The sequence below is a fragment of the Poecilia reticulata genome, chromosome 10, assembly GCF_904066995.2.
Source record: "Poecilia reticulata chromosome 10, P_reticulata-male-v2, whole genome shotgun sequence".
Taxonomy (NCBI): domain Eukaryota; kingdom Metazoa; phylum Chordata; class Actinopteri; order Cyprinodontiformes; family Poeciliidae; genus Poecilia; species Poecilia reticulata.
The window spans coordinates 29,946,374-30,090,552 of record NC_088839.1 but is presented as its reverse complement, the minus strand read 5'-3'; the positions used below and the strand labels follow the sequence as shown (position 1 = coordinate 30,090,552).

General features: G+C 38.0%; 2 protein-coding genes and 1 long non-coding RNA gene across 10 annotated transcripts in view; 2 read left to right on the top strand and 1 right to left on the bottom strand.

Annotated features, from left to right (window-relative positions):
- LOC108166608 (uncharacterized) overlaps positions 1 to 16,195 on the top strand; it is a 17,173-nt gene extending 978 nt beyond the window's left edge. The window contains exon 2 of the long non-coding RNA XR_001776966.2: positions 15,250 to 16,195. This is a non-coding gene — a long non-coding RNA (uncharacterized LOC108166608). The remainder of the gene's footprint in view (positions 1 to 15,249) is intronic.
- Positions 16,196 to 39,653: 23,458 nt separating this feature from the next.
- Positions 39,654 to 48,651, top strand: phox2bb (paired like homeobox 2Bb). Its single transcript, XM_008421112.3, has 3 exons — positions 39,654 to 45,990; positions 46,631 to 46,818; positions 47,071 to 48,651. Exons 1-3 carry the CDS (start codon positions 45,750 to 45,752, stop codon positions 47,497 to 47,499), a joined length of 858 nt encoding a protein of 285 aa, XP_008419334.1. The 5' UTR covers positions 39,654 to 45,749; the 3' UTR covers positions 47,500 to 48,651.
- Positions 48,652 to 49,673: 1,022 nt separating this feature from the next.
- On the bottom strand, positions 49,674 to 120,403 carry LOC103471865 (LIM and calponin homology domains-containing protein 1). Of its 8 annotated transcripts, none has more exons than XM_081611863.1 (27): positions 119,828 to 120,403; positions 96,123 to 96,193; positions 91,657 to 91,726; positions 85,448 to 85,554; positions 80,000 to 80,030; positions 76,220 to 76,330; positions 74,876 to 75,074; positions 70,602 to 70,860; positions 67,212 to 67,535; positions 64,861 to 64,987; positions 64,578 to 64,735; positions 63,264 to 63,744; positions 59,975 to 60,232; positions 59,438 to 59,543; positions 59,224 to 59,321; positions 59,064 to 59,148; positions 58,467 to 58,541; positions 57,642 to 57,670; positions 56,602 to 56,715; positions 55,160 to 55,252; positions 54,841 to 55,005; positions 54,251 to 54,345; positions 53,690 to 53,845; positions 53,172 to 53,264; positions 52,567 to 52,675; positions 51,886 to 51,988; positions 49,674 to 51,379 (listed from the first exon to the last, which is right to left on the bottom strand). In XM_081611863.1, the coding sequence occupies exons 1-27, from the start codon at positions 119,927 to 119,929 to the stop codon at positions 51,354 to 51,356; spliced, it is 3,645 nt and encodes a 1,214-aa protein (XP_081467989.1). In that variant the 5' UTR covers positions 119,930 to 120,403; the 3' UTR covers positions 49,674 to 51,353. The 8 variants fall into 8 exon arrangements, with proteins under 8 accessions (XP_081467989.1, XP_008419335.1, XP_081467991.1 ...); XM_008421113.3 differs by lacking the exon at positions 67,212 to 67,535 and adding an exon at positions 69,524 to 69,766 and having other exon boundaries at positions 119,828 to 120,402; XM_081611865.1 differs by lacking the exon at positions 53,172 to 53,264.
- Between the last annotated feature and the right edge of the window lie 23,776 nt (positions 120,404 to 144,179).

Below are 144,179 nucleotides of genomic sequence, written 5' to 3'. Positions count from 1 at the left end.
AAGCGTCAGCTCCTTTCGGACCGCTAACAGCCACCAGAGAGCTCAAGGTGAGAATTTAAATGAGATATTTTCTGGCCGAGTTTTAATTTGGCGCTGCTCCATAGGGAAAACTGAGGAATACGCCGCAAACCGATTAACCATGCAAAAGCATTACGACATTGAAATAATTAAAGAATCTATATCTATATAGTGTAATATTATATTTTGAAAAGTCTCGCATCTTTGAAAGTCTGCAGAAATAGATCCAGTGACTTATAATGATCTAAATGTGTAAATATGCACAATTTTCTCACAAATAATTATATTCCCGATTAATAATTTTGATCACAGGTCTTTTTTTAAAAAATGTAGATAAATCTATTGGTGAGGTTTGCCTATAGTTTGAAAACACATAACGAATAAAATGCGGTTTTAGCCTATCGAGGGGTGTTTAGAGATGAAAGGACAAAACGCTCTAAACATTCATATGATTTGACAAATTCAATGTGGCTCCATAAAATAATGGCACAGTTTTAATAGAATATGTTCAATAGAAAAAGTGACCTCATAAAAATGATTAAATGTAGAAAACAGACTTTGTAAAATTGATAATACAATCGTCGATATTTAATTTAACTTTCACATTGATATTTGAAATAATCATCCGTTTTAAAAAAAAGTCTTTGTTTACAGAAGCTTTTTAACGCACACCGACAACGCGCAAAAAGGAAAAACAGATCTCAGCTTTTTTTTTTCTTTCTACGAGCTTTTCCTTCAAAGCTTCAATCGTATTTAGCATAAGGGAAATAGAAAGAACGAAAAGAAAAGACCTCAGAAAGAAATAAACCGTGTCCTCGATGAATTCAGCCAAAAACAAACAGGCCGTGGAGGGAGGTGAAAGTTTGATGGGGATGAGAGGAAAGACGCGGTGAATTCTCCCCGAAGAAACCAGGCGGGTCAGCAGCAGATCTTTCTGCTCTATTTCCTCTTTGTTGGTGACGCCTTTCTGTTTTCACTTATATTATGGCGTAATGAAGAATATCAAGGCGCGTTCAGGTTTGAGAGATTATTTTATCCTTAATTTGATTCGAGTTAAAAATCGACTGTCTATGTTACTATTTTTTTAACATAAAAAAATTTAAGTTACATACATAAAAATGTCCTCAACGATCGTCTACATCGATTTTCAGTTTTGAAAACATTTTAAAATATGTTCGAAAAACAAAACTGTACAAGTATGAAGTTTGACAATTACGCGTCTGTTTTTTAACGTATGGTTTGTATAACCACCCAAAAATAACGAGTAGTTGTATCTTATGTAATTATTATGTTTATAGTAAAATGACTTACACTTCGTTTAGTTTTAATTAAAAATATAGAACTGGATAAACAAACAAACAAACAAACAAATAAATAAATAAATAAATAAATAAATAAATAAATAAATAAATAAATAAATAAATAAATAAATAAATGTGACTAATCTAATACAATGCTCATTATCCAAAACATCCTGTATGTCGCTGTTTAACTTATATCCATAAAAACATCAGAATTCAACGTCCTGTCTCGGCGCATGTCATAAAAGACCTGCAGGAATCTTCCAGTTTGCCACAAAGAAAACGTTTTCATGGAAGTGTTGTTTTTTTTTTACAGGCTCAAGTTCTTTAAATACTTTGACTTTTCTTCATCAGCTCGTCTTATGTCGGAAAATATTACAGCCCATAGAAAATATTGCATCTTATACAAAATTTTCTTTATGAAAAAAAGAAAGAAAAAAAAAATCACCGAGGCAACTTAAAGGTACGGTCAAGATACAATTAAAAATATATTAAGAAAAAAGTGTGTTTTATGATGTGAAATCTTCTCCAGATTAAACAGACGGGATGTGACGGCTGATGTTGGTTTTCTTCTGAGATCAGCTCATTGTTTCCTGATTAATCAGATGATATCTGATGCCTCCCCGATCCTCTGAGCAGCCTGACACACGGAGAAAGGGGGTTCCGCCTAAAAGCACTATTTTTCCCCTTTTTGCGTACTAAAGCGATGTTTGTTTGTGACTTGAATGGGGGCCCATAATGGAACTGATGGCATCAGGATTGTCACCACAAATGGTCTGGGCGTTTTGCGGGGCTGTTTGACAGAGCCTATTATGTCATTGGTCACGTCCTTCCACTCCTTGCTCGGTCGGGTTTCAATGGGAGTGAATTAATCATATGGTTTGAGAGGGATCAGGCACCCTAATGCACTTTATGTCGAGATCTACAGTGATCAGAGACCCGAAATATCTTTGTCTGTACCTGCAGACTGAAAAGATACTCATGGTCCTGAAGGGACAGCTCCAAATTACTATTAAATATCAAATCCAGCAAAAGATTTCAAACAGATTATTGCGTGAAAAAAATGTTTCTTTTCATTTGGCATCAACAAAAAGTCTCCACAACTCTCCTTTGATCGACTTTGTTCTTCTTGTTTCAGGCCTCTTGTAGGAAAAGAAAGGAACTTCTTAACAATTGACGCAATATACAAATTCGATCATTTTAAAAGAAATGTTCATTTCAAACTTAAAAATCTTTAAATCTTTGCATTTGTAATAGAAACGTTAAATTATCCTACATGCAAAACTGAAATTTGGAAAGAGTTCAAATTATAACAGGTTTAAATCACCTATGTTATATTGTACAATAATGTTTAAATTATAACATATTTACTCTATTTTTCAACAAGCCCTACCTACACACTTGGGTAAACACGTTGATGAAACAAATATAAAATAACATATAATAATGATGTGATGTTTTATTTGGGTAATCAAAAGAATTATGTTCATATAACAGCTAAACAACACATACAAAGCAAGTTTTTAAAACTTTATCTGACTAAAGATTAATTTGATCAGCTGATTTTTCCTCCAATGTAGAAAATGAATGTAACAAATATACAGAAACAATAATTAACTTTTCAAATCTGTTTGGTGGCATAAAACTTGTTCTATGACAGGCTAAGAAACAAAGTTAGCTGTTAAGTTGGACTTTGTGAAATTGTGAAATCGGGAGCAAACAGAAATTATTATGAGTTCTTGAATTTGATAAGTTCATATAAGAATTTTGAAAACAATCAGTGTGACCAGCCTGGAAAAACGACATTAAAACGACATTAATGGTTGATTGGACCAACGTTAACGTTTAAGTGAGATTTATTATCAAACATGGACAATGGTGAACATACGTTTATAATTCAGTAACTTCATTAAAAATCTAAACCTACATTTTAATGGGTAATATTTAATACTTCCACAATGTCAGTTTTATAGTGTAGGATCACAGAACTGCAAGATTTAAAGTAAAAAAGATGTAGATTTGTAGTTAAGAATGACATTTTCTCCCAAAAGAAATAATTTAATGAGTAAGTAATGTTTTACCAATGTTTATGATGTTCTTTGTGTTTAACTGTAAAGGTTCTCAAGCTTCATGAAGAAACAAATCCAATGGGCTTTTGGAGATAGATCTGTAGCTGAAGGAGATTTAAATTTAACGTACCTGTAGTGTTGGATGCTGAACTTAACCTTCACTGAACATTACATTTCCAGACTTATTGTGCTTGATTATAAATTGCTAATGTTTAAGTACCTTCAAAATGTCTTATTGTACTCTGGATTGAATATTTTCAAACCTACAGTTGCTTACAAACTGTTGAGGGCGCAGCTCTTTTTACACTTTAATTTGATTAATAATCCATAAATTGACACGTGTTCAGGTAAAAATAAAACCTGTTTACGTATTGAAGTTCTAAAAAGTGATAGAATTTTGAGAAACGTGTGGATTCTCACTGAGCTGCTAAACTTAGATCATTTCTACTGGAAAATATAAATTCACAGATATTTATTCATGCTTGAAGAAGCAAAGGGCCATCTGGAGATCTCCACAACATGTAAGGCTTTAAAACAAATCCATTAGCTTTATCAATTATGTGAGTAGCCTATATGTATATCTTAAATTTAAGACACCGCCGCCATTGGTTTGCCAGGAGGATAACGTTATTGCTTTATCAACCACAATCTAAATGTGAATTAATCAAGGCTCTCTGTGTTGGAGCACCTATGCCTGAGCATTGTTTGGCTGTAATGGATGGCTTTAAATTTTGACGTTATTATTTCCCGTCATTTCTGGAAACAAATTGAACATTTATTGCATATATATTAAAAATTATACAGTCGTCGGGAGAGGCTGATGTCTCTTTTATTGAGGCGCACCGAGAGGTGAGGTCTCACCGGATCAATTTCCCTGTCTTGTTACTCCCGCAAGAGGATGTTTGGAAAATGCCTGCACCGCTAAATTGATTCAGAAACGAATTCATAACTTGAGGCGTTTAAGCAATTCCACAGCGCCCAGTTTTTAATCCTCACTCCTTCTTTTATTTCAGGTTGTGATTGCTCCGAGCATCCAAAGTTTTTGCAGCATCCTGTTGTTTATTTTCACTTCTGCAGCCGTCTGTATGTGTTTGCCTATTTTTCATTCTTTGTTTAAAAAAATGCATTTAATACACTGGGTTTTGGGTGGCTTCACAAACATAGCCATTAAGGAGTCACAATGCTTTTATTGTGCACTTGATCTGAAAATAGAGGCCGGTCTGACTGCGGGATCCAGACGAACCTATGGAAAAGGCCTTGTCTTTGTCTGCCTGTACCAAGACGAATGGCCCGTGTCAACCAGATGATTAGTTTGCACTATTAAATTGTCAAAAAGGAAGGATTTTCCCCTAATAATGCCTTTTGGAGAAGAATTATGGAATTCAGAGTTGTTTGCAACTGCTGGGAGACTTGCAGGGTTTCACGGGGGCGAGGGCGAAGGTCAGCCAGAGTTCTCAGCGCTGCGGCCAGTGTGGCGCAGCAGTCAGAGGGGATGTGCAGACAAATGCGGGTCTATTTGCTGCACCATGGGAAGATTAATTTCCACATTGTCCAAGACGAAGGACATCAATGCAATGACACTCCGATTCTGGACTCTGTGTGTGTTCAGCAGTTACACAAACTGCGCAAAATTTGTGCGCACAAAAGTTCATGTGCTATTAAACTTGCTCTTTGGGTGCTATTAAAGTCACCCAAAGAGCATCCAAAGGGACAATCCAATTCAGTGGTGACATTTGCCATCACTACTGTAGCTCATTTGTACCTGACTTTGAGTGCAAACAGTGTCATCATCCACAGGATGTTTTGTATTAAACATTTTGTATTAAACATTCAGAGAATAAAAAGGCTGTCTTGAGGCTCTGGTCCTAATCTCTCATCTCATCAACAGTAGGCTGGCCAAAAAGGGTTTAGAACCAAAATACATTTGAATAGCGAGTAAAACAAACGTTTTTAGGTAAAAATATAGCTGTAAACTAAATTATATGAGATTTAAATTTATAATTGATAGCCCCAAAAGTATTGCATCAGTACATAAGTATGAAATTGTTTACCTTCAGGTATAAAATAGAGGAAGTAGTGGATAAAATGGCAATATATGGATTGTAGACTGAATTGGAGTCATTTTAAAATCAATACTAATTTTTAAGAGGGGCCCAAAAAAGGTTTTAAATAGGCATTTGGTATATATACAAAAACAATGCTGGTGTTAGAAAAACTTGCATTAATTAAATTCATTCTACAGTTCTTTACATTTGTGAAACAAACTAATGTGGGCACCAAACAAACTATCCAAGGGGCCCACATCCAACTAAATCAATAGATTTTTTTAAGTAGTTGAAAATTTAAGTAAGAAAATGAACTGAAACTGAACCTTTGATTTCATTTTTAAAAGTGCGACTCCCACTTAGCTGCAAAACTGCATGCAGTGGCACCAGACGTGTCGCCACACATGAGCCGTCTATCTGTGTGCCTTGTCAGCCCGTCTTCATCCAGGAAACCCCCTTCAGTCCCACCCAACCTCTATTCTAGTGCCAACGTTTTGTGTTAAATGTTAACAACTTGGCCTGATCTATTTAATCGGCAACAACAAAACTGTGTTGACTCTAACACTCGCCTCCATTGTGCCCATTATGCGCCTGCCCTCACTTGAAGATTTATGTATTTTTGATATTAAATTCCTTCTGTCATCAAGACTGCTCTCTTGTTGACTTTTCTTGACCCATTGACCCTGTTCCCCAAACTTTCCCATATTTAAGGCGGGAGCCGCAGCTTCCCTCCCGCAGGCTCCTTCTGCTGCTCAATGCTCTGTGGCTCCTTCTGTTGGCATGTGCTGTTTGCACTGTTCTTGAACTTCAGTGAGCTGCCCTGTCCCCGTCCTGTACTCTGAACCCTGCACAATAATCTTCCTTGAAAATAACAACTCAGTGTTCATGAACTTCTGAAGTCATTTGAAGAAAACCAGATGACTTTGAGGTTTTTAAGGAGTCAGCAGCTGATCCTTGAGGCGCCAAGTACTTCAGTCTTGTTCTACAACCCTCCCCTCTGCAGTCAGAGAGTGACGGATGTCCATATACCTTTGCTATATATGATGTCCATGTTGCCTATACAAGACTCCCTCTGGCTGCCCAGCTTGCTAATTAGTTAAACAAACGCTAATACTAATGATCCCACTGGCCTGGTGAGCTCTGGGGTTTTTGTTCGCCTACTTTGCACCAGCTTCTCCTGCTGGAGACTTGGCCCCACTGACCTGAGCTATCATGGCACTGCGAAGACTCCTGGACCGCCCTGGCCGGAGTCCATCCCCCCCAGGGGCCAAAGGGCAACGTCCAAGGCCCGGGAATGCCACCACCAGCTGCTTGCAGTGACACCATTTACAAAAGAAGCTTGGTGAGCCATCCTTCTAAGGGCTGTCAGTGTTGTGAGAGAGCTGGACTGACATGTATTTGCTCACTGGACCAAAAAGTGGAGGTCTGGTCTACGCAAAGAGTTAAAACTCATATGCTGTTATAAATACAAATTAAATAAAGCATAGAAAGTCTGCGCCATTTGAGAAAATCTCTGCATTGGTAGATGTTTAAAAGTCAGTTTCAAATTTTTCCAAAACAAAAAGAAGATCACATGTAGACAAAATCAATTTCTGATCAATCAAGCACAGGAATACTGAGGTCATTGAACCAGGCATTGTCACTTTTAGAAAATAAAATCAGTATTTCCATAAATCTTTTCAGTCAAGTTAAGTATGAAATACTCTAAAATATTTTATAGAACATTATGATGAGATATTTAATTTTATTGATACTTTATTGATCCCTTTATTGGGATCTATAAAGTATTTTTGAATTTAATTAGATTGAATGACTTTGGATTTGAAAAAATATTCTGTAGACTAACATCAGCAGATGACACAGTTCTCCAAATCACAACTGATTGGAGAAATTTTACACTGGACCTCAAGTAAATTGGATTTTGTGCCTCTCCACTCCTCTTAACTCTGGGCTCTTGATTTTCAAGTGAAATGCTAAATTTACAAAGAAAACGTTTAAAATTTTCTCAGTCCTTGTTCTCCTTAGTTTAGTATATTAGTTTAATGCTACATTAATATATTGATACTAAATTAGTTTAGAATTAATGCAGGGAAAGCAACAGTTGAAGTTCACATCCTGACTGGGACACGTCTGTGTGTGGTGGGACTTGAATGCACTGACTTCAGTTGCAGTCCACAACAATGTTCATCTTCTCAAAACTTCTAATCAGACGACTTTTCCTCACAATCCTAAGGCCACACTTTTGCTTGTGCAGCTTGTTCTATCATACGTTTCCCTTCCATCTAACTTTCCAATAATATGCTTATATAAAAAAGAACAGATTATTCATGACCTGTTGTGGCTTGCCCCATATCTAGGTGGTAGTGACTAATGATAGTCTAAGCTGGCTATATTATGCATTCATTTAAACTATTTGGTCTTATAAAAATTTCCTGAATCTGAAATTTGGACTTAAGTCATAGTCATTAAAACTCGTAGAATTAGACACGTTAAAATATAGAATATGAGTTTCACTTAAAATAGTTAACTTTTCCGTTTGTTCTCATTTATTGCGATTGGCCTGCTGATTAAATATTATTCATATTTATTTCAGACAAAATGAGTTCATTTTACTGAAAAAAAAGGAAGAAAAGAAAATATGTAAACGCCAATATTTGGTTAAAATGAAGTCAGGCACTGGATTTTGTATCATCAAGCTAAATGTTGGTAGAAGTCCTCATATTCCCGTGAACAAGGTGAGATAAGTTGCAGGGTTTGGACCGTCCTTTGCCTTTCCTCCTCCTCCTCTTCCTCCTCTTCCTCCTCAGCGCGCAGTGCGGTTAACACCGGCCCCATTACACGGTGTCATCCGCGGCTCTCGGTTGTTATTCGGACAATGTCTGGCCATTTACCCTATCTGTGTCTGCGCGCTCTGCGGAGGTCTCGACAGAAATTGATACTAATTGCGGGGACTGTACACTGCTGGCTGCCGGAGCGCCTGCAGGCAGCTGAAGGACCTGCTTGTCACCGCCTAATTGACAAGGGCTTGTCTGTCCTGGGAGCAGCTGGTCCTAAGCACTGGCGCACAATCGCAATCTTGACACGGTCTCCACTCGCCTGGAGGAGTTTTGAGGGGAAACGCCGTTAAAGGGAGATTTATTGAATCTCCCTTTGGGTGACGGTGTATTAAGTACGCAATATAGGCTTATTTCCACGGGTGCAAAGGGGAGCCACGCTCCTGGTATTAATAACAGAAGGTCGCAATTAGGCCAGACAGGTGACATTTCTTGTGACATTATAAATCACCGCAAACAAGACAGGAGTGAGTAAATAAAAGCGCAGGGAAATCGGTTTTAGGGCAGCGTTATTTTACTTTGCGCAGCTACATGCGCACAATGAGCTTATGTGCACAAATTGCATAAATGCAGGAGGGGTGTGTGTGTTCACCAGTCATTCTACTGACTCAGACACAAATAACATCGACTCTCACAGTAAAATGATCGATTCATTATTCTGGTCTGTTTCTATTAGAGCATGCCATTATATCACCAAGAGGAAAAAGCAAAGCAAGTATTGTTTTGGTCTGCGAGTGAAAAAGGGTTTTCCTCAACTTTCCCACTGCCTGTAAAGAAACGCTGCTTTTCTGGCCCCTTTTGAACTGAAAATCGTGATTTTTCCCCTGGTGATCTCCGGACGCGCTCCTTTCTTTCTCAGGAACAATGACAACACTGGAGCACCCCGCCGGTGCGCCGCGGTTGGGGATCTCTCGGATTGTTTTGGACATCTTTGGATTTCATCAATCAAAATGACTGCGGTTTTCCATAAAAATGCTGAAATTTGGTGCTGGAACCGAGCGAGCAAGGTAGAAAATACGAAGCTGTCCTTCTCGATGATAAATGGCCATCCTTTGATTGCGCAAATAGAGAAATTCGTGCCGCAGCACTGAGAAACAGGCTAAGGTTGTTGAAAGAGGGGAAGTGTTGTCTTGCGTCAGATCATGACAGAAATAAAAAGCAGGCCGACATTAGGCTCTAAAAGCAAGTGCATTTTCCCAAACCAAGGAAATCTGGGAACTTCATAGCAAACAATCTGGACATACTAAGGAGAATGAAACCAAGTGGCCATTTAGCAGAGTTATTACCACTTTATATTCTATACTGAAAACACAACATGCAAAAGGTTTTCTCTTCCGTTTTTCACACTAACACTCTGATTGACAAACAAACTATCCTCTTACTGAGCTATGGCAGAAACAACCTGAATTACAACCCATAATAAACACATGAAGCCGCTCCAGAGTCCTTGCTCCTACTCCAAACGCATAATCGCCTATTACTATGCAAAAGTTCACTTACCACACATTAATACCTAAGTATCTATAAAAAACTACTTATTTTCCTAAAAAGCAGTAATGATTTAATATGGACATGTCTCAAGGTATTTTTTCCAAATGACCTTAATGTTACACCTAATTATCCAGCATTGACATTTTGTCCTGCCTGGGGTCAGCAGGTCAACAGTTGCAGATTAATGGCATCTAGGGGAGGAAACAAGGAAAGGCGACTATAATACCTTTATATTAGTTTATAATTTAGTTAATGATTTATCTCTAATTTGTTTTTGACAGATTTTACTTTAAATCTGACTGAAGGTCAGGACTTATTAATTCCGGACATCCACTAAAATGGTGTCTTAATTTATTGTAGGAAAAGCAGCTTTGTAAAGTAATTGCAGACTGGCTCAGAGTTCTTACACACATACAAACAAAAACAGCCATCTTATTGTGCTGAGCTACTCATAAGCGGACATGTTGATGTCCTGCATACAAAGTGGACTTGATCTTTAGGTCCCAGGCTGATGGTCAGATATCCTCCTTCAGCATTTTCTTTGATGGAAAGCAGAATTTATGTTAATCTAGGCAAGTTCTCCAAGTCGTGAAGCAACAAAACAGGCCCAGAGCATCACACTACCGCTACCATGTTTGGCTGTGCACATTCTTTTTTGAATTGCGGGTTTTTAAACCAATGCAATGGGATGCAGACCTCGCAAAAACTTCTACTCTTGTCGTTTCATTCCGTTAAATATTTTCCTAAATGTTTTGTGGATCTTCAAGATATTTCTTGGACGATGTGGGACAGGCTTTATACTCTTTTGGGTCGGCAGTGATTATGACATGGAACTTGAAAACGTTAAGCCTTGAGAAGAAATGCAACATACTGGTGATACTTGATGTCATTTTTGTCCAGGCTCCTTCTGACTGTTGAAACTTGAATTTTGGTGGTAGCTAAAGCAAAGGAGGCCTATAATGCTTTAGATGTTCTTCTGGGTTCCTCAGAAATGTCAAAGTTGAGTCATTGATGTCCTCTTGGAGCAATCTTGGTAAACATTCTGTCTCCACTGTTCCATGCTCTCTGCTTTTGTGAATAGTGTTTCTCAGTTTGGTTTCCTTGAGTCTTAGAAATAGTTCAATAATTGTTTCTACAATGATGGTCTTTGACTATATTTTTCCTCTGTTCTTGAATTTCTTTAAATTGTGACATGATGCATTGCTGTTTGAGATCTATTCATGTTGTCAGACATTTTCTATTCATGTGATTTCTTAATGGTGGCTGGGAAAATTGAACCAAATTGTTCGATCCTTAAACATCTAACAAGTGGAAGAATGATGTTTTCCAGTAGAGTCATGTTGGTTTGAGAACTTTCTTGTAAAACTTTTGATAGTAACATTTTAGTGATGATCTCAAATATATAAGACTGACAAAATAAACAAAATCAGAAGTAATATGTAAGAGGGGGAAACTTACTCACAGCACCATATATCCAACATCCCAACATATTATTAAAAGAAAAAATCATTCTCTGTATTTGTTTCTGAACTGCAGAATGATTTTAGTCTTCACATTTTATCTATCTGGACAGAAATGTTCTTGTTTCCATATAGCTTATTTTCAGTATGGATTCCATCCCCTCCATCCTCTTCCAGCAGATATAGCAGAACTGACGGGCTTGTCGAGCTTGAAGAATTGTTTAATTTCAGGGCCCTGGCGTTTCCTGAGGTGAGGTCTGCATTGGCTGCTAATAGAGATCTAATTGATGGGCCGAGTCCCGTTTCCGTGCTCTCTCTCCTTTTATTGCGCCCTGGCGTCTGCTGTAAAATAGGTCTGTAATCAGATTCCGCCTATTCCTCCTGGAGCAGGATGAGAGCTCAGGGCTGCAGAGAAAGACGGAGATGGGGGCCAAAAAGAAAGCGAAGAAGAGAGAAAGAAATCATTATTAAAAAAGTTAAGCCTTGAGAAGAAATGCAACATACTGGTGATACTTGATGAAAAAGAGGATAGCCTGCTGAGGAAACATATATTGTGCTCTCAAATGGGGTTTCTTTTCTTTAAATAAACCTGTTATTTATACTGGATCTTAGTGTGGTTTAACACTCTTCAATGACTAGCTTTCTTTTTGAAATCTGTTTGTCTTTATTGGTTTGCAGTGTTTTCATATCCTTTTCCATAAATGCAAACCTACAGGTTATTATAAATCATTCATAAATGCTTCCAGCAAAATTACGTCTTTCACACTTACAACTGCAGTAGCTGATGTGTTTTCCACTAAGTTTCTGCCAATAGTTCTCAAAGTCATTTCAGCTACTAAACCTCAAAATAATAATCCAGAGAAGTTCTATTCTGAGCATTGTTTGTTAAAGTCTAAAAATATTGGTAATGAGGCAGTTAATAAAGGGCATAAAACACCAACAGTTTCCATCCTGATTCAAATGCTCTAATATCAGATCCTTAGCTAAACTGTTTCTCTTTTTTGGTGCGACTTTATATCTACAGAGATAGTAAAGCTGTACAGATTGTCCAAAATATTTTTTTGAACAAATCTGAGTTCCCCACAAATTAGTTCTTCCATCCCTAACAATGACCTGAACAGAGGTAGAGAGATTGTATTGGCCGCTGCAGGTCCCTGCCTCTCTGTGACATGTGAAACACTGACCATTAAACTTTGCAACATTTAAAGCAAATGGCCAAGGTTAGTAAGCAGCAGAACGACCTTTACTGAATGTTTCATCCACTCAATTACAAGAAAGAAAATCTCAGATGAGTTCAACGACTCACTAATGAAAAAAATATCTTCGAGGAACAGTTTTTTATTTCATACCTTCTTTATATTCAGTGGTCACATTTTGCCCGGGTACAGTTTTTGTAATGGCACAACAACAAGTAGTTCAAATTAAGTGAAATGGTGAAGAATGAAGAATGATCAGCAGAATCATTCTTCTTAACCCAGAAAATAATTTGTTCGTGACTATGAAAGAATAGTGAAGCGAATACACACTACAGTAAGAGTTAGGTTACTATTACACCGTCACGTCTACAAAAGTTTCACAGACTGATAAATTTCTCATTCTTGAAATAACATTACCTGCAGAGGCAATCAATCTTTCCTATTAGAGCAACAAGCAGATGCAGTGTGCTAAATCATCCTCCACAAACTGAAGTACAGGTATAAAAAAGCCAAATGAGACTGTGTAATTATGTTCCAGTGATGAAACAATTCAGAGGCTCTTATCAGCTATATGGCTGGATTTGAATATTACTAGAACATACTAACTGAGTCCTGTTTGGATCCGTTTGTGGACTTTCACACATCCAGCTCAGAACTACTGTGAGGACCTTACTTGCTTTGAAATCGATTTGATGTCAAATAAATATATATATAAAAAATACTTTGAATTGAGTTTCTCTTTGGCAAAGACACAGAGTTTCAGGTTAATTTCTCTACATATCCAGGTTCTGACAGCAACAAACAAAAATATTTTTCTTGGTACTGCATAAATCACCTCTGAACAAAAGTATTCAAGATCAAATTGATCAATAGAAGCAAAACATCCTGGAAAGAGTTTGATCTGTCAAACATAAAAAAATACAGTATTAATTGCAGTTGTTGTAGTTTTAAAAATGGGCTTCAGCAAAAAACAGAACACTGAAATATCTAATAATTCAAAATATGAACAAGTCACATTAAAACAGAGTCATAAACCCATAATCACAGTTAACTGCAAGGGACAATGCGACATTGTGGAATGAGTGGGATGTAGTCCAAAGCAAAGGCAGCATCTGTTCAGTGCCCAAGTGAACTCAGAGCAGAGACATTATATTATCTTTCACTGTCCATGTAATCTGAGAAATACACTGATCAGCAGAATTTGTTCAGATTGTATACGATACATTTGCTTGTCTTTGAGGCAGTGGATGTATTTGGTAGACCCATATGAAAATCCTGAGGAAAATACCCCACAGGTGGAAGTTCTCAGTTGTAAGTCGTGTCTCTTTGATTCTGCAGTCACAGCAACACAACTGCAGAATCAAAGGGTTGATGATGTTTCTATGAGCTGACAGGAAAAAGTGATACATAATAGTAGGTTAGATCTTAAGTTCAGAACTTTGACGTGAAAGTGTCAGCAGGGTTAAGGCATTCAATACTGCAGTTGTTTGTATATATCATTGGAAAAAGATGGTTCTGCATCTTAAACTTCGCTGAGAGTGCGACACCAAAGTCACAGCTGTCTGCTCAGCCTGTGGGAGGAAAATTTTGTCATCTGTACCCACCCACTGGGGTCCGTCAGAGCTCTCTGTGAGTGGCCATGCACAGTCATGACTGAGTCTGCAAACATACAACGATAATATTCTAGTTCAGTGATCCAAACATGCAGCAGTTTAAAAGAAAGTGTCAGATGACCATCAGAAGTAAAAAAAAAACAAAAAATAACAACGATGTTTCCTTTTAAGAAACAAGTGGGGGAAAGTCTGTTCTTTCCATTTGGGCAAGTTGTCTCTTATAAACCACAAAGAAAAATATCTGCATTGATATTCTGATGAGAAATATATTAATTCTTCTCAGATCCTTCCTTCTCCTTTTTCTCTTTAGTATAGACACTATAATTATTAGTGCAGTGTTTTGACTAAGAAAGCCATAATGAAAACTATAGATTTCTGGGTGGAACACCCTGGTCCAAATGAGCCAAGTATAGTTCAAACCTGGACTAAATGTACTGTACTGCATTACTGCACTTCAGGTGAAGTGTTTGTGTAAAAACTGAGTTTACATGCATTTAGATGTTTTTGACTATTATGAATTATTTGACAATACCAGCAACAATCCTTTTAAATTAAAAATATTTCTGTTAATCCTTTTAGAACCTTTCAGATGTTGCTAGATGACCCATTGTAGGCTCCAGACCCAAACTTTGGGAACCACTAAACAAATTGTGGTTTGCTGAGAATTCATAGCCATGGCTGGTAGATATGAACAAAGGCTGCAAAGAAAAATCATATATTTATTTTTCTTTGCAGACGATGTCTAATGATAAAGGAGAGAAACTGAAGCAACTCTAAGGCAAAAGGGAAGGTTGGGAAATTTTACATTTAGAAGCTACAGAATAAGAAAATGGTGTAGGAGTGATTTAGGCATGGCTTTTTCACCTAAAATATAATTATTTCATAATTCCATTTAATATTTTTACTCTGTCTATTATACATATGGTTCTTCTGCTTAATGGAATTGTTGTTTTGAAGTAGTTCTCAACTTTTCTTCCTTCTTTTAATCCAATTTTAGTACCATCAGTATGTGCTTCATACACCGAAAAAACCTCATTTAAGCTGAAATAAGAAATAAATGTGTTTTCATGACTCAGTTTTCAACCTAATCAAATACCACACAGGCCAAACCACCATTGTTTTCATGCAGAAAATGTCAGTCAAATCAGACTGACAGCAACAGACACAAACTGATCCTATATTTTCCCTCTCTCTCCTCTATTTCTCTTCCCATCGCCTATAGCTTCCTGGAAGGCCGTGATTGGCCGGCTGTCTGGGTAGTGATAGCAGCCCTGGAGCCGAGGATGATTGATGACGGCGGGGGCAAGGCCGACACTGGCAGCATAAAGCTCCATAGACGCCTCAATAAAGAGCCTGGCCAGTGGAGAGCCTGGGCCCCTCCGCCTCCGAGGACCCACGGCTAGAGGAGTGCATGGAGAGAGGCAGAGGAAGAGAGGGAGAACGAGAGGTGCTCTGTTGTCGGATAATCTGTTTAGCTGTCGAGCCAGCAGCCGTCTGAGGCTGGATAAGTGCAGCGACGGATGTGTGTGGGGTGAAAATAGCAGGGGTTGGCTGGTGGAGAGCTGGAGGGGGAGAAAGAGGCAGAGACGGAGGGGTAGGGGATGGAGCGGGGCGCATAATGGGAAAAAAAGGGAAGAAGATGAAGCAGAGGGGAAATGGGAGAAGCAGAATGGCTGTTTACGCATGCTAAAAATGATCAACGAGCCAAAAAAAAAGTTGACCACAAGAAAGTGAGCGATGTGACCCCTCACACGTCAACTCTGGTGGTCATGACTCAGCCAGCCAATGCATAACTGCGGTGACCTTTGGTTCAGAAGATCAATGAGACCCTGCAACGTTGGATTCCTTGGGAGTTGCATCCACTGATGTGCCTCCAGACCACATGCAGCCCTGTTGTAACCCCCATCTCACAGCAGCTCTGAAAAACACAATTAGGCTCCAATCTGCTCCTACCAAGACAGCTTTCAGTGAGTCCAGCATGGCAACACGGAGTCCTGCAGACCCTCCTGGCTGGAGTTGGCAGGATGGAGGTCAGAAAGAGACGAGTGATCACAATGACGGCGTCTTCACTCTGCAGGAACTGGGAGGGGTTTTGTCGGACTGTTTTAATGTAAAGTTTAACATATTGGTGCAGTTTCTGATAATAAATCTAACATGGTTTTATAGAATGTGTCTGTTTGTTGTGTTTTTATTCCTGATATGCTGGCATCATGCATCGGATCACACAAAATAAACTGGTTTAGTGTTTGTAACAAAAGACCAGAGAAATAAAAAAACATTGTAATATTAAAATGAATTCATTATTACTTTTCCTTACATTGAACTGAAGTCCACTTTGAAGATAATCTTAAATTGTGAATTACAGGCAAAATCCAAATCCATTTAAATTGAGTTATTTAAATTGGAAAATGAATTAGATCAAATGGTTTAACATGCCATGGACTGGCGACCTGTCCAGGGTGACCCCACATCTCACCGCTGACCGCTGGAGATGGGCACCAGCACCCCCACCCAGTAGGGATAATGGAAGGATGGTTTAACAAGCTGATTTCATTTCATTGCAGGTGTTGACTTTTATGCCAACAACAAAATGGTTATGAGAGGCTTGACAAAAATATGAAAGACTTATTGTTTCATAATAACCAGATAATAACCAGAACCAGATCCCTATGGAAGACTGGGACAATCCAAAGATTTGTTTAGCTCCCTTCACTGTCTTCTGCAGGGACTTCACATCTGCTTTGGAGCTGGAGTGTCATGTTTCACTTGGTCAAACCTTTCTTCACCACAGCTCTCTAGATTCATGTGAGGATGATGGAGCTGGGAGAACAGTTGGCTTCAGGCTCTTCTGAAAATGCAGTGTCTGCTTGGCCTGGCAGATCTAAGTGATGTTCAAGATGAGGTGAGGTCAGCAGAGACGTGCGCTCTGAAGAATGTAATACCCAGCTCTAATGAACAGCTGCTGATGTAGGGGGACGTGTACTCAGATCTGATCTACCAAAATAACCTTGTCCATGCTAGGAGTTTGGAAACTGGAGTCAAAATGAAATGTGTTTAAAAAAAAAGCTTCGTGAAAAACTGAAAGACTGGAAAGACGCTTTAGAAAATGCAACATTGTTTGACAAAGGTGTTTGAAAAGACAACTGCTTCTCAAGATTCAAGAAGAAGCCAATATGTCAAAAAATAAGTTGAGGAATTCAATACAGCAATAAAAATACACAATACACTTAATGATAATAGAAGACTTTGAAGAAACAAGTTGCAGTAAACTATTTCTATATTATTATTATTATTATTATTATTATTATTATTATTATTATTATTATTATTATTATTATTATTATTATTATTATTATTATTATTATAATTATTAGACAGACAGTTCCAGGTAGAATGATCTGATATCCAGATAAAGCAGTGGTGATAAAAAAAAAAAGAAATGCAGAAACAGGTTTTATTAAAGCTGGAAGGATAAACATAGATCTGTGTTTATAGTGCAATGGCAGTGACTGACATGCTTGAGCAACTAAAATCTGTGTGGCATTTAGCCTCATCGTCTCTTGTTAAGTTTTATAATCATTTCATGATAGAAATCAACGACTCATACTATTTACTAATGAACCTAAATCTGACTAACTAGCAACAAATTGCATCTTATTGCTTTACAGCCAATTAAAGACACCGAATCAGTGTGAGCAGTTTAAAAGCAACAGATTAATGAAAGCTCAACAGTCACGTTTGTCTTTATTGATTTGTGATTAGTGAGGGTGTTCATTCATGGGGTATCTATAACTTGATTTTGGACTTGATTTTAATTGCCTAATTGGAGTAATTATTTAGCAATGGGAAACCACTGCACCTGTTCTCTTTGTCTGGAAGCTTCAATGACGTTTGATGTTGACAAAGGGAGTTACACCCCGAATTGTTCAAATAAACTATTATAATATTCTTAAGAGCTAATTTAAAGTGTTAGTAGTTAAAAAAAACACACTTGTTGAATTTTGATACTGATGACACCAGCTTTAACGGTCTGGTCTGAATTCGTATTGATCTGTTTGTCTGGAAATCCATTTGCATTCAATTTTCTATTCCAACATTCCTATTTTAACCAGATGAGTTTAAATACTCACACTGACTTTAGTTTCTAATAACCAAACACGCAAGACATTTGTCCTTACAGCTGTCATGATTAGCCAGTCTGTTTGTAGATTACACTTTGAAGCTGCTCGATTTGCTGCATCTATTGATTATTTTGTTGTTAAAAAGGAGATTTTTGCTATGCTTACACAGCAGGCAATTTAACCCAAATCCATTTATTATTCATAGGAGTCCAATTCTGATCTTTTCAGTCCCTCTGAAAAACTGATCTGTGCCACTTTCATTTGTGATTCTAAATCAGGTACAAAGCATCTGCATTCAGAAAATTCAGAAGTTAACTAACTTTCAGAAAAGTTAGTTAACTTTTACATTTTATGCACAATTTCATGCATAATTCTGTAGAAAATGCCAGTTGTGGTAAATCTGGAAGAAAACAATGACGAAAGCAAGCAAGCAATTACTTGCCCTTTTTCTCTTAGCTTCCTTCGTTTTGTTATGATCTGGTGATGATACTGTCGGCTCCCATTGCTCAACAACCTTAAAATCGTTCCATAGATGGCGACATCCATTATTGGTCATAAATTGAATCCATTATTTTCTTGGGACTACAGTGTTAAGAACTTTGCCACTGTACTGCCACTAATGTTTTACCCCTTCAATCATAAATCTGGTTGTTTTGGTCAAAAGGTACACTGTTCTTCTAAACAGGCAAGAAATCCTTTAACTTAGGGATTTTTAAAAAAAATATAATTGAATAAATAAAGTAAATTTATGATAATCCTTGTCACATTTTAATAAAAATCTTTGAATTTTCCTTTTGTTCAGTGCTCATTGGTCTATTAAATGTGTTTGTTTTAAATTTCATGTTCATATTGCATGTATTTTAAAGGTAATAACTGCAGTCAGCCATGATCATTGACTGAATAAAACATAAATAAAGTTGTTATAAAACATTCAATATCTCCATCCATCAACATTATAAATGAACATATTGATGTTTTGTATATATAAATGTAATCAGATGTTTTATTTTGATCAAAAGGCCAATTTTGTCTTTAATGTGTCAATTTAAAAAAAAATGCATGTAAACCAAGGTTCATATCTCCATATGCAGATTAATTTTGCATCCATAATATTGTCTCATTAAATGAGGTCGGAACATGGTTATCTGCAGTGTGAACACATCCATTACAGTTTATTCTCAGTTGGAGCTATTACTCCCTATTACAGCTGTGCGTTGTTGGTGGGCAGAGGTTAACAAAAGGCCAAGACAAGCCCAAGCCACTGGCGTTGGCCACACGGGGAAATGTTGGCAAGCGAGCCAGAGAATAATCATAGGCTAATCTGATTTCCAGCTCTGATAATGGAGGCTGAGCTAAATAAGAAAAATTCCAGGCAAATTTGTGCAAATGAAAAAGGATTCCTCCTGACATAATGGTATGGTGCAAGACAGCGTCTAATGAGCAATAATCTGTCTAAGAGCTTCTCTCTCTCTGCTGTTCAGGTTCTCTCTCCATCTTTTTCATTCTATCTCCCTCTCCTCCTGCTACTCCTCCTTCACCCTCCCCACTCCGCTCTAGCTCTCATCAGCTTCTTATATGTTTCTGCAAAGCTGCATGTCACAGCCCTGTGACACAGATTAAATAGAGGAGAGAAAATGTCTGCAGAGCAAGTTGTAAGGATTAACATGGAGTTTAAAGCATCTTATATTCACAATTAGCAAGGTTATCTTGGCTGGCATTAATGGTCACCATGTGTACATTCTTAAGAGCAATAATTATTTCAAAATGACTCAGAAAATTTCCAAATCAAATATGTTCCATGACACAGGTTGGAAGGTCAAAAGAATGAAACACATTTTCTTTAATATTAATTAGCATTAAAAATAATATACTGTTTATTCTACTGTTTGATAACTAGGATCCACTGGAGTTTACGTACGATTCTATTAAAATGATTTTAAACTCTTTCTGCAGCTTTATAAACTGGAACTGCAAAGAAAATATGTTAAATTATCAACAAGGTATATTAAAACAAAGCGAGCCAACACCAGCCTTATTCCTCAGTAAATTTGCCTGTGCAAAGATCCTCAGAAGAGAGTGATGCGTGCTCACTAAATAGTTTTTATAGCTGCAGCATCCTCAACATCCTTATTAGGGGAGTTTGGTGGAGTGAAGATGAAACTGAGTTTTATTTCAAATTTGAAGAGACTTTAGCTTACTGTCAAATAAAATATGTGTTACTTGTTATTACAAAAAACTGACTACTGTCAGGTTGAACATTTTATGAAGACATAAAACTTGTTCCAATTAATCTGCCATTTTTATTGATTGATTTTTAGGATTAAGCATTTGCTTACTTTGTTAAATATGCAATTATAAAGATGATTCTAATTTTTCATTCATATAGAAATTAATCCATAATTTCTTAGTGTGGTAATGTATGCCCATAGTTCTTTACGTTCACTTCTTAATGTTTCTTAAAATATTTAACTTTAACATACCAGCAGTGCATTTTTGCAGAGGAAAACCTGGAGTGCAGCAGGGCCTCATGATGTCACAATTCAATGACTCTATATCTGTAACAACAGCATTATTCACACTGCAGCAGCTGTGAAGCAATTTTACTTCCACAGAAAGGTAACACCCTTCCTTCCCCCCCTTTTCTCAACCTGAAGCAGCTGCAGCAGATTGGTTCGCTGTTCCTGACAACTTCCATAAATTATTAGATATTTTCATATTTCAAATTTCATCTACATTCATGCGGATCGGCCAAGGGCCTCGGGAGAAGCAAGCTTTGGGGTGTCAGCTGAGGAGGCAGTGGCTCCCTCAGCTGCAGCTCTGCCACTGGCTGCCTGGCTCTGTGGCCCCAGAGAACCTTGGCTAATTGAATTGCATCCCCTGATTAGATTATCCTTGCGGCAGCTTGCTGCCAATCTGAAGTATGGGTGCCTTCTATCCTACTTAACCCTTCGGCCCCCCACCCGCTGCTACAGGCTCGCACACACAACACACACACATAAACGCAGACAAGGCAGAGTGCCCAATATATTCAGGGGCCATCAAAGTTGGCCAGTTTAGTTATTTTTCTTTTGCATTGTCTTGCCTTGTAAAAGCGGCCATCTTTCACCGCCTGGCCCTCACCACCGCTCGTTTTTCACCAAACAGCAAAGTCTGGCAAACGCTCAGGGTCATTGCTTCAACTTTGTTTTTTTGTTTGTTTTGCGATTTATTTCCATGTTTCAAACTCAACGACTGTGCGGTCGATTCACCGAGGTCTGAAAGAGCCGGAGTAAAGAGAAAACTCATAACAGCACGCCTTACAAAAAATAACTCAGCACTTTATTAATCTGCTCAAGTTTACAACTCTAATAAAGATGTAAAAATGCTATTTTTTTTGTTTAATTAAGGGTTTCAAAACGTCATTTAAAAGTATAACTTTTTTCCATGTTTGGGATCAACTAGCCACATAAATATGGTAAATATGGTAAGTATGGTAAGCCCCTCCTTTGGTACATTAGAGTTGGGTGGCAGAGTCATGTTAACCATTGAAGCAGTTAGAGACTTTAGATGCAATAAGTAATAACCATACTTTTCAGTTTTTTATTTTGTAAAAAATGTTACGCCATGAGTAAACCTGAAGTGTGACGAATATTTATCATTTGCATGAACAATCTGGAATCTGATCTGTGAAACTGGATTTAAGCCTTATGTGATGTTCTCTTGGTCCCTACAGCATGTTCAAGCCTTTCTTAGAGAACACTCTGACCAACTGTGTCAAAAGCAGCACTGAGATTTAACAGGACAACAACAGACACACAGAAATAGTCTCCAAGGCAAAGGTCCATACGACTAGATCAGTGGTTCTTAACCTGGGAGGAGGAATAAGAAGGGTTCGGTGAATGCGCACATGAAACTGGGGGGTTCGGTACCTCAAAAAAGGTTAAGAACCACTGGACTAGATGAACACATTTTAGATAAGTATGAAGAGAGTGTGTACCCTTCACATCTGAAGAATATTCATTTCAACCCCTAAAACATTTAGAGTAAAATATTACTTTAAAAATATTACTTAGATAAGCACCTTTCACATTGAAAAGGTCTGAAAGCCAATTTAAATCTAAAATAAATGTCTGCACAACATTTCATTAGAGTTTCACATTCCACTCCCCAGATAATCACCAGTGTGACGTGTACCACAGATTAACACATAAATATGACAACATGTAAGGCAATCAGACTGATAGAGGTGAACATTTAAATACCATGGTGACACTCCTGCATGTTGCTGCTCGATGGAGGCATCCATCTGATGGAAAACCTTGCAAATGGGAGAATCAAGAAGAAACGTGTTTTCAAGGATCACCTGACCCATGATGATTACTGTTTAATATCCCAATTTAGAGAGTCTTGTTCTTGGATCTCCATGCAGAACTGGAAAGACCAACCTGCAGGAACCATGCCATCCCTGTTCGACTACAGGTTTTAACTATGATGGGATCTTTGGCAACCAACACTTGCAAGCAGGAATTAGTCAACAGGTGTGTGTTGAACAGAATCAAAAATTAATTAATTCTCTTTCTGAGGCCACTTTTAGGAACAACATAGGTCTGTGAAATTATAGGTCTGCTGAGAGAAATAAATAGCCTGTGTCTTGCAAAACCGCATTTTAGCCATGTATTTGTGTCAATCTAAAACTCTGACATAAAGTGACCTGGATCTTCATCCTTCAGATATTTCCCTACAGTTTTTTAGGATATACTTTATTTGAAATTTACATTTTGATTCCTGGTGTAAGTGCACATATACTGAGTTTAGCCTACAGACATAATCAGTACAATACTCCTAAGAATGGTTGTAAACTGCATAATGACAGAACGTTGTTGTGATGACGCGCTGAAGGCGGAGTGTCGGAATACAGACATCTATAAGAGATCTTTCTTGCCAACAGCCACCACCATTTTCAATAACTCTTTGAAGAATCTGAATTAATGAGCTACAACGACATTTAATTTCCCTTTGGGATTAATAAAGTATTTCTGAATTTAAATTTGTGTGAAGTACATTCATACAAATTTGCAGCATTACGAAGGGGTTTGTAGTACTGCAATGTATTCCTGTATAATGGTGATGTTCTCTTGGTCCCTACAGCATGTTCAAGCCTTTCTTAGAGAATACTCTGACCAACTGTGTCAAAAGCAGCACTGAGATTTAACAGGACAACACCAGACACACAGAAATAGTCTCCAAGGCAAAGGTCCATACGACTAGATCAGTGGTTCTTAACCTGGGAGGAGGGATAAGAAGGGTTCGGTGAATGCGCACATGAAACTGGGGGGTTCGGTACCTCAAAAAAGGTTCAGAACCACTGGACTAGATGAACACATTTTAGATAAGTATGAAGAGAGTGTGTACCCTTCGCATCTGAAGAATATTTATTTCAACCCCTAAAACATTGAGTAAAATATTACTTTAAAAAATATTACTTAGATAAGCACCTTTCACATTGAAAAGGTCTGAAAGCCAATTTAAATCTAAAATAAATGTCTGCACAACATTTCATTAGAGTTTCACATTCCACTCCCCAGATAATCACCAGTGTGACGTGTACCACAGATTAACACATAAATATGACAACATGTAAGGCAATCAGACTGATAGAGGTGAACATGTATTAACATGATGCCCTATTGTTTAATGAGAGAAGACTCTTACTTGTTGAACTCCTCCTAAGAAACTATAATTGTATAGACATTTTCCATGAAATGGTCATGAATTTGAAATTTTATTAATTGTGAGACTGCGATGGAGCATCTGGGTTTCCTGCAATTTCTCTGAACACGCTTGGAGTTTGGGGTGAATCTGCAGCAACGTCAACTCCTGGGGAGATTCTCATGATAAAACCGTTCAATTAGCTCAATAAAGGACACCAAACCAGTTTGGCCTTACAGTATTTCCCAAATCTAAGTGCCACATCACTTACTTTTTAAACATATTTGCTGATATCATTTCTTCCTGTCATTGTGTTAACAGCAATCCTGATGGCCAGATATTTTGACAAATTTCTGTGAAGCTAGTAACCTTTGCTGCTAGTGAGCTAATCCAAACATTTAACTGCCAACATATAGCTGCTTCACACACTACTAATTTCTGTATTTGCAATATGGTTGAATAAATATGTGATATTCTGTTGTGTGAGTCTAATTATACATACAGAACAGGTGAGAAACAGATTTCATTGTTTGTGTATCACCCTTATGTCCAACAAATAAACAAAAAGTCAGTTTTGGAAAAAAATAATGGTAAAAGGACAGTAAGCTTGGAAAGGAAGAGTTGAGGACTTAGATTTACAGTTTATGTTAGGGCTCAGTGGATTTCTATGTTACAGTCGGACCATTTTAGAGACAGAAGTCTCTCAAACATCAGAGATGGTCCCATGACCGCGCGCTGACTTCACACACCTCCCTTCTTGACGACAGCATCTGGGGCATGTCATCTCGTGCATTGCCACATTTCAGTTTTGGCCCAATGCATAACCCAGATGAATATAAGTGTTCGCTGAGGAAAAGTCATGTTCTGATGTAATTATCATCTATTGCTTCCTGTAATCGCATCAGATCTCTTTTGAACAATAATCTCATGTTGAGCGTCTGGAAGTGGAGCCCTCCTCCCTGTTTATTGTTCTCCACTCCGGTAAAGCACAATTCAATTGAGGAGTCTGCTATTAGATTTTTAGCTCTGTAGAATAACCCGAAATCGTATTTTTGCTGGAAATTATCAATACATCTTGGAGAACAAAAGGAAGAAGACACAGAGCAAAAGTAGACCCTGGGTAGAGAGAGGAGGGATGTAATACAGCAGATGAAAGATGAGCAGGAGTAGAATAAAAGACTTTCACCAACTGGAGAAGGGTTTTATTGACATGCCGGGGTCAGATGTATATGCTACAGTTTGCAAATCACATCAAAACTGTAAAACACTGCTCTTCCACAGTAGACACTTTATTGTGTGCCTGGTAAATGTGGTAAGTAAGTGGGTACATACTGAAATGAGGAAAGGAGGAAGTGTACAGTTGAAGAAAACATCAACAGAAGCCCTGCAAAGAATAAAAAACGAAAATATTTGTTTTTGTGCTTTGGAATATTACATTAACACTTTCCTAAATTTAGAAAAGCCCTATAGACATGCCAGACAAGGACATCTTTCAACAACTTATGAGACACTAAAATAATGTAGACTCAGCAGCAGTTCATAGTGGCCAATGAGCAAAAACATACAGAAAGAGGCAAGAAAACTAGAACTAGAAGAACTGGAGGAAATATTGTCATTGAGATTTAACATTGTGCTTATAAATGTTACCAGAATGTGAACTTTGACCATTTTAACTCCAAAGTCCCTGCAGTTTGCATTGAGGTCATGTTCCAAGTTGGGAAAGAAACTAGTTTCAGAATATCCATCCATCCATCCATTTTCTTACACCCTTGTCCCTCAGTTGGGTTGGGAAGTTTCAGAATAGTTACAAATCTAAATAAATAAAACTACAAATGTTGACAAGAAACATTTGACCAAAACATAAAAATTTAAAGACTATATACATTGCTTTGCAAAAGTATTTGCACCCCTTGAATCTTTTTTATATTTGTTTACATTGCAGCCACAAACTTCTGTGTGTTTTACTGAGATTTTGATTCACTTCAATTAAGTTTATTTATTTATAACCAACTTACAGTAAATGTTGTCCCACTGCACTTTTAAATTAATTTAATACAAACAGATCTAATTTATACCCTTAAATATACAGAAAAAAATCCAATTGCATAGAGAAAATGAAAGTCAATACATTCCAGTTCAATACTTGTTATTAAACAGTGAAGTGTTTATTAATCTAACCGATAAAACATTTTCTCTTCAAGTAAATGCATACAATTAAATCTTTGGTCTGCAACTCTTTCTACAGTAGAAAGTTGATTGCTAACCTTGTAGCAATCGTTCACATGTGGCAACAGTGGAAAGGAAAATGCCATTTTATCCAAAAGAAACATTTTCAGTTATGGCTTTCCTCTGGTCCTTCTTTACACAATGATGAGAGGTGGATGAAAAATATATTCCCCTCTCTGAGATACAGACCTCTGCAGATTCTCCAGAGTTACAGCTCCCCTCTTGGCTGATTCTCTCATCACTCATCAACACTTTACTTCCACCAACCCAGATGAACAAGCATTCCACCAGTCCTTAAATGCAGCATTTATTTGTGGATCTTTGAGAACCTGGCAGACTGTGAAAAGTTTGCTGTCTGTCTCAAAACTTTACATTCAAATGCAATTTGGTTCAGGCATGTAAGGTCGATTGAGTGTATATGTTTTACATTTTTCAAGCACATTGGATGAAATGTCTTAGTTCAAATGTTGAAGTCTGAAGACACTCGTAGCTACTGCAGGGTTAGTTTTACTAGATAATCAAGAGTTTACTTTTACAAAAACAGCTAAGGCCATCAGATGTGGAGTGACAGCAGGATGCTGAAGGCCTGGATGCTCCAACATGTGTTATAAACAAACCACAGCTCCCTTCTCTGGCAACTTTCTGAAAAATATCAGATGATTTAACATCTTCACTGGCTAATGGGCTCAGTTTGAAGAAAAAAGAGCCTTGCATATGTCTTCAGCATCTAATGTAAACTGCACTCAAAATCAGCAATTACAAAGTGCTTTACTAAGTGCAGGCAGGAGGCACTAAAAGAACTGAAGTGAAAACATCACAAGCCAACATCAGCTGATCTTACATCTTATTATATCCAGAGTGGTTTTCTCTCAAGTACCTCCAACCCAAAACGTTATCTGAGATGGTGCACATCTATGGATCTTTCTCTTCAGAGGAGGATAACTCACCTGACAACGGGAGAACGTGTGGCTGAGCACAGAAAGCCAGCAGGAGTAAAACTGAAAGAACCACTGAATCATCTTCAAACTCCTGGATGGCTTTATCTCATCCTTTGATGAGTCATGAACTCCACTGTAATTTGGTGTTTCACATCAGCTGTCCTCCTGTAAGTAACAGTAAATTAATTAATTCGGTTAGAAGGTGCATTACAGTGAAGGAAAGTAATACTACAGTACCTGGTCATAAATTAAATCTTAAAATGTACATGATGCTTTTACAACTTTTTAAAATGGATTATTGGTGGTTAGCACAAAGTGAAAACACTGTTTATTTGTATTACTATGCTTTTTCTAAACATATTAAAAATACCAACCTGTTGACAATTATTACAGTTTTCACTTATATAACAGTTAATGAACCATGAATATAAATTTCTGCTTTACATGGCTCTTTTATGCAGCTTAGTGTTTTCTTATGAGAAAATGAATTTACTACATTAAATATATTTTTATTCTCATGTATGCTTTACATACAGTGGCATAATCATTCACGTTTAGCAATCTAATTATAATTAATAACAGTTAGAGTAACTTTATTAAAAGTTTTATCTACAAAAATAGGATTTTTAAAAAAAAGATTTTTAAAGATATCCCAAATAGGACAGGAATTGCATTTTGATACTCTGTGACATTAAAAATCAAAACCACAAATATTTTCTTGTGATATTTGCACCTTTGAGTAAAGATTTTTCTTTTCTTTTTTTTTGCAAGAAACTTTTACGGCCTGTACTTACTTTCTTGCATCGCTGATGTTAACACATCAAATAGTTTAATCTAAATGTTTGGCATCTATGTTAATTGCTTATCATTGTTTATCATCACACAATTAAATGAGTGATTTTATTTTGATAAAAACAATAATAAATTAACAGTTTTTTATATTTAAGGTAAATTATGTCAGGGAAGTCCATTACTACAAAATAAAAATGATATTTTGATAATAATGCAGATCTCACACTGTGTGTATTTGACTCTTCTTTACAAGTAAAGACTGACTGGGAGCGAGAAATCTGCTCACCTGCTTCTGTCGCTTCAGGATGTTGAGGACGTTCAGGCAGGAAGACTGGACGAGCTCCCCGCCTCCCTCAGCAGCCATCCATCCATTCAGCCAGCTCTCCTGAGTCACTTTTCATAATTATTGAATTACATTTCTGGCAACCCATTAAGCAGGACATTCTCTTCTTAACCACCTGCTCTTCCCCCCTCCTCCACCCCATTTTACGCCATCAATCTTTCAGCGTTACCGGAGCCCCTAAAAGCTTTCTGACTGCTCTATAATGGGGGACAGCGCGGGGTCAGGGGGTGCTGCTGGACTGTGTGCTCAGGAGCAGTGATGCCTCAGCATTCTGGAGGGGAGCGAGGCAAAGGGACGGGTCGCCGCGGTGGTGTGAGGGGGCACGGGGGTCACTCTGCTATGTGGCTCGCATAGGTCACTGACTGGACCTTTGGCTGGAAACAAAAGGAAGAAAAAAATATAGTTTATATGACTTTGTGCATACGTGCTGTTGTTCTCTTTAAACAAAACTATCACTCAGTAGATTTCATTTTTGCAATAATGGGCTGTAATTTATTCTTCCAGGTGAGGAAAACTTTCCTCCGTCTACCTCAGCTGGTGATTCACTACATTTCCCAGAATTCCTGCTGTCTTTGAGAAAGAAATACTGATGAAGACTGAATCTGCTGCAGTAGTTGGAGGATTAATGACCACTCTCTCATGTTAGGTTAAAAATGACTGAGATAAATCTTTAGGAAATGATATTTTTTTCCTTGTGCACTTTCAGCCTGTAGCTTTATGCATGTGTGTGCCGACTCTCACCACTTCTAGAGGGACTCCTAAGGGGCACTCCCACTGCAATGCAGTATTAATTCAAGGTAGATCATATTTTCCCTGGTAAATAAAGTATGTAAAACCAGCAAAAAAAGCCACAATATTTTATTGATCATCTATTATTGCCTTATCTTCTCTCTTATCTAATCCTCCAATACAAACTGCAGATAACCTCTGCACAGACTGCCAGTTTAAAAATCTAAATGATCATTTTCAGTTTATGATTTCAGCTGAAATTTTTACCAAATGTTTTTGATACAACACTGTGGTCTCCTGAACAGCTGGCAGGAAAATATGAATCATTTTACAAGGTGTCAGTTTGCAAAGCTTTTACAGATTTTTCCTATTAACATAAAACATAACAGCTGGTGAGTTTTACACTTTAGGCTACATCATTGTTAATAATAATACTCCCTTTTTTTAATCATATATAATAAACAGCAAGCTGATTTATACTGTGCTGAAAAGTAAATTGAGATTTTAGAAAATAAAAATAGTTGTGTTCAGTTGCACTATATCAGAAATTTTACTCAATGAACTTCAACCATGATATTTTCTAACCTCAAATGATTTTTTTTAATGAAATGGATTTCTTCTGAGTGCACCAAACATTCCTCAAACTTTTCTTTATTTGGTTGACCTCATGCCCTCTGGAACAGGGCGGCCGGACAGTTGGGCCAAAATCCATTTATTTTCCTTTAGTAACATGCTCAACAAAGGAGCTGATAAATTGAGCTGTGATTAATTAAGATGAATAATACCAGTTGACTGATTAACTTTTACCAATCAGCCAGGAATGAAGCCATTTCAGAAAATTTATTCTAATGTATTTAAGTAAAATAAAAATCTAATACAAAATAAAGAGAAAAATATTGAGTTTTAAGATCATCATTCAATAAAGCACTGGGGAAAAGTCTTTATAGTCTTGAACTTTTCTCAATTCGTCACATTACCATACTTCTGCGTTTTTCATTTGGATATAATCTGATAAATCAACACAAATAATTATGAAGGGGAAAGAAAATTATTTTTGTGTTTTCAATTTTTTTAAAAAGAAGAGCAGTTTTCAGTAGTTTGAGTTTTCTTTCAGATTTCTGAGTTAAAACCTTGAAGATCCATCTATCAATGAAATTACAATTGCATGTCTTATGTTGCTTCTAGCTTTTTACATCTGTAGCACAACATTTCTTTGCCAATTCTTCTTTCCATAGCAGTTTGATGTCTATCAGGTTGGATAAAGGGCATCTATGAGGTTAATTTTCAAGTCTTACCACAGATTCTAATGGGATTTAGATTTTGGTTGGCTCTTATTAAAGGAGAGTCTGATTTAAGATAAACCACTGCATTGTATTTGTGGCTGCATGTTTACTGTTATTGTTTTGCTTCAAGGTGATGGATGGATGGATGGATGGATGGATGGATGGATGGATGGATGGATGGATGGATGGATGGATGGATGGATGGATGGATGGATGGATGGATGGATGGATGGATGGATGGATGGATGGATGGATGGATGGATGGATGGATGGATGGATGACAACTTCCAACAGATTATATTCCAGGGTTGCCATGTATTTTCTGCTTCTTCCATCTGCTTTTCAACTCCATTCAACTTCCCTGTTCCTGCTGAAGAAACCCAAAATGATTTTTTTCATCTTTCTTCCTTTCTCCTTGGCTCTTCATGATGTCTTCCATAAATACCAAACTTGTAGAGCACACTGTTAATAGTTGATGGATTGAACAGAGCACTGTAAGGGGCTGAGAGCTTATGATCTTATTTTATATCCTAATTTTGATTTAAAAATCCCCACAACTTTATATCTTACCTGCTTTCCTTAGTCTTTTTTAAGCTGTTTACGCATTAATGTTACCTAACAAAACTCTGACACTTTCACAAAACAGTTTCAGACTGAGGTTAAATTACACACAGATGAAGTCTATTTACAAAGTAGGTGATCTCTGAAGCCAGTTGGATGTACTGAATTTCATTTAAAGGTGGCAGAACACAGAGCACTTAACAAAAATTCACACCACACTTTTCAGGTCTGTATTTGGAAAACAAAAAAAATTAAAACCATTACTTCCATTCCACTGCATGTGCCACATGCAGTGTGTTGGTCTACAATTCAAAAACTAAGTAAAATACATTGGAGTTTGTGGCTGTGATGTAAATGAATCTCTCACTGCTCAGCAAAACAATCCCAAAGGTCAACAGCTCAGCAGGAGACACAAACCTTTAATTTATGCTTAAGCTGGGTGGATACACTACTAAGAGTCCACGTCTTCAAATAAGCACAAGAAACATATAACTGTATAACTGTATGATGTTTTTTTATCTATATATTGCCATAGCACACAATTCTCAGCCCTGAGTTCTCCAGAATTTATGTTCTATTGCAGTTTGGCATTATATAATAAAAGTGTTCATATAAATTAAAGAATAAGTAATAAAAAAAATCTAAAGAAAACTTTAGCCCACATGACTTTGAGATAAATTACCTATTTTATGGGTGTATTAAATGAGTTTACAGAAAGACTGCACCACATTATTTTCCACTGTTCTTACTACTACTGGATTATACCTCAGCTGGAGATCAATGGTAAATCATTTATTTACCTTTACTGGAGCTATGATAACATTTAGGTTCTGTTACAGGTTATAAAATACTAAAGAGACTTCTAGATAAAATGCTAGAAAGTAAACATAGGGCACACAGAACTGCTTCTTTTGAAATTAAATCTATCAACTCAGTTTATAATGCACACACCTGGTGTTAAAGTGGCTCTGTGACTCATGTTGCAACAGTTCTTCCTCCATCAGTCGTCACATGAACACCGGGAACATCATGCAGGGCCTTCTGGTATTTTGCCTTGCATTGCTTTTTTCACTGTGATCTCCAGGAGACTCCAGTCAAGTCGATATTAAGTGAATAGTAAGGTTAGCTTTGTCTTTACCCTGCTGGCTTATTGACTCACCTGTCAATACCACTGCAGGCAAAATCTATAAGACCTCCGAATGTTATCTCAACATTTTTTTGCATGTTCCATGTCTGTACATGGCTTTAAATGTCTTTCAAAATAGTTAAATGAGATTTAAATCTGTATTGCATGTGGGTAGAGAAAAAGGTTTGAATTAGTATGTTATGAAAATGAAAAATTGACCTTTTCTTTAGTGAAATGCACACAAACTCCAAAGGAGAGCTTTTAGCTTTGAGTTTTTATTAGGGTTGTGAATTTATGCAATGCGGTTCTAATGCCACATTTTGTTACAACATATTCTCTCTGAGCCAGATGAGAATTTAAAATATAGCAAGCATTTGGCAAATATTTACCCGAGGCTTCTAGTAACACTCGCAAGCAGCCCTTTATGGACACTAAACTGCAATATTTCATTAGCAACCAACTTCAAAGTATTGAATTTTTTTAGTTAATATCTTAAAACAATGAAATAATTGTAAATACAAAACAGTTCCAATTCTGTGGTGTTATCGTCTAATATAATATCAATTCAAAACTCTACCATCTCTAGACAGAAGCAAAAGGATTTAAGGGTAAAATACATCAGGATCACAGCAGTTGGTCATGTCAAAAGACACTGTATGTGCCTTCATCACAAATTGGTCACATCCTGCTGAAGACAGAGTTCTGGACTTCAGCCATGTGTGGTTCTATGAAAATAGAGACACTTCTTAATGGAACAGGTTGGAAAAGGATTCCTGTTTAGTGTATCATCAAACTTCCACTGCTGAACCGATGATGTTTGTTTATATGTTTAAAAAAGACAAAGACAGTGCAATTTAATACACATTTCAGTAAATATGCTAGTTAAGCCAAACAGGCTAATTTCCATCTATAGTCTCTGGATCAGCAGACATGAAAATGCAATGAGCATGTATAAAAAAACAAATATAATACAGTTTCAGCCACAAATGATCATACATTTGACCATCCCTCAACCATAGTTTTGATTGAGTGCGTTGATTAAAAGCAAACAGTGAATTATTTTTCAACCTATCTAAACATTTTGTTTCGCTGTGAACAATAAAGCTAAAATCTGGAAAGTCTGGGCCTCCCTTCTTAGGCTGCTACCCCCATGACCCTGGAGAGGCAGAAGATGGATGGATGGATGGATGGATGGATGGATGGATGGATGGATGGATGGATGGATGGATGGATGGATGGATGGATGGATGGATGGATGGATGGATGGATGGATGGATGGATGGATGGATGGATGGATGGATGGATGGATGGATGGATGGATGGGTTAGGTATGTGTGGCTTCATTGAACTTTCTTCTCTGAACTCTTTTGATTGTTAAACAAAAATAACCATAAAAATGTATGTATCCCTGGAGTTATTAAAAAAATAAATCAACAAATTTTAACAAATTGTTCTGATCTTGATGTTCGCTGAGCAACAGATCCAGTCTCACTTGTAAACACATCATCTTCATTTCTACCTCCAAGAATTTCAAGAAAAAGCTGCTTAGCATGTTTTTTTTCTACATTTCTGTACTTTTTAGGTACAGAGTAAAATCTTTATCTTCAGTGAACCCAGTAGGGAGTAAATCCTCACAAGGAAAGTGTTTACAAGTAAACAGTGTGGGTGTTCAAGGCGGGGGTCGGGGAGGGAGGTTGGTAGGTGTTATGCTTCACCTCACAGCATGCTGTTCATTACCTAATGCTCAGATCCCAACACATATTATTCATCTTTGACAGCTTGAACACTTTGCATAAAGCACACACTCTTAAACACACAGATGGAGCCCCCTCTCTCTGAGGACACACACTGATGTAATGCATTACCTGAGTAGAAACAGCTAACATTGTTCAAGCCGAGTATACACCAAAACTTCACTGCATCTAAGCTAAATCCCTTTCCTGGACCCTCTGTAGAGATATTTTAGTTTCAGCTTTGGCTCCATGTTGGTTTAGTAAATAATGACAGTATGTAGTGTAAATCTGACCTGTAAATGACTGAAAAACATTGCTCAACTATTTTTTAACATTACAATACAATAAACTAACATTCTAGGAACAAACTGTTCCACTGCTCAAATGCGTAGAAGCTGCATACAAAAGTCACCTTGCAAGCCACACTTTATCATAACCTGCACATAAGCATGCACATTCAGGGCGTATGAGTAATGAACAACCTTAATAACACCTCCAAGTTTTCCTCTTGTTCTCTCTGCTGGCTGTTTAAATTCACATCCCCCTTTAACGTCTCTCTAATCTGATTACTGCTGGGCTAATGGCTCTCCTTCTGCTCCTCCCAGACGCTCTGCCCAGACCTTGGAAAACACACACAGAGGCAAACAAACCAACACTGGCTGTTCGGGGCGAATGTTGGTGCAGAGACGGTACATCTGCAAAGTAAGGCCGAGGGAAAAGAGCTGAGGGATAGAGAAAAAAAAGAAGTTGGTGTTTATATGCATATGGGTGAGTGTTTCTAGGGGTGAGGAGGGAGACGGGGAGTAGACCAGGAGCATCTCACTCCAAAAGCTCTCCCTTCACTCTCCCTTTCTCTGCCTCCCCCCTCCCTTTAGCAAATCTATAGGGAGGGAAGGCAGAGACAGGTGCATTTCTCCACAAATTGAGTTAGCCAAGACATGCCACATCCAATTGGACTAAATTGATGTGAGAGTTTGTGATGTCTGCCGTGGGTATTACAGCAAAGGTCAGTGTGCCGAGACAATGACATCAATCTGGTCCACGTGGCCGAGTGCTGGGCCCCCACCAGCCCCGTGATTCAGATGCAAACCTGCAAACACAAGCAGAGGGATGGAGAGGGGCGGGATGAATGCTGGTTGCAAACTGGTGGGCATTTTGTGATTGCATTTAAATGGACAATGAACGAGATTTCCACGCCGTCTGAATGACAGGACACATGCCCACCAGATATGAAATTATGACAAAAAGGTGTCTTCCACAAAAATGTATGATATAGCTGTGGCTACAACGTAGCTTACCACCATTAGCGGCTTAATGCTTCGGTGAATGTAGCGCCCCTGGGCTACATAAAACATTATACAATTTATATATAAAAACAAACTGACATGATGTTTTCATATAAGAAGTGAAAGCAAAAAATACTGTGTGGTGACGGTCCTCTGTCTTTTGCCATTACTCTTAACTGTATCACTTTTTTTAACATTTCTTTTGCAGTTATGTTCAGACTTCTAATAATCTTTTTTGTTTAGAAGTTGTGAAAACATGTTAAAAACTGATGACATTATACTGGAATGCCAAACTTGGGCATTAACGGATAACACAACAGTTTACCCACAACACAAAAAAATGGGTGTTATTGCTGATTGTAGTTCAAATGTTTGTTAATAAACTAAAATTAAATAAGGTATATAAAGTGAAAAGAAATGTCTAAGAGCAATACCAAAGAAACTGGCACTCATGAAGGCCTTTAAAAGCTCTGTGAAGAGCCCAGTTTGTGACAAAATGGTTCATCAAGACAGCAGGGATCTGGCTGTGTTCAGGGAGACATCATTTTCTGCTTTGGTTCTGACTTGCATAAATAAGTTTGGCTTATAGCCTAGAAAACTAAACGCACCCATGGATGGTCTCTGTTTCCAGTTTTTGAGCCATCAGGCAGCATTCCAACAAAAAGTTCTTCCCCAAATTCTTACCATATTCAAGTTTTCTGAAGTTTCTAGCTCAGAGCCTGTCTACTGCTTTAGGAGTTCCCAGACAGTTTGCACCTTTAGCTTCATGGTTTCATCACAGCTGGAGTCCACCAGTTGTCATTACTGCAATAACAATCTTCAGGCCACTGTTCATGAAAGGCTTATCTACTTTTATACTGTATGTGCTTAATTTCACCTGAAAGATGAAAAACTCTCCATGCACTCAAATTAATACCTAAAAAAGTATATTTTCTTTTTCATTATGTTGCAGGTGCTTCATATGGTTTTATTGTGTCTTATGCTTCACTTTAACATACCTACTGGCTTCATCCAACTATTAACCAATTCTTGTCATGTCTTCTTGTTTCTTTAACTTTGGGATGTTACTCATATGCAGGCCGACATCATTGCCAGTTCCTCCAGTGTTATTCAGCTTATGAACACATACTGCCGATCAATTTCATATCTAACACAAGAGTAGTGGTATTTTAAGGTTACTTTGATTTAACTCTCAGAAAATCCAATATAAACTTCATCAGACTGTCACCTCTGCAGAGCCCTGCACACCCAGATTTCAGGGGCATGGCTTTCATCACACCTTTATTCAGAAAGCCATTTTCTCTATCGCATTAGCTTTATTGCTCCTTTTATGGTTCCCTCTGTCTTCTCGCTGGTGCTCTATATGAGCCCAGGGCTATTGGTTTTCACTGGGACGCTTCTCAGTCTGGACCAGGACCAGGCCGGGCCGATCAGCTTCCCCTGACGATAATTCCTATGAACAGCTGAGTCTAACTCTTGACTTCACAAACTCACTCTCTCAGTGGAAACTGACACCTGAAACACTAATGTAACAGGAAGATCAACAGTTTTTGTAATTTGTTTATGCATTTTTCCAAATGTCCCAAGTTAAAGATGACAATTGGACATTTCAGCCAAGCTCAACTTAATAACATGTTGAGTGACACAAAAGTTTGCGGATACACATCCGGAGCTTTTGAAAACAAACTAAGCCTAGTTTTCAAGAAATTCACTAATTTCAAAGTAAACAACAATCCAATCTGAACTGATTAGGGATATCATCTGGCTTCTTCAACAAAGTTTCCTGGAACACACGGGATCCAGGAAGGAGGTGCAATTCATCGCCTGGAATCCCAGACCAGAGATTTGTCTGAGAGGCAATTTACTGCCATTTTCTAGGGGGGCTGTGGCCTGATGCATAAACATTGTTCCTAATATGCCAATTCATCATCAAGCAGCTGGGGGATTCTGGGTGTGTTCTGATCAAATTTGCACCCAGCGATGATGAGGGGCGTGTTAGTTTTGCTGCAGAAAAGTGCAGATCCAGCTATTTGTCACGTCAAGCTTCCACAGGGGAGGCAGAGGAGGGATGATGCACGGCATAGAAACGATATAGAACAGAAGCTCAGAGAGGCGCCATCTATTTTCAGGCAGCTAAGACTGCTGGCATCATATTTTAACCACTTCTCTTTCTTCCAGAGCGAGCAATATATGGTCTCATACAAACATTCAGTATTAGAGGACAAAGTCCTACAAGGAATTAAAAAGCTGGGTGTAATTTTACAGTCACTTGTGATATTGAGGTTATTGTCAGCTGTACTTCTGTTGATAAATCAGTGATTTTTTTTTGTCAAGAATCAGTGACTGTCATAATCTGTAATAATTTGGGTTTTTATGTATTCCTACGTTTGCTTTTCTTTTAGAATTTTTCTGTTTTGTTAGTGATAGCTCTATGTGTTCCTGATTTAATCCGTACCTTTCCTCAGTGCCTTAGCTCCCTGCACTCTGCAACAGTATCTCTCTCATGGGCTCATTAATGCACCTGTCATAAGAACCTGACATGGGTCACGTGTGCAAAAATTGTTACATTTGGGTCACCTTTGAATGCAGTGTGAATGTAGTCTAAATGATGCTGGACACATGGGTTGCATGTAGAGGAAAACAATATTCCGTAGGGACCTTACACACAAATGGAGAAATGTAGCACAGCATAGCAAAACATCCAAGAAAAAATTCTTACCACAATTAGGTCTTCAACACTTGACTAGTCACAATCTTAGAATCTTGTAGTTTGATGGGAGATGATGTCATATTGAAATGCTAATAAAAAATCCCAAAACATCAGATTATTTTTTGAAAAGCAGATTCAGAAAAACCTTCTTGATGCAAAAAAACTTTGACACAGGCATTCAGACAAACCTTTTTGAGCAAAACAATTGATGAGATCATATGCAGCTCATGAAAGCTCAGGACACCACCCGTGTAGAATAAGAGTTTATTTGAACATCATGAAAGGACATTTACATAAATGAAAACAGTTCAGAAAGGTCAAATCTCAGCTGTTCATGTGCACTACATCATATTGGTGGTATAACTCTGACAATATTAATTTGACTTTAGCCATTTGAGTGAAATAAGACAGCTGTAACTAGTGATACAATATGTCTGGCTTAAAAATTCACTACCAGAAAGCAAGTAATTTAAAACCATTTAATCAGTAAAAAAAAATAAAAAATTAATAATTGTAAGAAAAAATTTATTTAATATTTACTTTCTGTGTTAGCCCCTCCTGCCCCCAGTTGTGTGTAGTTACAGTCAAAGGTTGCTACCCATATCAGACACAGATCTTTAAAATAGATCAATTTGTATTAAAGCAATAAAGTTTTATTTGCTCAACAAGTCAATGATCCCAACCACAGTGTGTCAAAAAAAGCAAAGACAAGTTAGTGATTTGATTCTGGGGACACAGAGAAATCTCACACAGGATTAGTGTCGTCATCAAAGTTCACTGATTAATTGAAAATCTGAAAAACACAAAAATAATTGCATCAGGTGCAGCCCTCAATCAAAATCCCCTGGGAAAACAGTTGCAAATGATAAATAAAGAAATGGTGGCTTTGTATTTAGTTACTGTTCACATGTATTGATTTGATCCAGAAGTCGGAATCGGTCTCATCCGGCTCTGTGGTTCACCATCATCCTTCAGAGCCCAGACAACGCCTTCTGGGAACAGGAAGTGAATCAGTGCAGATCCACTCTGATAGCTCCCATCTGGCTGTTCTTTAAGACTTCCATCCAATCAAATTAGGTTTGATTGATCAACAAGCTCTGCCATTGGGTGGTGGTCATGGCAATATAATTCACCCTCCGCTGTCAATACAGATAGCTGTTCTTTGAAGACCAATGACAAAAGGATGAACATAAAATTCAGGAGTTTGCATTCCTTGTCTAGCATGCAGCTCAGAATGTTCAGGTTGTTTCTGCTGAGGAGGAAAATCCCAAATTAAAGATGAAAGATTCTGTTGGTCGTTTTCATGAAAAGATCCACTCATCTGGAATGGAGCTGGAGCAGAACAAAGGTGTCAATGTATGATCCAGAAGAATGACAGAATTTAATTTTTACCAGCAGAAAATAACCTAAAACAACATACTGACCAACTAGTGCACACATTGCATGTTTTATCTGTTCATTCATCTCACAAGTGTAAGAAGAAAAATCCCAAAGTTTAAGTTAATTCTGTGTCATTATGGTTTCCAAACTATGACTGGTGGTTCTAGAACTAAGTAAAATTCTCCAGACAAAGTGTAAAAATGAAATAGAAGTTTGTGGAAAGACGATTAAATAAACAACATAAAAACATTAACTAAAGGAAAATAAAATTTGACATTAACAGCAAACGGATTAGATTTGGAATTGTTTATTAACTTGTTTGCTTTACTTACTGCAGATCCGCCTCACCGACAAATCAAACATTTGAAAAGTAAAACTATTAGGAAACCAGTAATCTATAAAAGACAGACTGAAAGTTTTCTGGTACATCCATAAACTCCCAGGTGAACCTGAGGAGGAGGCTTGACTCCCAACACCTGTGTGGGCAGGTGAATGATGTCGAAATGCTTCACAAAATATTTGTTATAGCTATTTTTTTTGTAGATATTTTCCCTCCAGATATAAATTCAACTTTTCTAATACTATTGAATTAGCATTGTTACATCACCCTCTATTCCCAGTTAACCCAGAGTGTCACTGATAAGTTAATTAATGACTCTGACATCTCATTTGTATAAGAAACAATATATTTGAGAAGCCCTGTTGTTGGCTCTCATTGGGTCCCCCCTCCCTTTTTGACTATATGGAAATCATAATTCATATGAGCTGCCTGATGGTTTATGCAGATGGAGGCTGCAGGCAAAACAGTTTAATGCGCGGCCACGTGTTCAGTCATAACACAAGTGAGGAATATGAAACTGGGAGAGAAAGGAGGAACCACGAGGCGAGGCAAATTAGCAGCTTTAGAAATTGATAGCAGGTGTTTACATGCGGCATTTTTGCATATTATTATATGGAAGCAGGAGGGGTGTAATAAACATCACAAAGCCTTGTATCATAATCAATATAATACACAATGACCTTGACGTTGCATGATGGATTGGGGGACACGGCCTACTGTAATTACATCCTATCTCTTTTCTTTACTTCTTCTCTTTGGTCAACCCTTTTTTACGTCTTTTTGTCGTAAAACAGCGCTGCGTCGTGCTCTGTGCGCTGCCTCGTCGCCTGCCGCTGAGATGACCATTAATCGCTTAATTCCAGTAAACCTACGTGCGCACAAAGGGCCGCTGTCTTCCTCTTAATGCATGTGTGATTAAGCTTCTGGGCAGGCCACACGGCATTATTAGCCAGCAGGTCCTTGTATAGAGGGCCAAATGCCTTCAGGGGGCCCGAGGGTGGTGTGTGTGTGTGGGGTGGCTGTGGAGGCAAGTTAATGACACTGACCCTCACTTCCCCAACAGCTATTCAATTCAACAATAATAACGGGTCACGCATCTGATTTATGGGGTTGGGGATAATAATTGTCAACTGCTAATGTCGGGGTGGGTTCGGAGAGGGGGGTAGGGGAGTAATGCCAGTGGACTATGCTAAATAAAATATGCTTTGACCCCACTGGGGGTGAAATGCAGAAAAAAAATGACAGATGATGTTTCAGTCACCCCTTCCTCTCAAAGCTTGTTGCAGCCAAACGGAGTCCAAACCCACAATGCTTCGCTGTTTGTGTGAAGTGAAACCCGCAGCCAGGCGCTCAGCCGGCAGCCTCATGGCCTGCATCTCTCCACCCCACCGCCCTGCTCCGCTGCAATAAATTAATAACAACCAAACAATGTGTCGCGGAGAGGCGGATTCGATTACTAAGTTTATTTACAGGGAAAATCTCATGAAGGCCATTGACCACCGTTAAACAGCGCGGGATGAAACGATGACAAGAGCCCCGATAAGAATTTAATTCCATCTCATTTCAGACGATTTTATGAATCAAATTCTTGAACACTGGCAAGAGATTTAATGATCGCATCTTAGCGAAATCTTATTTCAGAAGCGGTCGATGGCATTTCTCTGCGTTAATGTCGACTTAGAGGTTGGAGTAATTTAGTAATTGATTCCTTGCCTGGCTCTCGCTCGTGCCAAGGCCGCGTTAGAGGGTAATATGTTTCCTAATCTTATCCCCCGGAATAAGATTTTTATGTTAATCCGCTGGCTGGTCTCTTGGTCACTCGGGAAGCGCAGATAAAGGCTCAGAGGGGCCGATGAGGCCAGGAGAGACGAGCCGGGCTCTCCAGGAACTGGCTGCAACATCTGGAAGACAGTGGGACGCATTACTGCAGAATAAAAGAACATTATTACACACGATAGAGACCCCTAAAGGCAGGGCAACTTTAATTGACAAGCAAGTGTTTTGCAGGGGAAAATGAACAGATGCACAGACTTGCACATAGAGACAATAAATAAAGTAAATGTGATGTTTAGGAATCAGATAAAAAGACAGAAACAGTGAAGACAAAACTAAAACATATACATATGTTATTCACCAAGATTAAAAAAACATTTTAATCAACCAATAAATTTGTTTTTGATCGGAAATGGAACAGGTATTTTTAAAAGGACAGTGAACTAACGTATTTGCTGACATTACAGCAGTCATCTAAGCAGTATTTTGGATGTTTTCATTGATATTTAATTCTTTAACTTTGGTGATGAGCTTCAAGCCTTGGAGGTTGGGATTCCTCCTTGCAACCACCTTAATCTTTAGCTTCATCCACAGAGTTTCTGTTTGATTCAACTCAGAAATCTGGATGGGTTGCTCCAGAAAAACGGCATATTACCGAAGAAACATGACTGTCAAATTAAAAGATTACTTTAAATCTAAATCCACGCATATTATTAATTTTAGTTATAACTGGAGCTAAAACATGATCAATATGAATGAGCAAGATAAAATTAGGCCCTAATGGAAAAAAAACAAAAAAAACAACTATGAATGACCATGGATATGATTTTATATCTGGCGGAATAGGACCTAAAGTCCTGGTGTTGGTCAGGACTCTTTCAGGAGAGCTGCAGCTGCCTGATTCATTTTATTTAAAGAGAACAAAAAACAGCTTTACTGTAACCTGTGAAATATTACCAAAATAAATTGCATTCTAACTAGGCGAGATAAATAGGTTATGGTAGTTTTTAATATGGAGTAGGGTCATTTATAAATATTATAAATATTATAAACTGAATCATATTATAAACAATAAAAATATGCGTCTATTTGACGCAATCAGCGCAACAATTTATGTCAGAAAGAATATGCAACAGATAAAAATGCGCAAAAAATACAGAAAAAATGTGACAGAGGCTGCACCATGCAAAGCAAACCCCTCTCTTTGTGCTGCACATTTTCTTTTCTCCACTGCAGACACTATGTTGGAAGACACCAGTTCCTAATTTAATTTCGTCTCTTCTCCAGATGTCACTTTCCATCTGTGCGGTTGGAAATGCGAAGCGCTTTTTACGCACCAGCCTGGAACACGTTAGTTTCTTCTATTCATTTCTGAAAATCGACAAAAATTTAATCCGAAAAATATATAACTGCGGTGAAGGAAAGCTTTAACTTTTCCGGATGGAACTTATTGAAATGGAATAATCTGCGAGGATCTTATCACACCTCTGATTTTTCTTTTATGCCGGATATTTTTTCTGATCCGTCGAATTGAGACATCAGACTAAATCGCCATGAGAGTGTCCCCAAAATGAATTTTTTATTTGCCCCAGAGCCCCTCCCCTGCAACACGCGGCCTTATTAATAACTGCTTTGATAAGCCCGGCATTTCCTCGGGCGAAGGAGTGAGACGTTGTAGGTGAAATGTGACAGCAGGACCCTCCCATCTCTCTCCCTCTCTTTATCCTCTTCTGTTCCTTTGCCTTTTCAGGGGAGTGGATCCATCCAATCCATCCGCAGACAATGGCATTTTGTTCCTCTTTTTGTTCCTCCTGTCGACCCGCATTCCTATATTGCTGAGCAACGATAGTGCGCACTAAATGGAGAGGAGTTCCTCCTGCATCCCGGCTATTGTTCGGCACTTGCCAAGGGAACTTAGGGTCTTGCACACATCCCATTTTCTTGATTTATTTAGGTAAAGCTATATAGTTAAATCCAGATAATTACACTTTAATTACCGCTTTATTTGACTTAAAGGGCTATTATGTTACTGTAAATCACTACAAGCGACGCTCCAATGCGCATCTGGATAAAACCACCTATGGCATTTTGCAAAACGACCTGAAATCAGACTCCAGTGTGCCAGATTTTGAATTCAATATTCCGACATCAGAATGGAGTCTGCGGCCTTTCGTCTCACCAGAACCAGTTGATAGAATTAAAAGATGTTGAAACTATAAAAGAAGGGGCGTTTCAATAGCGGGTGGACTCTGGTGGAGGGGACCGGGCTATAGAGCGCAGGAATAAAGAGCGGCCTCAGTGAAAGAAACCGATGGCTAAAAGCTATAATTGTATTTGCCTCGGCGAAATATCAGAAAAGACTTCTCGTTTCTTTGAGCGTTATTAGATTAATTCCCAGAGATGGTTTCTTTTCTCGCTGCCAGACGCGTGGAGGGAGGACGGTGAACCATTTGGCTCTTTGGTTTCAATAATCAAATTAACCATTTGGTACAACTTTTGGGTCCCAGCTCGTGTGCAGAGCGAATAAAGAAGATAAAAAAGAAGGCATTTACATAACAGGGACGGGGTTGTGTCAGTAAAGAATAAATAGGAGACAGAAACACACTGCAAGGTGTCAGCAGTTGGAGAAACACAAATAACTGATGGAAAATGCATGGATTATGGAAGCAAAATAAGTGTTTATATGGAAGCACGTCCGATCTAATTATATTCTAATAAAAGTTTAACATTCCAGGAAACTAAAATTCTAAAATGTGTAATGCGTGTGTCATTTTTTAGATGCTAAAATTTAGACTTTAGCCACAGACTCGTTCAAATTTAAATTTTACCTGCAAACCGCCAACGTTTTTAATAACAGCAACACATTTCTTTTGGTGACAAAACACAATCAATACTGCGATAAAGTCGGGTAAAATAAAGACCGAGGCGCTTCAGAAAGAAAAAGAATCTATAATAATCCTGTAAAACTGAACAGGCAGTGAGACAAACGCGTTTAATATCCACTGTCCAGACTGACACCAAACTCACCTGCTGTAAAATGCATGCTCTCAATCCCCCTAGGATTATTATAACAATATTATAGTCATATTCCAATCAACACACACCACCAGATGAACGCGTTTAGGCACCAAATAACCATTTGCAAAATTAGATTGATGTGCCATAATTACTGTTGAGCCTTTTTTGTGTACAGATGATTTGGAGGGAAAACACGGAGCCCCGACAAGAAGGACTTGAACTCGATCCAATGAATAAAAATAGGAGGAAAAAGAAGAAGAAGAAGAAACACAGTGTGTGTAAGCGCCATACAAAGCGGTTCACCTTATTACACAAACCGAATTAACCACTCAGCCAATATTGGGAGCCTGAGAGGTCCGATGACTGCCGCGCCAGTTCGTTACTTTCATTACAAAGATGTTATTTGCCAAATAAACGGAATAATGAAAGTAATAAAGAGAATTATAAAGTCATTTGAAACATAGAAAACACACCCGGCACGATTTGATGCTGCAGCAGAGACGGGAGGAGGCCTACGTTAGCAAAAATGCCAAGTTATTAAATAGAATGTAAATGTGTTCATTTTTCATGTTTTATGTCTTTAAATTAACGTCATGAAATTTACGTGATTTAAACAGATAAAATGGGTTGGAAATGTTTTGTTTTTTATTTTCGTCATAAAATATATTTTTTTATTTGGAGAATTTGACAAGGTACGAGTCACTTAACTGCACCTTCAGAGTTAAAGCCAGACTCTCAAGCAGAGCAACAAAAAAAAGTCAATATGAAAAAAAAAAATCACGAGTGCATATTTGCTTGTTACATCCTCTTCTTTTGCGCAATGATTGCATTATTATCAAGTGCACTTGAAACGGATCCTTGTGCGTAAAAATAGGTCATTTTACTGGATAAAAATTGACATGTTTTACCGCTTCAGTGCAGAAGATCAGAGGCAGAAACAGCAGGGAAAAAAATGTCGGAGCATACGGACAGAAAGAAGAGGCAGAGTGGGAATACTCTGTGAAATCCTGCCCAAGGTATACGGTCGCTTAAAAGGCTTAAAAGCTTGGAGAAAATTGGATCAGGGAGAATCGTCACCCAACTTTCATTATTTCCAAGTGGTGTGATTGAATTAAAGGGCAAGATGTTGGTTGGAGAGGAGTGGGGTGGATGGGTGGAGGAGGTGGGCGGCGGCGGCGGTGGTGGAGGGCTGCGTAATGGCGTGGTATTAAATTCTAATTAGAGATGCAGGGGATCAATGATAGGGAGGTTGGACAGCCCGGGCCCCCAGTGCCAGCCCAATAGACTGATGAGTTATTGTCATGTAAAAAAGCGCTAGCAATAAGACCAAACGCTTTGCTATTGTCCAAGCGGAAAGAGCCAAGTTTATTATGAGGACTATATGCTCTAGAGACCTCGGGCTAGGCGGCTCTTAGGGGGCTTTTCATAAAACAGGGCTAGGTTCGTATAAAGGAGGCCAGTTTTGGAGCAGGCGCTGAGCAGTGAACATCTACTCACCGTCCAGCCTTCTTCTAAGCAGTCCAAACCAAACAAGTCATCAAACTCAGACCGCGCGTCTTCCTCATTTTGATTTTTTATTTGTTTTTTTCATTTCAGACCCATTTTTGGGTGCTTCTGTTCGACTTTTTTTTTTCCCAGGGAAGTGCAGCTTTCAATCTCAACCGAGCCTTCTCAAATGTATAAAATGGAGTATTCTTACCTAAATTCCTCTGCCTACGAGTCATGTATGGCCGGGATGGACACGTCGAGCTTGGCATCGGCCTACGCGGACTTCAGTTCGTGCAGTCAGACGAGCGGCTTCCAGTACAATCCCATCAGGACCACTTTCGGGGCCACCTCCGGCTGTCCTTCCCTAACGCCGGGGTCCTGCAGTCTGGGGACCCTGCGGGATCACCAGAGCAGCCCGTATGCCGCAGGTAAGCAGCAGCGAGCTCCGCAGCTTCAACCTGGTGTATTATAGGACGCCTTGATTGCATTTGAAAATGGAAATGTGTTTAGTATTTACCAAACGAAATTTGCTTACACAAATGAAAGAATTTATCACGTTAGAAGCGATTGCAGGCAAGAGGTAATTCGGTTATGGGGTTATACTATCCCAGTCACACCCAAAACCGCCAACAGAATTATCTTAAGCTGCCAAAATGATAGGCATAATTTATTTACTTTGCGATGAGACATAAAGCTTCGAAAATAATTAGATAACCAAAGACTAAAGCTCATTATTGACACCAAATTGGAGTTACAGTAGCAACAAGCGAGGCGGACGGCAACATTATGACAAGTTTTCAAACAAGAGCCTCAATCTGAGGAGCAACAATTAATTTTACAATTAGTCGCTTCACAGGTCAGCAGTGTTATCAATTCTGATCTAATTCAAAGGTAATCAAATACATGATTTAACTGGAAGCTCCAACTCAGCGTGCGTAACCGGATTTTACACAAAATAACCAAATTTCAATTTACTTCCATTTGACAGCATCACACTTAAACAATCACGTTCCCTTTTTACTGAGCGGATAAAATATGTCAACCTTGACATTTCCTTTTGGTTTACAGTTCCCTACAAACTATTCACCGATCATGGTGGGCTGAACGAAAAGAGGAAGCAGAGGCGCATCCGGACCACGTTCACCAGCGCGCAGCTAAAGGAGCTGGAGCGGGTTTTTGCAGAGACTCACTACCCGGACATCTACACCAGAGAGGAGCTGGCACTCAAGATCGATCTGACTGAAGCCAGAGTACAGGTACAAAAACCCCGCAGTTCAACGGGCGCCCACCGCTGGCGGCTGCCTTTACGTACGATTCATCCAATCATTTTCAAGTAAATAATTAGATAAAAAACTTGCATCTTTTATTTTACTAATATTGACGCAAACAGCCGCAAGATTATCCAACTCAAATGTTCATATTGCTTGTATCACAACTATTAATAAATTAAACATAAACATAATTTAAATGTTGTGTATGTGGTATAAACCTTTTGAACGTTTTTCCAGGTGTGGTTCCAAAATCGTCGCGCGAAATTCCGCAAGCAGGAGCGCGCAGCTGCAGCGGCCGCAGCGGCTGCCAAGTCCAGTTCCGGGAAGAAGTCCGACTCCAGAGACGAAGACAGTAAAGACACCAAAACCACCGACCCAGACAGCACGGGAGGACCGGGGCCGAACCCGGTTCCCACTTCCAACTGCGGCGGACCGAGCCCCACCGCAGGCCAGGTCAACACCACCGGGAACGGACAGGTGGACCAAGTGAAGACATCCGTATCCACTGGCATGGGAGTGACGGCACCGAGCCAAGGCTGGGCCGCCGCACCCGGGACCATCACATCCATCCCGGACTCGTTGGGCGGGCCCTTCGCCAGCGTACTGTCGTCTTTGCAAAGACAGAACGGAGCTAAAGCGACACTAGTAAAGACCAGCATGTTCTAATGAAGCTTAGAAAACCCGAGCAGAGTTCTCTGGAGACTGAAAAGCAATCGCCCAACACAGACTGGAGGACAATAAAAAGCAGATAGAAAAAAAACAGATGAATATGGTTATTTTATTTTTTTTCCTTGCGCTTTTCCTTGTGGTCAACAATTTTCCTGTAAAATATCCATCTTGACAAGTCACACTTTCACATTGAGACTAAAGCAAGTTGGGTGAACTGCTACCACCTTCTCTTAGTCAAGTCTCAGAGCCATTTCCCTACAAAACAGCGAAATGGGCAATTTACTCTCACTTAAAATATAGAACGGCGTCATACCTCACTTTAATTTAGTTTTAGAAAAAAAAAAGATGTTGGAGCAAATGACTTGTTCAGATGTTTATTTTTGTTCTCACTGTGGAGAAAAAAAACGAAGGTTGGCACACTGGAAACGCGCGGTGCCATCAGAAAACAAAGGAGCCTCGTTAAACCCCATTCAGTCAGAGTTCAACAGCTGCTTTTGTTGGCTACAGAGGCGCCTGGCAGCCATGACTGAGGACACAACCATCCACCGTCGCGCTTTTTTTCCTTCCCTCTATACACAGCCAGCTGTGTGGAAACTGCGGTATTTTTTTGTTTCTTAGGGCTGCAGAGAGTTTAGTTTCTTTAAATTGTCGCTACAAACACACATATTTCCTCGATATTAAAAAAGGCACAAACTACTGCAATGTTCACCTCAGACAGGAAATCTGTATGTTTTGTGTGTCTTTCTACGGCAGTGTTTTGTGGCTCAAACTGTATAGTGTTATTACGTATTCTTGTCTCTTATAGTTGAACCATAGGCCATATTCCCTCGTAGATCGACCATACAAGTCTTTTTGATGTTTTACTAAAATTCCCTCGGAAGAATTTATTTTGGGTATTAAAAAGGGGGGATGGATGCAGACATTGTATTTATTTCTATATAATTTGCATGTCGTCTTTTTGTCTGGTTTCAAATGATTTTTCTCCCATTTTGTGAGCATTATGTAACATGTTTTTGTCCAGGATCTGAAAGTTATTTATATGTAGGTAATGAATGCTTATATTTAAGAAGGAAATATTTCTACATGTGCACATAGTTTTCAAGGTGTACCATTGAAATGATTGTTGATGATAAAAAAATAATAGTTCAAGCTCGCTTTTGTCATTTTTTAAAGAAGTTCAAGAAGCAACCATTATTCTTCACGTCTATACAGATTAGCTGGGATTGTAAATCTTTTCGCGGTGGTTTAAAAAGACCGTCGATTTCAGCACCACGGACAGTTCCGGCGCGGTTTATAATTCATTTAGGCTCCAAAGATTCTTTAATAATAACCAAACAACCACATTTTTACTCCCACAAAACAAAATATGGTTTTCACTTGACAAAACATTACAGCGGTTAATCAGCTTTGAAGTTTTAACACATCAAAGAGTAGATCAATAAAAATTTATTTAAAATAAAGCATACTGGCAATGTTCTTTTTTAGACGAATTATTATTAGTAATTGTTAAGAAAAATAACAGAAGCAAGACAAAGAAAACACAAAACAAATAGTTTCTGAAAATCAAAAAACAACTAAATAACCAGACAAGTAAAAATAGGCAAAAAAAAAAACAAAAAACGTAACCTTAAGAAAAAACAAAAACAAAACAACAAAAAACCCATAGTAAGATTTATTTAGTTGGATAAAAAAAATTATATATTGTTTACCAAAATCTCTTAACACAGTAAATAAGAAGTGACTAAATTACCAAAAGCCATACGCTCCCATCATTTTTTCCAGTTAGAAATTTTAAGGCAATTGATACAAAATAATTTGTCATTTTAAAATTATCTATATTAAATTGAGAACAAATATTGTTGAATCATCCCCAAGCATTAACCACATTTCCTGCAGAATCATTCTACATTTATTATACCTCAAAACTAAATGTATGCATTTTGTTCAGAAGGTCATTAAGTTTATGCACTATTTATAATAATGTAAAAGATATATGGAAAGAGGTGATGTGGATTTGTATTTTCAACACTGATGCTGCAAAAGAAAAAAAAAGAAAAATATAAGACTTTAATTTTCCAGCAAATATGAGCAAAGACTTATTCTTACATTTCCAGGACTTTCCAAATGTATATCAGCCACTTGTTTTGCAATACAAAGGAAAGAAAAATATCTTTGATTTATAATATTTATTTATAAACATACAGTAATGTAATAATAAATGCCATTGCATTTAAACATCAAATGAAACTATATTCCGAATAGTGTTCAAGGTGAATATTATACAATAAATACAGTACAGATGCAAAAAGGTTTCCGTTCCCCTACTGTTCTGTTAAAACTCTCTGGGAGAGGAGCTCCGACTCAGAGATCCTGCTATAAAAGACTCGTCTTTGATTTACTCATCAGCTAAATGAGGATTAAAAAATAAAAATACAACAGTTGGAAAATAATCCTAAAATACTGCAGATCAGAAAAAGTGAGAGATGACCCCGCAGGTGAAGCCTGTTCAGCACAAGGAAGTTTAGGCTGCTTTACTTTCATACAGCAAATCATTTGGTTTTATGCTTAAACATGCATTTTTTTCCAACACACCCACAACATATAACCAAGCTCTTAGCAAGAGTCCTAAATGTGCAGCTGGCAGGACAGGTCTTTAGTTTTAAACCAACCAAACATTGCACAGGTGCAGCTGCTGCTGGTATGTCTTCATATTACCTCTGCTGATGATAGATGTTTCAGATACAACAGATGTTTATGCTTTTTCAGGCGCAAAAATGAACTATACAGCTGAGAAATGACCAAAATAAGCCTGAATCTTACACATCAAATATCACAAACATTCAAAATGAAACCCATATTTGCCCTGCGGTACGGAGAACACACAGCATATTGTGTAACAAAGGTTTTTTCTTTTGTCATTCGCCGTTACAGCTTACAGGGCAATCAGAGGGAGATGATGAAATTGAATATGTTTGTATGAAAATAAACAGCAGTGATTAAGCAGCTAACGGTGGGATGGAGTTTGCTTTTCTGCACTTTCCCACTTTAAATTTGACCAAATCACTTGTCACGAAATGAAAATAATGCAGAAATAAGACACCATACATCTGGTGCTTTGCTTCCTGCATCATTTCCCGTTCCTAAGGCACATTAAACTGTTGGCTATACAACCAGACAGACTGCATAAGGAACAATCTGCTGCAACCAAATAGCTCACAACTCACATTATTGCCTTTAAAATAAGCCCAAATTGCTCTCCAGGTTTATATTAGAACTTAATCACATTCTTTACAGAAACAAAAGCTTTTATATGACAGTCAAGGGTGAAAAAATATTTACTTTTGTATATTTTATGTACCTGAAGGGAAAAATAGTGTTTATACCTTCAGAAAATTCAGAATGAGCTGATCTCATTTTCTGCCCTCCGACTTAGATTCTTATCCCTTGGAACAACATCAATCTTTAATCTGAAACAGATTGCATCGTATTTTTGTGATTTTTTCCAGTATGAAAAGCGGTCAGATTTTTCTCAGTGTGTTCTTTCCAATATGGCTGCCGCCTTAAAACAAACTCGCTGCATGATGAGGCATGTTTTATGGAAAGACGAGGATAAATTGAATCCAGAATTCAGTCACGTAGCAGATGACATGAACACAGAGAATATATGTTCTTGTTTTAAACATTCAACAGTTCCCAGATGTCTATTTGGCCCATATGATGCATCTTCGGTGGTCACAGAGCTGCAGAGGAAGCATACATCCCAACAGGCCGGCAGGACGTGATTGGTGGATAATCAGGTTAAAATGAGAATGAGGCTTTCTTCTGTAAACCTTGTGCTTTTCACTCGAGCGTCACAACGTGGTCGGCTGTCCGGCCGCTTCGGAGAAAAGACGAGGGAAAAGAAACCAACAATTTTAACGAGCAGAAGTTTTTATAAAAGGAATAAAAATGTTAATTTTCCAACAAAAGGTTTTGATTTAATTTTTTCATCTCCTTTCAGGCTTCCTTCTGATGCTTCGCTGAGTCTGACTTGCGTTTATTAAAGGGATACTGAGGAGATTTTTTAATAAAACACTTGTGTCTCACCAGGTTCACAGCATTTAAGTTTTAGAGAATGTCCTGATTTAAAAGTTTTAGAGAGAAACAGAATCAGTTTCCTTTAAAACACTAAATCTATGAACCAGAATTAACATATACACACCAGTTCACAGTGTGTATCCTTTTGTTAAACTTTAACAGAACTTTTAATTCGGGAACCCATATAAGGGCTATAGGCCATGGAGATGGTTAATTTGAATAATATGTTAGCTGGACAAGTAGAAACTGCAGAGATAAAAGAAAAAAAACAAAAGAAGGGGATAGAAAGAAGGTTTGGAAACTTACAGCGGGAACGAATGTAACATTGGTTGCAGTTGAGGAGTCCGTTTCTGATCCGGACGTCTGTCCCCGTGGTTGTGTCACCTAGCTGTCCTTTACACACCCCACACTAACAAAGACACAGGCGAGGAGAAAACAGCAAATATAGTTTATTCATTTATTAATACATTAAGATAAAAAACTCCATCTCAGTTCTGGAAAACATTCAACTTGTATCCACTGTAGCTCCGGCTGCACCTTGTCCTGCTGGAAGATGAACCTCCAACCTGGTTTCAAGTCTTTTCCAGCTTCTGACAGGTTTTCCTGAAACAACTCTTTACCGTTCAACCCAGACATTTACATTTCTTCACAAAACGGCTGCACTTATACTGAGATTCAAGTCAAATCTGTTTACTACTTAAGTGGCTCAGTTTCATTGACTACAAAAGCTCGCCACACTATTAGGAAGGTACTGGTTGTCTCAGTAAAAGTACACTAATGTTTGAAGTAGAAATGTGACAAAATGTGAAAAGGTTCAGAGCATATGAATAATTTTGTAAGACACTGTGCAGAAACTGTATCCAAATCAACTTCTTTAACTCTACTCATTTGATATTCAGGTTTTTGCTAGTAGGGAACAGAGAGGTCTGAATCTGTTACAGTGAATAAACCTTGTGGAGATGAAGAGCAGCTTGTGGACCAACCAACCTTAAAGCAGTGGATGTGGAAGTAGAGGCCGAGAGTCTCTATGATCATGGCTGCTCCCTTCCCCAGAGGCTGACTACAGCTGGAGCACAGCTTCTTCCCACTGACGGACCTACACATGGCAGAAGAGACGCGGTTAAGATTTTCTTCAAACCAGAATCCAGAAACAGAGTGTGTTTGTTCTATGCACTGCCCAAATCCTTTACCTGTGATTAAATTACCACCATTATCCTTCCTTTTCCTAATCTGTGTGCATTTTTTCATTTGAAACCTCATCAAAGCCTAGAAATTCAAATAGATTTGAAAACTAGAATTTATCCTGCAATGTTTTTGAATCTCCTCAACAAAATATTACAATCATTTTCTTGACATTATTGTTTCAAATAAGGAAAAAAACAACAACAACAAAAAACTTCTCCTGGACTCGACTGTTGACTCTGTCTATTTAAAATTCCAGGCAGACTGCAGGGCTGCTGCTGCAGTGCTACATGGCATGAGATGGGTGGAGGAAAGTAAAGGTGGGGGTGGGGAGGAAAGCAGAAAATGACAATGCAGAATCGAGCAGCGCCCATCCTCCTGGTCTTGGTGGGCTTTCTGAGCTGCAGTACCTGTTGGGCGGTGGGGGAAATGTGTCTGGTGCTGATGGACATGCTGCCAGGGGCTTTGATGAGCTTCTTACATTATTATCAGTGGGGCCGCACCTGGAAATGGACAGCAACATGCAACATGATGATGGCTCCCAGAAACAGCAACATGATTGGACGACACAGACGGACCACAACCAATAAAAACCACAGACACAAGAAACAGTTTTGGAAGATTTGACGGCACATTTTCGTTTAAATACAAAATTTTTTATGTTTTTATAAAACTTGACTTGTCTAAAGATGTTTTCTAAACACTTTCATGATATGCAAAGAGTTATTTGTGTGAAGGAAATTCATGGAGTGAAATACAGGCAACAGATGCCACCTGCTGGCCGTTTTTGGTTGCAACACTGGCTCCTTTAAATCAAAACGGAGGCAATTTCTTAAAACGGACACAATGTTTATGAAAAACTGAAATGAATGATTAATAAAACTGAATCAAGCTCTTTATTTCTTCTCTCTCTCAAACATTTCCACACCTTCGTTCTCCTGCAGGCCGGCTGGTTCTGGTGCTGTCAGGTCCTGTTTGCTTCATGGGTGGAGTTGAACATTTGGGGGACGTAGGAGGAAGCTTTTGGCCGTTGTGAACACTGTGAGCAAGTCTCTCTGCCTGACTGCTGTTCTGGCTCACCAAGCTGACAGAGGAAGAACAAAACAAAACAAAACTTTGATCAAAGAGCCTCATCTCCATTTATGTTCAAAGCCCAAAATAATGTCACAATCTGGACTTTATGACACAAATAGAACGAATTGGATCCTAATATTTAGGAAAAAATCTTGAGTGTTTTGACTTAAACATATTTTGAATACAAAGAAAATTCAGATTAAAATGCATTAATCTTCTTGCTAATAAAAATAAAAGCATTTCAATATAAATAAATTCATGGAAAACGTTTAAGACTTAGGAATGCATGAGTGAAGCAAATAATGACAAATTAACATCAAAGGTCAATTGAAGCAACTCGCTGAGCAAAATCAAATGATGACCAGACAGCCGCCTGAGCCACACTGTTGACTACTTTGAGTATCGGGTCACCAACCTTCTGCCGGTCTTCATGCTGTCGTCAGCAGTGCTGATGTCACTGGTTCTGTCATTTTCTTTCCTTTTCCACTCTGCACTCTCTGTGCTTCCTCTCTGAATCATAAAACAGCAGATATTTGACCAGCTAATATAACTTCTGAGAGTTTATTTCTATACATTTCAATCACTAAACTAGAATAGTTTTAATAGTTTTAGCTCTAGAGCTTAAAGTATCATATTAACAGCATAATCTTGGATTCTTTATCACAAACCAAGACAAAGTAATACATAATTATATAATAGAAGGAAAATGATACATGATTCTAAGATCTCAAAAGTGTGGCATGCATTTTTATTCAGCGCCTTTGAGTTAATGTGTTGTAGAACCACTTTGTCCTACAATGACATCTGCAAATCCACTCAGGTAAATCACCTCTTCCTTTTATTTCAGTCGTGCTACTTTGTGTTAGTATGTAACAAATTCATAATAAAATACATTAAGGTTTGCAGTTTTAACTGGAAGAAATAAAAAGTATGTGTACAAATTACATCACAACATGGGACAAACAAAACAGAAAATCCATAAAACATAATGAATAAGTTCCTCACAGACTGCCTCTCCAGTAGCTCCTGTTTTCGTTCCCAATCTGCCAGCGAACGCACAATCGTGCCCTGTGGCTCAGAGGTGGAGGAGAGCCCCCCTCGGCTGGGGGAGGGCAGGGCTGAGGAGCGGGGCGTCAGAGGCATCACAGTCTCCTCCAGTATCCGACGCTCCTGTTGGGAAGGAGAAAATCCCAAACCAAACACCGACATAAACACAGTAGGTTGGTTTATAAATCTAAAATGGTCACAGAAACATAGTTAGTATGCTGTAACATGTGTAACAGCTAATGCATGTGCAAACACACACACATGTACGCACACACACCTCCTCATGATACTTCCTCTCCTCCTCCGCCACCTCCCTCTGTGCTTTTTCCCACTCCTCCTTCAGTTTCTCCTGCTCAAGCTGGTACTTCTCCTGTCACCATGGCAACAGACACATGACATACAGCAGACAGCCAAGGTATAGTGAAAACCTGAACTTTGTGCAGGTGGATGTTTGGGCCGAAAAACAGAAAAGATGTGCACAACTGGCTGGCACAGCCTTCACTTTTAAAAAACGTTTCATTTTTAGTTTTCTAAAACTACTGACTTTCTAACCATAAAATAAGGAAATTAATACGACAAAAAAAAAGCTTTAAGCCTGCATTTTTATTTTCTTCACGTAGACATGTGCCTGTTAAGCATCAAATGAAAGATCAGAACGCAGCAAATGCCCAGCAGAAAACAGACAATACCAAAGCATGCAGAAGCCGATAAGCACAGAGTTCCTTCACAATTATCTTTTGAAAACTTGCTTTATATTTTTCATAACTTTAGACAAAATTGCCAGAAAAGACAAATCATCTTCCTGTCATGCAAATGTGTGCAGGAACCCCAGAGAGTTAGAGGAATTGTCAACATTTATAATGGAGTAAGACTGGAGCACAAAGACGAAACACAGTGAGGAGGTGGAAAGCAAACTGATGTGTCAGGCATTCGTCCGTTTGAGCAGATGTCCTCACAAACAACCAGAAAGGAGTGTAATCTGTTTTTAAGACACAGGTGAACGCCGTCAGTAACAGACCTCACTCCTTTGAATGTCTAAACATGTGCAGACTACAGATGCTCATTGGCTGAGGAGGGAGAGAGGGACCGGGGCAGCAGCAACAGCAGCCACGTTGGACAAACACTCCGCCTTTTGTGTTTGCATGAGATGGAGACGGTGATGGAAGACGACCAAAGCAGGGCTTCTTCCACTGTGCAAGCTCGCCATCTAGTGGCTCAAGTGAGCATAGGGGAGTTGAGATTTGCTTAATAACAAAAATATGTCGGGGAGGAAAAAGCAATGAAGTGCAGTTAGTCCTTCTGTGACTGCATTAGATGAGTAGTGTGATAAATAAACCATCCCAGACAAAAATATGCTCTTAACAACCAGCTAAATGACTTCTGAGTGGATTCTGTGGGTTTGTCCAAACAAAAAGTCTGATGAAACTAAACTCACTCTGTTGGTCTGATTCCAGTTACCTAAATTTAATAACTGGGAGAGTTAGATCTAATATTCTCTCACTTACTTTGTATTTGCTTATTTTTCTGCTTTTCTTACTCAAACCTGTAAGATACTGAAACTCTACACGTTTCCAGACGGGACAGAAAACCTGAGATAGACACTTCCTGCACCTCAGACTCACTGTTGGTGCTGTGCTCTGTCTACCAAGCTCCAAGACAAACTAAGTCTGGCCTTGCACACTCATGCGCCATGCTTTCCCCTGCGTGGTTGCCATGTACCTGCAGCATGCGCTCCTGCTCTTGCTGCCACCTTTCCTGACGCTTTCGCTCCTCATCCGGGTCCCAAGACCAGCGGTCTCCCCGCCTGGCCTTGGCCAACACCGGGACTGACACCTGATAGGCCCACACACGTATACACACAGGTCAACATGCACAAACACACGACAGATACATGCACACGTCGATGTCACACATAACCCATTCACATGGACCCCGATGTACACACACATCCACCACAGAAAAAAAGAAAGGAGAAGGGAGGAGACAGAAATATTTGGTCTACCACAACAGCACTACTCCATTGCTAGCCAAAGGACGCCTACTAAGGAGAGAGAAGACAGAGAAAGAGAGCTGGAAGTGAATAAAAAAGGAAAAAGCAGACTCAGCCATCAACTGCAGCATCCTCATCTGGCATGCTACATCAACAGCTCTGAGTGAGCTTCAGTAATTAGCTCAGTACCATTCAGTGCGAGAACAACCAAAGGCTAAGCTAAAAATGAGCAAAAAACGGGCATGATCTACAAAAAAGAAAAGAAAAAAGGAAAAAAGGAAAATGTTGACATTTGCATCGCTATGTAGTAGGATGGGGCTGCTTTGTTTATGGAAAATTTAGTAAAAGTTTTACGTAGGTTTAGATTTTTGGAGAAGGTTTATTTCATTTGAATCAAAGGTAGAACCAAAATGTTTGGTGAAACCACACAAGTTCAACACAAAGGCTGCAAAAACGAACAGCGCAAACATGGGAATAAAAATACCTGATAACATTTATGCATTCACTTCATATACACATGAAGTATTTTTAAACAACTTTACTACCAAAAAAAAGTATCACAGCCAATTTAAAATGTTAAAGATGGTCTTTTCTACAAACAGAAGCCTGATCAAAAGACTAATAATCTTCCAAATCTCTGCTCTAGTGTAGCTGCATTAGCAAGTCGAGTCAAATCTCCGTTTCTACTAAAACTGCAGCGTTCGGATCTCTAGCACAAAGTATCAGGCCTGAAGAGAAGCAATGTGAGCTCAGCAAACCAGTTACTCACATTTCCATGTCGATCTTTCTCTGCAGCTTCTGGAAACAAAAGGAACAAATGAAGAAAGTCAAGTAATATTCTCGATACAAAGTGATGGGACAGATGTTTACAAAACATCATATGGGGTGAAAAACAAAAAGAAGATATATTATGAAAGCAATACATGATTTTTATTAGACTATAACTTATGTAATATCACTTATGTTATGCTTATTGTTAACCCCAAAATATTTGGATCAGAGCCTAAAATTAAATTCATTTTTAAACTAGAGGAATGCGCCTACACAAAATATAGTTATAATTATTATTATTGTTATTATTTTCAGATGCCATTCAGGAATTTTATGGGAAATGGATATGGAAAGCAAGAGGGTTATGGAAGATGGCAGATATTTTTTCTTGCTGAAGGACCCAGTAATTACCACTTTTTCTCATTATTCTATGAAAATGAAAGACTTTTCTAAATTTTGCTGTTTCAGAATATTCTTCTGCAATTAAAAATGACATTAATTCAATGTTTTCTTGTCAGGACGAGGTTTGCACAAATTCAGCACTCAGACTTGAACCTGTATGTAGTTCAATGTAGGTGTGATCATACTGTTAAAGCTTATTTAATACAAGTCAAATGCTGCTGGTTTTTGTGGAGAAACCAGTAATAAACACTGGTTTATTACCGTTTTGCTGTCAAAAGTTGGTTATCAGCTGATCAGTCAGGACACTCAGTAACATGCAAAAGCAGTTCAAACAGAAAGCTTCAGAGATACCTCACAAAGTAAAAGGATGAGGGAAAAGTGTAGAGCAGAATGTCAGACCTCCACCAACACAGAGGTTTACCTGGCGGAGCGAAGAACTCCCAGCGTGACTTAGGGTTGCTGGAGGACTGCAGGGACCTGACACTGATCTCAAACTCTACAGCAAAATGATACAAATACGTGGATGGAAGAAAAACAGGGAATGTGGGAGAGAAGGAAAACAGGGAAGGAAATAATGAGGGACAGGATAGATGTGAAAATCAGGAGCTGAACCAGACAACCTGAGACTTTAAGTCAAACCGGGGAAAAGTTCTGTATTTTTACTTGTATGGTAGATTTAGTAGAACTTTAGTTAGTAATATGTAGACTCTTGGTATTAGGATGTATGCTTTATTTTGTTTTAATATATTTTAGCTGGCCAAAAACAGTTATCTGAATGTTTTGGTTTTAAAAGGCTTTAAAATGTCCTATTGCTACAGATTAAAATCTGTATACAACTAAGAAGTGACTACAAAAGGTTGTGATCAGTCATTTTATCTTATGTAAGCAGAAAAAGGGAAGTGCTGAAAAGCTAAAAGAAAAGCAGCGAACAAAACTGACATGACAATCAAACTTAGAATATAAGGAGGGATGGAAAAGAAGCAGCTGACTATGTTTGGACTTCAGGACATGAATTCACCTGATGACGTTTCCCTCAAAGGGTTATGTCCGAGCGATCCGGGTGCAGCCGGACTCGTTGCAGTCTCCGCTGCCTGAAAAGACTCCTGACAAGAGGAAACTCTTACCTACAAGCTGGTTTACAATGACTTCTGATATAATGGCCGCTGAATTTCTCTTACCGTTGATGTTATGGCCGGGTCGTTTGGTGCGTTTACCTCAGTTGGGAGAATCTGCAGTACGTTCCCTGTGAACTGTTCAGTCTTCTCCGATTTAGCTTCTGGAGGACAATACAAACAAAATTCTAGAAATCATAGTTTTACACACAAAGAAAAATAGCCTATAAACAGGAAGCATGCTACTTAGGGCCTCAGCATTTTAGTGTGTTGCTAAGACCTGCAGGTGGCGCTTTCTGAGCTGCAGTAGTCGACTTTTCTTCCTGTTGAGCAGCATCTTTCCGGCCTCCCGTCTCCACAAAGCTGTCCTCTGGCTGCTTTAGCTCCTGTAATGGTCACAGATGGTTTACTGTCTGGATGAAAGACTGAGTCAGCAGACTGACATTCCTGTAGTGAAGGAGGAAAGTGTTGCTTTCTAGAGTTCCAACCAAAACAGTCAGATGCCAGGAATTATTGGGCAAAGTTCCAGGGATAGAACAAGAAAATTAAAGAAATGTAATAGTTATAATAATAACCTCTGGTCTCAAATCAAAAGCATGTCTTTGCAGGAATGTTGTGAGATTTAAAGTGTTTTGTGCCAACAGGGCCTGTTTCCATAGAAACTGAACTGATGCAGCACATTTGAGCTTTGCTGACTGGATTCAACAAGTCATTCTTTCCACCACAGCAAGTTGTTTGACATAACTTAGCCGCCTGCCAATGCTTTCAAAGTATCATTATTATTTGGTGTATAAATCATAAACATCCTGAATCTGACCTCCGGAAGAGAAGTGGGTCGAGTGGGAGTGGGTGAACCCTCAGAGACTGAGGCTGCCTCCATGCTGCTCTGTCTGCCGCTGGTTTTTGTTGACACTGGACTTCCTCTTTCGGGGGAGGCGGGCGGACTGCGAGCGGGTGATGGGGGGGCATCTGGAGACGCCTGGAACAGGGGAGGGGAGTCCCTTTCTTTGCTCTCCGACTTCATGGAACTGGGATCATTTCTGATGTCGCCGTTTACTCGTAGCAAACTGTCCGCCTGCATAGCAACAGCACAGAGTTAGCAATAATTCCTACTTATTATGACCATAAAACTATTGGCTGTGAGGCATCAGATTTGATTTTACTTACTATGTAGTACTTTGCAAACATTTTCCTACTCCTTGGTCTTTTTGTTAGATTTTGTCACATTACAACCACAAACAACCATGTATCTTATTGGGATTTTATGCACCAGACAAATACAAAGTACAGGAAAATTAAGTGGAAGGAAAATCATACATTGTTTTAAAAATTGCTTACAAATAAAAATCTGAAAAGTGAGATGCGTTTTTATTTCAGTCACTACTTCACACAGTCACCCTTTGCAGGATGAAAACATGAATAAACTGTGATGTTAACTATTTTTACAGCCTCTAAATGTTTTTCTTCCACCATTGGCCTTTATTTACCTCCACCAGAGTTACCATGGGGCTCCTGACTGCTTCTCAGGTAGAGAACCACGTTTCTGAGGAATTCCTAGATTGCATCTACTAAGATTAAATCACACGCAGCTGGAATCCATTTACAAATAGCTGTCTTCTCATCATAGTTGGTCAAACTGGATTTACATTAGAGTCGACAGAGTAAAGTGGGTTTTACTCACTTTTAAGAATTCTACTTGTGAAAAGTTTTTACAGCTTTCCTTCACAGAATGTTTTTAAGTCACATAAAATCCCAATTAAATAGGTTTAAGTTTGTGATTTAAAAAAGGCAGAATCTGAAAATGTTAATGGACTGATATATTTTTAGCACTGTATTTTTCTGTTGGTTGAATTTTCACAGCTAAAAATCAGCAATTTATGACAAATAAAAAATGCAAATAATTAAAGTCTAAAAACCCTTCATTCCTTCTCATTATGAACCTCACTTCTGTTAGTTATTAGCTGTTCATCTGCTGAAAACACCCTGCTGGCCTCTGCTACAAAGAAGCTCTAATATATGTGTGAGGAGCTCCCAGTGAGCGGTAACTTAAGACACGGTGCCGGAGCCGGCTGAATGCAGCCTCTCAGTCGGCCCCCTCTTCCTCCACCTCCTCATCCCTGTCCTTACAGCCTGTGTGGGCACTCATTGTCCGCTGGGAGCCCACTTCACATTGAGAGGGGTCCTACTTGTCAACTTCTTAAGTCAATAGCGAACAGAGGGCTCCATTCAAGATGGGACTCCTGACAAGAAATTCCAGAAAAAGTGCCCTGCTGCATTTGGATCTGGTAATACCTTGCATCTCCCTTTACACCACTCCACAATGCAAGAGCTCATTTTAAATATTCCTTTTGCTCATTTTTTGCCAGAAGAAAGGGGAATGGATCCCTTTAAGGGTGAAATTGGAACATTTCACGCTTTCTAAAGTGAGGGGAGGTTTTGGGTTTTCATACACACCAGTCACTCATCACAATGGCGGTTCTGTGACATTTTAATGTAAATGTTAAGACAGTGGTCCCCAAACTTTTTCCTGTGAGGGCCACATAACTTCTCCCTTGTCTGCTGGGGGCCGGAGTCAGTTTGTAACAGAAAAAGTGTGACGATTGCAGGAGTGCCTAAATGTAGAAATATATTGTTTTCCAGAAAGCACAATCAAATAACCCTCTCCGGGTTCTTCACAGAAAAAATCCAGGAAGGATTATAGTCCATATTATCCGAACCGGACTATAAGCCACAACGCCAAAGAAACTTTCCAAAGACATCTGATCTGTTTCTGACTCATTTTGCTGTTTGTGGGCTCTGTGTTGGCGCAAGTAACCAGACTTCCAATGATTCACTTCCTGCTAAAGAGCCCCCTGGTGGTTGAAGAAAAATCCGCATATAAACGGCTTGTAGTCCGGAAAATACGGTAAATGAAAAAAAATATAAATGCTCTTTGATATTGTTCAGAGGGCTGGACCAAATGTGGAGGCGGGCCGAATCCGGCCCGCAGGCCGTAGTTTGGGGACCCCTGTGTTAAGAGATCTCCAAAGGGAAGAAGAGCAACAACACTTACAGTCACTCATGTAAAGTTTACCCACTAAAGATAAAATGCCAGATTTTTTTATGATGCAAAATATTAGTAATCATCAACTAATATAGCAGTTGATTAAACAAAGAGGCCATTCGTTTAAACAACAACACACTCAGAAGTAATTTAGCCAAGACTTTACAAAAAATACACATATTTTGCATTTATGATAAAAACAAAAACACCTTTGTCTGTAAATATGTTCTGTCCAGAACTCCACAAGTGGTTCAAATTTAGCAAAACGCATCAAATTAACTAAGCACATTTTGCTACCTAATTATTAATCAGTTATTCCAAACAATAATCACCAGATCAGCCTTACACTGTGCTGATGCTAATTCAAGCAGAAAGAGTTGAGCTTTTCACATGTTTGAGCTTTTTTTTTTGCTGCAGATGCATCTTCTGCTACACATAATCAGCCTTTCATTAAAGGAAGATTGTTATTGCATTTTTGCCATAATGTGTTTTTTTTTTTATTAAAAAAAAGGAATGGAAGTTTTTGTTTACTTACATAGTTATTCTAATGTATAGAAAAGACTAATAGGATAAAAAAAGTTGGCACATTCTAGACTTTACATTTAACCACTTAATTTTCAGAATAATTGATAGAATAATCAATTATCATTCGCTGCAGTCTTATTATGAAACACGTGTTCTGTACAATTCAACTAGAATACAAACAAACCTGTTACCATAACACTTTCAGGATTTTTTCTCATTCCAAAAAATATTTATCTGAACTGAACAGGAGCTATTTCACATTAGTTGTGGACAAAAATGTGAAATTATAAATCATAGCCTCAGTTTTTACCTCACAAACACATTAATATAGTGTGTAAACTTTCAAAGGCAACTGCACCCTGATCATAGTTCTCCTAATTGAATATGTACATTTGATCAGAGCTTTATCGTTATGAAAATAATTTAGAGAAGTTTAAGAGAGGTCAAGATGAATAGTCTGAAAGCAGTAGTTAATTTTTTTAAAGGTTCATTTAAATGTAACCTTAAATATGTATGTAACTCACACATCCTGTCTCACCTTGCTATTCCATTTTTCATCAGCCGACAGTCGGGGCTGAAAGTAAGGCTTTGGTGTCAGCAAAGGCACTGGTTTGGGTGACAGGGCCCGGGTGGACGGTGGTTCAGAAGAGCGGGAGCGGATCTGAGGCCGCTGGTGTGAGCTCCAGTCTTTGGGAAACTCTTCAATCTGTGCCTCCAGCATGGACTTAAACCGTGGCGCCGGCGCAGATTGCTGCCGCAGGTACCTCAGTGGCCCCTCAGACGGTTCGTCGAAAGGGTCCGGAGTCGTGGGAGAGGAGGAGAGCGAGAGGGAGAAGGGCGAGGTGGGAAAGGAGGGGTCGGCCGACACGCTGCGGTCCAGAAGCTTGGGCAGCTGCAGGCGCTCCAGGATGGCCTCGCTGATGGAGAAACGCTGGGCGTAGCGCTGGAGGATGGCCGACGCCTCCTCTGGAGTTCTGGCTTTCCGGTACGCCTCCCGCAGCTCCTCCTCACGCCGCTCCCTGACAACAGGCAGACATTTTCAAGCTGATTGAAATCAATTTGTCATTCAGAGTCAAAAACAAACATCTTTCATTTTACTATCTTGATTTTCTTTACTTGCTATGGCCAGCATTAAAGCTGCAGTATGTGACTTTTAAACAAATATATATATATTTTTCATATTTATTAAAACTGTCACTATGTTGTAACAGTTTGGTATATGACACATGATCAATGTAAAAAGTTCATCTGCCTTCTCCCAGTGCCAACTAGAAAGAAACAGGAAAATGGTCTTAGCGCTGTCAATCACCCTCCGTGTAGCGGAGGCTGCAGTTTCTTCCTGATAGCAGAACCTGTCGTGAATGCTAAAGCAAGTCAGCATGGTCACTGATGATAGTGGTCTTCCTATAAAGGTAGGCTGTTCCTCAGCCATTAGCACACCGAGCAGTGAGTACATGATTGACGACGCTAAGACCCTCCTCTTGGCTCTGATTGGTTGTTTTGTTCGGGAGCAGTGCATTTCTTCAGACAATAATTCAGGGAGGCGGTGATAGATTTTTTTTCACATATTATCTGTCTCATATTATACTCTAACTACATAGTGATAGTTTTAACAAAATGTGACTTTTTAATATTTTTTTAAAGAAAAGTTATAAACTGCAGCTTTAAGCCCTTTAACAGTTAATTTATTTATGTTGGTCTTTAAGTGATGGCCTTAAGTCAAATTCACCTGAATGTGTGAAGCCCATATTACAGTACATGAAAGGTTTTTTGCATATGGATGTGTTGATCACTTTGGTAACTGATTTTGTTCAGATGTCAAAGTGTTCAATGTGTTGTGGACGTCACCTACTTGTCCTCCACAATTTCTCTGTAGGTTTTGATGCTTTTTCTTCTTTGAGAGATGCAGCCGTCTCCTGACATCAGTTGCTCCATCATTTTCCTCTCCTCCTCTTTTTTGATCAGATCCTGAGAGACACTCCTCCTCCTATTTTTCCATCGGGCCAGGTCCTGACAGGCACATAAAAAAAAAAGAAATACAGATCAGATACAACATGCCCAGCAGCTTGAAGGAAGAAATATTTCTGCAAACTTGCAGAAAAAATGGTGAAAAGAGAGGAGACTAATGCATTTACTTCCTGCCAGTGATTCTCGTCTTCTTTTATTCTGTTGTACTGGTTGTGCATCAGCTCATGACGAATGTGACTGTGCGGCTGCAGGATGGCCTCGTTTTCACCACGCATGTCGATCATACTCAAACTCCTAAGTGAGAAGGTGAAACAGAGATGATGCATAATGGAGGAACATGGCTTTAGTATTGTGTAATGATATGGTTTTATTGAGAAACCAATCAACAGTTGCAGAATTCAGTCGTTTTTTTTAGCTTCATCTGGAAATTTTGAAGTGTTTTTTCACATTATTTTCTATTCAAATCTACAATGTTGGCTCATATTTGCCTTTGCGACCCCAAAACAGGAGCAGCCAAAGTAAAGGAAAGCCAGCCTTCTTTTATAGAACCAAACATTTGTGCTCATTCTTCAACTCATAGCAAAAAGTTGCAGTTTTATAAACTTTCATCTTAAAATAACTTTTCTGAATCCAGCAGCAGAAGGCAAAACATGCAACTGGCTGAAGCACAAGGGATGAGCCAAGTCTGTTCCAAAGCAAAACATGGATCACAGGCCACAAGAGAATGCATATGGTCATCATTTTTAATCACAGCAAAGCATTTTTACTCTCCAGACTGATTTAGTCCAAACAGTAAACTTACAGTTTGAAGTAACGATTTGTGATTGAAGTGAAACAATCTGAAGTAGCCTAAACTTTACTGGCTCTACTAGTTCAGTTCTACCTCAATCAAACAAGCTAAATTATTGTCACCATAATGGTAAATGTTTTTGTCTTTTTTGTCTCCATTTTTAAACAGTAAAACTGTGTTTAACAGTAACTCAGACACAATGTTGGATTTTAACTAGTTTATACAACCCCTTAACCCTCACCCCTGGAAAATGCAATGGAAAAACGGCACACGGGCGTTCTGCTGCATGTTAAGGGGATAAGAAATATAAAGAGCTGTTGATTATAGGAACATTTTTTGTAATGTTGCATCACAATTTTGCTTAATATATCTCTAAATATGATACATTTTTTCAGTCCAGGTAAGGGTACAAACTTCTGCACAGTCTAGTAATCTAGACCGTTTTATGATAGAATGACAGCAGGGAAAAATTTAATTACAATGAATAAATATGTACAAAAATAAGAATCTAGGTTTGATGAGGAATCCAGAGTTATTTTCTCAATAACATCTGGAAGAATGTGTGGAAAGAGTTAAAGTACAATCTGTAAGACTCCAAATGCATGAAGAAAAGACGGAAGAAAAAAAAACCTCATACAAAACAAAAATCCAATTCTGGCAATAAATGAGAAATGAAATGAGCCACAAACTGGAACCACTCAAATGTTGAAAAAGCAGCTTACTGTGGATAATCTGACAAATTATCAGAGTGGCTGAAAACACAGTGAGCATGAAAAGACAACACAATGACCAATGAACACAACACTGAAGAAACAAATATTTTCTCATGCAAATATACGGAAAATTAAATGTCTGAGTGTTAAATGACAGGTAATATTCCAGATTAAGAAAAACGAGGATTTGTTTGATAAATTACCTTATATTAAAATATAAACTAAACACAAGAGGGCAGTGTTATCCAACATACAAAATTGCAGCAACGCAAAGCAAAGCAAAACAAAGAGCAAGAAGAAAAGGTGCATTTCGCAAAGAGAAGCCAACTAAGGAAAGCTCATGCGTCTTTAATAAGCACGAGCAGCTGAAAAGTTCCTCTCAGTGACCACTTATGAACTCGAGTATAACCATAAAGTTTCTCTCTTCTCTTTCTTCAATGCAGCTGCTGCTGTTATGTTGGAGTGGTGTGAAAGAAAGCGTGGCTTGTGGTCAGGGGAAACTAAATTTAGAGAGTAATCAAAACCAAACCCAGATAGTTTTCTGCAGCGTTTGTTTACCACATGGTGCAATCCAGAAAAACATCAATAAACCAAAAGATTTTGGTAGGACATCTACCTAGAATGTGCCTCAAAATAGTTCCATGCGTATCAATGTGCAATAAATAAATCAAACAATTAGTTCCCCAATTGGATGCCCTCAAAAAAAATAAAAAGGCAGCATCTTTGTCTGCTTCTTTAAGCAAAAGAAATTGAGAAAATTTGAATTTATTTTCACATTTTCATGCATTGCTTGATCATTTAATCATTTAGAAAAGCATTTCTGATCCCGGTTTATGCAGATAATATCATGCACTATTTAAGTCATCATCCAGTCAAAGCAGTGCACACCGAGGTCAACATCATGCTGATAGAGATTCCGCTCCAGGATCATCGTTCCGACAGATCCCTCAGATAAAAGGCAAATCAAGGAGTTGGAGCCCAAAGCATCAGAGTTTGATAAAATGACTCGGCTCACATTGCTGGAAGACTATGGCCCAAACAAGATTTCTCTTCCTTTGCTTCTTCTTCGTCACTCCTTCCCTTCAATCCGCCTGCATCGGTTGCTCCTGCAGCAGCTAAAGAGGTTGCCATGGCAGTGGGCACAGGAAGGAACTCAGAGGAAGCATATTTGGGTGAGGTCAGCATTCGACAGGCCCGTTTATCATCTCCATCTGCACCTGCACATCCCGCATCCTCCTGGTCTGTTGTGGTCGGACGTTTCCCAGCACGGCTGGTAGCGCTGGGTGACAGGGCCGCCAAGTACTGGAAGAGCTCCTCTGAGCACGAGCGAGCTGGAATACTGCAGAAAGCAAAGCAAACTGAAGCGCTTGGCTGCCTCGTATCTCCCTATATAATCAGACAACATTCCTCTGGAGCAGCCTGAATGTGGAACGGTTGTGAGGTCATAAATCAGAGAAGACGCGGCATGCTAACAGATCTGTTTAGAGCAGCTGGGTGCAAAAACAGCCAAACCCAAAAACGCTTCAAGTCTTTTTATCGTTTTGTCACTGCTTCGTGATCAGCTGCTTTGTTGGTAGATTTTACTGGACTGTAAACTACAGCGTGCAGAGAGAAAGAGGCCAGCTGCTGGCAGGGAGAAGAACGGCCTTCAGTCCCAATCTGCTCGGGGTCAGGGACGGAAGAGGACCTCATTTCCTCACATCCTGAGGGCGGGTCACATGTGCAGACTGTTTTTGAGTATGTTTTGATACGTGTACACATGCAGGACAGTTTTGCGTGTATGGCTCGTTGTTTAAACGTGCACACATGTTTCTTTGATGGTAGTTTTAATGAAGAGATTAAAACTAATCTACTGGAATGTACACGGAAAATATTTTCTCTTGATTCTTGAAAATGTTATTATCAAAACTTGCCCTGAAAACACATTTACATCCACTCCAAACCTTTTCACGCTTTGCAACATTGCAGCCCCTCCTGAGCCAATACAGTAAGAACACAGTTGGCTACTGTTACATATATTTTGGGATTTGTCTCTACCACCTTAGGATATCTACAACCTGAAATTTCAGCATTATTTGTTACTATGGATGATATTTATGGATGTCAGAGTTCATATGAATAGCTCACTTTTTTGATTTGTATTTTTTTTTTAAAAAAGAAGAAAAATTACGCAAAATTATCCTTACTTTTGACAATTATGCACTACTTTGTGTTGGTCAAATAAGTAAAATACCTAAAAATGCATTAAAAATTGTGATTGTAAAAAGGCAAAGTGTGAAAAAGTTCAAGTAATATGAAACCATTTTCAAATCATCTACTTTTGGCAAAACTGAAGGCTTTGAAACTAAACATGTGATGTTCAAATATAAATATCTAAGAGCTTCATGTAGGAGCTTTGTATAAAATCCTTAAAACCTGCAGGGTCTTTGGAAAACACACATTCTTAAAATGTTGAGAATCAACCAAAGCCATAACATCTGTGCCAAATTGACAAAAACAAAAGGGAAAATGAGGGATGTGACGCACAATAACAAACCAAAAGGACTGAATGAAATGTTGAACTTTCTAGAAAAAAAACTACAAAAACACAAGATAAGGCTGGATTATGATACAACCTAAGGCTTAAAATTTAATTTTCAAGAAATAAACACTGCCAATCCTAGAACAAGCAAGAAATGATGAGAACTGAAATAAAAACCACATTGTGCCTTGACAATTGATAAGGCTCCTCTTGTTCCTTAAAACTTGAAGTATAATTTACGGCCTCTGGGTGGCCAGATAGGTGCACACTTAATCTGGTTCAATAAAGGAAAGGCAGTTCAGGACGGTGTGTCCTAACCAGCTTTAAATGTGCTCAGAGCCTTGTTAGCTTACAGTTGAGCTGTAGAAAAGGAGCGATGGTGTAAAATCTGATCTGATAATTACAGTGCCAAAGTGTAAAAGGGTCAGATTAAAGCACCAGCTGTAAAGTTGGAACTGTTTTCTAAGGATGAGAACCATTCATTGTTATGTTTATGAATAACCTTGAACATCATTTCAGAAAATGTGGCATCTGCCAACAATTAAAATGAATGGAGGAGAGATATTCTGAAACTGACACTGTTAAGATGATACTCAGCTGAAATAAACAGTTGCTTGAACCGAAATCTTTCACGTGGTGGAATGGATAATTCTCCGAACAGAACCAAATTTTCTGAGAGAACTGAGAGACTGTATAAGACTATTTCTTTCTCATAAGATATTAGAAACAACAACTCCATAAGAGATTTATAGGGAAAACTTATTTGAATCCTGTCTAGTAAAAGGAAGTTGGACATGGGATTTGACCTTTGCTCAGAGTTGACCTTCGGCGGAGTTATGGTGTCTCTGGGAGGCTCGCTGCTCCTCCTTATTCCCACAGCATGGATATTAAAGCAAGGTGAGAAGACCTTCAGCTTTTCCTCCTTCTCCTCCTCCTCCTCCTCTTCATCTTTACTCTCGCTCTTCTGAATCTGTGACTCGATGATTGGGGAGGGAGAAGGGCTGAGGGACTCTCCAGGTGGGAGTACTAAAACAGGGCCTCCATTTGTACTGTTACATCATTTACCCCACACAGAGGAAAAACCAGGAGCACATAATCAGGTTGGAGGAAAATTGGTGACATGGGGAGGATTATGGTATGATGATCACAACACGTGAAAAATTCAAGGCAGGAAAAGACAAGAGGAGGTAAAACATGAAAGGAAAAAGTATTTAATGCAGTTTTGAGACCACATAATTTGATTGAAAAGAACAAAAAAACATTTTAGCAGCAAACAATGTGTGATGATGGAAACCAGAACAACGTGGAAGACTAATTATAAAACAAAGAGGTTTTGAATTATCTGCAATTTATCTCTTAATAAAACTAAAGTGATAGATGTAAGTTCAGTCAACCTCTGAAGTGATGGCACATACACACTATATAGTCAGTAAAGAGAAAAATGTGAAAGAATTTAGTGAGCAAGCAGAAATGTAAAACTTGCGATGAAAAGTCTGAACATTGCTCTCCCTGGCGTTAACATGCCATACCAATATATATCCAATAAGCCCTTCAGAGCTGAGCAGCATGAGGGCCAATGAAAACACACATCTGGCCTCCATCAGCCACTCCCGCCAGAACAATATGAGACGGAGAAAAATAATCAGCGGCTAAAAGGTTTCATACCAGAAATGTGCACATTGACACACGGTGTCCGATCCAAATTTAAACCAGTTTTACTCCTGTTTATTTTAGCTCCATCTACTCCAACTCATATTTTGATGATTTATATTTATAAGTGCACCTCATTAAATTAAAATAAACTAAAAAAACAAAAGTATCAATGAAAGTGATATTTTTCATCCGTTTATTTTAACCTTTTCTTTTCATCATTTCGTGACTCACCTGCAGGGCCTGCCTCCCCCTACAGGTGACGTAGCGGTACTCCAACTCTTGTGGCCTCCCTCCTCCTTTTCGTTCTTCTTCTTGCGAAGCGGTGCCGGCACGTATCCACTCTGGTTGCTCCTGTTGGGGAGGTACTGGTTGAAAGGCATGGCGGTGCGCAGCTCAGTGACTGATGTCCGCCGTGCCAACATGTCGTCCTTGTTGAGGTCCGGCATCTTCCTGTTAGGGGTGCCGTCGGACTCCGAGTCACTGCCGTGGCCTAAGGTGAGCCAAAGAGTTGCAAAAAAATATTTTTATTAGTGTTATATAATGATAATCTCTCTTATCGTGGAAAATACTGACCATTCTACTTCATTTATCTTCACACATAAAGTAGCTATTCACTGCTGAATCAGGATTTAATCTAATTTTCGGAGACTAGCAAATGAAAATATTTGTATTTTCACGGAACAGAAGAGATGTAAAGGTGAGGCGACATTTCTTCCAGTTTGGAGAACTTTTTTTCCATGCCTCAGCAGACATCAGACTGAAAGGCTAGAGAAAAAACTGAGGAGATGATTCAGCAGAGTTACAAAACGCCTGAAGGCTGATTCCCATTATTCTTATGAGCTGCAAACTATAATTACAAGGAAATTAATGGAAAAAATGCATTACTGAATCAGATATTTAAATTCATAGCAGATTGTCTTCATCTTCATTGGTATTTTGCAGTATAATCTTAACAGTTAACCGTTTTAAGCACTTTGTAAAAGACTTCATATCCTATTAACTTGTTCACATTTTGTCGTGTTACATTAAAACATTTACTAGTCAGCTTGTCAGAACTAATGCTAATAAAAATCTTTGAAGTGTAGAAAGTCACCTCCCAGCAGACCAAACTTTACAGCCAGAGCTGCGATGGAACGGTTCAGAGTAAACAATATGTGTTGGAATGGACCCAAATTCAGATGAGAATCTAAAGCACGACTTTTAGCCTGGCAAAAAAGGCAAGTATTTCTAACAATTTCTATTCTCTAGATATGAGTAGATACTAAACCACCAAAATCATCTTGGCTATAGATTCCACAGGGTTTTTAATCAGTGCAACTAAATAAAATAATTCAAATTTTTTCTCAAAACCAAACCAAAAAAAAAAAAAAAATCAACCAATGCTACTTTATGTTAGTCTATCACAGAAAATAGACTAACTGTAACATGATTAAAACATATTAAGACTTTGCTTGATAAAGACTTTTTATATTAATTCAGATACAGTAATGCATTTCTAGGTCTTGTTTAATTTAGGTATCTTGTAAACGGTAAGAAACAGCCAACTGAGTCATTGACGAGGATAACTAGGAAAAGAGCGCAGGGGGGAAAACAAAGGTATAAAATTATTTTAAGAAGACACTCGTAATTGATGAGCCTCATGGCAGATGTCTGAAAACCATTTCTTTAAATCTACAGATTATATCCTTCAGTTCCTAAACGTTATGAGCCTTACAGCAATCTTACAGTGTTATAAAAAAAATATAATGCATTCCATCGACTGAGCATCAATCAAACCCAAACAGGCTGATAGGCTGTGTTTATGAAACAAAGACAGCAACATAAATCATTACTAAATTAACATTGTACAGCTTATGACATTTTAGCCTAGAGTATGCAAGATTTTACTCTGGATGCCAATTTGTCTCCATTTCACCGTTTACACCCACTTCAGGGTCTTTAATGTTGTTCTCAACACCTGGCTCTGCAGAAGTGCACTGCTCACGGACTTTCCCTAATGTGTGGGGTAAATTCCTCCGCAATATGTCCTAATTCAATCCTCTAATAATACACAGAGGAGAGGAATGAAAATCACGTTCTTAGAAACAGTCACATGCGTAATTCCAGTAATTTACTCCTGGCATAACAGTAGGTTCCTCTTTGATTTGTTCATTTATTTTGAAAACCTCTCCAATAAATTAGTAGTGTAAAATGGAAACCGGTGGATCAGCTGAGACAAACTTGTGCCACTGTCTCATCACTTGGAGTGCTCCTGTACTCAGACTGTGAGCTGTGACTCGGTGTAAACATTTCCTAACTATAAACACAAAACTTTCAACCAGATCTGAACCATAAAACAGTCCTTCATTTCTGATCAGAAACACATGGAAGCAGCCATGTCTGTTAGTGGAAATAAACGTCACATTACAGTTGTGAAAAGTTCTGGTCTGAAACAGATGAAGCTCCAACCAAAAAGGCCTGGAGGTACCCACACTTCCAACTGTGAAGGATTTGGTTATGACTCTTAACCCATCAATAGGAAACATGGGTGTCACTTTCATCCATGTAGATCCATCTTTAAGGAGCAACATATGTTTTCATGGGATGATGTGCTCTCTGCAGATGTGGTAACACTGAGGCTTGAGGGAAAATGTTTCATGTGTCAGTGCTACACTGTACCAGATTACAAACATCATCTACAAACTCCCACAAAAAAGTAGAGGGGTGCAGTGTGTTAAATATAGCAACTGAAATGATGGAAAGTCCACAAGTAAAGAGTTACAGAACGTTCCACATTTAAGACCGATGATGTGGAATTAAATGATTCCAGTTATTCATTTTAGCTGCTATTATATGAGTTATAATAGCAGCTGAAAATTGGGTATTACTATACATTCCCTGATAAGTATCATGTAATAAATTGACCATTTTAGCAAGAGTGAATAACTCTGTATTCAGAAATATTCACAAATATTAGATACAATGTAACCAGGGATCAAATCTTTTCTGAAATACCCGTTTTTCAGATTTTAAATATTTGTTCAGAGGATAAGGTTTAATTGCTTAACTGAATCGATTTTCTATGATCAATATGAGGGAATTAGCTAAAACTATTATTATGCGAGCTCCCCAAAGGCAGTCTCATGTAGCAGAGCTGTATCAACATACAAAGTTGGCAGAGACAAAACCATGTTGCCAATATTGAATTTCACTCAAAGAATGAATTAAACTCTTCCATCTGTCCCCTAGTTACTCAGGGTGAAGTCAATTTGCATTGATGAATAAAGGAAGGACTTTGTCTGAAGGTCACGGCAGGAAAACCTGGCATGTTTGTAGGTTGTTGGATGCATCTGTTCACAGTGTGACTCAGTTTCATGCAAATGGGTGATCACAGATATATGCTTCTCTATGTTTTCTTTTATTCAATCACGTCTACATTTTTGAAGATTTGTGCTTTAATGAACATATACATTTTTTGATAAAATACACCCATCCTAATACCTATTACACAGCTCTAACTAGGTAAAGTAATTTCATACAGTTTTTCAGGGATAAACTCTGCTTCCCTGTACTTCATTACTTATCACAAACTGTGGTGTTAAGGAATATGAATACAAGATGCTTGACAAAATAATAAATCACCTTGAGCTTCATGCCCAGAGAAATTGATTAGAAGAAACTGTTGCAGTAAAATCCTTTAGATAATTCTTCAGGGCAGTCGAGCAATTGGGTTTACTGCAGCAACCTAACAGGATAAAAACCTGATCTCTCATACTGATTAAGGATTTCTGTTTGTCAATTTTTTGCCTTTAAATTTGTAAGACTACAAACCTCATATTTTTTTTACTTGATGGAGACCATGTGTATTTTTATTTAATTTCTTAGTTAAACTTATCAACAAGTATGGCAGATTTAGAGAACTGCAGTCTGATAGCTCTTCCCAGAAGGAGAAACAAACAGGATGCCAAGTGTTGCTCTGAATTGTCGCTCATGCAGTTCGGCAATGGAAATAACATCATGACGACTAGTGCAGGCTTTTATAAGCTGCTGTTAAACTTTAAAAGGCACTACTTAACAAACAGTGTAGCAGTGAACAGCAGTTAGCTGCAGCAGATGGTTGAGTTTGACATTATAAAAACGTGAAGAACTTTCTAACACATTTTGTAATTTCAGCAAAAACAATAAAAGCTGCTTTGGCGTTTGGGTTGCTATGGGCTACATATATACAAGTATTTGCCCCCTTATATATTTTTGCTTTTTGCCCCAGAAGATGAGATAAGAAAGACTTAGCTTCTTCGGTAGAGCCAAGACAGATTCCACAATGAATATTAAAACATTTTAGGGTATATTTTGAGTCTAAAAATGGTTAGAGAGATGCATTTTTAGATCTCAAGTACTGATATATTTTACCTTTTCACTACGACAGCTAGTAGCTAGTGGGGTTACGCTGTGGTCCATGGCTCGCCAGAGTACCAGTGGTTCATTGTATGCAAAAATTCTAAACAAAGAGATGGATGATATCCTACCATCACTGCTGCCGCGTGGGACCAGGACATCCGGCGACGGAGTCTGTTGCGAGCGCGAGCCGAAGGAGTCCAGGCTGTCGAATGAATCTTCGCGTCCGTGGCGTGGCGGGGAGAGCGAGTCACTGCGTTCAGAGTCCCAGCAGTCGATGTAGCCACTGTCCCGAATGCTGAGTTGAGGACTTTCTGCCGCCTCTGCCTCCTACGTTATGAGGAAATAGGGAAAAACACAATCAGAATTTTTGGTTTCTAAAATGTGAACTAAAAAAAAGGGTGAAACAAATATAATTTAATCCAATTTATTGAAAGAAATCCTGCATCTAAATGTTGCACTTTAGACTTTGAAACCTCTCAGATAACTCCACAGTCCTCCCACATCTGTTTAGTCAACAACCTTTTCAAAATATCCTCATTATCTTCTGCCTACATCCTTTCTCATTACTCTCTCTTCGCCTTAGTGACCTTCCCCTATTTCTGCTGACAGCTGAAATGTGTCTTTGGTACTAATGGAAGGTGGAGAAAGACCTTTCCCGTCAACCAAATGGCTTCCTTTTCCTGACCCCATAACACTTTGCTATAGCTTCTCCAGCCTTGCATAAATCTCTGTATTGAACGTTCCACAGTGGGTGGGAATTGTGTTTGACAGTGACATATATGTTATTTGTTTTGGTCATACAAGAATGACCAGGGATATAAGGGCTTGTTTCCTTCTGGTGCAGTCAGATTCACCTGCTTTAGGCTTTTCACTCAGCTTTAATAAATAATGGAAACACTGACTATAATGTGTTGCCAATCAGAAGTGAATGGATTTTGCAGTTTTATGGAGCTCCCCTGTTATTCCAGTATTTTATTTATTGGAAAAAAGGTTTTGTTTTGTCCATATGCAACATATGAACATCTGGTAAACTAATTCTCCTGACTTGGCAGTAATTCATCCGTTTAATAGACGGAGAAATAATGTGACAATGTGGAAGAAATTTCATGCAGGGTGACATCATGGCTATGAATGATTGTCACAGAAAGATTTGTAAAACCAATTCTAATATTACTCTGGACAGCAACAGCAGGATTTCCAGAGGAATCTAGTTTATGAAGGTCATGACTGGACCTCAGGTGGTTGATGCCATCATCTCTCCCTGAGATCATTTCTCAAATATTTCCTGACATCAAGACGTCCAAAAACATTCCTTTACTGAATCCTGAATCAAGTGACACAGCAGAGACTGTTTGTGTCTCATTTCTGGGTATACTGGTTAGAAGTAAAATTCCTCACACTGAGATAAACAACATATTAATGTAATAAAATACTGAAAACATTATAGTTCATTAAAATATGACTTTAAAGACCTTTCGCATTTGTGACAGCAAGCCCTCAAACTCTTTTAGGTCCAGCGTGGGCCCGTTGTAGGAGGTGCAGCTGTTGGCAGCACGACCGAGCCAGTAGATGGTGATTAAAACCTGCAGGGCAGAAATGGATCAAATTACAAAACTCAAGTGACATTTGGTTTGTTGGGATAATGGTAAACATGGAACAAACATACAAAATCAACAGATTTATATGCCTGATCAAACCATCATAGCTTTCAATGCTCTCCTCTTGGCAGATTTCAAATTAATCAGATATATTTACTTCCAGTATACTATAAATAATTAAAATAGTATTATTTTGCTGTGCCAAAATAATACTAATGCCACCAACACAAGTAGTAGTTTATGCCTAATTCATACAAAGCATGTTATGAATTTCTCAAGAGTTTAAAGAGAATGCTATTTTAATTAATCAAAATATAAATTTTATGATTTACCTTATTTTGTGCTTAAATTATCAAACTTATGGTCTTATTACAGGAAATTCTAATTTCATTGGGAACATGGAGCATCATGTCTGAGTCCAACATGTCCAGCGTGTTTCAGGGTGGATGGATAGAGATTCTTGTCTCACAATTTGCTGCCAGTGAATCTTTTCTGGCTTTTCAAACTTAAAGAAATATCATCACTAACTCTCTCAAAGTTAGAAAAGTCTAAAATTATATTAAAAAAAAGACTAGCAATCACTAAGCAGTGCAGGGAATTTGGGTGTAGGTGTTCCTTGCAAGACAATCCTTTATGATATGATTTTCATAGTGGGTGGGAGGTTTGCTGCCTACAAAAGGAAGTGCAGCATGGTTTACAATCATCAACATTATATAACATGCAAGTTACATTTAAAAAAATTTAAATGCAGCTTTTACAAATAAATAATAATAAAAAAGTACAGTGCTTTGTAAAAACCATGTTTTAGATGTGGTCTCAAGTATACTGGATGAAAGATTTCCATTTGTAGTCTTGGTCCGTAGCACCAGCGAACAGGGATCCACTGTAGATTTGGTAAAATGATCAACAAACGCTCCGTTTCAGCAGTTCAGGTAAGTCACAACAGCTATGACTACCTTTGAATTGGCCACTGTGATTTATTGAATAAATTATTGGGTCAGTTTTGCCTCTTACACTACAGAAACATTACAGAACAAGCAGCTGGATTACTCTGTTGTTTAGTTGGACCATTTGCAACCCAATGATACAAGGTTCCACAGAGTGTGAAAGAGGAAACAAAGCAGCACTCATTGGACGTTTCTTTGCAGTCAGCTTGATGTGTAAAATGCAGAATCTACAGACTGAGACTGACATCACACAGGGCTGCACCTTTAGCACTGTTGGTGGGGTGATTCCAGCTATATTTACAGTGTCCATGTCAACCTGCAGTCCACAGGGACAGCTTTGATAAGAAGGCTCAGCCAGGCTTAATGCGGTAATTGCAGTGGCACCGTCAATGTAAACAGCTTCTGCCATTCAAATACACAGAGAGGACAAGCAAGGGGTTGGGCCTGCTGATCAGAGGGAAGCATGACGCCAAACGAGTCGCTTGCTGTGACCCTGAGTGAACTTTAAATGCAATGAGTTCTTTATTTTGAGTAACAAGTCAGAAGTACTTAACAGAGAACACACTCTTTGTAAATTAACTAATTAAAAGCTTAAGAAGTGATATTTTTTAAATCTTGTTTTTGGGTGATCATCTCCATGAGACTCCACAATAAATTCTGGCCAAACAAAAACAGTGCTACTCAGAAATTGCTGTCTTTAACCGGTAAGTATCACCAAATTTTAGAGTCATAAAACGCACAAATATTGAAAGAATAATAAACAAACCATTTTTTAAGCAAATAAAAAGCACCATTGAAAATGAAACAAGAAACTTTTGTAGTCACACAAACAGCAAAAAACAGGACGCGATTACCATATGAGGAGAATGGCATCTCATCTATATAAACTACTGCTACAAACGGTGATTTTTATTAAAAAAAATAAAAATATTACAAATTATGTTGAATTAATGTGTAACTTCTTATTAGCAAGAGGAACAATGAATATTACACCTATCCCAATGAAGTTCGATGTTTCTCTAGGCTAATGACTAATGGCTGATAACTTTTAAATCTCTCCATAGGGTGCCAGTCTGAAAGGTCTCAAATCTTCTGATTTAGGAACTCCAATTAGGCCAGGAGTCAAAAATACCACCGAGTTCTATGGTGGATGCGTTTTGCACCAGTTCAGCGGATTAGTTTCCCAAAAAGTCTTTGATGACTTTTGGCTGCATTATTGGCTGCTGTTCTGATTTATTTTCAATCACTTTATACATTTATCAATTTTGGTAGTGAATTTCATTATCTACCCAACTACCATAAGCTAAAAACCTGAACCCATCAGAAAAGGAAAACTTGTGAGAAGCGATGACCTTTAAAGCTCATCACCAGCATCATGTAGCTCAGCAAAGTGCAGCACTCCAGTGTCATCAGCATAATGGGCACATGTCCAGTGAATATAGGTCGCCACCAAATGTGTTCCACATGCTCACTATTGAGCTCTAAATAGATCCACATTGATCCCAAATACAAAACCATAGTGAAAAGCATCGTATGTCTGTTCCAGCACTATTTACACAAGAAACAGCAAACCAACGAGCTGACAGCTGTGTCAAACCAAAACTTCGACATCAGCGCTGAGAAGCACCAGGTGAAAGGAAACATTTGTTAAAAACGAGTCAGTGGAGTTTTGAGTGGCAGCAAAATCAACAAGAGGCCTGAGAGAGAGAAGTGTGTCACACTTACTTTACCTCATCAGTTTCAGCAGCTGTCTGCTGTGACATAAGGCCTGTCAACGAGGATCTAGTGGAAAGATACGGTCGCCAAGCACCAAAACACAAAAATAAAATGAACTAGGATGTGAACAACTATTCACATGAGTACTTATGTTTTAACCCACACCAAGTGTGGTTTCCAATAAAAAAGAAACAAAAAACGCTCCACTGGCTGTTCACATCTTCTCCTGCTTAACAAGCACATAACAGTGATATTCCACTCCTCCAGGCAGACTCTTTTCAACGTAACATCAAATTTGTTTGCTAAACAGCTTCATGACCACATCAGCAGATTCTTCTCACAGCAGGTTCTTCACCTCTCAATATTTGATGCGCTGCAGAGATAGCCGCTGTCCAATCCTAGTCCTCAGTCTTCAGTGTGCAAGGCAAATCCACAGTGCACGTCACACAAGCAGATCCGAGCTAAAGCATCACCGACTGGCAATTTGAGAATCATTTCCTCTGCAGCTGTAAATGCTGGCTAACACAGCAGAGACTCAATGTGTTTAGTCAGCTAAATGAGCCAGCAGGAGAGGTGAGCTCTGCAATGGCACACATATGAACTTGCTCAGTGCACACCAGCATCACAGAGAGAGTGAAGGGACAGAGAACGAGTGGAACTGCTCCGACTGCAGAGAGGGCAGGGCTAGCACAGCACCTTCTGCTTCTTAAAGAGCCATTAAAAAAAAGAGAGCAAGCTACGTTGGAGCAGATAATAACACAGAAAGTAAGGTTAATAAAATCCCGTTTCTGCAGGAGAGAAATGTTTTCTAACAACACAGATGGTAACTCCATGAAATTGAACAAGCCTAATTAGACTCAACAGAAAAGGAAGATGGAAACAAAGTCACAGCAGTCCAAACACACAGTGTGTCAAAGTACTGGTTTAAAAACCAATCATGCATTTAGCTCACAAACAAATTACAACAATCTAATCCAATGGCAACACTTACATTCTTGAGCCTTCGGCTGCAGTCGCTTCCCCTGGAGAAAAAGACAGAGATGTGTGAGGAATTGGAATATAGGTTGCACAGATTTCAGGGAAGACTAATGTACTAGCACAGTTACTTCACCTTTTACTCAGCAGTTTCAACAGAGTGTTTGTTTTTCAGTTTTAATCAGCAAGTGTGAAATAATAGATATACACTCAGATAAATTGCTAATGATCAGAATCAAATTGTTTTAAGCTTCATCAGCCCAGTAGTGAACAAGAATGCCTCACATTAGTCATTCACCTCCAGGAAATACTTTTCTCTAAGTCAACAAAATGTCCTTGTTAGACTTTAGGATAAGTGAAGATAAAAAAAATTTCAAATGTGCAGAAAATCTCTTTGTTGAATGTAATTTTCTACCTGTAAAAAGGTCAAACATTAATCTAGGTTGATTTTAAGAGTTTGGTATAATTACACATTTTTAACTAATTAATAAACCTTTAACTCCATTGAATGGCTGAAAAATCTTTTTTGATCAGTGAATTTATCGTACATAAGCTCTACGACGTGATACTGACGATTCTTTTCAGTTGGGCCACCAGAGCTGAGGGAAGAAAACAACATTTACTTATTTCATTATTATGAGCATTCGAGAGCAAGACATTCAGGGGATGACGGGAAAAATAAATGCAACATTCAGGATCATGAATGACACTGGTGTTGCACTGATTAATTCAACTACATGTTAAAGCTTCCAACTTGCTTCCAAGTTAATTTTGATATATCATTTAATAAAAACTTTAACATGGTTTTGAACTGGAACTTGGCATCGGCTCATGTCTTAAATGAGTTTGATCAGTATTAGAGTTAAATATCATCTGTATCAGGGCAGCCCTCCTAAAAATACTAAAGGCATCTTTCATATTTTCACAAACATTTCAGTTATCTTCATATTATGCCAAATGTAAACAAATGCAATAAATAAGAAACTATTGGAAATGATAAATTTTAAGGTTTTATTGTAATTTCTCCACAATTAACATTTTTCAAAATTTATGTTTATGTGTTGTTGCAACACACGAATAATTGCTACACACATAAAATAAGAAATGTGCACAAGTTACAAAGGGTTAAGAAATTGCAGAAGACAGATTCATTTCATGCTTGAGGTACAAAAAAAAGCATAACTTTAAGGACGAATACTGGGTTGCAGTAATATAACCAAATTCCTACATTATGAGTATGTTTCTAAGGAGGCTCCAGGTCAAACTCACTCAGCAGGTAACTGACACCTAAATGTCAGGTATTTGAGTTTCCCAGAGACCAGAGAAACAAATAGTGAGATTGAAGGTGAAAAAGAAGGAGAAGTAGCTGCAGGGAATGATCCATAAACACTTCTTCTTTTGTTCATCCTGGTTCTCCGTCAGTCGAACAGATGAGGACAAGCTGCTTTTTCTCTGCCATCACTCAGATGATGCACAAATAATTCACATTCCACAAGACATTAGCTCACATAGAGGTTACAGTTAAAGAATAGATCCGTTACATTACGTCCCTTTTAACCTGTCAGTCAGGGATTTTATGGAGAAATGTCAAAGTTGAACAAGGTTTCAGAGATGTAGAGTTTTTAATTTACCTTTGTTTTTATATTAAAAAGGCAAACAAATCTTTATGTACATAATGTTCATCTTTAAGCACATTCTTATCATGCATCCAAATGTGTTTAAAAGACATTTAAAATACATTTGGTGAATTACTTTTTTCAGTTAGGCGTTTGTAAATTAATAAGATGTGATCTATAAGATAATAAAAATATTCACACATAAGGGTCACACATTTTGTACATTTTACACACTCCATGTTCTGAGATGAGCTTGGAGAACCAGAATCTGTCTTTCCAGTTCTTTGGTCAAACGTCTTTTTAATTTAGTTGAAAGAATTTAGTAAATTCCTCCTCAGTGAAGCAGTGTGTCTCCTGTCACTGAAGGACAAGGAAACAGCCTCCTGAACAACACAGGGTTACATAACCACTGGAAATAGCACAGGGTCACTGGAACAATGACACCTCAGTTTCCTCTTAGATCCAGCTTAACGCTGCAGACTTCCATTGTTTTTTTTAAAGTTTTGCAGAATTGATAAATTAGCCAGGCATAAGGATCCTTATTCCCAGAACGAGTCCCCCAGTGAAGACGGTGTTCCTGAAGTTTCCTAAGGAACAAATCTTACCTGGATTTTACTAGCTTTGCATACCCAGGCTGAGCGCCTTTCAGCTGCAGCTAACAAGAGGTACTTTACTCGCACAAATATGCAGACGACTCTCAAAAAGATACATCTATCAATTCTAATCAAGACCCTATTAGTTTGCATAAAAGGTCTGATTACAAATCAGAATTTATTATATATAATTCTATATGAAATAAGTTTGTTTAGAAAATGTGTAAAGTAAATGTGTAAAGAAAGAAAAGAGTTGGCATTGGTAAAATGCAAAATGACAAATAATGGATTGTTACATCCATGTGGATGTAAATATCTCCAGATAATGAAAAAACAGACATTTGCAAACATGTTTCATTATAAAACCTTTGTAAACATTAGTTTCTACCCATACAGAGATCCTCTCGTCCTGACAGAATCCCTAAAGCAGCTGCTCCCGACTACAGCTAAGATTAGCACTTATCCTCTCATCTGATCTGCAGAAGCAGCTTCCTAAGCCCTTCTGTGAATGAGACCCTGTTAAACACATTTAGCATAAGAACAGAGCATGCCAAGCACACCGAGAGACACCTGCACATTCACACAAACACTTACACTGCATGTGTAAACCATAACATGTACTTGGTTTTGTTACCAAGCAACAAAGCAGGAGTCATGGCTGAGTGAGTGATGCAAAGCCTTTTGTTGTACGTTGACAGAGACCAGTTGTGCCAAACAGACATGCCATTGTTTCTGCATCGACAGGCTTGTCCAAACTTCCTTTCACTGTCATTTACTAATTTATGTTGCTGTGAACTGCATGATTGTCTAATGCAGGCTGACTGACAGACGGGGAAAGAAAAGCACAATCAGTGTTTGACAAAAGCTTTCTGTTGACATATAGCTGAAGTGCTCCGTGGCCTTCAGTCTGTATAAAGCTGAATAAAAAAGATAACTCATTCCACATTTAACAGCAACAACAGCAACTATTCCTGTATCTATGACGTATTGATTTCTCAGCTTATGACCTGAACTGGCTCATTTTCAATTTGACCAGCTGCGGCTGCTTACTGCCATATTGGAAAATCAGATTTTGCTGCAGTCAAGTGAGCGTGAGCACAAAATACAGTCAGCAGAGATCCAAAGTCAGAAAGTTCTAGTTGTTTTTCCAAAAATAATTCAAGATAAAACTGAATTATTGAATTTTTCCTCATAAATAATTCCACAGTTTGTGGTTATAAAGTTTGCCTCTGTGAGAAGCAACCCTGTCTGATAAATGCCAGTTTGTGTGAGTTTTAGAACACACAAACTTTTAAAATGACACAAAGAAGAAAATAGGAATTACTGGTTTGGAGAGAATCAACCAGGCACCGCAAAGCATCATTTCATTAGATGTTGATCATACGTTTGGCTGTAACAAACAAGATAAAGAGGTTGCAAACAAGCATGGATCACACATCTCACAAATCTGAGAAAGGCCACTGTTCCCAGCTGCAGGTTTAGACTTTGAGCAATTTCTGAGTGTTTATTCAATAGTGGATGAGAAAGTATGATAGAGCACTTCCATCTTACCTTCAGCGCATTAACTCTTCTATGGAGAGACAAAAAACCACTACATGTAAGCGTATTAATATTTTTTGCAACATTGAGGAAGTCATTTTGAATTTTGCTATTTCATCAGCGTTTCCTAATGCGATGCTTCAAAATGTGCTTAAAAATGTTGATCGTAAGACGAGATATGGTAGTTTCTTGTTAGCTGCAGCTGAAAGGCACTCAACATGGGTATGCAAAGCTTACCCATTGTTCCAGCAACCCTGTGCTATTTCCAGTGGTTTATAGAAAGAAATTCCAGGTGGAAATTTTATTTCCATTTGTTCAAAGGCAACTACTGTGCATATGCATCATCATTTTTTATTTATTTTTGCTAGATTAGAGACAGAAGTTTAAAATTGCAGTCAATATTTGACCCCAGAGTTTATACAGTCCTCTGGAGATTCAGTAAAAATTTTCAAACATAACCTGAAAGCATGGAAGAGAAACCACGCATCTCAGAATCAGAGGACATTTGAGGTAAAGATCAAAGGTTCGGCCAATTAGGACATATCCAAACATTCATTCTATGATCTCAACTCATTTCCTGTTACAGACACAGACACATTTGTTGGCATCCCTGGTAAAAACGTGTACAAATTTAAGATGAAATTGTTTTTTGCATTTAAAAGTCAAAAGTTTTAAAGGCAAAACATCTTTTAATTGCTATTATATTAAATACAATAATTAATTGTTGTACAAAAAAATAATTATGTAATGAAAATCACTGATGGAAGAATCTCTGCAGTTTAAGCTTTGCACAACACTTATTGTTGAACTGACTATCTGTTTTGATCCTTATGCTGCTGAAAGATCCAGTGATGCCTCATTCGGAGTTTCCTGGCTGAGGCCACCAGATGTTTATTTAAAATCTTCCGGTACTGCAGAGATCCATGACGCCTTGCATATTACCATGGCTCCCAGGCCTTTGAAAGACAAACACCCTCACAGCATCACAGATTCTTGTCCATATATTTATCCATTGTTGCACATATGATTTGATGTGAAACAAATATTGTTGCTGAACAGCTCAATCGTAGTCTAATTTGACCAAAGCACGTAGTTTCAGGTAAATTCCAAATGGCAATCAAATTTTACATCTTCATGTGTTTTGGACAGTAAATTTCTGTCTTATTCCCCAAATAACCTTTTGTCATGAAGGTAGCATATAAAACCTGTTCTGGAGACCAGTCCTGATTAATCAAACAATAAGCTTTGGAGATATTTGATGCGCTTACCTATTCTTAAACAAAAAGATCAAAGATTGCTAATCAGAAGTGCCAAGAAACTTTGATCAAGTTATAAAAAGTAAAGACGACCGGCATACAATTCTTTTGATAGATACATTTCCTGTAAACTGAAAGTAACATTACATTTAGAAGTGCATTCGTTAAAGACAATTATTTCTCAAAATTGTATTTTCCTCCTACTAAATATATGACTTTGTGACTGCTACATAAGATTCATTTAATATAAAATATTTTCCACATAATTACCAGAGATTCAATACATTGCTCATCATGTATATTCCTTAATGACTGCTTACACAATTAAAGTATCTCTTTGTAAAAAAGAAGGACAAACTAAATGTCCCTCTGCTAATTTCTAATTTAATCTGGCATGACTGGCTCTGGAACAGAAATTGTAGGACCGTAGGAAAGAAAACAGTGAAGCTTTGAGTCTTACTTGGCAGCAGGACGTGTGGCTGTGTCCTGCAGGTCTCCTGGGTCAAACAGCTGCGAGCCTTTAAGTCCCAACTCCTCACAGCCTCGAAGAAAAACACTCAGGTTGTCCTGTGCAGAAAAGAAACAAACGGCAGGTCAAAAATAAAAGGATGCAATAACTGACCAAAATAGTCTGTCTTAGTAATAACAATAAACTGCAATATTCAAGAGTAGCTCATGACTGTGATCGGGTCATTATTAGTATTACCTGTGCATAAATACATGAAAAAGCTTTTTGAGTTTAGTTTCACATCAACGTTATGTTAAAAATCTGAAGTTTTCTGCATCTTTAAGCCAAACGTCTCTGGTTAGAATGAAAATCTGAATACCTGTTGAATGAAAGGTTATATTCCAAGTTTTGAACATCTTGCTTAGATTCCACCAACTTTCACTCTTCAGCTTCAGATTTGAGAAAAATATTTTGATCCTTATAATCTGTCATCAGGCCCCCCTTTCTCATTGGTCATTCCTTTCCTCCATTGCTTAGATTTCACTCTGCCCCGATCGCTGCAGTCCTTCGCTCTTCCCCTGTGTACGCTCTGACAATGTCTTTGTTGGATGCAACCTGAGTCAATTTCTCTCATGTTCCCAGGTTCTCCCCCTCTCTCTCGCCAACTCTCTCTTTGCATTTCTTTCAGAGAGCTACAACTAAACCCCTTCCCTCCGTTTCCCTCTCAGGGTGTCACCATTTCCTCTTCACCTCGGTTGTCCTAAGCCCCATTTCCCTCTTATATGATCATATTCATATATAACATGAGGTTATTCATGTTATATATGAAAAGTGGATATAAGTGCACCCTTTTGGATTTGCAGCAAAATGATATTTGTTTTAGTTTTCTACACTTGCATGGCTGCAAACATAAGCACAGCATGGATAACACTTGTTCTCACGGTCCTTTTGCACTTGGAGCAAAACATTGCCTCCAAACCCACCCTGCAGCTTCCTGTGTTTTTGGGATGGGGCCATCTGTGCTCTCCTGGTGGGGGGACCCCACCCACAGATTGATACACACACATATCTCTCCACAAAAAGACTCAGCAGTTTCTTCAACCAGTGTAACTTCAGAAAGGGCACAGCAACGTTGGGATCAACTGTACCGCATACAAAATTATGTTTTTTTTTTTAGAGTATCAGCACATCCATCATCCTGCTCCGTCGGTTTCAAGTCCTTTTAATCAGATGCCACAGAAATGTTGGAGTAACCAGTTTTCTCCTGCTGCATGCAGAGTTGTGCATGTGCCCTTCCCCCACCTATTGCCACACACTGTCAATCAACTGGTTGAATAAGGCTGTTAAACTTTTCCTTACCTTGCACGAAAGACAAATGTAACCAAAATAAATAAATCCATTAAATCATTATGGAAATATCCCTTTGCGAGTTATTTTTTCAACATATTGACAGAAATCTTCAGTTTATTCCACTTTCAATAAGCAGTTTGAGTTTTTTACATGACTAACAAATTCTCTGCCAGAAAGTAAGATCAACAATGACCTCTGATCTGCACATCAGGGGTCACTGGGTGTAGAAATAACAAAATTAGACAGTATCAAGTGACAAAGCACCAAACTGCAACAAATGATGGGGCCCTATGTGAGCTGGGTGTTCTGTAAGACAGGAGGCAGGAAACTGGGCGTCTACCCACACAGATGAGTGACGGCTGCATATGTTTGTAGAAAGACTGTAATGTCAAAGGTCAAAACAAAGTTTTGGTTACTTCAGTCAAAAAATTTTTTTAATAACCTTAAGAAAAGTCAGCAAAACTCAAACAATATGGTAACATTATGGAAACCAAATCAGACTTCCTGTATAGCAAAATGACACACTACATAATTTAAGATCATTATTTATAGGCCTGGCAGAGAGCAAAATAATTTCAGATGAACCAAGAAGTTTGTTTCTGACAGGCAATGAGACGGACGTCTCTCAAAAGATAACAAACCAATGTAATTAAAGCATCAAATATGATTTAAAAAGCAAAAAAACAAAGGAAAATGTTCCAAAACAAAACATAAAATAAAGCAAGGCATCCAATGCTCAATCCCAATAGTGCTTGTTTGAAAAAAAAGCATTGTTTAAAACACGTCAAACATTTTAAAACTTCATCTTGATGCAGCACACTCTGAAAATCAGATAATCTCAAGATACTAAAGGAGCGTACATTTTTTATAGGTATTTTTGGCTTTATTTCACAGTAGATTGATAGGAGGCCTGTGTACATGGCTCTACCCACTGCGCCCCAAGAAGCACACATTTTTAATAAAAATCTATCCATCCATCCATCCATCCATCCATCCATCCATTTTCTTCCGCTTATCCGGGGTCGGGTCGCGATTTTTATCTAACTAATTAGATAAAAATCTAATTAGTTGCAATTTAAAACTGATCTTGTCATTTGTATCATTATTGTTAAAATAGCAGCTTTAAATGATCTACATAACTGGCAACTAATGCTTTTTGAAAATGAGAATTACTGCTCGTTATCTTGGAAAGGGATCCCTCACTGAAATGTCTATTTACACTGAAAAACACAAGAGAATTCATAGTAGGCTGGAAACGGCCACTGCGGTCACAGAGGTCAAACTGCCAAAGCCATGAGGCGGTTGTTCTAATTACAAAACTGTCTAAACCCCACAGAGACTCATTTTCCCATTAGTCTCCAAACAGGAAGAGGAAGGGCTGTGTTTTAATACGATGGGGCAGATAACAGCAAACTCCTTGTTTATGCGTTTCTCACCTCTATAATCACAGCCAAGACAAAGGAGAAAAGTGTGCAAAAGCAACAGAATTATGAAACTCAGAGAGAATAAAGGGACCCATTGTTCAGACATAAAAAGCCCCTGAAGGTGTAAAGTTCTTTTAACATTACTTTTTATATCAAATTACTTATGTAAACATGTCTTTCCAGTAGATTTTTATTGTCCCTTTGGGCCAATTTGGTTAATTCCTGTTTTTCTGGTCTTGTAATTGTGTAGTCAACTACTGTAAATGATTGGATGTTTTCTTTGTAATGTTGTTTTGTGCTTCAGTGATTTGTGGTTCAGATACATTATATTTAAAAAAGATGCATTTAACAAAATACAATGATAGAATAACTTTAAATGTTATTTAAGACTCAGTAATCTTGATTAATTCAAACTGTGTTGCACTTCCTTGGGTAGGCAGAATCCCACCCACTATGAAAATAATATAAAGGATTGTCTTGCAAAGCAAAACACACCTACACCCAAATTTCCTGTACTGATAAGTGATTGTTCTTTTTTTCTAACTTTAGTAATTTCTGACTTTAAGATAGAGTGCATCATAAAGTACTGCATGTGAAAATCCAGAAAAGACTCACTGGCAGCAACTTAGACGGTTTTTATCTAATTTCATTAAAAATATTTCATTTCTTACTCCATTATATTGAAAATCATATTGAAAATTAGTGTTTGGAAGAATTAAAACAATCCATCCATCCATTTTCTTTCACCCTTGTCCCTCAGTGGGGTCGGGAGGGTTGCTGGTGCCTATCTCCAGCTATCGTTCCGGGCGAGAGGCGGGGTCACCCTGGACAGGTCGCCAGTCTGTCGCAGGGCAACACAGAGACACACAACCATGCACACACACACTCACACCTAGGGACAATTTGGAGAGGGCAATTAATCTGACAGTCATGTTTTTGGACTGTCGGAGGAAACCAGAGTACCCGGAGAAAACCCATGCATGCACAGGGAGAACATGCAAACTCCATGCAGAAAGACCGGGGCCAGGAATCGAACCCAGAATCTTCTTGTTGCAAGGCAACATATCTACCAGCTGCGCCACTGTGCAGCCCGAATTAAAACAATATTGCAAGATTTTGCTACAGTTTATTGATCTGCATTTGCCCAGCAAATTCACCTTGATGTCAAAGTGGGAACCCTCCATATCAAGTACCTACATGGTAAACTCTAAAGGCCGGAGTTAGCATGCTAACTGTAAAATTTTATGACGGGATAATAAGAAAAAAGAAACACTGAACAAGTATGGCCCGATTGAAAGAAGGAGAAGCCTCATCTTCCTAAAAGAAAAGAATAGAACTAAAAAATAAAAATGCTTTATAGTAACACCTAGAAGCATACTTGAGGTTTGCAGCCAAAGGACAAGGCCCCGTTGCAGTCATTGAGTAGAAAGTAAAACTCCTCCATATATACGTGTCTTATAGGATAAAGTGCAAGATCTATCTGATTGCTACATCTTGGAACAATTGCACCATCTGTATGAAAGGAACTTAAACGCTCTAGCAAATTAAAAGGGCTGAAAAAAGAAAGAACCAAGGTGTTGCAAAGGTTCAATCAAACTCCAGGCCTCAGCCTGACTAAAATACTGAGGCACAACCTGAAGAAATCTGTTTTTACCAATGCAATAATGTAAAGAGTTGTGGTCCAAATTTCATCCATGTTGATTTGAAAGAGTAAAAATGTTACATGGAAAAGAAATAATTAATTTTTCACTTGATTCTGAAGACAATCATGATTACCATGGTTTAAAATCATGTTTTGGAGTCTTTTGATTGAGTGTAAGAAATTAAAGCTAGATATGAGATCCTCCATTCTGAACTGTGCTTAGAGGTCAGATTAGTAAAAACTAACTCTTACAATTTTCTTGAAAGCAACCCTTGGTATCTCTTTAAAAGTAAAGGCAGGAATTTAAAAGTGAATAAAGTGAGTTGAGCTCCCATGCTATCAACTTTCTTAGTCCCTGTTTATATGTGAGCGCCGGTCTTGAATGGCTGCTTCATTCAAATCAAGGTCATAGGTCGTAATGAAAGAACTCTACTGTATTTGACTAGACTCAGCTGAAAACTATCAGGGTTGAGATGTACTTCAATTCACAAGCTCTCATTCAAAGAAAGACTCAAACTGAGAATTCCTCAGAGAAACCAGAGCAACCACAGACAACAACATGTAATATTCATATTTCTGAAAAAAGAAAATTCTCTCAGATCTAGAATGAAAGAGGTATTCTGGTTAAATAAAGACAGTAAAACTGGGAGATAGAGCTTTTTACAAACTGATGTATTGATCCAGGTTGTTAGCAGACAGGATGTTTATTGATGATCTGATTTAGTGAAGAACTTTCTGAATGAGGATTTGCTGTCATGCATGACTGGATGTATCATCAGACAGAGCCTGACATCATTCACCTGCAGGAATTTGTCATTTAAAGCTTACTGCACTCCTGGTAGCTTAAGATGCAACTCCTTTTGAAGCCAGTGATTTACTTTGCAATGCTTCAAAAATGCATCATTTTTCAACCTCAGCCCTTCATGATGCAGCATGAAACGACACAAAGAGCTTAGAACTATGTTTGCATGTTACCTAGAGGTCGTCAGTATATTGTGTGATGGTTTGAATTAGTTTCTCTTGAAAAATACTGATGTCTATTTGCATGATGTAATGGTATACATCATTGTTTACAGACTTTTTTTTAAATTTGTGACATATTGTGCAGCTCTTGCATCTCTAATGCTGAGAATTTTAGTACGTTTTCAAATGTAATGAAAATATTAATGATGGATTCACATAAAAGGTTGAAAATTAAAACAATTTTATTTATGATTAATCAGATTATGCCCAACTCTTGGCAGGTACAGCATTTTCTGAAAAAATTGGAAGCTGAAAATAAATGAAATTCGTTTAAAAAAAGTATTAAAGGGTTTTCAACTCATTCAACCAAGTTATAGCTGCTATGACTTGGTTGCATGACCACGCATTTACAGTGTAAATGCACACATGCATTTACAGTTGAATAATACAAAATATGTGTGACACTCAAGTAGAAAACACATTTTGAAATTATTAATTTTGGTCTCAGTTTTGTACACTACAAAAACCTCACATTTTGGCAGGAGTGTGTTGACTTTTATTCAATCCACTGTACCAAACAGCCATACAAATCCTAAAATCTCACCATTTTACCCAGTCACAAAATATATTTTGCACTTTCTTGATATGATATAATATGATGACGTTTAGACAACCGACTATTGGAGATTATATTAAAGAAACAGAAGCAGAAATGGAGGGCTTACATTATAAAAATGACAAATAGCTACCAGAAGTATGGGAAAACATGCAGGCATGCCCAGAGGTTGTTCTAAATTCATGCCGACAGGCTGTAAATTTGAATATAAAAGAGAAGAACTTACCAGGCCAGCTATTGGTGTTGGCAGTCGGTTAATTTTCTTTACCAAGCCAGGTCTAATGGAGCTCAGTAACCTCATGAAAAGAACAAAAATACAAAGTAATCAATGAGGATCTTCAAGTGAGTTTAGAGAAAAGCAGAATCCCAACTTGAAACAGGAGCTGATAGCAAGTTGTGATTAAAAGCTCAAATGTTGAGAACAAAGAATCTGTGCAAACAACCTCAAGGCCTCATAGTGCCTTCTTGAAGATTGATAAAGATAAAGGCCCTAAATCAGATAACTGGGTCTGCGCTTCTCCTTTTAACCTTTGAACTTAGTGGATTAAGAAGGTCAAACTCATAAAACTGTTGTAAAATTTGAACTCTGACTGCCATATGTTTTAAAAAGGTACAGATGTTCCTAAGTGGGAACATATCGTTCATTCCCTTTGGTTACCAGGGCACAAAATAATGTCAAACTCCAACATGTTCAGAATCAGACACAACTGAGACAGAAGTGTTTTGAGGAAATACGGTTATTTTCTTCCATAAAGGAGCTCAGGCTGCAGATAGTTACCAGATAAAAAAGGAATACTAGACTTTGCAATTTGTTAATTAAATCTATTCAAGGGTGCTTGATAATTACAAATACTGGCATATATCAAGATAGATGATGCTGCTTTAAACCCAATGTGTCCAATGTTCCATTATAACAAGACTGTTGGGTTTTCTTGAGCTTTTGCAACAGAACAAATGTCAGATAGCAGAACAAAATGTACATGTGCAGTTATAATGCTTTGCAAAAATATTCACTTTGCTTAACTTTTTCCTGTAAATTTTTAGCAGAATTTTATGTAAAAGACCAACATACAGTGAAGAATAGTTATGAAGTAGAAGGAAAAATATATATGGATTTTAGAATATTTTACAAACACAAATCTGGAAGGTGTGGAGCGCACATGCCATTTCCTGTGACAAGACTTTGTGAACCACCTTTCACTCCAGTCACAGCTTCAGTCTTTTCAGGTACATCTGACAGGTTTAGGTTTGAACATCTCAGAAATTAACATTTTCACCAAATCTTTGTCAAATAGCTCACTTCTCAAGTGTGAGATTTTAGGGTTAGCTTTGACTGTGCCATTCTAAGACAAGCATACATTAATCTGAAGTATTCCATAACAACTCTGGCTCCATGTTTAAAAATCGTAGCTAAACAGTTCTGTCTAAGTAGGTTTGCACTTGTGACAATGTCAAAATCCAGTTTCATTTCCTTTTCAATCTGTGATTACACACCAACTTGTTTATGTCCATCATCCATCCCTCCATGTTCTATACCTGCTAAAACTTACAGTTTTCCTGATCAATATCCAGCTGTGATCGGGCGAGAGACGGGCTACACCAGAGGTGGGCAACTCCAGGCTCCGAGGGCCGAACTCCTGCAACTTTTAGATGCGTCTCTACTTCAACACACTTGAGTCAAATAACGAGGTCGTTAGCAGGACTCTGGAGAACTTGACCGCACTGAGGAGGTGATTCAGCTATTGGATCCAGGTGTTCTACCAGGGACACCGGCCCTCGAGGACCAGGATTGCCCACCCCTGGGCTACACCCTGGACAGGTCACCAGTCCAGCACAGGGCAACACAAACACACACAGGACAAACAACCTTGCACACACAGATTCATACCTAAGGGGGGATTTAGACCCAACAGTCAAACTTTTGCACTGTGGTAGGAAGTGCAATGGTGGATAGAAATATTTTGTACCACAGTGACTTACGTAAATGCAGAAGGTAATATTTTTTTTTTTGCAATCTCTCATCACACAAGAAGCAATCTTTTCTCTGGGGCAAACTACAGTACATTCCTAACATCCATGAAGAAACAGCTTTACAGTTCCGGCTCTCCCTCCTCGTCTTATATTTCAACTTTTGTGTCTGTTTTCATCAGAGGAAGCACTGTAATGACCCTTCCTTGTGAAGGGAAAGCCCCCTCTCCTGGTTACACAGTATTAGGTATCAGCGGACCTGTGATGCCGACCGCATTCCAGCAGTCAATATGAGAAACAGTAACATACAGTGCCTGTATAGCATCCTCTGGATGTTTTCCCCTTTTAATTTCTTTTACAAATCAATCAAAAACAATAAAATACAGGGGGGAAGGAGGGGAGGTGGAGGGGGCTTAACCTAAAAATAAAATAAAAAAAAACTTTTAATATCAAAATGACAAGTAAAAGTACTAAACATAAAACCTGGGCCATTCCAGATTCTGGTGTCTTTATGCTATAATCACTGCACTCAGCTGACCTCCATTCCACAAATTGCCTGAACCTCTGCTGAATTATGTCAGTGACTTTAAAAGGGCATCAATATGCAACCATTTATTATTAATATTTTCATTTAATTGTAGCTATTTTCTTGAAATCAGTTTTACTTTGACATTAAAGGGGTATTTTAGTACAGAAAACTTGATCAAGTAGGTCAAATCTCTTTACAGATGTATTTGAAAAGCAATAAGAGTGTAAAACATCCATGGGGTGAATACTTCTTATAGGAACTGTAATTTACTTCTCATTCTTAGCCCAAAACGTGTTCTTACTCCAGTTACAGATTTTGTGCTGGTTTGTTCATTTCTAAAAATAACTTTGAAGTAACAGCAGAAGGAGGATGTTTCTGTACTCTATGAATGCTGTGTAGGTGTGTAGATAAGAAAGCTGGCTGATAATAATTACAACAATATCTCTACTCCTAAAAAGATTGTTTGGGATAAAAATGTAGGGGCTGCACAGTGGCGCAGTTGGTAGAGGTTCTGGGTTCGATTCCCGGCCCCGGGTCTTTCTGCATGGAGTTTGCATGTTCTCCCTGTGCATGCGTGGGTTTTCTCCGGGTACTCCGGTTTCCTCCCACAGTCCAAAAACATGACTGTCAGGTTAATTGGCCTCTCCAAATTGCCCCTAGGTGTGAGTGTGTGTGTGCATGGTTGTGTGTCTCTGTGTTGCCCTGCAACAGACTGGCAACCTGTCCAGGGTGACCCCGCCTCTCGCCCGGTATGCTAGCTGGAGAGGCACCAGCACCTCCCGACCCCACTGAGGGACAAGGGTGTAAGGAAATGGATGGATGGATGGGATAAAAATGTGCCTCATGAAAAGCCTTTGATACTGTATCTACCTGCGTTTAAAAAATACATAAATAAACCAATGCTGGCAGATCCCGGACTACATAAAGTATTAGCATCTACAAAAAGCATTTCGAAATCATAGCAGTGTTTATTCACCTTAACATAAAATTACTTTATCAATACACACCGATAACCAACAGTTCAAACATTCAAAACTGCCACCCAAACAATACATCAAGCAAATGTGGAGTATAACATTATTGCACTGTTTAACATTTTTAAAAGCAATATGGAAATTTTTTCATTTTTGCAACATTTATAAAACAACATAGCTTAATGTTCTTTCCATGGTGAACCAGTGTTGCTGACAGACGTGTAGTTGGGAACTATTGTAAAATAAGAACTGAAATGAGTTCAGTCATAACTTTCAAACTTAGCTGTTTTGGTAAATCTCCAGGAGGAAGTGAACCTTGAGGGTCCTTGAGCTGCAGCATCCAGATAACTGTGTACTGGTGTCTTAAACTCTAAAACCTCTGGTTACTTCTCTGTGAACTAGTGAGAAAAAAAACAGCAGGCTGGGGCCGACCTTTAGCACCACAAAAACAGAGACGTTTGCCATTGAAGAGTTCGCTATTGAAGAGCAAACATTTTCATGTGACTGATTTTCAATCTGTACTTCGATACAACCAACCGGAAACAACCTACATCTTCTTTTAGAACCCTACAACCATTTCTGTGTATTTTGTAAGAACCATGAATAATTGGAACCACAATAAAAATAAATAAACAAACAAAACCCATTATAAGCTCAATAATCACTGAGTCAAATCAATAAAAAGTTGTGTGAAGGTAGTTACAGTGACTTGATGTCAATGGGCAGTGAAGAGTCATGCATTAGTGTTACTGTTTTCCCCATTGTCAGTTATGTTTGAAAGTTAATTAAGCTCCTCCTGCAATTCTGCAAAGTAATTCGTAGTAACTAAACTAACAGTCATGTTTTTGAACTGTGTGGGGAAGCCCGAGTACCCAGAGTGGACTCAGGCATGTACAGGGAGAAGACCCCAGCCTGATTCAAACTCAGGACTTTCTTGCTGGAAGGAAACAGTGGCAACATCTGTGACACTGTACAGCTCCACTCAAAGTCAATTTAGCCTAATTTTTTAAAAAACTGGATGCATATTTTTACAAAATGATGAGAAAACAAAATATAGCAGACATTTAAAAATATATATTGATAAGGTGGGGTCCACAAACGGCTAACAATTAAACTAGATGTTTCTCACCGACTTATGTTGACGATAGAAAAAAGACAAAAAGAAATGGTCATAATTATCATATTTAGATACAGAGCTAAACAAATGCAGGAAAAACTTACTCGCACAGCAGAATCCCGTTCTCCAAACCTCCTCGGAAATCCTTGTCACCAAAGCACCGTCCAGTCGCAGCCTACAGATTGAACAACAGTGGTGAGTCACTCAATTATAACACCAAAAGGGCTGCAGATCATTCCAGGTTCACGGTGTGAACACTAGACACATGGCCTGTCAGAAATAAACAAAACAAGAGCTGCAACTTTTCTCCTCACATCTTCATCCCTACCAGAAAATCTGAGAATGGCTGAGACATGAGCACAAACACAAGAGTTGTATGTCACGTCCCCCTCCAGTGTAACAGCGCTAAACACTAACAAGCTTGACATAAGCTGCATCATCCTGACCAAATGGCTGCGGCGGGCTAATGTGTTGTGACAGAGGATTTGTCGGTTAATAGAGGCTCAGACCATCCGAGACGAAGTCAGTCTATGAGCGTTTTCTGACAACTGATCATGAGGCATGACTATGTGCAAAACACATGTTTATTTGTTGAAGAAAGTCTTTTAGCAAACTGCTTTTCTTCAGTAAACTGTTGGAGTCTTTCTCCCCCTCCAGAACATGAAACGCTTCTCTGGTGTGATTGAACGTTTCATGAATGGTTCTTACATCTAACATGAACATGAACTCAAGCATCTTTAGAGGAAAAGTAAACAACATAATGAAAAGATGGGGCATGCTCCAAAGAATGTGCTGTCGAATGACTTCCATGGCCAGTCTCACTTAAGATCCATTTATTCTGCATGAAAAGAAGAGACCCCTTTCGGTTTGCTGCTAAGGAAGCCAAAACAATTACAAGATTAAATTTCCTGAGTGCTTCTATTACATTTATTTACACAGCTGTGGGAAGAGTGCAGACTTGTAGAGTATATGGTCGAGTGCTTTTATCAGGCTTTTGGGTCTCCGTGGATTCAGGAGGGGCCACAAACGAAACAGACGGCTGCGTGACACCGAGTAGGGCCAAAGGTAGGCCCTGAATCTATAACAGACGCCATATTTGGTGTTTATTTGTCCTTGTGTTAAGCCACTCCTGAAACAGAGAAAATGTCTGAAGTATTTTATTTGGGTTAAGAAGAAAAATAATTAGGCTGTAGCTCAGTTGTTCCAGTTTGGGATACGAGTGTATCCAGTATCTAAAAAAATAGTGTGATAATGACTGTAGACTGATTCTAAATGAACACCAATGTACCCAAACATAAAATATGACTAAAATTTTAATACAAAAAAATTATGTTATTCGTTCCTGACAGGATGATACGAGACAATCTGAAAGAAATGAGCTCCTCTGGCTCCTCCATGCGGTCCTACTGCCATCTGCAGAAATACACTGCTCCCAGTAAGGTTATGTATTATACTGTCAGGACATAACGACAGTTTTAACAGTTTTAAAATGTATAAAAATGAGCTATTGCTGCCTTTAAATCAAAATTATCCTCAGGACTACTTTCTAAAAGAGGTAATAAAGAACTAACAGCTGGAATATTTGTCTGATTATAAAATAAAATCAAACATAGAAAGCAACACAATGGCATCTGTGATGGTACCAGCAACAATTTAAAAATGTTTTTTTACATCAGATTCCTGAATGGAGGTACAAATCCAGAGCTGGGAAAGTCTGGATCTGAACGTGAAGCCGGGTCATAAGAGGGTATTCAATTAAAAAGAGGAATGTGTTGCTTTGGTCGTTTTCAGTGGAATGTCGCTCACATTGTTTCACAAACAATCACATAACTCTCCCTGGCTTTGTTTTCCACCTATTCACTTCCTTCCCTTTGGGAAACCTTCATGTCTAGACCAAAGTCCTTCTTATAAAGCAGCAATTCCTTTCACTCTGGCATTCGCAAGGAAATGAAAGCTCTGCTGATTTAGGAAAACACAAATAATCTTTGCAGAACTTAGCTTTTGGCAAATCCAGTTTCTCTAGGAGGGTTTTTGATTCGGAACATCTTTTATAAAATATAAATCACAAAACAGACACTTGAAAGGAATTTTTATGTGGAGAGTCTCCTCTACAGTTGGTTCATATCTGACAGAGATTCCCAATCGTCTTTACTGGAAGGATGTCAAGAAAAAATTCAATCAGCGCATTCAATCAATATAACAATATCAAAGAGTTTTCTGTTGAATAGCCACAGAGTTCATGACTCGCTCCCAGTCTGAAACAGATTACTACATTCCTTTGATTATGATGACCATTCAATGAAAACAGACAAAAGTAACCTGAGAGACCCAGAAGTTTACAGCTACCTAAACCAAATTAGACACTATTCAGAATGGCCGGGATTCCTTGACATGGGGAATGAAAACACTAGTTACTTCAAGGCCCCTGAGGCCAGGCTGACATTGTAAGCCTAAAGGCTGTTGAACATAAACAGAAACATGCTCTCAACCCCACAAGCCTGGTTTCCAGCACCATCCCTGCTCTGAATCTGCATGCCTGCTTTGCAGTCATTCTGCATTAAAACCCAACAAGTTAAGTGCATTGCATAATCCAACAAAGCACCCACAAGTCACAGAACACACGTAAACACATCCTCTGGCCAACAGCCAATAATCTTGTTAATTCATCTTGGCAAGAGCTGGAGCTGTGAAAGCTTCTGGTTCTAAGAAACAAAACAAAGACAAGGGAGTCCAGCCTGCTAACAGAGGACACAAAGCTGATAAAATGAGCAGCGGGGTGAGACACAAACAGGTCTCTGGCTTTATGATAAGAGACATCCAGTGTTTTATTTCCAGAAACAAACTTTCATTACCAGAAACCGAAACATTTTGCGGCACAGAACTAAATATAAATACGTTACATTTTCAGATGCATCACCAAGTCAGATCAGAGGGTTTGCATGAGTGGTCCATGTGATGGAGCGTTAGATGGGACCCAGTCAACACTTAGACCTCCAATGAGGTCAGCCACAGGTCAGGAGTGGTATCTGCCTACAATCAGTCATCTGGGCCTTTTCTCAAGCTGTCACCACTGCCACCCCTGTGGGGGTCCTTCATGGAAGCATTGGAGTCCTCAGATTTCTACCATCTGAAAAGGGAATGGCAGCGAGAAATTGGTGAGTCGAGGTCCTGGACTGAGCTGTCTACAGATTTAACCAGTAACATCTTTATAAAGGTGATCTTCTTGCTTAAAATGGTTTGAGATTTGATTTTTGGTTTAGTTTTAAGGTTAGCATGACTACATTTAACTAAATTACAGCAGCACACTGAAAGTGTGCCACTAGTTATTGGTTTTAATAAACGGTTATCTGGTTGAATCAGACTTTTTTGTCCTTACAACTGCCACTCGCTGCATACTTTTTCTTTTTTGGGCCATACAGTTAATCTAATAGACGACTATGAATGAAATCACAGTTGATCAGCGGTTTGTAATGACTTCTGATTTAAGTCACTTAAATTCCTCTCTTTCCCATTCTCATGCTCAGTTTATACTTTACCAAGTTACCTAGATGCCTAAATGTATTGCCGTCTTGTGACTGGTTATCGACTAACAATTGAAAAGTTGTACCTAATAAAGTGTCTGAAGTCAGCAGAACAGACCTCAAAGAGAACTGGAATCAGTGAGCAAAAACAGTACATTTCAGGTTAAGATTAGTTCTTGTCCCTGAGAAAACTGTCTCCTACCAACTTTTACAACCACTACAGAAAACATAAAATGTGTCTGTAAGGCAAAATTACTTGTAATTTTTGTTTTTCTCGAGTTGAAAGAGATTTTCTGATTATGCCTGCTGAATTATTTTGGTACTAAAATCACCAGCTTCTTCTGCACACAGATTGTTGAAGATGACCGTTCACACACACACACACGCACACACACACACACACACACACACACACACACACTGACTTGCAAAAAATTAATAGACCCCCAACGGACCACACATAAAGCAAGTACTTAATCATTCAATACAGCCATTTTTGTCAGCATGTTTTCTTTTAGGCGGGATACAAGATGGATGACTTTAAAGGCAGCATGTGAACTTCTGAAACCGTGAGACACGCTGAGTCCAAATAAAGACTCACTGCTCAGGCCAGAGAAAGTGAACAAAAGTGAACTGGGATACAGGGATCATCACATGCAAGAGAGGTTTATCTAATGTAATCACAACAGCATTAGATAGTGGAATTATCACTGGGCTGTGACAGACTAATGACAGGAAGACAATGAATTCTGATGCATCCAAACCTACTTGATGACAGAAGAGAATTTAGGCCTAACCTGCCTTAACGAGCTCCTGTTTTAATGGATTATATCAGCTGTCATCTTGAAAGACCACCACGAAGTGCAAGAAAAACAGTCATCATCAAAAGAAAAGATCTAAATTAACCATTCGGTATCCAGCTACAAAGTATTACATAATTTTTAACATAAAGCAACATAAGAAAATATGCGTGGGATAGTTATAAAATACTTTTGTAAAGGATTGATGGATAAGTTAGAATGTGCCAATCACGCCAGGCAAGCAGCAGCCATTATTGTTATGTGGAGAACAACAAATAATTATCTAATTATTAGTAAAATAATGATATACAGTAACTTCTAGCTCTAAGCCTTCTTCTGGATGTTTTGCATTCTTTATGATTTATGTAACCAAATTGTCTTACTGAAGTTTTTGCAGATACCTTCTCCTGCTGCAACCACTGCTCACTTTCTTAGAGTGGTTTGGGGATAGATAACAGCAATAACAAAAATATATAATTAGTAATGAGTCACATTATTGATCAGATATGAATCAGCATGTTTAAATACAATGAAAGCAAGGACGTTAACTTGGACCATATTCTGTCAATTTAGTGATATTTCCACATATATAGTTTTGATTGGTCTCCAAAATAACACAGAGTACAAATCTGGTTGAGTCCGAAACTCAACCAGATTTGGCTGGTGTGCTACTGTAGCACGACTGAATGCTGACAGGCATCACAAAACATCACATTTTAATAGGAGTGTGTGCACTTTGAAAACGTCTGTAAATGAAAGGATTTTCTTAGGGTTATTAAAAACAGAAAGGCTCAATAAAAGTTTTGTTATCTAGGAGTTTACATCCCATAAAAAAAAAGTTTACAGCAACACTGGAATCTGTTCTGTATTTTGGAGAATAAAAAGTAAATTTATTTCTGCTTCAAAAACATCAACTTGCTTTCATGTATTAAGAAACACAAACAAATTCATCTTTCTGCTGTCACCGTCTCATTTTGACCAGAAAAGCACAAATGTTCCCAGGCACACAGTGGATCCTGTGAGAGTCAGCTGGCGTGGGAAACCTTACACAAGCCCCGATTAGTCATGAATTTCTCCTACTCAGCAAGACAAACTGATTTCATCGCTGTATTTATGGTTCAGTTGTCAGCAGACGTTTGCAGTAAAAATAAATATTCAAATAGTTATAATCAGCAATAAAATTATCATCACATAATAATAAAGTAATGGTCAGGCATATTCTGGCCTCCAGAGTTCTGTGACCACTGGTCTGTGATCAGCGACAAGCTGCAGGAAAATGTTTTCTTATGGTGTTTTTGGTGTCACACATCTGTCTCTGGAGATCAGTCCATCTCTCAAAAGGAACATATAGATTTCCAATATATGGAGAAAATATAGAGACCCCATGGAAGCGTAACTCAGTTTTACTCTCTGATGTTTAAAGGAACGTCACTTTGAGCCAGGAAGACGTTTCCAAAAGTAGGTTCTGAACTTAACTTCATGCCTTTTTAATAAAACTACAGATAATTTGCAGTTTTTGCATGTAGATCCAAACGATGTTATAACACTGTTCTATATGAGCATAAAAAGCAGGCTCTTGTTTTATTGCTTGTGATTTTTATCACATGTAGTCCTTGAAGACTTAACATGTCTACCACACACTCCTACATCACCTCACTGTGCCATTTGTCCTCCTTCTCACTCACTGGTGTTATGTAGCTATTAGGCCATGGGTAAGAACAGCTTGGGCATTCAGAAACAACAGCCCAGCAGTAAATTCAAATTAAAATGGAGTTTCTAACTTTGTGAAACAAGAACTGGCTTTTACTTAAAGACCTATACCATACATCCTTAGCAAACATCTGGCATTTCATCAGAAGAGGCTGCTCCCTCTTACAAATCTGTGTTCATTGGAGTCTAAAATACCTGAATTCCAAAACCCAGCTCCTTTTTTTTATCCCTTCCCTTCTCTTTCACTTCTGATAAGCTCTGGTGATTGAACAAGACAAATTTCCTGTGACTGACATGGACTTGCTAAATGTCAGCTTTCCAGCCAGTCCGTCCCGTTTACATCCTGATTGGAAGGTGGAACAATGTTTTTGTTGTGGATTAACTCTAAGTCTCCACTGGTGCCGTTCTCTGCCACCACCTTTCCTTCTAACATTTTAGCCCCGTGGATTGACATCTTGGGGCATGAAGGACAAAGGAGGGGCTTCCTGGTTTTAGATTAAGCAGGAAGTTGCTTGGGAAAATTTAAATAAATTATTACAGAGGACCAACCTTGTTTTCTGCTTGTGAATCAAAACTCATTTTTAATACCCACCAATTTTTTAGCCATTTGTAAAAATTCTGAAAGCTATCTGTTATGCCAAATGTGGTGATTTATCGCATAAAATTCAAAAATAGTAGATGGTCGGGGTCTACCAGCTATTTCTGTGTTCATACCAAAAATAGCTGGTACTATCCTGTTAGTCTGGTATGCAAATGATTACAGACTTGTTTTCTACCTGAAAAGAAGTGTACAATAAAACATTTTGTAGTCCCACTTTAGAAAGTGAGAACAAAAACAAAGCAGTGAGGATGCCCAGCTATCATTAAGGGAAAAAAGTGATCCGAATCATTTTCCCAAAAGCAATAAGCGTGCTCTGAGTCTGAACTGAATTACTCACTAGAAACAAGTTCAGGTGGAAAGTAAAGGTCACTGGTACTGGAGGAAAATAAGTTGATGACCAAAAGACTTCCTGTAGTATCCAATAAGCCAAAACTCTGCACATCTAATAAAATGCAAGTGGGAGGAATCCCCTTGATGAACGGGGGTTTTCCCAACAGCTGCTGTGCAGAGTTCAGGTGCAATTGGTACTTTAGGTTGTCAAAATACCAACGCAACTCCAAATAGATTTAAACAAGGTTCATTCTCAAATATGGGCACAATTTGATTTAAAACATTTGTTTTCAAGTTGTATTATTGTATAATCTATCTAGCTATGTGTCTACCTATCCATTCACCTGCTCATACTACTATATTCATTGGGGGGAAAAAAACAGTGAAATCTCCAGTCAGTTCTATACTTTTCACATTTTTAAGTTTTAGATCAGTTTCTCAATTCCAGTCATCAGGGGTTTCTGCCTTGCATATTTTAGTTGTGTCTGTGTTCCAATAAGCCAAAACTCTGATTCTGATTCAAGTGATTGCATGACCTCCTCTGCATGTCATCAAGTGCTGCAGAAGCCTCTTAATCACCCACTTATTCAGGTCAGGTGTGTGGGAGAAAGTAAACGCCTAAAACATGTACAGGTCCCTGAAAACTGGAACACTGTTTTATACCATAATAAAATCAAATTTAAAAAAATGACTAGAATTCTTTGTTCGAATACCAACTGAGCCATGATTTTAATGTACACCTCTAGAAGATGGATGGAGGTAAATCAAGGACAATCCTCCAGGAAAACCCGCTAGAACCTGTTCCACTGTAATTTTAGATGACAAAATGTGAAAAACCAGTGAAGCTGTCAGTCAGCCGCTTATTCTGACTAAACTTGGAAAGTTTACTTTCTCCTTGCTAAAGAAAGTGTACAAAGCTATTTGGGATTTTTTCTGGTAATGAAAAAACACATTAATGTATCAAAGAAAGAAATAGCTAACTTTAGTCAGCTTTGTAAATGTTACTTCAGAAAGCAGAGTGGCAGACAAACAAATGTGCATATTAGCTATTTTACGTAGTGGTATAAAAGCTTTATTTTTGCTCTTTTTGTTGATTTTTGTTTTAAAAAAATCTCAACTTACTTGTCATACTTTCATAACAGTTGGCAGTCTCACTTGGGTTCTTATAGAACCACTGCAATAGTTATAATTTTATTAATATTTTAACAAGAACCAGATATTTCACCTTGCTCCTTAAAACGACAGTAAACAGATGCAACAGTGTAAGAAATACACACTGACCAACTCATGGAGTCCACAGAAAAGCACAACTTCACCATTTCTCTCAAACCTGATGGGATTTTAGAGACAAGCTCTCCAAGAACCCGGATAGGAAACAAAGATCCTGGATGTCGACACTGGTTCTTTTGAGCTAAGCTACTTAAGCAGCTGGGCTTTTCCATGTGCTTCCCCTAGTCTCCAATATCCTGCCAGCACAGCTTTCCTGATGCACAAAACAACATCTACCCAGTGGTCACACAAGGAGTGAAGTCAAACTCTGACAGACAAGCGGGCGCCCTCATGTTGACCTGGTCCATACACAGCTCATTGGCAGTATTAACCCATTTAATGAAGGCCCAGTCCTGGGTTAGCCTAATACAAATATATGGCTGAGCTGGGTTTTAATCCCAACAGTTTCCAAATAGGATTGAGTGATAATTGCTTTAACTGCCTTTACGCAGTAAGTGACTACAAAGATATTGTGCAAAATACTTGGATTTAAAGTTACTCATCACATCACTTGCGTGATGCAATCTTTTCCAGTAGACATATGGGAGTGTTGATCCATATGGTGAAACTAGCATCATCACGGACAGCGATGGTCAGGACATGACAACCATTTTTTAAAACCTCCCATCCATCCTAGCCATCCATCCGCAAAAGTGAACATGCAGGATGATTCAAAAGAGATGTTATTTTGTTGCATGACCTACAGTCAAGGCGGTAACTGCTGCAATATTACCACAGAGTCATCCATAACCTGAGGGTCCATTGTTCTTTGGAAGGAAAATGCTCCCAGATCAACCTCTGCTACTGTGCTGCTTAGAAACATCTCCAGTTTGATCTATCATGTTAATATCAGAGGCCATCATGACCTTGACCATTATGACCTTGACCATTATCTTTTTCTTGTCAGAAAACAAACTTTCTTCCAAATTTTGATAAATGCCTGAAACAGTTGGGTTTCGCCTTGAGAGGAGCCTTTTTTTTCTTCAAGCCTTCTATTGCAGACATGGTCTTACAGGACAGTCAGCATCAGTAGGGGTCTTCTTTGGGCTACGGATCAGCCTGAGTCTTCACAGACAGACTGTTGGATTTATGAAGTGCATGTGAATGTTTTCAGGATCACTTGACTTTTCTGCCAATTCAAGATCTTTAAGAACTTTAAAATGACTGTCTTAGTACGACCAATCTCTACAGTGACGGAGCGTTGCAACATGGGTTGTTTTTGTCCCTCTGCCACGTTCAGATGTGTAAAAAAACAAAACAAAAACAAAAAAAAAACACTTTGTTTTTGCCACCATGCGGTTATTAAAGTGTGGAAGCAATTTGCTGACAGAACATGACAAGAAACTTGTATTTAAACCCATATTTGGTTTTAAACTTTGATCAAGTGATGAAAACACTGAGACTATGTAATTTCAAAGAACTTGCCTACTCTGTTTTATCCCTTGCTCTCATTTCTTTGTCTTGCATTTTTAAGCTATACTAGTAACCTGAGAATGATCCAGGTTCAAAATAGAGTAATTGTAGTAAAAATGTGTTGACTTGAATTTCTTCCTGGGTATTAAAAGTTGGATTTGGAGTTTATTCACAAGTGGCACAATGCTCAGAACAGTATCCTGGCAACAGATCCTGGATGTTTATTAAAAACAGCAATGACAGAAATGAGATTCCTTACTATACTGTCAATTTCAGAGAGCCAGGCAAGAACACAAGCCAAAACAAACCAACCCCCCCAATCTGTCAGCGTGAAAACATTCTTTTCTTCCCCGTCTGCATGTTCTTACAAGCTTTCTTCATATCCTCACAAAGCTTTGTCCTCAGCAGGTCTTATCAGGAGTTTCACTGACATTCTCTGTCAACAGCAACATCAAAACAGGGCATTATTCAGGTTATTACAACATATTTTAATCTAATTTGGACATTTAAGGCAAGTCTGTCAAATAGAAAAGAGTAAAAAGTCTACAACTTGGTTTCATCAACACAATTAATTTAACAGGAGTGAGTATTCCTAAAAGCACTTTCAAGCTCTGGAATCCTACATATTTCAGACAAACGACAGTTTACATGCACTTAATAGTCTGTTTTGTGTTGAATGCAAAAAATGGCTGTTAGCAAAGACATGACACAAGGATGCTCAGAAGTTTCTAATAAACTAACTTCAAAACACATTTTCCTAACTTGTCTTTAGCATCTAGATGTGATACTTATTTATAACTTGGGCCTTTCTTCCCTTGAATGAGTGACAGGTTTGTATTATATGGCCTCAAACATTACTGCTACCCAAGGCCTACTCTTTTAATATTAATATTCTACTCAACTGTTGTAATTAAATACTAGTTTATGCAGATAATATCAAGGAAAAACCAAAGAAAGAACAAAATAGAGCACCTTTAGACAGCATTTAGTCCATCAATGTGAAATGTTAAATGGCCTGCTAAAGTTAAACTGCTGCCAGTATTCAACAACAAGCTTCCTAAATTGCAGGGCTGGCAGTGAACCAGCTCTGAAGCACCTCTGCCTGCTGCTGGTACACACAGCCTGACCTTCTGCAGCTCCAGAGAACAGGACTTCTACTGTCCAAGTCAGACTTCTGCCTTAAAAGAAGCTTTTATCCTCTTCACTTTAATGTAGCTTACGCAAACCTGAGTGCCGAAAAACCTTTCAAGCAGAAAATCTGAATTCAATGCTCTACGAAGCAGCCTTAAAGATCACAAAAGAAGATCTTATCAGAGCATTAATAGCCTCATAGATTTTAAAACGGAAATGTAGATCCACTTCTGTTACAACAACCTGATACTATCTGACCACTTCTTTAAGCTTATGGAAAGCCAGATCATAGAGATATAAACTAGATATGGACCTGATCAAATTCAGTGCTGGCTGGAACCAGATACAGACTTCTATCCTGCTGCACCGTTTTGACTGATTTAATGCACAGACACATATTAAAAATTAAAGTAAGAACTAATTAAATGTGGAAAATAAGCCAAATGTAGGAAAAATTCCAGCATCAAAATGTATGTCGAGCGAGATAGAACAAAAAAATTTTATTTTCAATAAAAAATGGACATATTGATTTTGAAACATGAATATTGGCAAAAATCTAAATTGAACAGTTTCACTGCGTAAAATTCTAGATTTGTTTACATTTCTTCAATATAGTCAAATTGGTCAACAAAGACAGTAAAAACAATGCATTTTGTAAACCAGTCATTTCCTTACCAAAACAAAACAAGAAAGCAGGAAGTTCATAGGAGGAAATATTATAGTAAAGTTTTTACCTCTTTTTCCTCCTTTTCATTCATGACACAGATGCATGGATGTTTTTATTTTGGTATAATTTTATTCATGCCATTTCAAGATAAAGTGATAAAACTTTCTTTTATCTGATCCCTTTATAAAAGATGCTATCTGCCTGCATTAATAAAAAAACAAGTATATGTATATTTTGTCATCATGCAAGTGTTGGTCATCTGAGGCACGGTTGTGTCACTTCCCAGAGTCTGAAGGCTGCACACATCGTTAATGAGGTGAAGCCAGTATTCGTGTGAGAGAGTGCATGTGTGTGCGCTGGTGTATGAATGGGATGAGGACTAGGGGGTTTTAGGAATGCTGGACCCAGTGGGCACAGAGTAATGTGTATGACACACTGTGTGAGGAACAATGAAAGCAATCCCACTCAGTTCAAAAAGCTTCCATTCATAGCAAACCTGAGTCATCTAAACCTCTCTGATTCAAAAAGACGGCCTGCTACTTTAGCATTTTGATTCAACAACCAACAAACAGAAAAGACTTATCTGGATGAAAACCGTTGTCCCTAAAATGCCCATTATTTATGTTGTTCCTACAAGATTTCTCTGAACATATAATCTGTAAAAGAAATGACTTCTGAAGACAATGAAAATAAGCTTAAGTGCTGTTGTAACTATTCCAGGCCTGCAAGTGGTGCTATAACTCTGTCATGAAAAAGTACTAAAATCAGAGAAGGAGGCATGGAGCGTTTGCATAAAGCTTTCAAGTCGGGCAAAGACAGAGGTCCTCAAATCCAGGCCTCAGAGGCTGGTTTCCTGCAGCATTAAGGTGCATCAGTGATCCAACAGACCTGAAGCTAATAGCTGAATTATCTCCTCAGCATGCAGTCAAGTTCTCCAGAGTCCTGATTATTTAACTCAAAATAAAACATCAAAATACTTAAAATAAACCATTTATAATAACAACTCCAATTATGTTCAGTTTTAAAGATCTCTAGGTTGTAAGTAACCCCTCTGAACTTCTACTTTCAACTTTCAACTTTTGCCAACATTGTGTGTTGTGTAAGAACAACAATCTGAAATGTATTCAGGGAAAGGATGGGAAGGATAGATTTTCAAGATCTGTAACCACTAGAGACATGTTATGTTTCTGTTTTTTTCAGTCAGTTGTGATACAGCCAATATTCTGATAAAATATGTTTCTTAAACAATTCTCACATTACAGCTTTATGACTGTCAGTCAAGTTTCACTTACTCCCTCGGCAGTCAGAAAGAGCCCAGCTCCCCAGAGTGCCGGCTTAGAAAACTAGGAAACCAGCTCATCCTGCATGACCTAATTAGAAACATCCCCTGGATGGTGATGAAACATCAGTCACTGCTTTTTTCCCTCAAAAGGTCCCATTTAGCTGCTGTTAAAAGCTTCATACACCTCAGGATAGAGGAAGGTTTCAGAATAACACCTAATGCAATGGCTTTAAGCTAATAGCAAGGGTACAGCTTCTTTCATAACAACAACAGAAGAGTTGTTGCACATTTGCAAAAGTCTAATTACAGTTTCTAAACTGACCTGTATACAAAATGTAGGAGTCCATACAGGAATGCATAAATCATGAATTAAATCAGAGGCAGGCAATGTGACCACCCAGCTTGTAAACGAGGAAAATCAATAGTTTTGGCAGATTACAAGACAAATGACGTAGAGCAACAAGGCTTGTGTAACCTGCACATATTCCTGGCTCACTGTTGACTTGTGGCTCCTGTTTAATTAAATAGAAGCGGGGCGTTCAACTAGAACGTAAACACTTCTCCTCTGTAGTGTGTTCAAAGGAACAACTCAAAACAGCTCCAGAGGCTCTACTTTTCCTGTCAAAAGTAAAAAGGCCAGTAAATAACAAGAAGAAAGCATGAATAGCTTTGCCATAAAAATGCTTTTAATCAGCTTTGTTTTCCTTTAAGAGAATAGTGGTGATTTCTCCAACTCCGCTTACAGAGACAGATAAATTAGGTTTTTCTTGCTCCTTAGCTTTTGTGCTCCCATTAAAGCCTAAAAAATGACTGTTCTGTAACTCAAGCAACTTTTGGTGAAAACAAAGAAGCAACCTGTGAAAGTCATTGATAAAGAGTTGGTTGTGTATTTTTGAAGTGAGGTTTTGATGTAAAGGTATGAGGAGTTAACGTCTTAACTGCAGTATGTAGCTTTTAATGTGCTCAGCTAGTGTTGGTCTCTTCTGCAATATCCAGTGAAAATATTGTCATTGAGAATGCATTTACATAATAGCACACATTAGCAATTAACTTAATTGAGACACCATAACATTGAATTTAAAGCCGACATAGGCCCACCTTCTAAAGAGTCAATACGCGACTCCTGAACAATTATTTTCTTGGGAGAAGGGGAAGTAAATGATTCTCTCTTTTTCTGCATTATAGTAACGTATACCAACTGGTTGTTATAGTAACATTATGTGCTTCCTTAGGATTTCCTGTAATATTTCTTAACAGTACAAGCTAGTAAAAGGAGTTAATGGCGACTTGGTGTTTTTATTTAAAGTTGTCAACCACCAACCACACCTTTTGACAGAGATGTGTATATTCTTCTGTTTAAAGTTGCATTTGACTTGTTAACCAGGAATGTTACAGATCTGAAGTTAATTAAGGATGTATAACAACCTCTTTACCTGTTGTAGCAGTATAAAAATAACTACAAACTGAAATCAGCATTAAATTAATGTGGATCATTTCAAAACTCAACTTGTTTCTTTAGTCCATCTCTATTTCTATCCATCCATCCATTTTCTTGCACCCTTGTCCCTTAGTGGGGTCAGGAGGGGTGCTGGTGCCCATCTCCAGCTACCGTTTCGGGCGAGAGGCGGGGGTCACCATGGACAGGTCACCAGTCTGTCGCAGGGCCCATCTCTATTTAGATAGCTTCATTGCCAAAGCTATCTTCTTCAAAATAAAAGCACTGCCTGCTTAATTCATCAAGAATTTTGACATTGCCATGTGGTAACCTATTTATTAAATAAAGTAATAAAAAGCCAAAAATGTCCCTCTTGTATTAACTATTTTCAGAAGGTTTTTTAAAAAAAAATTGTTTTGAGGCTTAAAAGATCAAAGCCTAACACTAAGACGCTTTATGTGTTGTCACCTATCAGTTTATTCTCAGGGTGACCCTTTTATTAGATTTACCTCTAAGCGTGCTAAGTAACAACCCTACCTAACAGCTTCCCTGCAGAGAATGACTGTGCAGCCTGGCACACGGCCTCTCTTTTAGACGGCACTTTGTGTGTGTGTGTGTGTGTGTGTGTGTGTGTGTGTGTGTGTGTGTGTGTGTGTGCTGCAACACAGTTTGAATGCTAGCCTGCTTTAATCTCTCTTGTTGAAAGCTTTTTCTGTCAGAGCATGAACACACACACACACACACACACACACACACACACACACACACACACACACACACACACACACACACACACACACACACACACACACACACACACACACAGCAGTTGAACAAGATGACTCTGTTCACCTTGTCACAGACAGACTTCAGACATCAGGCAGGAGACACACACTCTGAGGCGTACCCACAGACACAAAGAGAAACAGTGAGCAGATGACATGCTGGGTGGGTTGTGTTCTTCACAGGCATTTAAAAATTTAATTGATCTTCTCTCTTTTTTTACTTTTGCCATGCTTTGGTGGCATCAAGGAAAGAATTAGGAGGAAAATCAATCTGCCATAATAGAAACCTGATACAAGTACGCAAAGATTTATAAACGTTTAACTTCAGACATCTGGAGTGTACAGAGAGAAAGATCCTACACAATTTCTAAATTTCTGCAGAGCATCAAGAATAGTCTCTCTGGCTTTCTTCTCTTCAGTTCAACCAATAGCCTTCATAAGATGCATGTCTTGGAACTGGGGAAGTCTGACAAATATAAAAAGGAAGGTTTAAATAAAACAAAAATGTTTAGTTTTATTTATTTAGTAGATATTTTAAGAGGAATTGTGACACTTGTTTTATTAAAGACACATTTTCTTAACCTTCTATTGTTTGTCACTTCGATCCAAGTTGGATATGTGTACTAATGCTACTGCAATCAATAAAACAGTTTAAAGCTTTTTAAACATCCTTACAAAATGTGACATCTAATGTGGCCAGAACAATTCATTTTAAATATAAAAAACAAACTTTTCCAAAAATACAGATGTCCAAGTTGTGATGAGAATAACTGAATAGCGCTGCTGTCACCAAGTCCAGAAACCACCTCATTTAAATATATTTGGTTGTGAAATGAAGAACCTGTAGATGTCACCAGATAAGGTCAACCTTCCTGATTCACATGAACATCATCCTTCCGTCAGACAGACAGAGCTTTAAAACATCCACATTGCTTCTACTGAACATGAACAGCAACCATTCAACTCACTGCTTTATCTGGAGGCTCCTCGAGAACACGTCGCTAAACAAATCAGCTACAGGCAGAACAAACATCATCCTTACCAACTTCTAAAATGAGGCAATGCTTCACTGGTTTACCAATTACTGGCATCAAAATGTCACTGAATCCACAGGAGCTAGATACGCATTATTAAAAATGCAGTCAAAGTGACATTTTCACACAAATCTAAAATCATGCATAACTATTTTCAGTTTTGCACTTTATTCAGAAGCATTTAATCCACTGAAATAGGCTGAGATGCATGAAAAGCATTAATTTGTTATGCATGTAACATGATAAGGCCAAGAGATCTTTACATTTGATTTAAAATGTTAAATTACTTACAGAAAGAAATTTAAATCTGCTATTTTGATCAATTTAAGAAGTGATAAATATGACCAACATCTATGCGTGTCCTCATTTTTCAATCATTCACTGAACAAGGACTAGAAAGAGCAGTTTTACTGGTTCCCATAAACTACCAAAAAAGTCGAATGAAAGGGGTGACAAGGTCAAACATTGATTTGCATTCGATTTGTGAGCTGGGTGAGAATATTTGCAAATGTTGATTTCAAACTTGCACTCAGACGCTTCACAGGAGCAAAAAGCCACAAAGCAAAAGCAGACAATTAAAGAAAGCGATTCTCATTACAGACGAGGAAAAACCGAAGCCCTCAACAACATAAGGCTAACTATGAAACAAACCATTCGACGTACATGACTTATGTTGAAATCTACAATATCAAACCCAGATAAATATATCACGGGATATAGTTGCCAGAAAAATAATCAGTGCAAATCACAATCTGTGAGTGGTCATAATGATATGTCTAAGCAGTAAATCTCCCTGCACTGTGTTCCTGTACACAAATTCAGAAGGAAATGGTTTCTAAAGAAGAAATAATGCTACACCAACGTGGCTCTCTGCCAGTGGTTCTTAACTCTGTCTTTTACAACCAGTGTAAAATGAGCGCCAACACAAGATCTGGTTTAGTACTTGCAGTTAAAAGTTGATCTTTCAAACACGTTTCCTCAGTGGTGCCATTTTCACTAATTCAACTGTGTCCAGACAGCAGTTATTTGCAACACAAGTTGAAAAGATTGACTGGTTCTTACTGAGCAGAGGGCAGGAATTTGCATCTGTGAGTCGGTGATTGCCACAGAATTAACTTTCATCTGTCACTTTCACAGGTCTATTTGACCTGCACAATACTTAACAAGACAAAAAAAAATCCCATTTCTCAAATGACCAACCCTTCAGCTCACACTACATTATTATTAGTCATAGCTCAACTGTGCAGAGTAAACATTATGCATTAGAAGAAAAATTTTAACTAACAATTCTTGAGTCAATTTTCTCCAATTCCATGAGTCATAATAGTTGCTTAAAGAACCACATTTTAGGAATGTCAACAGCTAACTGCTAGCTCAGATCTTCAACAGAGTCCATGTCTGGTTTGTGTTAATGTGTACTCGAAGATGCAAATTCCTGCCCTCTGCTCTCTGTTATCATTGAAAAAAACGACACTACTGACAGACTAAACATTTGGAATTTTGTTCTTAAATTGTATGTTTCAAATGTTGGTCTTCAACACAGTTTTTCTTTAATCTGATTTTAAATCAAACATTGCAGTTCTGAAAACAAGAAAGAAAGTGCTACCTTAAACAACAACATGAAAAACACTAAAAATGGATGATTAAATAATTTAGCAAGCACAAAAACTATTCACATCCTTATTTCATAAATCATGGTAGTAAAGATAGGGATGTCTATGTACATCATGGGTCTAAACCTCATAAGAGCACTAAGTGATGAATGGAACATCTTTCAAGTGGCCTAAATCCTTCTCAGACCGACACTTCCTTCTAAAATTACATTCTTCAACAGCTTGTAGTCATAGCAATGCAGCCCAAGTACTCCAACGGTAACTGCCAAGAAAACTCAACCCTTAACATTACGGTCCATTCTGTAGGATGAAATTACAAAGAACCTAAACTGCAAATGATATCATGCAGCAGGTCATAACTAAACACAGACAGAGTAATTGCAGATGTTTGTTGAGCTCAAATAAATCATTTAACCAACTGCAACAATGAAGGCAAATTGGTGGAAATCTTATGTTAAAGTAGATTGCAAGATTTTTGCTTACAAAAGTTCATAAACAAACCAAGTAGATATGTTTAAGATTTTCTGCTTTTCGAGACTGACCTCTGCTCAAAGAAACAACATCCTGAACAACAAAGAACTCTAATTACAGCTTAAGAGCCGGTCAATTACAATGAATTAAAAATGTTACTGAAGTGTACACTTGAACATAAAAGATACCTTATCAAGCTGACCAGTAAAATATCTGCATTCTTTTACATCTCACAGGAAACAGTTTGTGTGAGTCAACAACGAAGACTAAACACAGTGTGGACGGCAGCCTTGGTAAACAACCATGCATCATGGTCCGCCTTCTCTGACATCCCTCCATCTGGGCTCCTCTTCGTTTCCACAGAAAAAATAATGGTGAATTCCTTTAATTTATTCCACTAGAGGAAAATGTTTAACTTAAATAAAACAAGACCTTAAATGGTGTCTTTCACAAAGCCCTCTGAGAATTTCAGTTAAATAAAATACAGTTATTAAAGATGAATGATTGAAATTTTAATTTCCAGTTTATGTAAAGCTTTGACTTGCAACCTGGTAGTGTTTAGTGTAGTACATTCACTGACTGAAGAAAGGTCAAATTTTTGAGTTTTTGATGGTTCAATCAGTGGTGTGTGCAGATAAAACTTATAATAAGAATTATTTAAAATGTGTTAAGATTTTTTAAGAGTGTTTTAGAGGTGTGCAGAAAATAAAAATGCTTCTAAAAGCAAATCGGACAAAAATATAAGTATACTTTTGAATAGTTTTTAACAGAAGAATATGTTTAGAAATCTTTAGTGCATATCAATTGCCTGAAAGCATGCAAATGTCAAGTAGAGAGTTTGCCTAATCCACTTTAGATTATGGTGTTAGCAGAAGTTGATTATTTATATGCACATCCATCATCATGCTGAGTTATTCAGGTTCCCCCTTTGCTCCAGAGGGGTGTGCTCTTTTTGCCAGCACTCATCCCGTTTTGCAGACTGTGCCAGAGCTGTTGCCAGATCCTGTGACAGAAAAAAGCAACCTGATCCAAAACAAAAGACTGAATTAAAATCCATTATCAAAGAGCAACAATTATTTAGCCAAAGGCATGGATCAGAAAGCAGAAAATTGGAGTTTCAACAGGCGACATGAAATCCTTAGTAGGATTTCACAAGGCAATAAAAATGCATAGAAGTATAATCCAAGACTAAAAAAATGTACACATCTTATTTTCATGTTCAACCCCCCCGCCCCATCAGTGTATTTCATAATTGGGTTTATGATAGCAGTAAGTAAAACTATGCATGGTAATATAAACACTGACCTGTCTGCTGAGATCAGAGACATTGGCATGTCAAGAATATCACTTTTCCGTTCAGGTATCTTTATATTATTCCAAAATTTCCAAATGTGTTTTCACTTGGTAGGAAAAGGGACACCCAACACGCTCACACATGCTCAGGAGAAGAAACGTTGTGCCAAGAAACCTTGTTTAGACTAGAATGTGTTGAAGAACAGAGCCAACAAACAAACCAATCCAGACAGTTTTCACCTTGCTGATCCTGCATTAAGACTAAAATCATTTCACTTTGTAATCACGCAAACTCATGTTTGAAGGTTATCTGAACAAACAAAATTAACAGACTCAGTAATCCCATTTTGGGCAAGATTTTTCAACTTAAAGCTAAATGCACAGACATTTTTAACCCCCCAACAGTAATCAAGCTGCAAGGAAAAAATGGCTTGATTTCTGGGGCTTCAGTTCACTTTAGATTTTGGATTAGATAAGGTTACATAATTTCCATTTTTTTCTTGTTCTAATTTGTTTCTAATAATTCTACTTGCCTGTTTTGCAATAAATTTGTCTTCAGCTTAGGGAAAACTGTACAACTGTTGAAATTACGCAACCCGTCATTGCTATAATTTCACATGATTCTGTTACAGGCAGAATTGTCCTAAACTCCCAGTTAGAGAAAAGCCAATTCATCAAACTACTGAGACACTTCAGAGAAAAGAAGACACAATAAGGCGGTTTCATCAGGTTTCTGTTCAAGCAAAACGCCCCATGGCTGTACGACACAAATCACTCAACCTAACCAACTGGGGGCAACTGCTCTCATCAAAGGGCCAGTCAGACTCCTCTGAAGTTCAGAGGAACTTAAGCACCATCATTAGAGAGGGTTGTGAGTGTGAAGAAGCACAAATCAAAGACGTAATAATTGCAGGTGTCAATGCTTCACTGCAGTTCTGGATTGTTCCAAAGAATGCTGCTGGATGCCTTTTGTCTGGCAGTTGTAGCTGAGGAATATTTTACATGACTAGTTTGTCATTTCAATACGATAATTATTATTTTCAAACATAACTTTTTCATGGAATTATGCATCTGTCTAATAATGTGTTAGCTACCCCTTTGCTACCAAAACAGCCCTGAACCTTTGACGCAAGGACTCCATCAGGCCCCAGAAGGTGTGCTGTAGTTTCCGCACCAACATGTTAGCAGAACCTTCATGTCATGTAAGTTGCGAGGCTCATTGAGATTGTAGGAACTTCAACTCCACGTTAACGCCTCATATTTATTGTTGTGCTGCTTAAACTATTCTTGAACTATTCTTGCTTTGTAGCAGGGAGCATTATTGTGCTGAAAGAGGTCACAGCCATCAGGGAATACTGCTTCCCAGGGTGTACGCAGTATGCAACAATGCTTGATGGTGGGACGTGTCAAAATAACACCCAGATGGATGGCAGATGTCCAGGGTTTCCCAGCCCAAGATTGGCCATCACAGTGTCTCTACTTTCTTGTCATCTTCCCATGGTGTATCTTTCATGGTCCCATTTGTTCCCAAGTAAACAAGGCACCTACCCATCAAACAAGTTTAACTGAAAACGTAATTAGTCAGACCAAGCCGTTCCTCCAATCCTGGTGCAGTTTTTATGTTCATGCGTCCATTATTAGGGTTTTCAGTGGTGGACAGGAGTCGGCATCGGCACTCTGACTGGCCTTTAGCTATGCAGGCCCAAATGTAATGCACTGTGTAACACCTCAGTAAATTCAGCCACAGTAGTTCATCTACTGGACTGGACCACGGGCCAGTCTTCACTCCTTCATAGTAAAGCTCAGTCACCCATGGCCTGTTGCCTGTTCACTGCTCCTGCTTTGGACCACGTTTGATAGCTACTGACCACAACAGACCAAGAACAAGTTTTAAAATTGCTCTGGTTATAATTTTGCCATCACAATGTGCCCCCTTGATGAAAGTTAGAACTGGTCCAGTTTCTGTATATCCGGTACAAAGTCACTGAAAGAGCTTAACCTCTTTATTCGTATCCTATGCATTAGGGGTGCCCAAATTCAGTTCTTCATCTATGGAATGAATGGCTCATTACCAGGCCTCTGCAGAGCTGAATAACAGCTTCAGGTGTGTTGGAGCAAGGCTGCATTCAAACCCCTTTACCAATGGTTAAGTCTCACTCTAGCCAATTGATGTCTGGTTCATTTCTAGCCAATAAGGGCATGTCTCCATTGGCAGTGTTTTTCTCACCGTGTGAGAAAATGTTAATCAGGCTTAGATTTCCCTAAATGAACTTTTGAGTTGGCAATATCCACCAGTGGTTGTTTGTAATTTTAGAGGAACTGTAATAGTTTTTGTTACAAAAAAAAGTCTGTGTCAACCTCCCATCATTGAGTTCATCAAACATCTGTGCAAAATTACTTTCGCATCTCATCCTCGCAAGATGCATCCCGGTAGATCATGGCAAGCCCTTTGACTGCCACAGCTTTACTTCAATTGACACACAACCCACAGCTGAAGCATTCATCAGTTCAAGATTTAACCATGGTGAGACCACCAGGACAGGCAGACAGTGAGACATGAATCGGGCTTTGAAAGCAGATGCAGGGGTCTCTGTGTGGTTAGATGATGAATGGCAGGTTTTAAATTATTCTCACCTGACAAAACAAAATAAGTAAAAGCTGATCCATGTAAGGGGAAAAAAAGAAGTCAGCCTAATTAGGTTTGGCATGAACTAGCTCCAAAATGGCTTTAGGAAGTAATCATGCATGTCTCCCTCAGTTAAGTCTGCACCATGTGAGCAAAAATTCAAACTGTGATAAAACGAAAGTTAGCTTCAACCTCAACAAACTGCTGAGAAGATACACATCCAAACATGCCAGACTCAACTGTTTTCTATTGATTGATTTGTCTTTGACAATAAATGTCAAACTGGGGAAACTGCTGGCATAACCTCTTGCATCAGGTGCTGACATTATACCTGGCGCAGCAGTTGAATGTAACTGGATGTTGACTGAAGCTTTGTGTTTAGGTTCAGTCAGGAGCGAGTGACTGTCAACTGGTGTGTGGGGATAATGAAGTCAGATCCCAAGGGAGAAAGCTGAGAGCAGAACAACAAAAAAGCAGTTTCAGTTCACTTCCACTGCTCTGCTCTCAGCCTCGTGAATTCTAGGTCAGTGGTGGCTTTTTAAAGATCTGACATGGTCCTCTGAGGAGTTTGGAGCTGCTAAATAGGCCTGCAAAGGCGCCTGACACTTTTATCTGTCTTTTTAATATAGATAACATGGTGTGTTGTGAGCGTATTAAAATTTCAAAATTAGAAATATGGAACAGAGATGCACCAGTCAGCCAGCAGTGAATAGCACATATGCTTTGTTGCATTCGGGGATAAGTTTGTAATTATTTTTTCAGTTGGATTCAGAACTATTACATCTTTTAAGAAACTTAGAGAATATTTGTCACAAGTATATGTTTTATTCCTTAAAATAAATGGAATCTGTTAAAATCAGAATTGGCTAATCAAACCTCTAAGAAAGTCAGAAATGTTTAAAAAAAAAAGTGCATTCTGGCATAGAAAAAGCTATAGATTTTCCCTTGGCAGGTGGCTCAGGTACATTAATAGCTAAAAAAAATAGCATGTTTAAGTGGAGCTTTTTGTATTCTTCTAGCACTACACTTCCAGAAGTTTCCCACTGTTAATGTATTTTATCTGTCTCCTTCCAAGACAGACTCCAACCTCACCACGTTGGACAGCAGCTAACAGGTTTTGCTGGGCAACCCTGAAGGCCACATGAACAGAGAACATCAGGTACAGTCCAAGACGGTCAAAAGTTTTATGCCACAGGGTAAGGAGATCTCTACTATTCTAAATCAAAATGTTTCCATTTTAATAATACAAAAAATAAGTGAAGTGAAAATCATGAAGCAGTTATCAGTCAGCTGTGATTTGACAAGAGGACAGCTGAAAGCAGGATAACAAACTTAAATGCAATGGAGCCTGACAAGTATCATGATTGAAATTCTCCCTGAACAAAACCTCACTTGTGTGTGATTATTGTTGACGGGGCTTGCAATGGGGCAAAAATCCATTCCACATGATGCATTCATTGTTTTCAGCCAAACACGCACCAGGTCACTTTAAACAGCCACTGTACAACAGCAAGCACATTCTGCAAATTTGAGGAGGGCCTGGACAAAATAACTGAAACTGTTCCTTTATGATTGGTGTTATATTCAGGTTTTGTTTAAAGAGTAAAAGTTAGGATTCAAATGATGCATTCAGCTACAATAAACCTGCATAGGAATTTTTTAGAAATTTATTTCTTATTTCAACAGGTGAAGAAACAATAAAATAAAGTGCACTTTAAACAGGAGGCTACATAGAAGCAACTAAAGGCCACGCTATATCAACAAACACCTGCGCTTAAAGGAAGCAGGATCTGATGAGGTGATTCGGCATTCGGGTTTTTTAACTCACCTCGATCCATTTCTGAGCCTCCAGAAACGCAGAGTCGGCGGCCGACTCCGACCCAGGGTGATGCTGATGAGACTGTCCAAGGTCTGCAACCGGACTGGCCATGGACGAAGGACTTGGCTCTTCTCTTTAAGTATGAACGCCTTACAGAAAATTGTGCAAAAGCCGCGATATTCCTCCGAAATGAGTGGAGAGCCGCGTCAGGGTTCCAGTTTCCCTCCGTTGTAGCTGTAGATGTTCCAGCAGCAGCAGCACCGGCGGCCAGGCAAACGAACCAGTTTGTGCACTCCACAGAGTCGCTCTTGCTAGTGTTTGATGCGTTAAGTTACACGTAGTTATCTACAGAACTGAGGCTTGAAGCCTTCACGATAAAGCTAGCTTGCAGATAAACTCTGTGAAAATATATTGGATCAGCAGAAGGATGAAAAACAGAGCTAAAACTATCCACACTTAACAACATTTCCGTTCACTTTTGTAGCATTTGGAGACATTTTCAAACAGTTAGCGAAGTTGGGAGGGGAAGTTTTCGCTTAGCTTGTTCGTGAGAGGCTTTAATGCGCCCTCTTATTTTTGTAGAAACCAACTTCCGGTTTTAGTCTAGCCGTTTTCCGTTCACTTGACGGTAGTTTAAAACTCGCACGCCGCAGTATTGCTCCAACGGTCCAAAATACACACAGCAGCGCCGCTCCACCGGCAGCCAATGAGGGCAGCAGCACGCTGGGGATCACACACCCACTTTCACATGTGGGGCAAAAAGCACAAGAGGGATCTCACTGATTTAGAGCAAAGGTTTGAACCTGAAATTTACAATTAACTAATGGAACTGACGCAATGATCCACATCTGTTGCCTAAATAGTTTAAAAAGAAAGATTTGTGCATAAAAAAAAAAAAAAATTTACTCTTCCAATTGCATACAAACCACAACTGCAACACACGTATTTGTTACTAAACAATCATAAAAATCAAAAGAAAGTACTTAGTTCAATTTCCAGACTGAGGTGTTTCTACATGTAGTTTGCATGTTTTCCCTGTGTATGTGTGGGTTGCCTCCAGCTGCTTCCCACAGACCAAAACTCACGACTGTTTGGTCCTCAGGTGTGTGTGAGTGGTTGTTTTTCCTGTGCCTCCATGCTGCCCTGTGATGGACTGTTGACCTGTCCAGGGAGAACCATACCTCTCCCCCACTGACACCTGAGACCCTGCAAGGATGGATAATCAGTTACCCAGTACTTAAGGAATCTTCAACATTTCTTGTTTCAGGAAGTTTCAATTGTGTCCTCATAGTGCTATATTTTAAAGGTGTAAATGCTGAATATTGACTAATTCGAACATGAGCCAGCTTGATCCTAAGCTGCAACTCTTCCTTAATATGAACATTAAGTCTCTCTCTCTGTTTCGCTATAATTATATATATATATATATATATATATATATATATATATATATATATATATATATATATATATATATATATGAAAGGGAAACTTATCTATTTTTTAAGTGATCAAGCTCTTCTATGAAAACATCGTTTGTTAAATACTTCTTTGCTCTGGAAGTACAGCAGGATCTAGTCACAGTTGAGGCTTCATTGGGCCACATCAAATAATCCGGGTTTAGTTCGTGACATGTTGCGGATCTCTACTGGCATCTTGTGGAAATATGCAGCAGTACAGAAAAAGAGTCAGCAGGAAGTATTCCTCCTTCCCTTCCGTTTCTATGGATTCTGCATCCTGGATACCGTAAACAATGACGGTTTCTCTTCCTTTCTCAAGGAAATGCGGAGAAAACTGCAGTTGACCAACAGAATGCGGCTTATTTCGCCATTTTGCTTAATTTTGTTCTTTTTACAAACTATTTTTTCCATAAATAAGATAAAAGAAGAAGAAAAAAACGATCTGAATGAGTAATTTTAAATTTAAATTCAAAAATCTTTATTTATCCAATAGGACAACTAGTTTTATAACAAACATGAACTACATATTGACAAATCTGAGGCACATTTTTTTATTCTAACAATTTTTTTTATTCTAATATTTTTTTATTATTAGAGGTAAACCAGGAGATAATTTTTTTTGACATTATGTTAATATTTAAAACTAATACATTGTTGTTCATTTACCACAAATCCTGGTTCACCCACTTGTATTCAAAAGTTGTGCATTTTGTCTACAAAATTAGTTTTTATTCCCAATAAAATGTTTCAAGTTCAACCAATAACTATGGAGAAAACCATAGGAAAATATGTTTTAATATTAAAATGTGGATGTGATGTTACTTTTTCAATGTACTGTATGATTGTTATGAATAGGACAGCTCTGAAATAAATACTGATGATTAGGTGAATGGAAGATATATTATTGATACTTATGAATGAATAATAATATATCATGGTACACTAGATGGCACTCTTTGCATTCATTATTTTTATTCCCTTTTAGATATTTAAAACACATCCATGTTGTTTTCCCACAGAGGAGATTCTAAATTAGGCTTATGTTGGTGTTTACTGTTGGGATGTTTTAAATAAAAGCACACAACTAGAGAGAAATTTCTCACATTGCAATGGTCTTTCAGAGGTTTTCAATTAAGACTGGAAAGAGCCCTTGTTAAAAAAAAAACAAAAAACTGCATTTTGATATGCTCAAACACCTCAGGGTTTATTCCAAATAAAATGTAGAAATTGTACAAATGTACCCTGTTCGTTCCATTTAATGTGAAAGATCTGATAGAAAGATCAGGAAAAAACGCAGCATTAAGAATGCAAACATTTCTATACACAGAACACTGGAAAATATATCATAAAATCAGACACCAATTTCTGTGGATGCATCATAACTAGTAGTCTCTTCATGAACCACCAGCTGCTTATTTAAACTTGCTAAGGTAAAAAAAAATCCAGAAAATACAGGCTTACATCTAGGATATTTCTGGCTTCTGGTATGGTTTATACTAAAGCTACAGTTATGCATGTTCTGACATGTCTTATTCAAATTAAAGACAATTAAGACAAAAAGGTAAACCCAGACAGAACAGATTATCTGCATTTACGTGACAATACATCCATCCACGTGTTGTCTACAACAACTTGTTCTTGTAGGATTGTGGGGAGGCTGGTGCGCATCTCCAATGGTAGTTGGGCGAAAGCAAAATATTTTACAGTCATGTTTTTGGACAGTGGGAGGAAGCCAGAGATAACCCACGCATGCGCAGGGAGAGCGCGGGAGAACATGCTCGTTGCCGAAAACCAGCGGGAGTTTGAAAGCAAAGTGCAGGGAGACGGTAGTTCTCTCTTGGCTTAACGAGCCGCTCCGCCCGGTCACCTGACGAGCGGATAAGTCCGACCACGTTTGTAATTAAGCCATATGTTAATAAACCGAGCACATAATTCAGGTTTACACAACTAATTTATCGCCTAATAACGTTGTAAAAGTTATTTTATTTTCCAAAAGGCATAATATACCCACTTTATTAATAGCTCTGCTCGCTCTCCTCCGCCATTACTGTGTTCAAACACGTGGTGTCAGACCGCTGCGGATGCGCGCGCATATTGCACCAAGCTAGTGAACTAAGCCCGCGAAAATCAGGAGACCGTGAACCATCTTTTCTTTTAAAACTAAATCGATTTTTTAAAAATGACTATGTTAAGCTACGAACAAATATGATTGAGGTTATATTAAACCATTGAATTTAATTTACTTGACAATTTGTGCCCTACTCCTTCCCCTTCGTCTTTTTTTAAAAACATTTTCAACAGCCACACCAAAGCAACACCAAAGATCTTTGTCAGAGCAACCTACCGTAACAAACATTTTAAATAACCATTAAAAATAAATATCAAACATGTTCTAAATACATTCTATTTATTAATGAAATCCTATTTACATTGAAACTTTATCTTCTTTTTACTTGCCATGTCTTATTTCAAAGTAGAGGAGAAGTCTGATATGCAACATTCAGTCTTGTTGAAAATGGAGGCTTGTGAAGAGCGGCTTCTTCCAAGTTTCGTCTTTAACCCAACCGATTGGGTAAATCTACCCAACCCCTGACCCAACAGAAGTATTCAAGCTGTTTTTGGACAGTGGGAGGAACCCAGAGTACCCAGAGATAACCCACACATACGCAGGGAGAACATGCTATGTCACGTCATACGCTCTCCAACATGCAGCCCCTAATTTTAGCCATACCTTTCATTTGGAGATGTTCACATTAAGCATTTCATGTCTATTAATGTTATGTTTTTGATGCAATCACAAAGATGTGGTATTAGTAGCAGTTTTGATGCATTTAAGCTGTATTTGACTTTGTAAATAACATACTATTAATGAAGTGGCTAATTTCTGCTTGTATACTAACCAAAAAGGTGCATTGACTTGCATTTGGTTGACTGTGTGCTTGCTTATTCTATTTAGCTGTGACAAATTGGTGAACAAATACGTAATGGTTTGTTTTTACAAGCAGGCATTTAAAAACACTCACAGCACAATAATCATGTCTGCACCAAGTGATTACTCATTAGCCTGCAGCCTCTCAGCAAAGAGAGTCTGAACTTCTTACAGCAGACTCAGAGCAGAGATGGGAGGAATTTCTCAGCTGTCAGAAGTGATTTAACATTTCCTTACCCTTCTGTGAGGGTTTTACTGTACACACCGCTGTACAGCCAGATGTAAGCACCATGCTCTGTGACCATGCCAACCTTCGACCCTTCCTCCACCTTCACTCAGCATAAAAAGATACATTTTTAATGGTTTCAATTTTCTGGCTTCTCTTTTAGCAGGTTGTGAACTGCAGTGTTTGCTGTAGAGACTGCAGAACGGATGTAAACACAGCTTTCAATTGCAATTATAAACCAAACTTGTAAAAGAGCTATGCTCTCCTGTCCTTGAGCTCTCTGCACAAAGGCTCAGCCTCCTCACCCAAAACACCCCATCGTGCTCTGCCAGGAAGTTCTGGCTGAGGGATAAATTCTCTACAAGACTGAAACTTTTGTGGCAACTTTGAAAGTTGGGCAGAGGTTGTTGTGCTCACTTGTACTGTGCTTGTTTCCTTGGTTGATCCACCTAACCCCCCCCAAAAAATACAGGAAGTGAGAAGATCTGCACTTCTATATATTTAGAATTATACACCGAATATTGGAAAGATGAGGGCAGGAGATATGCAGGATATTTTTGATGTGAATATTTTAATGGTTTCATGCATAGCAGCATGCACTCCACAGTAAACAGCTATGAAACAGCTTGTTGATATGTGTGGGTGTTACTTCCGTGTAACCGACCATGTTCATGCCATACACTACTTAGACCTTAAAAATCATTAAGCTCCAGCTCATATCAGAAATCTGATTGTTTCATATGTCCCTAACAGAGCACTTTGCTGTTAGACTACAGGTTTGTTGGTGGTCTAGAGTTTCTAAAAGAAGTTGGGAGGCAGATCTTTTAGTTATAAGACTCCTCCAATGAGGAAGAATTGCCCAGGTTTTGTCCATAAGGGAGTCACTTTGTTTACTTTTAAGACTAGGCTTAAAACTTCCTTTTTGGTTCTGCAGTTATGCTGCTATGCAGGCTTAGGCTGCTGGCAACAAACTGACAATTTTTCCTCATAAAGTAACTCTGGCTGGATATTTCCACACTACTCTCGAGAGAATGGGGAGAACTCATATCTGTCTGTTACTGCCATGCTTTTGAAAACAATCTGCAAATTGTCAGTATCGTTATTGGTGGGGAATATTGTAGAGACTATTCCAGAACCTTGTCTTCTCCTTTTCAAGACTAGTTTTGATGTATGTTTGGGATAACTTTCTTTCTGGAGAATCTAGTTGTATCTAAGTTTCATTTGAATCAAACTATTATCAAAAACTGGAAGTAAAAAACAACATATTTGAGGATAAATAAAGACTATCATTGAGCTTCTGGAACTGAACCCAAATAAAGTAATATTTGGACGTTGTTTAAAAGCTGGATCAGTGCCAGAATATCAACTAGTTTAAATGACATCAATCATCACTGCCAAGAGTGGTTACAGTCAGAATTATGTCATTTGCATGTTGTTAGCATAGTTATAGATGCAACGCTGAGTAAATAAAGTCAATCCAGTAGTAAGGATACCATCTCCAGACATTATTTTTTTCAGCAAAGTTAGATAAAAAAATAAAACCATTCCTAAGGGATATCTAAATCAAACATAAGTATGCATGTATAACTTTGACAACATTCCACTGGTCAGACAATTATTGTTTCTGTTTTCATGAAAGTTGTTAAGCCCTGAAAAAAGAACAAATTGAATGTATCCTCAGAGACCCAAAGCTGATTACATTCACGATGAGTGTATATATAAACTTTCTACTGCCACTGCATGTATAGTAGCTGCTTGAACACTTGATTACTCTAAAGTTATTTGTATATTAAAACCACGTTTAGTTTCAGTCAGAGGACACAGTCAGAGGCCTGATGCTAATAGTTCATCAGGCTGTTGTTGATCCATCAGTCTTCTATATTTGGTAGCTGTGATATCCTGTGGTAGTTTAGTCCTGCTCATCACATCAGCCCAGATATAAACCATGCTTCACTCTTTTCAAGGTGCTGCAACAGTTCTGTGTTCTCCTGTAACCTCTCTTTTTCACAATATTTTTTTTTTGCGCAAGCACACGTGTCTGCTTCTCTTCAAAAAGTTCCTGCAATTTTTAATTAAGAGTTTATTGTTCAGTGTAGTTTTCTTGCATTAGGGAGCACCATGACTACTCTATTACACGTTAATGAACCTTTCATTTCCTATAACATATCAAGGTATTTAATTGCTGAGAGTCTCCCACCTGCATTCACAAACCCTTTTTTCAATTTGAAATAATTAAAAGTAAAATCCCACTGGTCACTAAGTGTCAAATGTTCTAAAAAAAATACTCTACAGGCTGAAAAACATTTATTCAAGCAATGTTTTTTTTGTTGCTGCTGTGGAACACAACTTGGAGAACTTTCTTAGACAAAAGTAAAATGAGTATCATTTAATCCAAAGTAAGATTCAAGAGATCAGTGTGACCTCTTTCTGTTGAAAAATTTAATCACTGAGGTTCTTTTCTTAATCCTTGGAAGGATCTAAGAGAGTGAAGAGACACTACCACCCTCCTCTAACCCAGACTTCAACCGACACACAAGCAGCACACAGATATGCATCCGTACACACTCCTCCTACCCTGTGGAGAGAGAGAAGATTGAGAGAAACCTCCCACCACGGGGTGTCTTAAGAGGGCTAAAGCCTCTCAGAATGTACTCTCCCTGCATCAGGTTTTAAAGACCTCCCATACTTGAGATTTTTGTTCTCAAAGAGAAGAATGATCTGCTTCCTTCCCACATCTCAGCATCATTTCAGACTAGAAAAACAAAAATGATGTTTTTCAGCATTCAGACATATTCACTAAAATGGTCTCTATTTAATATTATTTAACATGGAAGTTTTCAATGTAGTATGTTGTACACATTAAAAACTGTATATTGTCCCTAAATCCATTCTGAATAAACTCTAATTACTAATTGTTAAATTTCTAAATGCAAAAGTATTAAATTAACTATCATGAGGACATCACTGTCCTCATGGACCCTTTGACTGACAAGTAAGCATTTGGGGGGTGACAGTTAAGGGATTAAAACAAGACAAAGATAGTTTTTAAAGTTAGAAAAACTTGCTTTAACTTCTAACTTTTCCAGAGGAGAACCACTGATGTTTAGGGGCTTTCAGTCTTGCTGTTGCTCACTGCTTAATTCTCCAGATGTTCAGCTGGAGGCATTTCCTCCTGATATCATGACACCAGGCTCTTTGCCTAATCCATGCATTTTATTAAATTATGGCTTGTACATATGTCCAGTAACACTTAACAATAATGTTAGAACCATGAGTGACCACAAAGTTGCAGGTGTACACAGAGAGTACAGAAGTGCACCAAACACTCATCCTTGAGGTGTTGTCATGTGTTGTCATAAGCATAAATGCTCTTCATGTGGTTTTTGACAACTGCTTTTCTACCTTTATTTTAAACTGGGTGATATTTGGACATTGGCTTGACAGCATATTGACACAACATTCAAGCAATTTGGAATAAAGCCATTGTTTTTTCTATGAAAAACAAAGTGAAAATATTTTGGTGTTAGAAAAGAACAACTCATTAAAAAAATAAGGTTAATGAAAAAATAATATTCTAAATAAAAAGATGGAACAAGTTCAATTGGTCCGATAAAATCTTTATTGACCAAACATATTATTATTGACCTTTGTTGTATTATTCAAGCAGAGGCAGATTGGGTTCTTGTACTCAGTGTGTGAGCTTGTAGGCCAATCAATGCATGTACCTGAGTGTTCATTCTTCTGTTTACTATAGACTGAACCTGAATGTTTTATTAATGGATCAATTGTGTTTCAGCATCATCAACCTTTTAAAGTCAAGTGAAGGCATATCGATTTGAACACATAATGCACCCCAAAAGGTGAGATAGTTGGAGAAATGTGAGTTCGATGATCAATAAGTTAGCCAAGAAAAAAGATGAATGGCCACTGAAAAGTTTAAGCTGATTGTGGAAAGTGTGAGGAAATGCAGCCATTTTTAAAACGACAAAAGCAGCAATTATTACCACTCCATAAAAAGAGTTGAAGAATTTAAACTACAATCCTTATTGAAAATGTGAAGCTTAACATTAAGCTTTTGAACTGCTGTTAATGAGTTTAAATGATGTATTCAAAACCAGTTCCTGTGGCTCCTGTGAAATCTATTTTTGTTCACACATTAATAATAATAATGAGATGTAATGCACAGAACATGTCAAATTTGACCTTTCACCTACAATAACTGCATTCCTCCAAATCATTTCAATTTGTTCTTTCTCGACATGTTAATGTGAACCAAATTGATTCATTTCCTCCAGAGGTGTTTTCTATGTAAACTATGCCATAAATGAAGCATCTGACTGTAGTTCAACAATGATATTAATTTAGCAACCAGCACAGGGCAACGTTATTGCTAACAAATTCAAATCTTGTTAACAGTGGAAACTAGAACAATGCAAAGTATTTCTCTTCTCATAACTACAATTTATATATATATATATATATATATATATATATATATATATATATATATATATATATATATATATATAAAACAATAGATTATTTTGTCCAAAAGTATTTTTGTCTTAGCAGTTTTGGCCAACATTACACTGCTCTGATTATTATTCAACACAATGGCTGTTGATTACTGAAGGTTGTTCATGAAATAATTGTCTGAAAATACTTGAAAAAGTCAAATTGAGGTTTGGCTTTAAGTGTTTGAATTCCAGTTTTCTCCTTCATTTCCCTCCCTCATATTAGTACTAATCTCTTAATTTAAACTCTTGAAGAATCTAAGACGTGGGTCGATTTTGCTCAGATTTTTAAGTAGCAGCTTTGGTTAGGTTTGCTTGTGTAGTTGTCGTTTTTATTAAATTATTAGTAAATTTAGTTTGATTAAGAGGAGTAAATAGTTTTTTCAATTACAGGCTTTCCTGTTGATTCGTTTATGAGGCACTTTTCCATATAATACAGTTTAGGTAAATCCCTTTGAATTTTTCAGTTTCACAGAAATGTAAATATCAGCAGCCTTTGATGTTCTGGTCACTCCAAATGTTGGAGTCGGCTCTAATTTCTAAACTGCAGCAGCTGTAGCTCATGAACACATTTTAAATTGGCTTCCATTTAAGCCACAGGGTGCAGACGGAAATTATCCAGTATGAGGCTACGATTGGCTGATTGATCAAAACAAAGTAACTGAAATTGTTTCACAGGACATTACTAAAACGTTCTTTGTGAGTTTGTTTACTGGCAGGTTCCAGCAATGTTGAGGTTTACAACAGAGCAGTGAAGTCAACAGTGTGCAGTTACCATATAATGGGAGTTCTGATTTCTCTAAATGTGGCACATGGCAAAGAAAATACCCAGAAAATAAAGCCACAGATGTTCCAGCATTCCCCCAAAAGAGCAGGCCATAATGACCTTCTTTCAAAATTGAGAGTAATTCCAACAAACTGCCATCGGTGAAGCAGAAACAGCGATGGAGTCACAGAGTTTATTTCCCATGAGTCTATTACTGTTGAAGCAGCCATATATATATTAGGCCTTGAAGCAGAAAAACGTAGCATGTGATCAAGGAGGTTTTCACCAGAGCTGTAGCACCATGGCACAATATGAAATTTAAATTGTATTATTTTTTTTTATTTCTGATCAGCACACTGGAATGGAGGCAATTTCTATGAATCCCTGCTGGCATGAACTCACTTCCAGACCTCTGGAGATTTCCTCTGTCCAGCCTTTTTACTGGGGTCTAATTTCAGCTGAGACTCCCTTCAACCTGCCTGCTAATGGTTGCTGTGAATATCTAATGTGATGCATTGCCGTGGTCGTTTTCATTTTATCTGAGAACAAGTATTTCTTTAGTCCCTTGTGTAGAGTGCTAGCTTAGAGGCTAACATGGGACAGGGAGGCAGAACTCCTCCCTGTCCAAATGCACTTTTCATTAGGAAGCAGAATGGTTCGGGTCACAGAAGCAGCACAGATGATCAAATCTCACACAATGGAGCTGCTGGCTCTCTTCCAGGTTTTTGTTTACTGATGTGAGTTCAGGGTTGTTGAATTGTGCGATTGTGTATTTGTGGCTCAAATTTTCAATGGAGGGGTGATCTGAAGCATTAAGCATATTACTGAGAAAAGTAACCCTCTGCAGGGCAGCAACAAATGCAAATTTCTGAAGATCACATTCAAATTCACCTCTTTACTTGTGCTACCAGCATATTGGAAGTAGATTCCCTCTAGAGGTTTTTATGTTGTTCATTAGCATAGAAAATTACAACTTGTTTCAATACTTTGGTTGGTATGAAGATGGTTTTGTAATAGGTACTGTTGACACTGATCTCCCGGTTGTAAGGGGGGAGGGGAATTGAGAACCAGAGGGGCAGCAACTGGGAGGATAAATTGTCAATCAATTACCAATTTAAATGAACTACAGAAAAATAGACCAAAAATAAAATGCTAGCATAAGAAAAATAAAAAATTCTTGGTACTATTAAACTCTGAGCAGGTCTTATGGGGAAATGTTCTGGTGTTTTTCACTCCAAGAAGAGTTGAAAGGCCAATTCCAAACAATTTGGTAATCATTCTTCCACAGTCAAAAAGATTTTTCATATTCATAACAGTTGCAAATGTTTCTAGGACTGGGTGCCCCAGCATGGCCCAAACTGGTCAGACCATCTTTGGACAAATTGCAGCACATTCAGGACCCTGAGTTTTACATTAAAAACCAAAATCTGTGACAGCTCAGTTGGAAAAAGGACAGTAGTGCTTAAATTAACAAAATGAGATCCCAACAAATTGCAGAATTATGGAACAATGCACAACAGAAATAGACTCTGCTACTAACACACAATGTCCACACACAACAATTCACCTTTATGTTTGTATATACTCATAACCTTGCTGAAAAGTAAGAACAAAATAATGCATAACTCAAAGGTCATAATACGAGATGTGAAAGTAAGTTAAATAATTTGTCTGTCTGAGTAGGGGATGTATATGTAAGAGTAATTTGCAAGCAAAAATAAATAACAAAACAGAAAGTGTCAGCAGGCCTGTGCAAGAAAGCAGAGAGGTTAGTTTATAGCGAAGCTTTTAATAACTGAGGAGCTCCCCGAGTCCCCAGGTGTTTCATATAACAATAATCAAAGTGTTGCACTGTTTATTGAACCCACATAGATTTATTGATGTTCTTTGATAGAATAACACAGGAGCACATGATGCAAATGTAACAGTAGGTTGCAAAGCATAGTGAATAAATCTGGGGTGAAGCTGTCCATTTGTCCTGAGTACAAAACACAATAGAGGAAATTTCAGAAGAGTTGGGTTTAAACACAAACCCATAAGGTACACCTGATATAGTTCCAACTATCATAAATCACTAAAGCATTCGTTGTGACTGGGAACTCATTTTGCCGAGCTTCTAAATGGGAGAGGATGTAAATGTGACAGTAGACTCTGCTATTTACATACAATGTCCACACAACAACAATTCACCATGAACTTTATGTTTGTAAAAGCTTGGAACAAATATTAATTGCATTCAAATTGTGAATTATGTGTTATATGTATATAGATTTAGATTTCTATATTTGTTAATGGCCCATTTTTGCTTTGCATAACATCCAATGAAAAATTATGCATTTATTCAAGACACCATCTAGACTCTAGCTTGAATTGTAAATATGGATAAGTGTTAAATTAGAGCAGCAACGTATTCAAAGTCACCATGAATCTGCTCTCTCTTTCTACTCCTGCCTTGTTGCATAACCAAATTATCTTTAAAAGACTGAAGCAGAACTTGCTTCTTCTATTGTTTAATGACTTTTAATACTTGTTACCATGGTAAATAAATATAAATCAGTATTGTGCAATGCTTAGTTAGGCCTCTGAACACACTCTAAATTTATCTTCTTTAACATTAGTGAATTTAATGGCATAATCCTTTCTGAAACTTTAAACTCAGCTTCTTCAACTCTACCAAAGCGATTATATTTCCATTATTCATTCTTATCTGGAACCAGTTTAGCTTTCCATGACCTAGGAGACACGTCATATATCTACAAACATCGCATCCAATTAAATTTTTACTCCCTCTGTTTCTTTTTCTTCTTTTTGTTTTTGTTTTGCAAAAATCATATTATTTATTGCGTTATCCCTGCAAACATTTGGCCAAATATCACCTGCAATACCAGCAACCTAGAAAACAGGACAAGTTAAAGGCACAAATTTTTACTAATATGATTAGAAATAAAAAATGTTTAAGACCTGAATCTACATGGTGTTCATGGATTCAGAAGTAAATATTGGCTTTGAGCACAACTGTGGGTTCATCTATTCAAACCCTGTCAAAACAAAGTGGGAAGAAACTGCAGTTCATGTTATTCCAATGTTATTTTTTTCTGATAGTTGAAGCTGCTCTTTTACAGTTACAGTTACAGCTAACTTCAGAGTTTCAGACACATTTGAGTCATGACTTTTTGATTGGCTGTTCTCCTCCATAGACCCGCCTCTAGCTCCAGGTGAAAGCAGTTTGTCTCTCCAGCACAGAACAGATGCCAGAAAAAAAAGGCTGTTTATTTTTACAAGAATTGGTTTCTAATGGTAGAAACACAAAGAACTGCGGCTAAGCAAGTTTTAGTTAAGCCTCCTTTCTGGAACACACCCTAATTTATAAAGATTTTAATCATTTGTACTGTTTTTTGTTTTTGTGATTTAAAGAAATTCCCCTCCTGATGCATTTCATCAAGAAAATGCTTTGTCTTCTTTTTGAAAAGTCAGACCTGCCAACAGTAGTTAAAAATGGAATAGATTTTCTACATTTCTTGTGTCCCACAAAGTAAAAGGTCATTATACTGCCATTTTCCGTCCTGTCTTTAATCAAGTAGATATGGACATACAAAAATGAATCTTTTACTGAACTGTTACAGGCTTTACAATTTCAAATTTGTTATTAGTAAATGCCAAACAAGCAGTGTAGGTCAAATTTTGTGAAAGGCTAAACATATATCATCAAAGTCCGATCTGTAGTAATAGGATATAAAACACGGCAGTTAGTGATACTATGGGTAATTATTTATGTGTAATTAATTTTTTCTGTAAGTGTTTTGTAGCTAAAAATGAGAGAAAAAGCATAGCTACAAAAAAATAATTTTGCAATTGAGTTACTGTGGTTTTGTGTGGTAGTTCAGCCTTTCTGTGTTTAATAAAACAGCCCTGACCGATGCTCACACTGACCTTTTTAGCAGAGGTTGCTGCTATAACTGGGCGTCTCCATGCAGCCACATCAGATGCGAGTGTATTCCATGGTAGCTATGAGCCTCTAGTTGCCGCTCGTTGTGTAGTGGATTGTTTATTGCTCTGTATTGAGAATCACACGGTACTCTACCTTCATGAGTAAAATGTAGGGCATGACCTTGTTTTTCATACTGGTCTCATCGTCACACATTATCATATGTTATGGAGCTATTTCTGACAAGTGCAGGCACCGTTAAAATATGCGGACGCTCAGGAGGACAGGATACACTCTAATTAGACCAATCTGCATGCACGCTGTGTGTTTTGTGCAGTTACAGTTGTTAGATTTAAGATGCAAATTGAATCCCACAAAGAGTCACCTCACGAACCCTCCTAATGCAAGCTTTGATTGCGCTTCAGTTGTCCTAAAAAGTGATTTGAAAGCTCCTCTGTCTGCATTAAATCTCCATAATGAAGCAAGACAAAAATGCCACGGCCATTAGCATATGAGTTATCATTTGTAATTTTTTAAAGGCAGAAGCTCATTATGCTGAAGCCTGTGAGGAGGAGGGGATTGCTCATAAGACAAAGTATCATATTCCTTCAAACACTGGAAACAATACTGGTTGTTTACTCAAATTGGTTAGAGCATTGCACAGTAGATTAAGCTAACTAACTCATGAAAAATTGCAGATTATGACCTGGGAACAAACCAGGCCTATATTTATTATTGTCATAACACCATGTTTCTTATAGTAGACTGACACATAAATAGTAAGAAAGGTCCTGTATTAATGGGACGTATATTTGTAACTGTAAAAGTCAAGGAAGAAACAACCAAAAATACGAGACTAAAGAATGAAAAGGAGACAAAATGACCAGCACCCTATCAAGAGAACATATTTCAAACTCAGCACATTTAAATGAGTGAAAACAAGGTGGCTTTCCGGCTAAATAAAGAAACCTAACAATCAGACAAGCAGACTCTCTCAGCTGAACATTCCCTCTACTTACTTTTTCAAGTTTTCTTTTTCTCTTCGTCTCTGTGCTCTGGCTACAAACATCAGGCAGCAGCAACAGCTGACCTTGAGGGTCTTGCCTCTTGACAATGCACTGTGTTTGTCTCTGTGTTATTCTATAAATACGAGATAAGGGCCGTGCCTGATCCCATATGTGGTTGTGTGTGTTAATTGAGACCCCAGCACCAGTGACCCGCTGTATGCCCATGCTCCCTGGACTTCCGCCCATCACTCATGCTGGGTAATTGGTACCAGTGTAGCAGCAGAAAAATAACATCTGAAAGAACAGAATAACTCTGACTGACAGGACTGTTAAAAAAGCTTTTTGTAAAAGACGAAAAAAAATGTTACTTTCAGATTGACATGGGTTGTTTATTTTAAGCTTCCTGTCATGTTAAGTATCTTATTATATAAATACATTAATCTCCTCTGACTTTTCAGTTTGTCACTATAATGGACAGTCCAAATACTGATGTAACTTAGCTGAATAAATATGTAAATCACAAAGGTCAAGTTAAACTGAAAGTGTCAAATTGTTGATGTATATATTTTAAATCTAAAATTAAAACTGAATTACAGTAATTCAATGTCTGAAGTGCAGCAATGTTGTCAACTGCTAATACTATTGGTGAATATTACCTTTGGTGTAAAAGGTGCTATGCTTGGCCTTAAACTTTTCATATTATGTGTCATTTATACTAAACATTATGTTTGAAGAAACTTGAAATGATTAAAGTAATGGTTTCATGTAAACAAATAGAGACTCAGCCCCTGATTGAGTGTACAATAACTGATGGATGACACTAAAGTACAGAAAAATAAAGTATCTACTAAACAGTACGTTAAATGTCAGTCTTATGATGAAATTGAAATTATGCATGAAACCATATTTTTGGGAGAGATAATTGATGGTAATTATCACGATGAAAAGTCAAAACATGGAATGGTTTTGAAAAGTTCATTTGTTTCATTAATTTAACCCTCTAAGTGAAACACATGTTATAGATAATTTTACACAGACAGTTAATACAAGCACAACATTCAAGATTACAATATTACATCTGAGCAGTAAAAAATACCTTTTCCTGCTCAAACTATTTTATTTGTGCACTACATTGCTTTAGCAACAATGCAGGTGGTTATTTTCAAAATGTATTTGTAATCTGACAAATGAACCTGAACAGAAAGCATATTCTGATTCACTGAACTGGGCAGAACATAAAACAGGTCAATATGATAATAACACTGACTGAAATTACTTTCTCTTCTGACTCAAATCATTTATTTTAAACACTGTTAACGGTTATAAATATACTTTTTTCATAAAATTGTATGTGAACCAGAGCTGTACACATATTTAATCAAGAAACTAGAATTAGACTGTGCACATTATCAGCATTTGCAAGATCTAAATCTACACAGTGACAATAAAAGAGACTGCAGCTTTTGTTTTATAGACAGTATTCAAATAAGACACTGAAATAATAATCAACTCTAACAAAGCCCTGAAGGTACATTTGTGTATAAAAACGTGATCCTTTCTGGCACCAAGCAGATAATGGATGTCAGCATGGGATTAAAACTTCTTTGTACTGTACATTGAAAAACACACAATAGACAAAAGGACTTTGGATTTTTCCAACGCCCCCCAAAAATTACATTTAAATAAATTTATCCACCATCCATTCTCTTGTTTACTTCAAATGTTAATTAATCTGTTCTAAATATTTTAGTGTAGATTTCCAACTGCCTTTGACTGAGAATTACCTTTTTCAAAAGCTGTGGGTGAATTCAGTTTCATTCTTCCAGAATGCCATTTCCTCCCATGGAAGAGGTGACACAATAAGCAGCCCCATTTTTTCACCCTTTTAAATGGGTTGGGGGATGAAGGGGTGGAGGGTGTCAGTGCATGTGCGTGCAGAGAGAGATGGGGGTGTATTACCCCCAGGGGAGGGCAGCACAGATCCAAGGGAACAAAAATGCATCCATATTTGGCAAGGTTTTTGTCTCCTCTGACAGCTGAGTGTGGTGAGGGCTCGTAAAGTAATGAATTGGATTAAAATGTGAGTGTAAGAAAGCACAGGAGGCAGGGGAAAATGTCTCTGTAAGAGGGGTTGCTGAGGTTATTGCTGGTGTGCTTGTAAATGCCCCAGTTCAACACCAGGGTGAATCAAAATAAACACCCAAGGAGACACATAAAAACACAGTCTCTCCATATCCTCATTAAATGGTCTTGGAAAATAATTGGCTCTTAAATGCTGTCAGCGCTTCCCTTGTTGTTTCCTATTGAGGAACATGCGAGAAGGAAATAAATTCCCTCCCTAATGAGTAAAAATTAGGCTGGTTCTACACTAAATCAAGTTAAACATGAGCAAACCCCCCATCACATTCAGCCTCCTGAGCTGATTAAAACACCTGATATCAAACTGTACGGCGCGCAGACATAATTTAATGTTGCCTATTTCATATTCCATTACTGTACGCTCTTTCAACATAACCTTCTATCTCAGTGAATCCTATTGATTGACGCACTTTAAGGTATAAATCTTCTGATGTGAGAACAGCCGTAATTTTGATTTGCATTTTATTGAGCTTTAGATTGCTCTGGGACAATGATGAGCCGTGGAGGCAGCATTAATGGCGTTAACGTTGACCAGCGCTGGGCACGCTCTTTGTTTGTGCAGCTCTATCTGCTGGTTGCTTTTCATAAATTTACTACCCACGACTTTAGTGAAAGATAAGAAAGTGTGCAGCTGACAGAAATAACAAAAAGACTTAACATAAATTTCTGTTTGAATCTATCATGACTTTATTGCTGGTGATTCTGACATTATAAATATGTATTTAAGCTTCATTAAATCAGGTTAGTCCCACTGAGATCAGATATCCTTTTTACAAGTGAGACCTGGCAAAGACAGCAGCACTAATTACAATTTGCTCAGAGGAAAAATATGCACACTGTAAAAATTATATTGCTATATTTTTAACCCCCATGAAAAGCAACGCAGGTGTGAAATTGAAGCTTAGATTGCAAGTTTTTTCAGATACGAGGTGTTGAAAATCTAAACAATTTCTTGCACTGTTGAGTTTGTACTCTAGGGTCAACAAATTGCAGAACATCCATAGATCTAAGATTGTAATTTCCACTTTCCTTGTTAAGACAGGATACATAAGAAGGAGAGATACCCCAGGTTAGTTTTATAAATAACATCACATCAATAGTTGTACTCTATATAAAGATGTCCAGAGTGCAGTGATGCAGAGATGAAGGAGACCACAGGAGGTACTAAATCTCAATGTACCATGGTATGTGAAGACAATGGAGCTAAATCTGCATAGTTCAATATAAAAAGAAGAAAAAAAGCTTTTATTCATGTTTACACAGGTTTAAATGAGAGCAAACTCATAAATTATTGAGCTTCAAAAGCACAAAATTATTTGAAATCCTCACAGATTGCAATTTCAACAACTTTGTTTCTGAAAGGAAATGAAAGGTAATTCTCAAGAGACAGTAAAAAAAATATCAAAAGAGAAACAATTGTGGAAAAAATATTTTAGGTCTTATTTGACAATAGCATGTTAGAAATTATTAATACTCTTTACAAAATTCAATGGAAAAAGCTTTGTTGGCATTTCAGCTTTTTACAAGCATTTTAACAATTTATTTTTGTTAATCTGTTCCAAGTCTTTGAGATTGGATGTTCTATTTACCATAACCCTAATCATTTGCTCCCCCCACAGATTCTGTCAGATTGATGACTGCCATATCTATTTTTTCTGGATAATCACTTGATGGATTAAACCTTCTGCAAAATGACAAATGTGTTCTTTTCCATGACTGTTGAATATTTATTTGTTTTATTTTGTCAAAATACTTTTAATTTCCTTTGCCTTAAAGGTCACTTGTTTATCATCTCTTTTTGTAATTCCCTTTTTTGCTCTTTTCTTTTTCAAGGTACTGTTTGTAGCATCAAAACTTGCATAGATTTTACATTACAGTGACAAAGCAAAGTTCACCCTCACAGTGTTTATAGGATCGTAGGAGAGTAACAGCTCGGCACAACTAATCAAATGTTCCCGATTGATTGATCAAACTCTTATATAGTTATTTCCACTACCTTGAATTTTGAATTTTATAAGTTTAGCGCATATATACTCCGTGTGTTAACATAATGTTAATGTCAGCAGTGATCCTTGAGAAGTTATAATCAATGGTTATCAATCTGGGAAGGGTTGTAGATTTATGTTCAAACAAGCTGAAGTCTATCACTCTGCCCTGAGAAAGTCTCGTTTTAAGACCTCTGCCAATTTCAAAACAACATAAGTCCCATTAAGTTCATCCCAAGCTAAAATGCTCAATCTGTATAATACCCACAAGCTCCATCTTATGTTAAATGTTTAAAGAAATGGAAAAGACTGAAGAAGTATGAAAAAACTATGGCAGGTTGACTATGTCTGTAAAGTTGCATTTGTGTAAACTACAAAATGTCTCATTCAAAATCCTACAGACAGATGAGAACAAAGAGCATATTGAAGTAATCAAACAAAGCATATCAGCATAAACACCTGATAAAAAATAAGGTTATTTTTATGACAGAGGCATAATGATATGAGCTGGTTTTGCAGTTATAGGGCCAGACAACTATCAAGTTAAAAAGTTCAACAAAAATTAACAAATATTATGGAGTCAAACCAACGTGAGCCATTAGCAGGACAATGATCTCTAACAAACCAGTAGATCTACTACCAAATGGCTGTAAAAGAAAAGAATGAACACGATGCAATGGCTCATCCAAAGTCCAGACGTCATATTGATTGTGTGCTTAATTGTATTACTGCCTGATACAAGCAACTGATGTGAGACTGGAGAATGTGAGTCTTTTCTGCCAAGCAAACCTAAAATGTAAGTGTCTGTCTTAGGTTTTAAAATATAGGTAGTGATGACCAAGATGAAACTTTGAATATTTAAAGCAGTACACAGTGCATCAATAATCCACAATGCTTCACTTCTTCCATATTTTGTTCCGTTGCAGCCTCTTTCCAAATTGTATTAAATTGATCTTTAATTTCTACACACAAATGCTCCTTCATAATAATGTGAATACTTATGGAAGTGTGATTTTTAAAAATTATTATTTTTTTATAATTCTGCAAAAGACCAGCATATAGAAGTTTGAGGAAATTACATTTTGTGATAAGGCTGAAAGGTAACAAAATGTGGAAAAAGTGAAGTGCTGTGAATACTTTCCTCATGGCCTGTATATTTGACAGGCCAGGAAACTTTCTAAACCATTATTCAGAACCTTAAAAAATAGAAGCCCTTGTTATCTTCATCTGTTAAATAAAATATTACCTTCAGTCATAATTTAAGGGAAGCATTGAATACAACATTGTAAGCAGCAATGAATTATCCTATTTTTGTGGAAGCTGTTTTCATAATATACAGGAATGAATGGCAGCTAACAGCCTCTTGCTCAGGCAGGAAACACTTCAGGGTTACAACATAAATTATGATGCGGAAGAAAAATATTTATATTTCCCTTTAGAGTAATCCATAACTACCGTAAATCAAATGCCAAATGCTCCACCAGAATGTAGGAACACTGTTTTAAAATCAAATTCAAAATACTTATTTCCAAAGTGAAATTAGATGTTATTGTAACTCATATTATCCAAAGTGACAGGTCAGAGTTTCTAGTATACCATAAATTTACACACAGTTTAGGTCTCTTAGGATGAAAGTCTGTGTGTGCTCTGATTACCTTTATGCAAGTCCTCCAAAGACAAAGAAAAAATCAATATTAATTTGACACCAGGGGCTGTAAACGGTTGGATAGAGCACTGAGGTCTGAGTCTACGAGGCATTTTACAAGATCTGATCCTTTCTACTGACAAGCAGTCTTCTTCAGCTTCAACTTTTCGGCTTGTCAGCTCACATGTTATCATTTCTAACTGTATTGAAGTGTAAGACGCTATCTACATTTCTTTAAACTATTTATCACATCTATTTTGTTTGTTTTTTTTACATTTTTTTAACAGATGATCTGCTCCTGAACTACTCAAACCATGAAGCAGGATGTGTTACTATGACAACTGGAATTAGCTGCAGGAAAACTGAATATTAAACAGAGCAAGCCATCTCTCCCATAGTCTGTTATTTATAAAACTAGCATCTTTGTTGAAACATAAAGAGCTCACCTCCAGGATTAGCCTTCCAGTCTACGAATCTCTACAAAGTTCTATGATAAGGTTTAAAAACATCCCTTATTTTTGTGTGTTCCACTTCCAAAGAATCAGACTGTTTTTTATTCTATAAATGTAATACAGTTTTTCAAACTTTAAACATTATTATATTATTATACTCATTTTTGCAATTTTCTTTAGTTTGGACATTCATTTCTAAAGCGGAACAAAGCTTGAAAAGTCAGACATACATATAGAGCATCTTGCAAAAATTTCAATCCTCGAGATTTTCTACATTTTGTCAAGTTTCAAATACAAACTTCTACCTTGTACTAGTATTTCAACATAAATTGGTGCAAGGGCAGATGTACCTGAACAATGGAGTAAATGTAGCATCCAGGTGAAGGAGCATACAGGCTTTTGCTCTCCCATTTTTCCAATTCAAAAGATGTGGTCATTCCGTGTAGTATGACAAATTTATACAAGTTTTATTATTTACTAATTAAACCTTTTTTTTTTACTTGCAAACTTATGTTATATTAGCAATAACTCAAATGTTTGTCCCTCTGTTTTCTCACCCAGTCCATCCAGTCCCAGACCAAACCAACAGCCTGATTTGATCATATTATTCAGGTCAGAATATAATCAAATTTGTAAATGTTCAAATGGTATGAATATATTTGGAAATAGATCTATATCCACTTTTACCCTTTTTTAAACCTTTTGTTCCCTCTAAATAAAGTATCAATAACCAAAGAGAAAACCCGCTGCAGGTGTACCGAAACAACGCTGGAGCTGTGTGGTCTGGTTCTGAAAGTGCAACACTCTCCTGTTCAGGGCTCATATGGAAGTTTGAGTCTGTGGGGAGTTTTAAAGGTCATGCCAATTTCACTGTCCCACTGTTTCTTTTCTTGTGTCTCTCTCCTATGACTGAGAAAAGAACATAAGCTGAAGGCCTATGGAGAATATTGTGCACCATCTCTGGGCTCCTCCAGCACATTTCAGAAGCTGCCCTTGGAAATGTGTTAAAAGCCAGCTCACAGCATGCTAAAACACACAACACGGTCCTGTTGATGCCCTTGGTGCGTCTCAATATTCAAACCATAGATAATGGCATTCACTGCACAGCCGGTTCTGACTTCTTTTCATGTCTTTTGAGCTTCCACACGGCCTCATGGTGTGCTTTTGTACTTGCTTGGTAAACAATGAGAGCAACAGTGACAATAAAGCGACCATGAATCGCGTCTGGACACCAGAAAACCCCAGGGAAGATGAGTCTGTGTCTTTCTGATAATGTATTCCTAAAACATCATTGGGATATTGACATGCAGGACTCCATTCTAACATACAGAAGATGTATTTGCACAGAAAACAACCTCCTATGACCCCTCACTGCATCACACCAGATGATATCCAAGTCTGTCCAACTATCAGGTGGAGAAATTATTTACAGCAAGGCAGATGGGGTCACGTCCAGGAACCAGGGTTACTCCATGCTCATATTGGCTTCCTGGTTTTGTTCCTTTGAAATAAAGTAAGCAGTAAGGAAACCAAGCAGAAAGTTAGAATAAGATTGACTGGTGAATCATTTGGAGCATGCTGCCTGTATGATCTGTGTTTGAAGATGTAAATGCCTTAATTTCAGCCCAACCTCAGTTAATGTCAGCATAAAACTGAAACTTTTTCCAAGTATACCTCCACCCCCTCAGCAGTCAGACTGTCTGGCATCATTTTCTTTCTGCTAAGATCATTTTTGAAGTATTACACTCTTGCATGGTTGTGTTTTTTTAAACCAATCATAATAACCTCAAGCCGTACAAAGTCATGCACAAAACTAAAAAACAGAGCCTATTCTGCAGAACCTGTGGGCAAACAAACTTTTCAGTTACATCACAAGGGTTGTAAATATTTTAAAGATTTTTGCCATTTTTCTCTTATGGAAGTCAGGGAGATTGCTACTGCATGATCAACTTATTGATGTCTGGCAGTTTTCAGTGCATAGGTTGCAGTTTATTGAAAGTATTTTCTTGTAAAGTGAAGTGTGAAATCTATAGAAGACAAACATCATCTCAAAATTTAACATAAAAAAATAAAAAAGAGTAGACACATGTTATCATTTTAACCACTTTACTTCTAAAATATGCTTATTATATTGGCATGACCGAAAAAAGAGAAGAGAGCACTTCGTGGCATTTTAAAGGTGCCAAAAAATTGCAGGTATTATGTAAGGAACACTAAACTGTCCTTTCAATAAATGAAACCATAACCAATAAAAATGAAAGTAGTAAAACCAAAAGCTCCACATTCAATTTGATAATGGGAAACCTCATAATAATTTATCCAGTAAATAGGAGAGAGTCAGAAGAACTGAGTCCGAATGTGTAAACATGGAGACCTAACAAACTGGAACCCTACTAAATGATTCAGAAGCACTCAGTCTGCCAGTGATTATGCACTGTTTAGAATAACTTCTTTAGACAAGAATGTTAACTGCAAATGATAAAGATGTGGCAACAAAGATATCATCCAAGTCAAAAGATGCAATGCTGCAGTTCTGAACAGCAGTTATTCAGATGACCTCCTACTTCTCCAAACAAATGTCACACAAATACTTTAAATTAGCTAATCAAGTAGTTATTGCAAAACTCTTGATTTTCCTTACAAATTCAGTTCATGTTTTACACACTCCTTTTTTAGACAGGGGTGTTTTGATGGTTAGTTCTTGCATTTAATTTATTTACAGGTACTAGAAAAAATGGAGTTCAGCTTCATTAAAGTAATGTAGCTGACAAAATGTTATCCAAAGGATACTGTTTGTTATTCAGGTTTTCTAAGTTTCCCTGCAGTTCCTCCACAACAACCCAAACAAGTAACTTCAAGCTTATGCTTCACATGTTGGTTGGAAGGGAAGTTAAAAGACGGCATCTGCAGTCAAATGCTGTCTCTGTTTAGCTCATTTGGTTTAGATACAAAGCAAAAACTTCTAGAAACAACAAAAAACAAGATAACGTCTTTATTTTTATTATTGGATGTCATTTTATAATGCAGCCTGAGGTAAGAAAAATATAGAACGTCATACACTTTATTCCATATTTTGATATTGAAAGCCTAACTCAGTGAGTTTGTTCAAATGAACCTGTTTTGTCAAATCAATCCAGAGAAAAACTCATTTTTAAACATATTTTAAACAAAACTCTGTAAGCAAAATATTTTTATTCTTTAAGTAATTTTAGAGTACATAATTTAAGAAGGTAAAATTTAGGTCAGAAAGAATATTGATGAGGAATGTTATGAGCTGCGCTTTTCAAAGATTCAGATTGCAGCCGTTGTTCAT

Coding starts and splice junctions, on each gene's coding strand:
- LOC103471865 (XM_081611863.1), bottom strand. CDS start 119,929: ATGGCCAGTCCGGTTGCAGACCTTGGACAGTCTCATCAGCATCACCCT. Junction 64,736..64,860: donor ACGAGAATCACTGGCAGGAA/GTAAATGCATTA, acceptor TGTGCCTGTCAG/GACCTGGCCCGATGGAAAAA. Junction 57,671..58,466: donor GGAGTTCTTCGCTCCGCCAG/GTAAACCTCTGT, acceptor TTTTGTTTCCAG/AAGCTGCAGAGAAAGATCGA.
- phox2bb (XM_008421112.3), top strand. CDS start 45,750: ATGTATAAAATGGAGTATTCTTACCTAAATTCCTCTGCCTACGAGTCA. Junction 45,991..46,630: donor GAGCAGCCCGTATGCCGCAG/GTAAGCAGCAGC, acceptor TTTGGTTTACAG/TTCCCTACAAACTATTCACC. Junction 46,819..47,070: donor TGACTGAAGCCAGAGTACAG/GTACAAAAACCC, acceptor ACGTTTTTCCAG/GTGTGGTTCCAAAATCGTCG.